The sequence below is a fragment of the Panicum virgatum genome, chromosome 3N (genome assembly GCF_016808335.1).
Source record: "Panicum virgatum strain AP13 chromosome 3N, P.virgatum_v5, whole genome shotgun sequence".
Classification (NCBI taxonomy): Eukaryota; Viridiplantae; Streptophyta; class Magnoliopsida; order Poales; family Poaceae; genus Panicum; species Panicum virgatum.
The window spans coordinates 8,484,966-8,593,111 of NC_053147.1; the positions used below are offsets into that span (position 1 = coordinate 8,484,966).

At 46.2% G+C, this 108,146-nt stretch overlaps 9 protein-coding genes, 2 long non-coding RNA genes and 1 pseudogene across 24 annotated transcripts; 5 read left to right on the forward strand and 7 right to left on the reverse strand.

Moving 5' to 3' along the window:
• Positions 1–709: 709 nt before the first annotated feature.
• LOC120664140 lies at positions 710–4,332 on the forward strand. The gene is made up of 3 exons (XM_039943172.1): positions 710–1,159; positions 2,420–3,969; positions 4,054–4,332. The coding sequence occupies exons 2-3, from the start codon at positions 2,434–2,436 to the stop codon at positions 4,225–4,227; spliced, it is 1,710 nt and encodes a 569-aa protein (XP_039799106.1). The 5' UTR covers positions 710–1,159; positions 2,420–2,433; the 3' UTR covers positions 4,228–4,332.
• A 13,469-nt stretch (positions 4,333–17,801) lies between these two features.
• Positions 17,802–20,015, forward strand: LOC120664143 (zinc finger CCCH domain-containing protein 33-like). The gene has a single exon (XM_039943175.1). The coding sequence runs from the start codon at positions 17,921–17,923 to the stop codon at positions 19,679–19,681; it is 1,761 nt and encodes a 586-aa protein (XP_039799109.1). The 5' UTR covers positions 17,802–17,920; the 3' UTR covers positions 19,682–20,015.
• An 11,846-nt stretch (positions 20,016–31,861) lies between these two features.
• On the reverse strand, positions 31,862–33,908 carry LOC120664144 (annotated as a pseudogene).
• Positions 33,909–40,176: 6,268 nt separating this feature from the next.
• On the reverse strand, positions 40,177–43,984 carry LOC120664146 (metal tolerance protein 1). Of its 5 annotated transcripts, none has more exons than XM_039943179.1 (2): positions 43,813–43,984; positions 40,177–41,787 (listed from the first exon to the last, which is right to left on the reverse strand). In XM_039943179.1, exon 2 carries the CDS (start codon positions 41,785–41,787, stop codon positions 40,534–40,536), a length of 1,254 nt encoding a protein of 417 aa, XP_039799113.1. In that variant the 5' UTR covers positions 43,813–43,984; the 3' UTR covers positions 40,177–40,533. The 5 variants fall into 5 exon arrangements, with proteins under 5 accessions (XP_039799113.1, XP_039799110.1, XP_039799111.1 ...); XM_039943176.1 differs by lacking the exon at positions 43,813–43,984 and adding an exon at positions 43,224–43,556; XM_039943177.1 differs by lacking the exon at positions 43,813–43,984 and adding an exon at positions 42,801–43,112.
• Positions 43,985–45,041: 1,057 nt separating this feature from the next.
• On the reverse strand, positions 45,042–45,892 carry LOC120667379. Its single transcript, XR_005672170.1, has 2 exons — positions 45,836–45,892; positions 45,042–45,740 (listed from the first exon to the last, which is right to left on the reverse strand). It is a non-coding gene; the product is annotated as an uncharacterized LOC120667379 (long non-coding RNA).
• An 11,256-nt stretch (positions 45,893–57,148) lies between these two features.
• LOC120664147 (glutamate--cysteine ligase A, chloroplastic-like) lies at positions 57,149–61,837 on the forward strand. Its single transcript, XM_039943182.1, has 16 exons — positions 57,149–57,293; positions 57,407–57,675; positions 58,090–58,240; positions 58,444–58,551; positions 58,889–58,981; positions 59,334–59,417; positions 59,601–59,669; positions 59,743–59,813; positions 59,895–59,963; positions 60,071–60,164; positions 60,301–60,390; positions 60,469–60,549; positions 60,705–60,797; positions 60,995–61,075; positions 61,180–61,249; positions 61,353–61,837. The coding sequence occupies exons 2-16, from the start codon at positions 57,428–57,430 to the stop codon at positions 61,439–61,441; spliced, it is 1,491 nt and encodes a 496-aa protein (XP_039799116.1). The 5' UTR covers positions 57,149–57,293; positions 57,407–57,427; the 3' UTR covers positions 61,442–61,837.
• A 1,162-nt stretch (positions 61,838–62,999) lies between these two features.
• Positions 63,000–65,177, forward strand: LOC120664148 (acetylornithine aminotransferase, mitochondrial-like). The gene is made up of 3 exons (XM_039943183.1): positions 63,000–63,614; positions 63,753–64,187; positions 64,468–65,177. Exons 1-3 carry the CDS (start codon positions 63,174–63,176, stop codon positions 65,002–65,004), a joined length of 1,413 nt encoding a protein of 470 aa, XP_039799117.1. The 5' UTR covers positions 63,000–63,173; the 3' UTR covers positions 65,005–65,177.
• Positions 65,178–66,546: 1,369 nt separating this feature from the next.
• On the reverse strand, positions 66,547–68,543 carry LOC120667513 (endoglucanase 14-like). Its single transcript, XM_039947575.1, has 5 exons — positions 68,328–68,543; positions 67,796–68,209; positions 67,572–67,658; positions 67,251–67,403; positions 66,547–67,128 (listed from the first exon to the last, which is right to left on the reverse strand). Exons 1-5 carry the CDS (start codon positions 68,541–68,543, stop codon positions 66,547–66,549), a joined length of 1,452 nt encoding a protein of 483 aa, XP_039803509.1.
• A 7,314-nt stretch (positions 68,544–75,857) lies between these two features.
• On the forward strand, positions 75,858–77,156 carry LOC120664149 (bZIP transcription factor 53-like). Its single transcript, XM_039943184.1, has one exon. The coding sequence runs from the start codon at positions 76,383–76,385 to the stop codon at positions 76,818–76,820; it is 438 nt and encodes a 145-aa protein (XP_039799118.1). The 5' UTR covers positions 75,858–76,382; the 3' UTR covers positions 76,821–77,156.
• Positions 77,157–78,402: 1,246 nt separating this feature from the next.
• On the reverse strand, positions 78,403–85,735 carry LOC120664150 (homeobox protein knotted-1-like 10). Its single transcript, XM_039943185.1, has 5 exons — positions 84,974–85,735; positions 84,760–84,873; positions 84,528–84,657; positions 79,058–79,308; positions 78,403–78,959 (listed from the first exon to the last, which is right to left on the reverse strand). Exons 1-5 carry the CDS (start codon positions 85,184–85,186, stop codon positions 78,765–78,767), a joined length of 903 nt encoding a protein of 300 aa, XP_039799119.1. The 5' UTR covers positions 85,187–85,735; the 3' UTR covers positions 78,403–78,764.
• Positions 85,736–93,962: 8,227 nt separating this feature from the next.
• LOC120664152 lies at positions 93,963–101,388 on the reverse strand. Of its 3 annotated transcripts, none has more exons than XR_005670790.1 (4): positions 100,889–101,387; positions 99,282–99,495; positions 96,773–97,617; positions 93,963–95,796 (listed from the first exon to the last, which is right to left on the reverse strand). It is a non-coding gene; the product is annotated as an uncharacterized LOC120664152 (long non-coding RNA). The 3 variants fall into 3 exon arrangements; XR_005670789.1 differs by having other exon boundaries at positions 94,756–95,796; positions 96,773–96,958; positions 97,204–99,495; positions 100,889–101,388; XR_005670788.1 differs by having other exon boundaries at positions 94,758–95,796; positions 96,773–99,495; positions 100,889–101,388.
• A 1,066-nt stretch (positions 101,389–102,454) lies between these two features.
• Positions 102,455–106,778, reverse strand: LOC120664154 (RNA polymerase II-associated protein 3-like). 8 transcript variants are annotated; one of them, XM_039943189.1, is made up of 12 exons: positions 106,639–106,778; positions 106,441–106,509; positions 105,899–106,018; positions 105,670–105,794; positions 105,262–105,383; positions 105,088–105,170; positions 104,737–104,844; positions 104,307–104,420; positions 103,672–103,857; positions 103,493–103,587; positions 103,312–103,409; positions 102,455–102,968 (listed from the first exon to the last, which is right to left on the reverse strand). In XM_039943189.1, exons 2-12 carry the CDS (start codon positions 106,441–106,443, stop codon positions 102,838–102,840), a joined length of 1,185 nt encoding a protein of 394 aa, XP_039799123.1. In that variant the 5' UTR covers positions 106,444–106,509; positions 106,639–106,778; the 3' UTR covers positions 102,455–102,837. The 8 variants fall into 8 exon arrangements, with proteins under 8 accessions (XP_039799123.1, XP_039799120.1, XP_039799121.1 ...); XM_039943186.1 differs by having other exon boundaries at positions 105,079–105,170; positions 106,647–106,770; XM_039943187.1 differs by having other exon boundaries at positions 103,672–103,854; positions 105,079–105,170; positions 106,647–106,769.
• Between the last annotated feature and the right edge of the window lie 1,368 nt (positions 106,779–108,146).

Consider the following 108,146-nt stretch of genomic DNA (forward strand, 5'->3'; position numbering starts at 1 on the left):
TAGACACGCATTCCTTCAAAAACCTGGAGTAGTTAGTTACCTGAAAGGACCATAATGATTAAACCATACTCTCACCCGAGCCTAGGGACAGCATAGGATGAAAGATTGATACTTCCACCACGAAACCTTAGTCAGCTACCTCAGTTTGTTTTAGTATGTGTGTTAGGATTGTTATATGAATAGATAGATTGGTACTCCCTCCGTTCCAAATTGTAGGTATTTTTTGGCAAATCTAGATACATAAATTTTGCTAAGCACCTAGATAAACACTATGTCAAGATACATGGCAAAAATTATATATCTAAATTTGGCGAAACAATCAACAATTTGAAATGAAGAAAGTATTTGAAAGACCTTTTAACATGACATAGATTTTATAGTAATTGACGATATATTATAAAATAAAGGGAAAAGTCCGGTTTACACTTTAACTATCGCAAAAGTTTGATTCTCAACCTTAAACTACAAAACCGGATAAAATAGGTCATTTAACTATAGAAACCGGGCAAATGTGGCCCTTGGGGTGGTTTTGAAGGTGGTTTTGTATTTTTAAGAAAAATTAAAAAATTCTAATAAGATCTATAAAATCAAAACTAATTCATTTTTAAATAGAAAAAGAAAAAAGTCTATGTAACCCCCCCAAGTATGGATAGTGGTGCACATAACCCCTCCATCTCCAAAATCGGATGTTGTGCACCCTAAGCTAATTGAAACCGGACAGGGAAACCCCTAGGGTGGTTTTGGATCCCGGTTTTGGCTACCTGGCACGCCACGCTGGACATCTAGACACGGTGGCGCTCAGACCCACTTGCCAGGTGGGCCGGCAGTCAATTTCGGCCCATATACATCGGATCTCAGCAACGGAGTCTCCCCAACTGCCAGAAGCGTCGCCGCGACGCCTCTTCTTCCTCGCCCTCTCCGCGACGCGGCACTCCGGCAAACCAGCGACGAATCCATGATCGGAAGCAACAGTGGTTGAGTGGACTGCTACAGGAGAACGAGGTGAGTCCGCAAAGCTGGATTGACTAGCAGTTGTTCGTATTCTGGTCGCGATTTGTCCTAGGTTTCGGACGATGTTGGGGTTTTCTTGGGTTTTTTGGTCCGCCTGTAAATCGTCCATTTATTCATGGATTGTGTAGTGTGAATTATGTAAAGAAAGTTTCTTTTGGTCGATTCCATAGGGTTCTTGGGGAAATCCACCATTGGGGGCGTGATTTTGGTTATGTAATCTTGACTGTTCTGATCCGCGTTTGCAATGACAGGACGGATGCTATGGATCATCTTGCGATTAGATTCCACTTTGGCGGATATTTTGTCAGTATTGATAGGCAGTTCAAGTATGTGGGAGGTAGTAATGCGATGTCCTATGTTGAAATAGACAAGCTTTCCTTGCCAGAGATCAAAGGGCACCTAGCAGATCATGTGCCTTTAACTGATAGTATTCGTCTGCATTGGTTGATGCCGGGCATGGAGGTCGATAATGGGCTGCAGCTGCTGGTTGATGACAGTTCATGCCAAGTAATGTATGAGCATATGGGTGATGGTGGAGTTGTTGAAATATATGTAGAAGGTGTTGTTAAAGACAAGGACTTAAGATCATTCAGAGAGTTCTACAAGTCTCCTTCAAAGCAATCACAGGCAGGTAGTTCAGCAGGGATCCATGTTGAGGACCCAATTCCATCAGAGAACTCAGATGAGAATGTTGCAGTCCAAGGCAGTGACAATTCACATGAGGATGGTGAAGACCAAGGCAATTCAGATGGTGAAGGCCAAGATTCAGAAACATCAGATGAAGACTACCAGGTGCCTATAGAAGAGGACAGTTCTGCAGAAGATGAAGAAGCTGAGCAGCTGAGACAATTTGCCAAGGAGGTGAAAAGGAACATCAAAGCAAGGAAGATTGGAGTTCATGGTAGCCAGCTTAGTAAAATCTGTCCTGAAAATTTGTTTGATGAAGGATGCAACTTAGAAGATGAAGCAGAACCTTGTTTTGACTCTAGTGAGGACTATTCATATGATGAAAACAGTGATGGAGAAATTGAAAGGTGGAAAAGTCTGGAGAACAGATATGACAGCAAAGCTGCAGTTCAAGTTTTCTCACTTGGCATGGCATTCAGATGCAGTAGGCAGTTCAAGAAGGCAGTTGTAAAATATGGTATGAACACACATAGGCACATCTTATTTCCAAAAGATGAGAAGAACAGGGTCAAAGCTATTTGTTCTTGGCCTGGATGCAATTGGTTGATATATGGGTCCAAAACAAGCAGGTCCGAATGGTTCAAGGTTGTGACCTTTGTAGATGACCACTGCTGCCCACCTAGAAGAGATAACAGGTTGGTAACATCTCCAAGAATTGCAAAGTTTTACTTCAATGAAATCAGAGACAACCCAACATGGAAAGTAAAACTGATCAAGAAAGCAGTTTTGAAGGACATGCTTACAGATGTTTCACTTGCAAAGTGCAAGAGAGCAAAGGCTTTAGTCCTTAAGGCTGCACTGGATTCAATGAAGGGAGAATATTCTAGAGTGTTTGATTACCAGCAGGAGTTGTTAAGGAGTAACCCTGGCAGTACTGTGGTGGTATGTATGAATCCAGATATTATGGACAAATTAGTGTACCAGAGGTTCTATGTTTGCTTTGATGCTTGCAAAAAAGGTTTTCTTGCTGGTTGCAGAAGAGTAATTGGGTTGGATGGATGTTGGTTCAAGGGAGCAACAAATGGTGAGTTGTTATGTGCCATTGGAAGGGATGGCAATAATCAGATGTATCCTATTGCCTGGGCAGCAGTGGAGAAGGAAACAAATGATACTTGGTACTGGTTCCTTGGATTGCTGCAGAAGGACCTAAACATCAATGATGGGGGTGAAGGTTGGGTAATCATCTCTGACCAACAAAAGGGGCTGTTAAATGCAGTGGAAGCTTTGGTTCCAAATGCAGAGCACAGGATGTGTGCAAGACATATATATGCAAACTGGAGGAAAAAATATACAGATAAGGATCTACAGAAAAAATGGTGGAGATGTGCAAAGTCATCATGTAGCACACAGTTCAACTACAATAGGGCATTGCTGGCTAAGGAGACACCAGCTGGGGCCAGGGACATGATGAATACTGCACTAGAATATTGGAGCAGGGCCTTTTTCAAGCTTGGATCAAACTGTGACTCAGTTGATAACAATCTATGTGAGAGTTTCAACCAATGTATCATTGATGCAAGGTTCTTGCCAGTGATATCAATGAATGAGGCCATAAGGCGCAAGGTAATGGTCAGGATTCAAGAAAATAGGGCAAAGGCAGAAAAATGGAAAGGGACAATCTGTCCTAATATATTTAAGAAGCTTAAGATGAATATTGTCAGGTCTGGTAACTGCTATGTGCTCTGGAACGGGCAAGATGGATTTGAGGTGCAAGAGAAAGAGCACAGGAGGTATACAGTTAATTTGCAAGAGAGAACATGTACTTGTAGGTACTGGCAAATATCAGGCCTACCCTGTTGCCATGCAATAAGCTCAATTTACATGGCATCTAAACAACTGGATGACTTCATTGCACCTTGTTTCAAGATTTCAGAGTACATGATGACATATCAGTATTGCTTGCAGCCTGTTCAAGGACCAGACAATTGGCCAATTTCAGACATGCCCAAACCCCTTCCCCCTGCATATGTCAAGATGCCAGGAAGGCCGAAGACAGAAAGAAGAAGAGAACCAGGAGAAGCTCCAAAAGGAACCAAACTAAGCAGGAAGGGAATCAAGATGAAATGCAGTTTATGTAGGAAAAGTACTCACAATGCTAGGAATTGTCCACTAAATCCAGAAGCTGAGAAAAAGAAAAATGCTTACATCAAGAGAGATGTTGCTAGGCAGAAGCAGAAGGAAAGAGAAGCATCTAGCTCGGCTGCTGCAACAATTAACCCAAGTGGGGGATCAACATCTAGTGCCAACAAGAGGAAGAAAACACAGTCATTGGTAAGTTCTGTCATTCTGCAAAGTAATGTTATATCTACATTTTATATGTAAAGTGACTAACCAATATCATCATTTCATATGCAGGGTGATGTGGGCACCCAGCAGAGTCAAGCTCCACACGCTGCAGGAAGAGTAGGCACCCAGCAGAGTCAAGCTCCACAAGCTGCAGGAAGAGTAGGCACCACACATCGGCAGGGAGGCCAAAGTACTACAAAGAGGAGCAGATTGGCACATTTGTTGTTTGGGGACAACTACTGAAACTGGATGTGCAAACTGAAACTTTAGCTTCTGAAGTAGGCCTGGATGGTCAGTCTTTTGGTGTACAGCATGGATGGTCAGTCTTTTGGTGTAGGCATGGATATTAGGAAGGCAGATTAGGTTTAAGTAGGCCATGGTTATGTTAACTATGAAGTGAACATGATTGGTTATGTGATCATGCTTGTGTTGCTATTATGTTGCTTCAAGTGAATCTGAATGGAATTGGACGAACACTTTTGCTTGCTCTCAAACATTCATGTCTCATATAACTGGTTCATCAGATTGCACGTTTTCGTTGGTAACACCACACAATTCTATTGAACAGAACCATCATAATCCAGATACAATTGGGTCATGCATACAAGCCAACACAACTACATGACATCACCTAAACAAAACCCCGCATGTCACAACTCCAAGAGCTACAGCAAACACACACACAATAGTACTGAATGAACTGCAAATGCTTCTTGAACTCAGTTTTGCAGCCATGACTTGCAAGGTAGCATTTTGCTCATCCAACTTCAGCTCCTTTGATATCAATTCTTTAGTGTTTTCTATGTTCTCTTTTTCCAAGGCTTGGATTATTTCCTTCAGGCGCGGAACCTCCAGACCATCACCAAGCCGTAGCTGCAGCTCTGCATTGTCCTTCTTCAACCTCCAGACAGCATCACGCAGGTCCAAAAGCAAGGTCTTCATAAATGGTGTCGGCTCTGGATCAATCCACATGAGGAAACCGCAATCCATATCCGACTGCAAAATGCAAAATGCAAAATCCAAAATCAAATCGCTCATATCACAAGGTAGAACAATGGAAATCGAAAAGATTAGCATGGAAAACATCCAATCCTTACCCTGCCCCTCCTGCATCGGTAGTACCGGCGGCCGGGATTCTCATCGCTCCACGAGATCCATCTCAGTGCCTTCAACCCACAGCGGCACATCACCGCTGGCTCGTAAGTAAGAGGTGCCACCCGGTACGGCACCGGCGCGCCGAGGCCATTGTACCCGTGGGGGCCCCCTCCTCGCCCACTCGAAGCAGACGAGCCGGTTGCTCGGGAGCTTGAAGCTGCCATGGCGCCGGCGCTGGTGCTCCCTTACCTCCCTCGGCAACGACGCTCCTTTCCCTCCCCTCACCACAGGCGCTCCTGTCCCTCTCTCACCCCGTCGCTCCCTACCCTCCCCTGCCTTCTCCCGCGCAAAGTGCCTCCCCTCCCGCGCGTTCCCTCCCATTCCTGCTAAAATAGATGGGGACGGCGACCTAGCGTGACCTGGCAAGTGGGTCTGAGCGCCACCGTGTCTAGATGTCCAGCGTGGCGTGCCAGGTAGCCAAAACCGGGATCCAAAACCACCCTAGGGGGTTCCCTGCCCGGTTTCAATTAGCTTAGGGTGCACAACATCCGGTTTTGGAGATGGGGGGTTATGTGCACCACTATCCATACTTGGGGGGGTTACATAGACTATGAACATAAACTAGTATTATAATTTTTCTAAAAATGTAATCTATCTATTATTCCTCTATTTGAATCTTATTTATTCAAAAATAATAGGCATAACTACAAGCAACCAAAGACTATGAACATAAAAAAATGGATTCAAATAAATGACAAGTACAGTGCCAATAGATAGGTTACAATTTTAGGAAAATTTTGATACACATTTCATATTTTTAATTTAAAATGAATTACTTATGATTTTTTTAGTTTAAATTTGAATACTTTTAATTTTCATAAAATGGAAACCACCTTCAAAACCACCTAAAGGGCCAAATTTGTCCGGTTTCGATAGTTGGATGGTCTATCTTATCCGGTTTTGTAGTTTAAGCTTGAAAATCGGACTTTTGCTATAACTCAAGGGTGTAAAGTAGACTTTTTTCTATAATAAATTGATGACCAAAATATGCCTCTAAAGACTTTTAGAAAAAAACAATGCGTCTATTAAAGTCGAAAAGAGGTAGTGTATAGAGCAACCTCACTCATTTCATGATGTTCTCGCAATTCGGCTCCTGGTTCTCACTTTTTCTGTATCCCCACTTCGTTTCTTTGAGAGGGACTTCTGCCCAGTATCATTTTTGAAACGAAATTCGGGCCATTATCATGTTGTTCTAGAATATCTCGTGGGAATGGCTACCACTTGCACGAACGTGTGCGCCACTTGCAGTTACAACCTACTTCATACGATGAGAAGAAAAGAAAAAGAAAAAAAGGGAGGGGGCAGCCTGTTTCTTGCTTTCAAGCAAGAGCAAACAAACTGGCATCCATGCTGTCGCTCGTACTTCGATCCGAAACAGGTAGGAAAAATCTATGTCCTCGCGTGCGAATCTAGAGCACTCTGTGTTCCTCTGAGCAAAAACACGGCGTTCCAATAATTGGCTTACGTCGCCAAAAACTCACTTTTCTAACAATGGCTAAATTTTCCATGATTACTAGTAAATAAACATTAGCATTCATGCATTATTCACTACAGATTGATGAGATCAAGGTTAATTTTGACTAAAAAGTTTAAGTTTTCCCTACCTCACGTGAAATGTACTTAAAAATCGTTGTCAGGGGATCAAAGTTTTTTTTTTTGGCCTCCGGAGAAGGTTGAATTTGAAGGTATCAAGGTACAGAATTTGACTGCACACAGTCGTGGACAGACAACAATCAAATAGTACATGAACAAACAAAAAGGACGAAGACTAAGCGCCACAAACAGTAACCAGGAAACATTTGGTAACACACGGTGTTTCAGTTTTTTTTTTCTTTCTGTGGTTAAGGAGGGGTCCGGACATTAGATGCCACTAGAAGATGGAGTCACGTGTGGCGCGCAGGGCTCCCGAGCGGCGTGAGAAAGAGTCAAGAAGGGGAACAGGGGCGAGGAGGCGCTTTCAGGGATCACCCCTCGCCGTCTCCAATGGTGGACGTGGTGGTGGCGGCGATGTGACCCGCCCCCACTCCCCACCGCAAATAATCGGCGCCATTATCGCCACACGCCCTACTGCCCTAGGCGAGCGATCGACGCCGGTGGATCGGAGGTGCGCTTGTTCGCATGCACGCGCAAGCTGCCGCCGCTCCGGCGGCCTGCTCGGTGCCGGTCCCTTTCATGGCGGCAGCTGCCGCGAGGAATTCCAAAAGAATTTGTGCGTGGGGTGGGGGGGGGGGGGGGGGGGGGGGCTGAGAGCTACCGAAGGCGATGGGCAGGCGTGCGTGATGCCATGATCCGGCCGGCGTCTGGATGTGGGCTCACCAGCGGTAGCTCGCGTGAGGCCTTCTCGCTGTTTTTTTTTTGGTGGCGGAGATCGCGACGGAACTGCGTGTGATTCCCTTGCGACGCAGGTGTCGTCGTGTCGATGAACAGTGCGGTTTGCTCGGACGTGTGTCTCCGTTGTCGTCCAAGGCATTTCCCAGGGCTGGCACGGTTCTTTTTTTTTTGTGAGCGGTGTGGATATCACAGGCTAAGGATACGTATGGACGATATGCGAATAGTGTGAGTGGAGATTTAACAAGAAGTGACGACGCTAGATTGTGTGGTGTGTGTTGTAGAGGCTGGGGTTGCATAGTTGAAAACACAACCAGAGCAAGAAAATGCCCCTCGAAGCTTTTATCATGAGATAAGAGGGGTGTCAAACCCTTCTACAGATGTGCTTGCACAACCCACGAGCACACGTCACAACCGGAGATACTACATATCAACTGAGGTTTATTGGCCTCCTACACTACCTCTGGACTGTTTTGGGTTCTGAACAACTGATGATGGCAAAGACGACAACCAATAGGTTTTCATGAAAAAAAAAAGAAATAGTGGGTGATGGAGGAGGAAATGCAAGCCAAATCCACCCGGAAACCAAAATGCATGGGAGTCTTTACGTCTATACCATTATAAATGTTCATGATTACGCACATATCATTAAAAAGTTCGGACTTACCTGTGTACCATCGCGCAAACTTTCGTTTACATGTGTGTCATTCCGTCCACCTTCCGTTAGAACTTAACGGTTTGTTTGTCCTGACAGGTCTGTCAGGACAAACAAACCGTTAAGTTCTAACGGAAGGTGGACGGAATGACACACATGTAAACGAAAGTTTGCGCGATGGTACATAGATAAGTCCGAACTTTTTAATGATTTGTGCATAACCATGAACTTTGTAATGGTATAGTCGTAAAAGACTCAAATGCATGACAGGAGCAGAGGATAGAGGAGGAGAAAATTAATAAATGGCAATCATTATCATACGCAAGAAGCGCCCATGATTGCTGCTGAAACCACTAAGCAGCCACCATATAGCTAGGTCGGCAGCACGAAACGAAAGTGGGGTTGGCTCCATCGTCATGCTTGAGACAGACAAGAAAACCTATGTATACTACCTGCAGGCGAGGCGGCTAGCTAAAGGAAGCTCACCACCGGAAAACTCCACGCAAAAATAAAAGGCGTCTCCGTCCTACTCTCCCAGAGAAAAAGGGCGGTCGATCGACCGTTCTTGGTGCAATACCATGTTGGGTTAGGTATCGTCGTCCCTCATTTTATTTGCTGGACCTCTCAGCTGTGATTGACCGAATTAAGCCGAGCCGGGGCAGACTCAGGCTCATGGTAACCCTTGTTGTGCTCGCTCCTACATGATTTGGCATCGATCCGTGGAGTAGCAGCCGCTCGGAGATTAATGGCAAGCAATCAGATTGGTTGATCTGTAAGATCTGTGTGTGTGTTGGGGGGGGGGGGGGGGGGCGGTTATTAGGCTAGGTTTAGTGAAATGTTTAATAGTAAGAGGCAACTACATGGAGAGTCTCATCCATTTAGCATTATGCGCCTCCACATATTTCCGTGTACATCCCATATTTTTTTTCTCTCCTCCACCTTTTTTCTCCCCCATCTTGCCTTCCTCGCCTCCTCCAGCCAGTCGTCCCCACCCCCCTCCCTCCACCGCCCGCGGCCGACGGTGACAATGCCGTCGTGTCGCTCCGCCCGCGTACCACCCTGTCCTTCCTAACCACTGCCCGTGTACCACCATGTCCTTCCTAACCACTTCTACCGTCGGCTCCACACCCCTAATCCTCCATCACCGAACCTCACCGCCTGCATGCCGCCGCCACCGCTGAGCATGCCGCCGCCACCGGCAACCCCTCTGTATCCGGAGAGCTTGCTATTGCTGATCATGGAGCCCCAAACTTGAAAACCCTAAATCCCTAACCCGCCGGAATATACGCTGATCGACAGTATGAGGATTGCTCAATCATTGTGCGCATACTCCGGGTACTCAACACCCGCACACACCACAGCCGTACCTGCTACGCTAGATAGTATGCGCGTGCTGGGTAGGGTCCCGTTTGGTTTGTTTCTAAAATAGCCTAGAATGCACTCTGATCGCTAATTACGGGTGTCAAATAAAAGCAATTTATAAAACCAACTCCACAACCCCTGTGCTAGGAATCTTGAAGAATCTAATGATGCCTTTGATTGTACGATTAGAGGATGGTTATTGTAGCATCACTGTAGGCAATCGCCAATTAATTACCGTTATTACATTCGTCGCAAAAAATTAAACACATTTCTTAAAAAAATTTACAAATAGACTTTATTTAGTACTTCATGTGGAACCTAGAAGACGTCCGGGATAAAGCCCTGGTTGTAACAGTACTCTACCGATAAAGCAACAGTCCGGAAGCATGCGCGAACTCGCGCGTGCGTAATTCGTGAGCGGCAGTAGAATTGTGGAAATGTCAACTTGACGAGACAACCTATAAATAATCGTGCACCCACAGCCACACGCGTGCACGGCCTTAGCTTGACGGGGATGCGCACTAATTCTTGTTAGTGCTAGTTACTAGCACTAGTAGTAAAGATCTTGTTTAGATCATTTTGTATTTTGTATTTTTATATTTTTGGAAGAGAATCTTCAATATTTGAAGTATTAAATGTAGGCTAATCACAAAACTAATTCTGTAAAATACGAGACGAATCTAACGAGCCTAATTTATTCATCATTAGAGCATATTTACTGTAGTATTAATGTAGCAATTTAGTGTCTAATCCCGTCCTATTAGACTCATTAGATTCGTCTCGCGATTTACAGTCCATTTGTGTAATGCGATTTATTTTTCTACTATATTTAGTACACCATACAAGCGATTTATAAAAATTTTGCATTTTGTGTTTTGGGATCTAAACATGTCTAAATGTATTATCCGCATAATAGGTACTATAGCTGATCGCAGAATAAAATGATGCAAGAGCTGTGCGTTGACTGATCCTGATGCCGCGTGACGGGCTTGACTTGCTCCCAATCATCCGCGGGAAGGAAGCTTCGCCGCGCTACTCCAGCAGCTCACCAGGCTCTTCTCAGTTCTCTCCCTCCGCGCGGCCTTGACCGTCGACCGGTCGTCGATCCGCGCCGCGGGGAGGCGCAGCCGGCGGGGGACGGACCGGACGGACGAGCAGGGGGTTCGACGACCGCTGACCGGCTGACCATTGTACGTGTACGTGCCCGGTCTTACCTGACCACGCGAGACGACGACGACGACGACGACGTCCTTGGCTTTTAGCCTCGGGCGGAAGATGCGAATGAAGCCTCCATTATCCGAAACGTCACGGACGGTACACTGGAGGTCTGCAGCTCTAGATTACTTCTCCGGCGAGTCCACGCATCCATCGAGCCGTACAGCGTAACACGCAGTTGAGCACCACTTCTGGACCTGCGGCCTGTGGCGATCACTGGCCGCGAGCTCAAGACGCCACCATGCCAGCCGCCAAGTGAAGTAAGTGCCGGTAAACCGCAGGGAGTAAAATTAAATCGGCTCGTGACAACTGCACAAGCAAGTATCAGTGTCAACGATGACAAATAAAGCGAATGGTTGGGAGGATGCCGGTCGGATGACTGGCCGGCCGGGTCTCTGGCGACGATGGTCTGCGAGAGAATTTTGAGCTGCTGACTTTGCCACTGCACGATATTCCATTCCATCGTCGGCCCGGAGCTATGCAGCGACAGCGTCAGCGCCGGAGGGTACGGTGCAGTGCAGGCGCGTCAGCGTCTGCGCGGAGTGTGCACGGGCAGGGAACAGGGTGGATCGGGGATGAGCTAGCTAGTTTTTGCTCAAACTTGTTTTGAAAGCAGTGCTCGGACGACTCTGAATAATCCTCCTCACATGCATCGTCATGTTCATCGATTGATCCATATATAGTACAAGAGGCGCAGAGAGAATTCATGGCGACGCTTCTTTTTGAACGATAGAGATCATGCTCCAGCACAAAAACTTAGGGGGAGTTTAGTTCCCAATTTTTTCTCTACAGTACCTGTCACATCAAGTTTTCGAAGATATGCATGGAGCATTAAATGTAGTTGGAAAAAATAACTAATTACACAGTCTAACTGATTCCAACGAGATGAATCTAATGATATTAATTAATCTATGATTGGATATTAATTGTCAAGTAACAACGAAACGTGCTACAGTATCCAAACCTAAACTTTTTCACCAACTAAACACCCCTTTATTAGATTCTTCTCTCTTGCCTTTTTCTTAAAAACAAATGATAGAACTGGTCCTCTTCATAAATTGGAATTTATACTCACCACCAAAGCCTGCACCACCCACACTGACATCCATGCAGGCACGTACACAGTAGTACGCATCTGGAGAGGGATAGTGCATAATAGACAATAGTAGTACTAATGCGCTGGTCCTGAACTGCTGCTAGCTACTCGCTGCTGGATAGATCGAGTTCCACACGTGGAATCCATTTCTCTCGTGCGCACGGCTCGCTATGCTATTTGCCACTAGCAACCACCAAGTGTACGTTTGTTTGCTCTACACAATTTTACATACTCTCCACCCTCGCACGTCGCACCCGAGGGCCGAGGGTGGGTGGGAGAACTTCAGAAGCGGGAGCAGGGCGCTCCCGAAACAGAGCGGGGGGGGGGGGTCGCCCCCGACGCGGGCGGCTCGGGCGCTCCCAAACCCCAGCTGCCGCCCGTGCGGCCTTCCTCCCCTCCGCCGCCACCCGAAAGGGCTGCCTGGAAGCTCGGACGGCCCGTGGTGAAGGCGGCGGCGTGGCTCCTTCCCCCTCTCCTTCAGCGGTTCGGCGCGGACGTGGCCGTCTCGTCCTTCGGTGGGGGCTCGTCGGCGCGGCGCTTCGCGGCGGTGGTGACGGGAGGGCACGGATTCGGCGTCGCCCGGCCGTGTGGTGGGTGGTGCGCGCCTGTGTGTGGGGGGGGGGGGGGGGAGGGCGGGGGCTGGTGCAGATTGGGCGCGCGAGAGGCTGCCGGCGGCGGGCGGATCTCTATAGCTGAGCGGAAGGCCGGCGCGAGGAGCTGCGGGCGGCCGGGGCTGGCTGCTGGCCTTGGCCGGGGCTGTTGGCGGCAGGCAACTGCAGCTGGTTGCGGCCTGCTGCGGCCGGCGGCTGTGGCCGGGTGCCGTGGTCGTGCCTGGCCGTGGCCGTGGTCACGTCCGAGTGCCGCCGCTCTACCGGCTCTGGGCCATGGCGGCCCGATGTTAGTGGAGTCGGGGCGTGCTGCGCGCGTGCGGCGGGTGCTGAGGTGTGGAGGTGGTGCTCCTCCTCTCTCCTCTGATGGCTATATTGGTCCAGCGTCGCCTTGGTGGTGGGGCTGGGGTCGGCTGGTGCTTGCTGGTGGCGCCGCGATGGTGCTTCGGGGCTGCGTCGGGCTTCTTCCAGTTGAGGCGTTGCGAAGGAGAGGAGGGGCGAGCTACTGCCTAGTCCAAGTGTGTGCGACAGGCACGGTGCTTAGTCGGGCGAAAGCCTCCACTGACGGTCTTGTCGGTGGCGATTGTGGCTGCGCCCTTGTGGCGTCGTTCTTCCTGTTGGGGGCACCACTGTGATGCACCGTGTCCTACTGCACGGGGTCCTCTAGGGTGAAAACCCTATCCATTTATGGACGTGCGACAGCGGCACTTTTGGCGTCGTGCCCTCCTTGGAGGCGCCGCATCTAAAGACCTGCTTTGGCTACGCAGTGGTGGTGGTTGGTTGGCGGTGTTGCTTGTGCGCAACGGCAGAGGAGGCGCGCGTAGTCCGTGCTGGCGGGGAGGTGCAGAGGGCCTATGGATGCTGGAGGCCTTGAGTTGACGCGCATGGTGCGGTGGTGACTCCGGTGACGGCTGGACGGAAGTGTCGCTCTCATTGCGGTTTCGGATATTTGAGTCCTTGGCAGAGGAGTGCGAGGCGGTGGGAGAGGCGAGGCCCCCACGCAGAGTGACTAGGATCAGTGGTTTTCATCGGCGCTGCGACGAAAGTGTTCTTCTGAAGCTCCACTGAGACAGGGGGATCGACGATCGTGTGTGTGCGGCTTGAGGGGGATAGTCCCATGGTGGAGGAGTTCGAGTTGCCGCTTAGGCCTGCAGCGGGCTGCGACATTTGACGTGGCACAGTGTTGGTGACGACGGCGCAGTTCGCGGGTGGCTTCTTATGGCTCTTCTCCCAGGTTGTGGCGGTGTAGTGTTTTGTTATGTGCATTGTTTGCGTGTGTTGTTTGTGTGGTGGTGGTGTTCGCTTCGGCGCGTTATGTACGAATGCTTCTTCTTCTTATATAATATGGCAGGCTCCTGCCTTTTATTTCAAAAAAAAACAATTTTACATACTATATAGAGATCATACAGTAGTAGGGTTTGGAACTTAGGATATCAACAAACCGCTGGATAATAAATTGTTGGTAAATTAAAGCAACCGTGATACACTAGAGTTTCTTATCCCTTTCCTCCTCTTTTTGCGTAAACTTGTCTTTCCTTCGTGTTGGTGACCGGACAAGAGTTCCACCGTTCTCCGTACATGATTGTTGTGCATGCATAAGTAACCGTGTTACTCGATACCGCCAAAAGACAATTCACGGGAGTTGGTACGTTTTCTCGATGCTTTAACCCCTGCTGGCCTTGGTTTTTCTTTTAACGTACGCGTTTCAGATTTTGTAGACAGAGATTGCGCACCGGGATCCCTCTAGCACCAAAGGCCCCGTTTAGTTCCCAAAAATTTTCACCCAAAAATTTTCACCTCCTCTTTAAAACACATATATGAAGCACTAAATATAATTAAATAATAAAACTAATTACACAGTTTGGATGTACACGACGAGACGAATCTTTTGAGCCTAATTAGGGCATGATTAGCCATAAGTGCTACAGTACCCCACATGTGCTAATGATGCGATCAAAGGCCTCAAAATATTCGTCTCGCGGTTTCCAAGTGAGTTCTGAAATTAGTTTTTTAATTAGTGTTCGAAAAGCTCTCCCGACATCTGGTCAAACAACGACGAGACACCCAAAAATTTTTGATTTTGGAAACTAAACGCTCCCAACCAGTACGATCGATGGGACTTGGCGTAGAATGACTTATCACTATCAACCAGTGCCATCTGCCAATCGGATAGCGCCGCAGGAGGACCACTATAGATGCATGGGACGATGAGATGAACACGGTACGGCGAATCCGTTCAGTTCGGCCCGCTATGACTAGTAGCTGATGTTAATTTATTATAAAAAAAATACTACTGTTTAGCTGCTGGCTGATGGTTAATAAGACAGCTGAACAGAGCGATTAATAAGGTTTGGGGAGAATACTGGTAAATTAAAGAAAAGGAGGACAAGATGAAAGGCAAGTAGCTTGAGCTAGCTAGCTAGGCAACACAGCTGCATGCGCTCCTGTTTGGTAAATTTCGTGAAAAGAGAATTTTATATTTATGAAGTATTAAATGAAATCTATTTGTAAAATCTTTTCACATATAGGTGTAACTTTGCGAGTCGAATCTAATGAGCCTAATTAATTCATGATTGGGTACAGTAATGCTACAGTAATCATGCTCTAATCCTCTAATTGCACGGTCAAATGTCTCATTAGCTACATTATTACTACAGTACACATGGTTGCGGAGGTGTTTTTGTAATTAGACTTCATTTAATATCTCTAATTAGTTGTCAAAATGGCGAAAAGTTTTGGCGAAATGTTTTTCACCCACAACCAAACATGTGTGTGTAATCTTCAACCGTCAGATAAAAAGTATAGCTCGTCTTTCTTTCTAATCACGCAGACTAAACCGAGATCGATGACACAAACAATGCAACAGGCGCGGATTCTAGTCTCGTCCCCCAGATCGGATCTGATCCAGCGCTATCCATCACGATGCCTCTTCTCCTCTGCCAGTGTCGTTGTCGTCCCATCATCCATCCAGGAAGCTGAAGCAAAAGGAGGAGCGTTGACGCGGTCGCGATGACAAAGCCCAAACCAAACCAAAGCCCATCGTCCGGCTAACCGCAAAAGGCGAAGGCGGTTAATCTAACGGCGCGGGAGAAGCAGCAGGCAGTGGAAGACTGACTCGGAAAGCCATCGCGCGTGGGCCCACCACCACCACGCGCCACCCGCCCGCCCAATCACCAGCCACTCTCACTGGCCGCGGGCCCGGGCACGCTCCACGCGCGGGTACCGTATGGGTGTGCGCGCCCGGCTCAAAAGTCAAGGCCAAGCGGAGCGCGCCACGTGTGCCCCCCGGGAGCCCGATATTTGCCGGCATGGGCGCGGTGACGTGGCGACCCGGGGCTCCGCTGTCGGCATCCAGCGCGCGGGCGTGGGTGGGCCCGGCACGCGCCGGCGGCGGGGCCGGCGCGTCAGCGGTGACGGACGCGCCGGGGGGCAAAGGTAAGGTAACGGCGTGAGCTGCCGCGCACGGCACAGTGGCGCACGCGTGAACCTCGACTTGTCAAAGCTGCCGTCACGTGCTGCGTGCACCACTGCGCGCTCGTGCTACAGCCACATGGTATTAGAGAACACTGAACACTGGTTGCTAGGTGTAAGGAGTATCTAAAGATACTACTAATACTATTTTCAAAAGAAAAATTACTAATATCTCTCCATTTAGTCTTGTCAGCCAACCACCAAATCAGCACCAGCCACCAGTCAGCCAACCAGCAGTATTTTTCCCTCACAACAATCAACACTAGCCACCAGCCACACTCAGTCGAATAGAGTTAATAGTTTTGTAGTTGAAATGTTATAACTTATAATTGTTACTCCCTCCATCCTATCATAAGTGCACTTCTAGAGTTTAAAATTTATTCTAAAATAAGTGTACACATAGAATAGAGCAAGCTAATTTTAGTTGTATTTTTTTACTTTCTCTTTTCTTAAGGTAGTGTTGGATCAATGGATACCGTCTCTCTCTATTTTTTTGAAGAAGGAATAAAGAAGAAAAGGAAGGAAGGAAGAAGGAGACAAGTAAGATGAGCACACTCTTCGGTATATTGTGTCGATTTCTTGAGGTGCAATGATTGTATATTTATGAATATAAATGCATATTTTAGAAAACCCTACTGCTCCTATGTTTTGGCGGCTTGTCGTTTGTTATAGGACGGTGGAAAAGAAGCCGCAGCTCTATGAATTTACACTCACAAACTTAGACCGGAGCAGTAGAGGTTTCATCACATAAGGAAAAACAACAAGATGTCAAGTGCTGCATGATTGAAATAAATTCGGGCTGACTCAAGGTCTCCGGCTATGTTTTTAGTCATCCTCAACTTTTGTAAGGGCTACAAATAGAAACCAACCATGTTTATCTCTAGGTTCGAATTGGGTCGCAACTCACAAGCTAGTATTTGACTCAACTGCAGCAACGTGTGCTGTATCTTTTCAAACCTACGCATGCAATCTTTTTTTTTCCACGTTACAAGTACCACAACTGTACAACAGCTTCACGTATCATTGTACTACTCAAGAAAAATGTTTGTTGCATACGGTAAATTTCTCCATGACAAATCTTACACTGACCGTCACGCATAATGTGAACAGAGAAATTTGTGCGAAGCATTTAGGATTTCCTCTTGCACCCAAAAGTCGTTTAACTAGTGTACTGCTCCATGATGGTTTTTGGTGAGGTCGTGGCCCTCCCTGCCAAAGAAACATGTGTACCTCATCCCCTTGTAACATCCATGGTACCCGCAGCTCCAACTCCACCTTAAAAAACAAAACTTTTTTTTTCTTCTTCTTCTTATCAACACGGAGATCATTCGGCTGTGTTTCGACATGGGGAGGTGAGGCACTGAGGGAGGAGAGGACGACAGCAACCCGAGAAAAAATAATAAAAACCGAGGAAAAACGAAGGGAGCAAGAAGCAACGACGACTTGTGCGCGTCCTGCTTTTGACCACGCGAGCTCGGGGACACTAGAAAACAAATCCAAAGCAAACCCCAAGAACATATAAAAATCCCTCTCCTTTTTTTAAAAAAAAATTCTCTCTCTCCGCGAACAAAACCAACGATGGCGAAAGCCACACACGGGGAGAGAGAGTGATGACTCGACTGATGAGAGGGAGAGGTGAGGAGGGAGAGGGAGGGAGAGAGACCATCCCAGCTGCTTCGTGTCCTACTTATCTCTTTCAGCCCCCACCCCGGCCATCCTCCATTGACCATGTTCTGCTCTATTGGACTCCAGCCAACCAACAGTATTTTTTTTTTCACACCACTCTAACAGCAGTCTAACACCAATCAACCAATAATATTTTTGTCTCACACCACGCGAGGAGTAGCCTCCACCACCGGCCAAACGAACAGCGCTACTACCCCCACCCCCCCTTCTACATATACCCCTCCCGCCCCCTTCCCCTTCCTCCTCAACCCACCCACCTCCCACCCCTCACCACCGCGTCACTGATCCAAGGATCGGATCATATCGCCCGATCCTGCCTCGCCTCTGAACGAGAACGCGTCTTGCTGTGATTCCTTCACTATGTGCTCCGGGCCTCGCAAGCCGTCGACCCCGCCGCTGCCGGCGGCGACGGCCAAGGACTCGGCGATGACGGCGGCCCTGCTCCTGGAGCTGGCGGCGGCGGACGACCTCGTGGCGTTCCGGCGCGCCGTGGAGGAGGACAAAGTCTCGGCCTTGGACGCCGCGTGCCAGTGGTACGGCCCCTCCGCGGCGGGGGCCCGCCCGCGCCTCGAGCTGCGCACGCCGGCCATGGTCGCCGCGCTCTACGGGAGCACGGCGGTGCTGGCGTACGTGCTGTCCGCCGCGCCGGCGGAGGCGGCGCGCGCCTCGCCCACGGACGGCGCCACGCCGCTCCACCTCGCCGCGGCCGGCGGCGCCGCGGGCGCCGTCGCGGCCGCGCACCTCCTCCTCGCAGCGGGCGCGTCCGCGGACGCGCTCGCCTTCTCGGGCCTCCGCGCCGGCGACCTCCTCCCGCGCGCCAACGCCGCCGCCGAGAGGGACAGGGCGCTCCGCGTGCTCCTCAAGTCCCCCGCGGTGTCGCCCTCGTCCTCCCCCAAGAAGTCCGCCTCGCCGCCGCCGGCCCCGGAGCCGAGGAAGGAGTACCCGCCCGACCTCACGCTCCCGGACCTCAAGAGCGGCCTCTTCAGCACCGACGAGTTCCGCATGTACAGCTTCAAGGTGAAGCCCTGCTCCCGCGCCTACTCCCACGACTGGACCGAGTGCCCCTTCGTGCACCCCGGCGAGAACGCGCGCCGCCGCGACCCGCGCCGCTACTCCTACAGCTGCGTCCCCTGCCCCGAGTTCCGCAAGGGCGGCGCCTGCCGCAAGGGGGACAACTGCGAGTACGCGCACGGCGTCTTCGAGTGCTGGCTCCACCCGGCGCAGTACCGGACGCGCCTCTGCAAGGACGAGGTCGGCTGCGCGCGGCGCATCTGCTTCTTCGCGCACAAGCCGGAGGAGCTCCGCGCCGTCAACCCCTCCGCGGTCTCCGTCGGCATGCAGCCCGCCGTGTCCTCGCCGCCCAACGGGCTCGACATGGGCATGCTCCACCCCGCGTGGCCCTCCTCCCCGGCGAGCAGGATCAAGACCGCGCTCGCCGGCCGGGAGCTGGACTTCGACCTCGAGCTGCTCGCGCTCGACCAGTACCAGCAGAAGCTGTTCGACAAGGTGTCTTCGCCGAGGGCCAGCTGGGGCTCGGCCGGCGGGATCGGGTCGCCGCTGCCCACCGCGGCGCCCGCCAGAACCATGCCGGACTACACGGACCTGCTCGGCTCCGTCGACCCGGCCATGCTGTCCCAGCTTCACGCGCTGTCGCTGAAGCAGGACGGTGACATGCCGGTGTACAACTCCATGGCGGACACCCAGCTGCACATGCCGACCTCTCCCTTGGTGAGCGCGAACACCGCGTTCGGTCTCGACCACTCCATGGCCAAGGCCATCATGAGCTCCCGCGCCTCGGCGTTCGCCAAGCGCAGCCAGAGCTTCATCGATCGCGGCGGCCGCGCACCGGCCACCCGCTCCCTCATGTCGCAGGCCACCACCGGCGCCCCGTCCATGCTCTCCGACTGGGGATCGCCGGACGGCAAGCTGGACTGGGGCGTCCAGGGCGACGAGCTGCACAAGTTCCGCAAGTCCGCGTCTTTCGCTTTCCGTGGGCAATCCCCGGCGCCGGTGCCAGCCCCCACCGAGCCAGACGTCTCATGGGTGAACTCTCTTGTCAAGGACGGCCACGCCGGCGACATATTTGCGCAGTGGCCGGAGCAGGAGCAGATGGTGGCCTAATTCATCGTTGGCTCATAGCATCTAGCTGACCAAAGTTCTTTCCTTCAATTATGTTTTCCCCTTTGTTTGCTTAATTTGATTCGTATGAGATGTTTTTTAGTACATATATAGGCTGTTCACAATAATTATATTTGTTCATCAATCAACAAGAAGCATGGATGCCCCCCAAAGGGAGCTTATACTGATGAAGAACAGCCAATGTTTACTCCTTTCTTTCTTTTGTTTCTCCTCTCAACGGTTTTATAAATACATATGTACACAGGAATTCCAACAAGAGTTTATTTACTCTGCTTGTTATATGAAAGATATCTGGAGAGCAGCAAGATTTGATTCATGTGCTTTCTGCCTTTATGACAATTGACAAACACTATGAGAAATTCTATGCTTATCTGCTGTACTCTTCTCACGGCCGTGTGTAGCAGTATATATTCCCGATCCTTCTCTGAGCATATCTTCCTTTGCTTGATTCTTCTTCTATTTAAAAATGAATAAAAACAAGTGGAATGAGCCATTTGCAAATTCGCTATTGCTTCTCCTTGCCAAGTGGTTGGTGGGCCATAGGAGGTTGACTGCAAAGCAATCACAGGTTAGTTTAGTGGACATGGTGGCGTCATGCTCCAGTTTATCATCACTAAGGAGGCATTCATGGATGGACCGAAGGCAGAAACAAGTTTAACGAATTATTGTTGTGTTGGTGGGTTAGGCACAAAACACAGAAAGGCCCCAAAATCTGGGCATATATGCGGCCAATATATTTGATTAGAAAATGAGCATATTGAGTCATTTAATATTTTTTAATGTTGCCAATGTTGATTTTGCTTTGACAAAAATGGTTCTTCTAGAACTCTTGACCTTTTCCTCCGATCCATTAACTGGCCGATTTCTCTTCTTTTGTCCTTTTACTCTTTTTTGGCTTTGTTTAGATCCCAAAACGCAAAATGTAAAATTTTTGTAAATCGCTTGCATAGTGTACTAAATGTAGTCAAAAAATAAATCGTATTATACCAATGGACTGTAAATCGCGAGACGAATCTAATGAGCCTAATTAGGATGTGACTAGACACTAAATTACTACAGTAATACTACAGTAAACATGCTCTAATGATAAATTAATTAGACTCATTATATTCGTCTCGTAGTTTACAGACGAGATCTGTAATTAATTTTGTGATTAGTCTACATTTAATACTTCAAATGTTGAAGATTCTCTTCCAAAAATGCAAAATACAAACTGATCTAAACACACCTTTTTTTTATAGCAAAGTCCTTTTACTCCTTTTGTTTCCCTGTGTCTGCATATTATATATCACGACAAAACGAGTATCGTCGTCCATGCTCTCTGTTTCTTTTAATATGCATGGTGCAGCTGTTGTGTTTGGATACTCCGAATTATTGCACCTAAAAAGTATTCAGTTCTTAATCATGCTGGAATATTGTTGTTCTTGAGTATTCTATGTCTATCCAGGTATTGAATCATCAACGATGTTCTGTCTTGCCAGCCTCTCTCATCTATGATCAACCTTTAGTTTATTTGGGCATCATGAAACATGCTGATATTGGTGTGGTTATCAAGCACCATTGCACCAATGCTTTTACCTTAAATTATCTGTGCAGATGTACTTATAGTGGAGTTGCTTCTACTTGCCTCCTGTATCTCTGCTCTTCCTTTCTGCCCAATTTCTTCCAATCTACTTCTCAGCCTGCAATTTACAATGTAACAGAAAGGATCAACCACTTGGTAACTTACCTACCAATTAAGGATAATAGCTTGTTCATATTTATATGATTATGGTTGCTTAAGGGGTTAATCTGTATGCAGTCAACCCATAATGTGCAAGACTAAGGCAACTGCTTGAGTAGAATGTCTAAATGATATCGATATCGAGTAAATTAAAACTTACTTGCGTCACAAGGAGGTTTGCATTGAAGCTGCCTGAACAATTGGTTAGTTTGGTCTTCGTTTTCATGTGAGGCATTCAAACCTTGCTGCGAAAGCAATCCGCACTATTTTATCGGTTCGACGACTGGCGACAAATCCTGTTCCAGATAGAGATAGGTACTCAGATTATGTGGCCTATTAGCATGTGATGCCCCAGTTCTTCTTATCTCCAAGCACTGATTAAGAAATGGAGCATCTTTCTTCCCCTGGTTAGAAAACTGAAGCTTTCCTCTTCACGGGACTGATTATATGTCCAGTGCATTTGTCATCGATGTGGACGTCAGGAGACCGTTCTTATGCAATGGACACATCATTGACCTCATCTTCGTTGAAACTTTCCGACAAATTATTTGCTCGTCGATTCGCCTGAAGAAAAGAAATCCAAGCGCACAACCTCCCTGAAAGTTTCCTTCCATGTTGCAGCTTTGAAATCTGACAAGATTCAGAACCCTCCAAAACCTCTCAGCATCTTATCTCAAGAGCGGAAGAGCGTGTTCGTTGAAGATGATTTGTTGGTCTAATCCATGGAGACTCCGACAAATCTCGCAGTATCAGGAAACGTATTGTTTATTATCTTGATAAAGACTTGGTTTACTGTACTTGGTGAGAATTATTCTTTATCAAAATGCTAATTTGTATAAACCTTAGAGCAACAGTCTGCAACAATAATTTATACGAAACCAATTCAGATGCCGTTGAGTTAATCAGGTGCTAGTACATGGGTTTGATTGAAGTGGTGAGAAGATAAGGTACGTACAGTTTCAAGGCTTGGCAGAGCAGAGACAACGCAGGCTCCTGAGATATTCAGGTCCAGCAATCTCTGAACCCCTCTGCTACGATGTTTGCATTCATGTCTTATTTTTTACAACTCGATCAATCCTTAGCTTCTAATTGCATGTCTTGCCAGAGCATTTCCTGGCAGAGGCAAGGCACACCCAACACTTAACTGCATAATTTCATCTGTTGCCTCACACTTGAGCTCTGAATCTGATCAAGGCCGCCTAACTCCATCAGGGAGACAACATTTGCAGCTTCGTGCTCGGCATAGTAACAGTCCTTCAGTAACAAGTTCTTACCCGGAAGAAAGGCACCCGTAGCATCACTGATGTCTGATCAGAACAACTGAGAGATCACTGAAATTTGATGGCCATACGTCCTCTGAATTCGGGGTCCAAATCAAGCAACTATTAGCAATGGCAACACTGTCTGCGAGTACTAGATTTCAGATGTGTTGCTATCATGAAACCACTGCCTCCAGAGCTTTTGCAGTACTCGGAGCAGACATGCACAAATGATTGGATGCCAAATGAAAAACGAGGTTTCAGAAACTGTGATTATGCCGTGTTGGGCTGGCTTGATCATCTGATTAGAAGCAGATGCAAGATGCCGCGTAACTGCTTAACAGGACTGAGACAAGGGCCAAGAGACGTCCCTGTCTCACGGCATTGAAGGCCCGGCTTGATTGAGCTCGGCTGCCGGGGCAAGCCCTAGAGAAGTAGAGATGCTCAAGGAAAAAGTGCCTCCCTCGTCGACCGCCATGCCCGCAAGAATATTTTACAAACGCCGCGCATATTGTACATATAACCCCCTATATTGGATCATATTATTAATCGAGATCCAATATTTTACATATAACCCCTATTTCGACTCGCTACTATTAATCGTGATCCGATATTTTTCAAAAACGACCCTGGTGTATTTACGTATAACCCCTCGTTTTGGTATCCGCAGACCGCAGGGCAAACACGCCGGCGGTGGCGGCCGCCGCCGCATCCCGTTCCAATCCACCCCACGCTCTCAAAGCCTAGCACCACCAACCAAAGCAGATTCGCCGGCCGGCTTCTTCGTCAAGGACCGGGAGCGCGCGATTTGCCGGCTCCGGTCGATGCACGCGCCGTCGCTATCCGTCGCCCTCGTCTGGTCAGCGCGGGCGAGACGGCGCCTCCGGTTGGTCGCGTCATGCCGGCGTCGACGGTGGCTGGGCTTCTGCAGGCTAGCATTTGTATAGCTCGCAATTGTGCTGGAAACGTCAACCTTCTGGCTTCTTTGCTTTACTTGTAGACATCATTTGCACTGTACAGCCCTGACGAAGTTTTGATCGTTACCACTATCTTTTCACCTCACGCTGTTCAAGCTAATCAAATGATTTGAATATCCTACCCTTTTTTGTTTCCATACAGTGGCGGAGCTCGCCCAAAATTCTAGCTGGGGCAGAAAGGAAAGGCAAGGTCGCCGCCTCGTCGGTCGACCTCGCGTCGCCGGAAGCTTGCCTACGGCGTGCATCGATGGTGGGTGGCGGCGCGGGAGCGCGGTGGCAGAGCACTGCGGTAGTGGGCGGCGGCGTGGCACGGCGCACACTGGTAATGGGTGGCGGCGCGGCGGGCTAGAGCGCGAAGCCGAAGCGCTATGGCGGTGGTCAGTGCCAGTCATCGGCTCGCCGGCATCGCTGCGACCAACCTTTCCCATCCCACCAATTCCTCCTTCAAAGCAGCCTCCCACCTGCGCTTGGGCCGGTGCCGCGCAGCTTAGGGCCGGTCGGCCGGGGCGCCTCTGGCCAGGGTGGCTCCAGCTCCACACGACCACGCTCCAGCGGAGGCAGCCTGAGCCTGCGGCTGGCGGCAGACTGCGGAAGTGCGGAGGCCGGAGATGCAGATGTGAACGGGAGGTCGGGGGGAGCCGATGACAGGACGACGGAAGGTCGGGTCATCATGGTGATTTTTCCACTTGCATGCTCTGCTCTCGTCACGCTGAGTTCAAGACGACGGACGTTGCTGTGGCACCGCTTCATTGCTTGACGGCTCGCCTCCATGCCGGAAGGGAGGAAAACAAGGGTCCTTGTGGCGTTGCTCCGGCGGTAGGTGGGGCAGCTGCCCCACCGTGCCGCATGGGGAGATCCGTCTCTGTTTCCATATGTCAAGAACTCATGATCTTAAATGCCCCAAAGAATATTTATATAATTTTTACTAACTCTTGTACTGACCTCTAGCACTAACCCCACTGAATGTTTTATTCCACTGAATGTCTTCTGATTTAATTGGCAGAAGAACGGGTTTGTTGATCTCACGACTGACGTGTTGTTCAGAAGAACGGGTACTACGACAAATCGCACGGTATCTGGAAACCGATTGTTTATTTTCCTGGTATAAATAATTGGTTTACTGCAGTTGCTTGGTCAATCTGCAACTTGACTAAAAATACTCACTACCTACTAATATGAACCTAAGAGCAATCTTCTGCAGTAATTCAGATGTCATTCGGTAATTCTCGTGCTAATACATTTTTTCACTGGGTATTGAGGGGCGGGCCTGCTATTGATTCATGGGTATTCAGTTGAATACCCAAAAAATTTAGTCCCAAAATATATATACATAGTATACAACATGTATATATATATATGTATCAAAAAGTAAAAAATAAGAGTACATCTAAAAGAAATTCTTAAATTCTAGTCTCTCTATATTCTCACATAGAGGGTCATCCTAAATATTATTTCTTTATAACCTTGACATATTACCGTGTGTTTGGTTGGAGTGTTGAGTTCGAACCGGTTTTGGGATGTTTGGATGGGGGTTGAAGGTGGGTTGGGTTCGACCTCTGGGGGAATATACTGTGTAGATGCGGGTTGGAACGGTCCGCCAAAAAACGACGGACGGAGCTGCTCCCTTGGGTTGGCGCGCGTCACGCTGACGCACGCGCACGTCCGTCCACCCTCCGTCTTCTTCCATCGCGAGGCCGGATCCGGCGGCTGCTCGCCGGGGCGAGCCCCATGCTCGCCGGTGCGGCCGTCCCTACCCGCGACGGGAGGCGGGGCTTCCTCCCCGGCGCAGGCGAGGAGGTCCGGCGGGGGCGGGGAAGTCCGGCGGTGGCGGGGAGGTCCGGCGCGGGCGGGGAGGTGGCGGCGGTGTCGGGGAGGTGGCGGTAGCGGCACGCGGGCCCGCGTCGGGGGCGGTGGGGGCGGGTACATTCGGCGCGTCGCGGGGCCACGTCACGAGGAGGTCCGGCGGCCGGGGCGCTTGTCGGCGGCGGGGGGCGGGGGCGAGGAGGCCCGGCAGCGGGGTCGAGGAGGCCCGGCGCGGGGCGGTGCCGGCGGGAGCGGGGCGGTGGTGTCGGGAGCGGGGTAGGAATAAGAAAGGAGATGGAGAGAGAGGAGACTGACATGTGGGACCCACTAACGGAGTGAGTGTTGTCATCCAACCCGTATTCCCAATTCCCTCAACCAAACATGTGATGGGTTGACTCCGCCCCCAAAAATAGAGCTGCAACCAAACAATGGATGGGTCGGCTCCGTTCTCAAAATGAGGGTTGGATCCAACCCAACCATTGATCCCGCAACCAAATACACGGTTAGGAAACGTGAACCATGAATTTAAAGGATGAAGGTGTAAGATCCAATTTTAAAATGGCAAGTATTTGGAATAGGGTGTGAATTTTTGTTCTCAGATCTTAGAAGGGAGAGAGATGATTTAGGACATATTGTAAGAGGCAGTTGGCTTATTGTGAATTTTTGTTAGTGTGACCTATTGCTCGATGTGGTTGGCTTGCCCACCTCGCTTAAGACTTTTTGCCCGCCTCCATTAAGTTTTCTGTAGTAGTGGTTGCTATATTGAGTCTTGACAGATTGGTTCTAGAGAACTTTGGAGAGAATTTTTTCCACTAAAAATCCAAAAGTCGTAATAAGAATAGTCTTAGGGTGTATTTAGAGAATAATCTAACATCACAAAATAGATTTTCCAATCGCATATTGCCTCGTGGGCTCAAAATGGTCTACTTCCCCTCCTCTAGGCTCAGCCGTGACGGCTCAGCCATGACTCCACGTGGTCGCATCCTTTCCGCTTTCCGCCGCCGGCAGCGAACTTTTGCGGCATGGCGGGCGATGACTATCTGCAGCAAGAGACGAGCGGCCTACGGCTCTAAAAACTGCGCAGCACATAGTGATGGCCAAATTTTTTTTCATCCTATGAAAATGTTGAATACCCAAATCTCAAATCCTCTCCTGCCCTTGACTTAAAAAAAAAAAATCTCAAATCCTAGGCCCGACATTCAGGTGCACTACATGGTGTTTGAGTATGGAGAAAAGTCGTCTACAGTGAGAGTAAATGCTATCTAGTTCAGTAGTTCATGCACAGGTCCTAAGATCTTCAGGTTCACAAATCTCTGAACCTATGCCTGCCCTGCTTATTTGAGTATTCTCATCATGTTTTTGAGGCTAACCTAACTAAACAGCCACATTTCAGGTACCTGTAGACGGAGTCGATGACTCGATGTATAGGGAGAAAAGGTATCAACAGTTTTAATGCTTGGCAATACAGACTACAGAGAGGGTCTCTGCTATTCAGTTCAGTTATCCATGTACAGTTACTGTCTTCCTGAGATCTTCAGGTTTAGTAATCTCTGAACCTATGTCTGCCTCCGAATTTGCATCTTCTCATCATATTTTTGAGAACTTGATACTATCAGACAAACCAGCTTGCGATCACATTTCAGGACGCATATGGCTACAGGAGGCCAAAGCAACTTCGTCAGCCCGTCCTTATTCAGCAGCGTCCAATTATCTTTGCCTGAACCTTTTCCTCGGAGCTGGAAAAGACCTACAGTCTCTGAATTTTCGTGCAAAGTTCAGCCGTTTTCTCGACTATGAGCTCATCAAGGATACAGATGGGTCCAAAATAAAAATAAAAATAAAAATGAAGACCCTGAAAATGAGTAGCCAGATGCCAGTCACGTCTGGGATGATCATCATTCTTCTGTACTTCTCACTGTCTGAACATCTTGAAAGATGACAATTGCTTCTTGCAGGTAACAATCTGTTAAAATCGGGTTGCAGCGTCGCCCTTGAGCTGTGCTGCTCTAGAGCAAACTGAACTTCGTCTACAGTTGTGGCACTGGGTGGATGCATCTGTTGGCTAAGGACACCGCTAGGGGTTCAGCTCTACCGTCCGGAATTCTGGATGCATCTGTTGGCTAAGTACACCTTGTTCCGTCGATTCTGGAGCTGGTCGCACTCGAGGCGGGGAAGAGATACTTGTGTTAGACTCATTAGGATCTCCTAGGAGTAGATCGATGGGTTCTCGTACTTTGAATAAACAGTGGTGTTCTTGAGTTGCACGGGAGAAAGAGAGAGAGAGGGAGAGTGTGTATACCATCGGTGTTGGAGGAGGAGCCGGCCGTGGCAACGGTCGTGGTGGCGGCGGCGTGGTTCGACGTTGAGAGCGGCGTGGCGCAGGGGCGCTGCACTCACTCGGTCGGTAGTCACGGAGGTGGGCGAGAGGACACCGTACTGTCTTGGCATACGTGCCTCTACGGCCCCCACCTCCTCTATATAGTGCCGGCGCGACAGGGGCCACAACCCAGTTGGGTTGGGCTCCCCCGACTAGGGAGCCGAGTCAAGGGTCCGACTCAGTCGAGTCGGTGGAGATTAATATTAACAACTTGTGCGAACTGCTAAGCTTGGCTGTGGAAACAGGAATTCGCGACCTTTCCCAGCGATCTTGTGTTGGTTGTTGGTCGTTTTCTGTTATCTTTGTGTGGCGCGAATGTAATCTGATGAAAAAGAGGGTGTGGGTTGGGGTAAATTGTAATCAAGCTGCTTTTTCTATATTACTGCAATGACGCGTAGTTATCTTATACTAGAAACAGCAAGACAGTTGTCAGTAAAGAAGAAACCAATGCTGCAGCATTGATTGTCTAACTAGACCAACTGACAAAACACATCAGTTTTCGTTCAAATGTGCTCTCTGAATTTTCAGAGCATGTCAAGTGACTATTACCTACAGTGTCTGATTGGACTAAGTTGCAGTGATGTCTTACTATCATGAAAGGGCTTTTGCAGTAACTGGTGCAAATATGAACAATTGATTAAAATTACTACCAACCAAAATGCAACTAAGAGCAATACTCTGCCGTAATACATATATTCATATATGGAACTAACTCTTATGTCATATACATGGGTTTTTACAGGACAAAATGGATCTGCAGTTTTATAGCTTGGTACTAGAGAAAGAGTATATGCCATTGAGTTCAGTTATTCCTGTGTAGATCCTGAGGTCTTCAGCTTCATCGATCTCTGAACCGATGCCTGTTGCTATATGTTTCATATTCCCGTCATGTTTTTGAGAAGTGGATATCATGTATCATCCTAAACCAGTTTGCCATCACATTTCACTACGCAGGTCGACAGGCCAGTTCATCAGTGCATCCATTTGTGAACTTTCCTGCATCGGTCGGCCTGCAGCCCTGCACCTTCCTCTAGGAGCTTTATCGCACCAACGTAAACCGAGCTCATTCTACTGTAAGCGGGAACAATAAAAGTGCTGTCAGTATCAAGAAGAAACTGATACGCGGCAGAATTGATGCCTAACTAACAATTGACAAAACACTGCAGTTTTCCGTTCATACACTGTCTGAATTGTTAGACCATGTCAAGTGACTGTTATCTACAGTATATCTGATGGCATAGTCTCTTGAGGGAAGGGGTTTTTTTTTGAACCCCTTATTACAGGGGAACTACGGTAGGCAAGCTGACAGCCTGAACAATGTATTATAAGGTGGCAAACCACGGATTACAACAGCAACTGCTAGCGCAGCACAACACAAGAGGAAAAAACAGAGCACACAACTTAACAAGCACGATACAACAGAAAGGAGAAAGTCTACAGAAGGAGGAAGGAGAAAGACTACAGAACGAGGAAGGAGAAAGACTACAGAAGAGGAATACAGCTCTCCAAACAACCAAAGACTAAGACCTGCACCGGCCGAAGGCAAACCACTGATCTCCACTGAGCACCGCAACCAAGCAACATACTTGCCGGCTTCGCAGGAACCAAATGCGCTACCCACCACCCCTCGTAGCTACGCCTCGCCACTGCCGCCCTCCACCGTCTAATAAGGGAAGGAAGCCTCGAAGGAACGAGGGACCGCCACAGCAGAAGAGGACTAAAGATGGGGGAGAACACTGATCAAAGCTTCACCGGAAACCCCGAGCTCCCTTCAAGCTAATGGCAACACCTTTCACAGCACATCCGGGTTCCGTCTACCGCCATCCGAGCAGGAACACTGAGCGAAGGGTTACTGTCATAATAATGAAAGAGCTGGCTAAATCAGACAGTGCTCCTGCTTTATTTAAAAAACAAAAAAAAGAGCTGGCTCCATAACTTTTGCTGTGTTCAGGCTTCAGAGCAAGTGTAAGGAAATGGTTCGGCCACGTGAGAACAAGGTTTCAGAAACTTGGATTCCGCCGTCTTTGGACTGGCTAATCAGTAAATCACTAACGAGTCGGATACGACCATTGTTTATAAGGTAAGCTTGTTCCTACTTTTCCATAGTATTTTTTTGGCACAATTCACTTGGTTTCACATGTACATATCATTATTTGCTTGTAGGTGCAAATATATATTTCTCAAAGTGCAAGTCCATCAAAGTTATTATGTCATCGTCACGGACTTGTTATTCATAATTGGGACCCTGGCCCAAATTGGAGCACAACTCATAAAGATATAGAACACATCAAAAAAGTCTTTGGACGTCCTCCACCTTGGCCACCTCCTTAGGAGGCCAGCAAGGGCGTCCAACTCAAGTTGGAGGCCCAATCGAATTCGAGCTCGAGTCTGTTTTGGATTTCAGGAACAGCCCGTACTAAAATAGACGTCCAGGTCGCATACGGAGTCGTATTTGGGCGTACTTGGTATGGATGGAAAGATAATTTCAAGACGCTTCCAATGGCACCGGTCTCAAACCCAAATTCATCCGGAGTCGACAGGAATCGTCGTAATAAGATGACGTCCAGAATCTATCTCGGTGTTGCATCACCGTTTTTCAGTCTTTGGGCCATGTATCGAGTTGAGTCCATTAGGGGTGCGACCAGGGGGGTCTTGCACGACCTAAACCCTTTATTAGCTGCCGCCGCTGCCATTATTAGACTTGGGGTTTTGCTTAGATTCATTCTGTCAAGAACAGTTGTCGCCGTTTATTGGTTTGTGAGATCCCAACTTGTGAGATTAATCATTCATCTGCATAGTCACTTCAATTGAGCTGCGTTCTTTCTTGTGTTTTTCGTTGCACTTGCAGAGATTAGCCTTCTTGGCGAGGTCAACCGGGTGTGACACGGTTGATAACCAGAGGAGTTGTGGTGCTAAGATTGCTGGATTCGGATTTTAGGATCTGAAGCCGGATCGGTGTGTCTCGCTCAGACTACAACGAAAGTTATTCAGAACCTGACGGAAGATCGGAACCCACGTGCCTAGAAGGAGATGTTCCGTACTGCGCAACAAAGCTAGAGGCGTAGACCACGATGGAGCTGGAGCAGCGTGGTGTTCATGCTTCCTTCTTCGCATCCTATTCGATGGTCGGTGGCGCCATGCGGGGGCTTGAATCGATCAGACGAGATACGAATTTGACAGCCAATACGTACATACCTAATCTAAGAGTGATTATCTGCAGTAATTTATATAAAACTGACTGGTATCAATCAGTTTTTCAGCTGCTAGTGCATGGAGCTGAAATAGAGAGGAAAAACAAGTACACAGACAGTGCAGGTTCCTGATGTCTTCAGGTTCAGCTATCGTGATCATGATGTCATCCTAAACCAGCCATTCATCACATTTGATAGCAAAAAAGTTGTGACCGGAGAGTGATTAACTACTTCATCGATCCATCCTCGTTTAGTACATCTAATTGCTCGTCCAGCGTGAACAATTTTGCCATCAATGTGTCTCTCTGAGATGGATCGGAGGAGAGAAAAGGGTGTCTAGTTTCAGACCTTTCCTGCCTATGAGCTGATGAGGATGTCTGGATGTGTGACCCCAGCCTGGGATGCGGTTTGGGGGGCGCGTGAGTGAGGTGGGCTGTGGGACGTTTGGTGGGGAGTCCAGGAAGGAAAAGTTGTGGGCTGTTTTGTATTTTCGAACCCATTTATACTATTAGACTGTTTATTTTTTATTTTTCTATATATACTTGAGAAATACCTACATATACAAAGTGTTTTGCCAAAAAATATTGGGTATTCAATTGAATACCCTTGCTACATACTGGGCCTGCCCCTGACCCCATCTTGAGGTGGCCACCTATGTTCTGTGGATCCTCCTCAACCTATCGGCTAGTGTTGGTTGCCAGATGCCAATGCAATCTGGAGCAATCATCTCAGCATTGCCGGTTAGTGTAATGTTCCTCCTCCCTATCTGTACATCTTTTTTTTTTTTGAAGAACCCTATCTGTACATCTTAAGGCATGGAAGTTGGCACCTCAGCACTCCAAATTTTCTACCAGTATGCACATTGCCTACAAGCAATTTTCTGCAGTAATTTATTTTAAACTAAGTCACATGTAATTCGTTTATTCAGGTGCTAGTACACGGAGTTGAACTAGAGAGTAAAATCATGTACAGTTTTAGAGCTCTTCGGGTTCAGAAATCTCTGAAGCTATGCCTGCTGCTATGTTTGCATATGATCAGTTGTTTCAGTGATCTTGATATCACATTTCAGAGCATATGTTACAACCGGAGAGCTACTAAGGACTAATCAGTCCATCCTTGTTCAGTAGCATCCGATTGCTCGTCTTGTCTGAAAACTTTTCCCACCCAATTGTTCCTGGGATCGGAGTGGGAAAGCATGTATAGTTCCAGACCTTCCCTGCACGAATTCATCCACCATCTCATGTATGAGGTGATCAAGGATGCCTGACTCTATCTCGGCGACGACATCTGCACCATCATGTACCGACCATTTCATGTTCTTCAGATGTTCCTCGACCAGTCTGCAAATGGGTTGCCAGATGCCAGTGACATCTGGTGCGATCACCTCAGCCTTGTTCACGACTCTCCTGTTCCTCCTCTCCCTGTCTGAACTTTTTGAGGAGGCATGGCAAGAGCTTCTCGGGGGAGACAGAATATCGAACTGGTCGAAATCAGCATGCAGCTTCATCGGGTTCTGCTGTTCCAATGTTGTCTGAACTTCATCTGCAGTCCATGGATACAGTAACCACGCTGTCAGTACCAGGAAGAAACTCATACGCAGCATAGTGATATCTGACTGAAACAATTGGCAAAACACTGCAGTTTTATGAATTTTTGGACCATATCAAGTGACTATTAGCTACAGTACCTGATAGTGCTGGATTTCAGTGAAGGGTTACCTATCATGGATATCTTTTTCCGCAGCTTTCACAGTATTCAGAGCAAGCATGACAAAATAATTAGGCCACATGAAAACGAGGTTTCAGAATTTTGGAATACACTGCCTTGGACTCATTCGGTCAATAACTAGAAAGAAGATGCTGCATTGTTAAGCCTAAAACATTTGCTTATGGCATATCAACCCATGCCTGAATTGGGAGATGGGAGCTCGGCAAGATGGCAAGATTATCATGCAGAGTGCATCAACGAAACAAGTAATGCAATTGAGGAAGCAAGGTGGACGAACCTGAGGCAGCCAAGCAGGGCTCTGCGTGCTCCACCTCTTCCAAGGACGACGAGGTGGTGGTGGACTCCTCCTCCTGCGCATCCCTCACCTGGAGCACCGACACCGGGCTCGAGTTCTGCGCGTCGCACTCCGCCGCCGGCATCCACCTGCGGCGGCCCGACGAGGACTCCGCCTCGTCGTCGCCGAACAGCAGCTTGCGGCAGTACCCATTCCTCCGCTGTTTCGTAGCCCTGTCCGGTGTTCCTTCCCCACGCCCCGTCGGCTCCGCGGCGGCGAGCAAGAACTCGAGCTCCTCCCTGACGTCGCGCCCGCGGTGGCCCTCCGGGCTGAAGCTGAGGAGCAGGAACTCGTCGCTCTCCTGCATGAGGTACGCCGGCTTCTCCCTCAGCGACGCCGACGCCCGGACCACCCGCGGCTGCGGCTGCGCGTCCCAGGGGCTCGGCCTCGGTGACCCCTCCGCGGAGCTGGCGGAGCGGCTCCGGCGCAGCGGGAGCGGCGGCGTCGGCGGTTGGGCGTGCGGCGCTTCGGCCGGCATCGCGTCCAGGCCCATGAGCCTGGCCACAATGCAGGGGCTCCTCGGCTCCGTTTCCGGTGTGGGCAGGTGGCCCGGGGCGGCGGCGGCGGGTTCGGCGGCGGTGCCGGCGCCGCGCGCGCAGAGGAGTCGGCGCAGGAAGTCGAGCGCGAGGCCGGAGGACGACGCCATGCGAACGCAGCCTAGAATTGGGCGCGTGGTGATGCCGGCAACGGCGAGCACGGGGCGTGGGAGGAACGTCCGAACGTGGTCGCTGCTGCAGTGCTGCCGGTGGTGGGTTTGAACTGGGAACGGAGGGAAAGCAGGAGGAGGCAGAAGGGAAGGACCCGCAGGCAAACGGAACGGAAGAAAGGCGAGGCTTGCTGAAAAAAAGTGAGTGAGAAGTTGCGCACGCATTCTTTTGGATTTGACCTCCTTGACCGCCATGAATTTCAGCAAACCTTGTTTCAACTACTTAGTTACTGTGCTTTTACCATTCCTCATTAAAAAAACAAAAAGGTTTGCAAGAGCAAACTTCTGTATCTAAAATCTACTGAAAGCCCCAACCATTTTTCATTTTTCATTAAGAGAAAGCAACCGGCTCCCCGATCAAGACAAGAACCTCTCTACAGTTGGAAATTTGCCCCCACGCGAAATTCGAACCCCAGACCTATAATGTGCTATCGAAGTGCTTCAACCAGCTGGTCTAGCATCCTTTGGCACCCATTGTCACTACTGAGATACTCCTCAAGATGGCATAGGCATTGTTTGAATTGGCTTAGGGGCACGTAGAACAAAGCTCTCCCCCAAGGTAATTTTGCATGGAGCCTTTTCTTGTTCATGCTGCATAAAAGAAAAGAGCAATATATATCCGCTAATTTTGAGCTTTGAGAATGCTTTTTGGAGGGAACATGCATAAACAGAACGGGGGACAGAGGGTACAAAGCCTGCGCAGGTTCAAGTGTGAAACGCGCAAAGCGGAAAGGAGGTGTGCGTCGTGGGCGGGCTTCTCCGTTTGAAAGCACGCGACGCGAGGGCCATGCCCGGCCGCCGAAGCCATAACCGTCGGCCTGCTGCTCTGCTCTGCATCGCAGCGGGCCCTGCATGGCGGCTCTGCGTTGTGGGGCCGCACTGTGTTGTGTCACGCTATCTTCTTGTCTGGGTTCCAGGCCCACACGCGGCAGCGCTTGTTTGAAACTCGGGGAGGGTGGGAGAAGGGCCCTGCCGGGGCATGCGAGTCAGGCACCGGCGAGGAGCGACAGGCGGCGAGTCAGGTCAGCGTCTGCTACGTCTGTCCTCTGTCTGTGCCTGAACGCCAGCCAACTGCAGGGCACTGGCGCGTGGACAGCTCTGGGCGATCTTGTGGGGCGATCTGGCGGGGCCACGGCCCCATCATCCGGACCTTCTTCTCCTTCGTCCCCTGAGCCTTGCTTGGTTTTGCTACAAAACTAGCACGAACATTTTCCCAAAAAAAAAATCTCACATGTATGAAGTACAAAATAAAGTCTATTTACAAAAAAATTTTAGGAATGAGTGTAACTTTTCGCGACGAATCTAATGACAGTAATTAATCGATAATTTGCTACAGTAGTGCTACAGCACCATCCTCTAATCGCGCGGTCAAAGGTCTTATTAGGTTCTTCAGGGTCACTAGCGCGGGGGTTCTGAAGTTGGTTTTGTAAACTGGCTTTGTTTGAGACCGAAATTAGCGGTCAAAGTGTCACTATTCATTAGCACGCTACAAAACTAGCGCGAACCAAACAGGTCTGGTCTCCCATTTGGCCATTTCCCCCTCCTGCAACTAGTGGCCTTGTTTGGTCATTCCACGATTCTAGCGCGCATGTTTCTCGAAAAGAAAATCTCGCATGCATAGTATACTAAATGAAGTCTATTTGCAAAATCTTTTTAGTAATGGGTGTAACTTTTCGCGACGAATCTAATGACGGTAATTAATCGATGATTTGCTACAGTGATGCTATAGTAACAATCTTCTAATCCCGCGGTCAAAGGTCTCATTAGATTCTTTAGGGTCACTAGCGCGGGGGTTTTGAAGTTGATTTTATAAAGTGGCTTTGTTTGACACCGTAATTAGCGGTCAAATGTTACTATTCCTAGCGTGGCCTGTTTGGTTCGCACTAGGATTTTAGCGTGCTATGAATAGTGATATTTTGACCGTTAATTATGGTGTCAAACAAAGCCAGTTTACAAAACCAACTCCAGAACCCCACGCTAGTGACCTTGAAGAATCTAATAAGGCCTTTGACAGCGCAATTAGAGGATGGTTACTATAACATCACTGTAGCCAATCATCGATTAATTACTGTCATTATATTCGTCGCGAAAAGTTATACTCATCCCTAAAAAAATTTTACAAATAGACTTTATTTAGTACTTTATGCATGCGAGATTTTTTTTCAGAAAACGTGCGCGCTATTTTTGTAGAATGCCAAACAAAGCCTAGTATGTGCCACCACAGCACCGGGTGTCTTCAGTGCGTATCGTGTATCTGCACTTTGTACAGGCAAGACAGTACACGAAGATGACAACAGAAAGAAAGAAAGAACGACCTCTCATCATGTATTTGCTCTTTCAGCCATCTGCACAGCAGGAGATGGGTTCTTGATCTCGGCTCTGTGGCAGCAAACCTCAGCTCCTTATTCTGCAGCGTTAGCGAATTGACTGGTCTTCTCCGAGCTGTTCACCATGCTCTCTTCATGCATCCACTCCATTCATCTGGACTAGAACATCAGGCGCACTCCTTACTTTGCCTTAGGGGGACGGTAGGGCCCCAAGACTAAACAATAGTACAAAAACGACGCGCTCTACCATAATCTCAATTTAGAGTTTTGCTAATAATTTAATTTTTACAAAATAACAAATCAAATAGATAGGAGAAAATTCCCTATTTGGCCTTGTTAACGTTATCAATTCCTTCCTTTTACCCTTTTTTCCCCAAAAGTTCCCTATATGGTCTCTTAACTTCGTTTCTTCCCTTTGTGGACCTTCCGTCAGTTCCGTTAGAGCAAGTCGTAAAAAAATGTAGGGACCCATATCAGGTTTTATCTAAAGAGACCAAAATGCCCCTACCCTAATAGAGATACAAGCGCCCAGTTCTGTTTCTCCTCTTCCTCCGGTTCTCCTCATGTGAACCCTAGATCGAGCGCGAGGATGGATTCCCGCGGGGGCGTGGTGGCACCCAGCCACGGCGCTCTGGGCAGAGGCGTTGCAGGGCCCAGCCACTGGCGCTGTGGATGGGGGCGTGGCGGCGCCCGCCTCTGGTGCGGCGCTGTGGGCAGGGGCAAGGTAGCAGCTGGCGTTGTGTGCAGGAGTAAGGCAGCGACCGCACCTGAGTTGAATCAATTGTGGAGAAGTATCCACCGGGTTATTTAGAAGTTGCACATTTTCAATACTATGTTGTTAATCTATAAACCTATCCAAATGAAATCTGACAAAGGATTGAAGGGTATGTTTGAGAAAGACTCTATGTCCAAGGTTCTGCGGATGTTCATTGTATATTGTGATCCCTCGGAACCATATGAACCAATAAGTGAATGGCAAGGTCATATGCAAAGGCAAGCTAACAGAAACATAGAATAAGATGAAGATGGCTATTTTTTCAACCCATTTGTAGAGAATGAGCATGTCGGTGTTGATGAGGAGGTCATGTACCTAGAGGATGCACCTATCTATGTGGTTGCTTGTTGCAATGAAGAGAAGGATAAGAACTACTATTCTGATGACGACAGTGAAGATGCAAGTGATATGGATATGGATATGGAGATGGAGTCTTGATCCGAAGCAAAGCTGATGAGGAGAAAATTGTTGTTGCTCCAAACATATTGTTGCTGCCTATTATTTCTATTTTCCTCTAAAATTGCTGCTGCCTCTAATAGGTTAGGAACTGACTCTAAATTTTTTGCAGGCATAAGACCTCGAATAGAAGGTTGGATCTGTTCAGAGGCGCCACTAGGAGAAGTTCTTTCCACTGAAACTGTTTTGGCTATGTTAGCCTCTGCTTTTCTGTGGTAATAGGCATAGGCCCTATTTGGATCCTTGAGCTATTTCTTAACCCTTCTTTAAATAATCCAAATAGTCCTAGAGGAGCCAAACAGGAGGGCTACTTCTGGGCTATTTGCAAATAGCCCTAAGTCCACCCTAAAAAATTATCCCCCAAGGTGTGCTATTTGGGGCTATTTAGGGTGGGGCCCAATGATTTTTTCTCTCCCTTGGAAAAGTAGCAGCCAAATTATTGCACTACTAGAAATCACGGATCGATGAAAAATTTTTCGTGATGTTTTATAAAAACATCACAATAACGTACCATCTACAACGATTCCCTTATTTCCGTCGTGGATTTGAAGTTATGGGTTCTATGCCCAAAAATCGGTGACATTTTATCAATTTCGTCACGATCCGGTCCACAACACAATAATGTTTCAGCAAATTCATCACTATCAATAAATTAAAAATTATTATAGTCTTTTTGACCTATTAAGTATATGGCACAAAATTTTATATATCGGAAAAATTAAAAATAGAGATAGCCAAAAAATTGAACTTGCAACCTGCAAAATAAGATGCATCTGCAATTAGCTATTTATTGCTTCGTTCTTCTTTTTTGGTATTTAGTCTATTTAGCATGATTCTCTCTTATTTTGTTGCTGCATATCAGCAGGACACGTTGACTATTAATGCAAAAAAGTGGCTGCTCCAATGAGGGATTAAACCTAAGACCTTGCTCTACATTGAAGACATACCACTACACTACATAGGGATGAAAATGGATGGGAATAGGCGGAAAAACCCCTCAACTATTTCTGTTTCCGTATTCTATTACGGAAAACGGGAGTTGGAATGGAATAGCCGAGAACGGGAGCGGAAACGGGATATACGGGTTACAGAACTTTTGTTTATGCGTCCGTCAATGGGGTACATACCGCTGCGTGCATCAAATCCTCATTGCTTCCCCTCTATAGCGCCCCGGCTGATCTCCACCGCTGGCTCTCCCAACCTCGCCTCCTGTTGTAGTTTCTTTTTATGAAATAGAAGGAGCATTTCTCTGACTGATTATATTTTGAAAAGAGCAAAGAGCCTCATCGCATCTTCATGTCAGCCAACGTCATGGTCTCTCTTTATTTTCTTGTGAACCTGGCACTTTGGCTATGGTGAACCTGGCAAGTAAGTATCTCTACAGTGGCTCCCTCGGAAGACCACCACTCCTCCCTTCGTGTCTGCAACCATTTTACAAGTCTGTTGATGTTCCTTTGGATTCTACTGTTGCTCCACAAGTACCAGCTAATGGCGCCTCTACTTCGTCGGTGCTCTCCTTGTTGACGGGATATCAAAATCAAATACAGGTCGTCAACTCTACCGGCCTTCCCTCCTTTGGGGCTTCTCCCCTCGAAGGGCGTTGGATGGCGGTACGCAGCGTTTGGATGTGGCTCATTTGGTAGTACCGTCAGCTTGAAGGGATGTCGTCGTTTCCAGTGACATTTGGGTCAAGATGCCCCGCTTACCCTTAGCCCCCATTCGGTTGGTAAACCTTCCCAAATCGTTGGAGGGTTACCACAGAGCGGCGTAGCTGCGAGGGGTGTTGTGGTGGCACTTTGGCTGCGGTGAACCTGGCAAGCAAGTTGTTCGGCGCTGGTCCCATGGACAATTGGTAGAATACATTTAGTGTACTCTTGAGCTGTATTAGAATTTGTGATGTGTTCATGTAACCTCTCCTGTATTTTCTCTCTTTCCGGACCAGCCGACCTCACGTTGTTCTCCCTCAGCTTGCCGAGATAATCTTTGTAAGTGTCATTGTAACGGCTCCGTCTCGAAGCTCTTTCGATCAAAATTCTTTTATTTTATTTTTCCTTTCCTTGAAAATGGCGTTTTTTTTAGACTACTTTGAAAAGGGCGTTGAAGTTTCCTAAAGCCCACTGAAATGCCCACCACGGTACTAGTTCGGCCCAACAACAGATGTATTACTCGTGGAGGCAAATCAATCAGCCCGCTTCTTTGCTGCTGCCTTTGCCTTCTCACAGCATGCATGCTAAGAAGAAGAAACAAGTCCGCACTGGAGCTGAAAAAAAAAAGAAGAAAGCCCGCACGGGAGGATCAACACAGATACGAACAAGAACCTGCCTTGATAAGAATCACAGTGCAAGGGGGAAAATAAAAGAAAACGTAGCTCCTACCGATTGGTTTGTACCCTTAACAACAAGGTTCACAGGAAGGCTTGGTTTACTGTACAGAAAGATAAGATTTTTGCAAAGTAAGGTATGCAACGCTTCTTGTTTTTCTTTTTTTTTAATTCAAAAACAGGTGAAGAGCTTGCTGTTTGACAGAAACATGACTAGAATATAAATGTTTCTCACCACTTTCCTCAGCATTCTGGATTCTGGAAGATACTTCAGTTCAGGTTCAGACATTAGATATTGTATGTGTAACAGAGTAATTCCACTCGAGGGAAAAAAAAGAACTTCCCATCTGCTTGTCCCAGCAGATGTACATAGCAATAGAGACAAGGAACAAAGGTGCACAGACCCATCATAGGCAAAGTGTAACAGCCACCGAGAATTCAGTGGTCAGCTGAGAAGCGTGCCTTTCCGGCTCGCTCCGTTCAATTGCAACAAGCAAAGCAGAGCTCAAAACAAACGGTCATATTCCACTCACTAACTTCATACCTTTCATGCCATAAACATTATCTTACACAAAGGTGACGACACAGGTTGCTAAATTATTTCTCACTACAGATGCAATTCGATGAACTCACAACATGTCCGAAAAATTCATCCATGTGAATGCACAGACCGACAACTACGCCACCCGAATAACTCCTTCACCTAATAGACTAGTAATAGATTATATTAACCAGCATCAAAGCTGATGAACCTGTGAGCACATTATGGCTCGGTTGAGTGGCTGATGCCTTACCTGGTGCAAAAAGCAGTATTAACTGACATGAACAAGATAACCAGCGAAGACACCCTTTATATCCCTACTCACGCTCAATCTGAATGGTCACATGGCTGATGTTGTACTCTGTCTTGATGTATCCGATCACCTTGTCAAGGATCTGATCGGCATCGGCTTCCCTTGCTATTGTCACATGGCATGCTAGGAGCACCTTCCCTACTGTGATGGCCCAGATATGAAGCTCGTGGACAGCAACCACACCATCCATCTCGCAGAGCCCCATCTCGAGCCTGGTGGCATCAATCTCACGGGGAGTGCTCTCCATCAGTACTTCAAGTATGTTGCGCAGCATCCTGATTGTGGTAAACAGTACAACCACAGAGAAGATGAGGGTGCAGATGAGATCGATGATCTTCCACTCAGGCTTGTACCAGATGATAGCCCCACCTATCATTACCCCGATGCTCTGGATTGAATCTCCAAGCACATGAAGATAAGCACTGTGTACATTGATATTGCGGCGAGGTTTCTTAGCTGGTTTGGCAGCAGATTGGGTGCCCTCACAGCTGGCTTCATGCTTAAGCAATGGTTCCTCAGCATCATGATGTTGTCCAGTGCTTGGGTGGTGGTGGTGATGGGTTGTGACAGTAATAGAACTTCCATGGCTGTGCTCGTGGCGATGCACATGGCCCTGTTCTTGTTCTTCATGGTGTGAATGGTCATCATCTGAATCACCATGGCTATGATCATGCGAATGTCCATGGCCATGGCCATGGCCGTGTCCATGATCATGCCCTAGCAGTACAGCCATTATGATGTTGACAAACAATCCAAAAGCTGATACAGCAAACATGAGGGAGCCCTGCACCTCACCGCTCTCATTAATGAGCCTTACAATAGCCTCATATACGAGTATGCCAGCAAGCAGCCATATGAGCTGAATGGAGACCAATGCACCAAGAATCTCAATACGAAAGAACCCGTAAGACTGTTGTGGTGTTGCTTCCCATCCAGCAGCCCAAAGAGAGAATAATGATATGGCAAAAGCTGCCACGTCAGAAAGAAGATGAGCTGCATCAGTTAAGATTGCAAGACTGTTTGCTTTGATGCCTCCAACCACTTCCACTGTCATGAATACGATGCAAAGGATCACAGCAATTATAAGCTTCCTCATGGATGCGGATCTCTCCTTGGCATCTTTCGAGCTGTTACTGGAATCAGAGAAATCACAGGCAGCACCTCTGCAGATTTTGTTCCCTGCTGCTCCAGAAGCTGATGGTGAGATGTCCATTTTCACTTCAGCAATCTGAGGATGTGATGAACTATGGCTTTCCATCTGAAAAACGAGATACAAGTCAATACAAAGGTGAAAACAGATGCACTGCTGAAATGCCACATACTATAAGAAAACCTGCTGCAAGCCTGCAACTAGTGTTGAAAAGAAGGAAGCGGCAAGCAGTCTATTTGTCAGGGAAGGAGCAAAAAAAAAAGTAGCATTGATGTAAGAACAATCTCATAACAAGTTCTATTTGATGAGTCGGTTAAGAGAGACCTTAAGGATTGGAATATCTCTAATGAGATAGCTTTGGATAGGAGCGCTTGGAGACTAGCTATCAATGTGCCTGAACCTTGAACTTATTTCTTTCGGGTTTCATCTCTAGCCTACCCCAACTTGCTTGGGAAAAAAGGCTATGTTGTTGTTGTTGATGATGATGTAAGAACAATCTCATAACAAGTTCAACGTAGATACTGAAAAACATCCATTCATGTAAAAGGCAATTACATGCAAGTAAGGAGAAAAACTTGAGGACAAATTTGCACAAAAAGCAGTCCTTAATAACACAATATGCAGACTACTCACAGAACTTCAACAGGTTCAGGATTGCCACATCATTGTATTCCATTCAAACCATCCAAATGCACACCAGTAGCGCGTCCTTTTCATTATATGGAATTAAGAAATAGCAGAAAAACAATGCAACTATGGTTGTAGAACAACAAAATTTCTGCAGTGATAACAAAACTGATTTCTTTGTTTTTCTCCCCCCCTCTTTTTCTTTGCTTCCTCTCCCACAAGTGACATGACAGTCACACTCCTAATTGAAACCTACTATACATTCAGTCCACATTAGAGCACAACCAACCTAGAAGATTCAAGCAGGTGCCTGAAAAATCACAGGTACCCACGTACCCCACACATCATCCATTCCCTTAGAACGCTACATTACGCTCTACCGGATCCACACAAAAATTGCAACTAAACCTCAAAAACGAAACCATACCATCAGTAAATAGGCATGCACAGGATCAAGACCATTGACTCTGCGAATGGAAAAGAAGGTGGAGTACCAAACAAAGATTCAGCGACAACGATGACTCTGCAACCCAAGATTTCCTATGTAACTCAGCCAAAACAAATGACACGCGAACCACTGGACTGCCGTTCCCCATCTGGAATCAACCACGGGCTGGTGGTATTTGTAGACAGTAGACACCACGGGCAGCGGCGGACCCAAGGCCCGACGACCCTAGGCACCGGCCCGGGCTCCGAGGCAGCAGTCACTGAGTCACAAGATGCTACCCGATAAATTTATCGTTCGTCTTTTGTGCTAGAGGCCAGCTGAGAAGAAATGGGTGCCTTGTATTGTATTGGCCCAGGCTCCCATCACAACCTGGGTCCGCCACTGACCACGGGAGAGAGTAATCAGAGGAACATCTCCGTCTAGAAGCCACCAAAACACAACCACGGACACACAGTACTGGTACACTTACCACGCAGCGGTGGCATTTGACATGACATGAAAGAAGCGAAGTAGCCGAGCAGCATGATGATACGATGGAACCAGCCGACCCTACCCTACTGAGTGAACCTATCCACCACGTCGCGCGGTCCCGGACAAGGGGGGAAGACCAACGGAATCGCAGTCCTGAAGAATAATGCGGAGAAAACGACCGGCAATTGACGCCCACGTAGTTGTCGGATCGACGGAATGAAGATTCGTTTTGATCCCTCGCCGTGACCCCGACCGCGGCATTCGTCCTTTCCCCCAAATCAATCAACAAAGCACCATCCGTCCGACAAAACTCCATACCAACTACGGGAATTCCCTAGCGAGGTTAGAGTGGCGGCGCCCTCCCTCACCGATCGGTGGTGGGGGGCCCGGGGCAGCGATTGCCGCCACCCAGCGCGCGAGCATCATCAGATCGGGAGCGTCGCTGCAATCAGGGGCCGCGCCGCGCCGCTTTCGCTCCCCGCTCTTCCCGGCCGGGTCGCCCGCTCGAGCGGCGGCGCCGGATTGGGATTTCAGGTGAGACGCGGATGCGGATGCAGAGAGAGAAGAGAGACGATGCCGGTGCGTACCTCGTGGTCGCGATCTCCCGCCGCCCGCCGAGATGGGCGGGGGGGGGGGGGGGGTCGTCTGCGGCGGCGTCGAGACCCGAACCCGGCCGCACCCAACCGGAGAGGGGCGCCTGGCGCTGGCTCACGGGGCGGAACGCGTCGAGGCTTGGGGGTGTCGCGGGGCTGGCAGGCGGCGGTTATACTTATATCTCGTGGCGTGGAGGCGGGACACCAGCCACAAGGGGCGAGGGAAGGGGCCAGAAGAGGAAGAGGAACCGAGGGGCAACCTGGTAATTTTCGGTCGTCAGGCAATCCAAAGCTCCAGCGAGGCTGCGACCGCCACCGGTACGCGGCTACTGCCCGGCCCGGTATGGTCTGGTCTGGTCCGGGAGCAGGAAAGGAAGAGGAAGATTTTTTTTTCCCTATACCTAAATACGAGAGGCATTCAAAATCAAACTTGCACGTCTGAATGAGAGAGCTTTTTATTTTTTAAATTCGGCCGGGAGGCAATATATGAGTTCCTTCCGAAAGACCAGGCGCGTTCGGACGCTATCCGAGGTCGTACGCGCGACTGGTCAGGGAGTCATCGCAGTGTGGACCGATCCATGCGTGTATCTTCCGAGAAGATGTATAAATGAGATATTTGAATCAAATAAATTCGTAACTTTTAACTGAAATGTTCAAATCATCAGATTACACGTTGGATTTCTTATGATGAAATTTTTAAAATAAAATCCCAGTTAACTATGTTTAAATAACTTATAAGATGGAATATTTTTTATTTGAAGGAGAAAAATTTTATTGTTCTAGAACGATTGTTTCGATCTTACATTTTGTTTCGAATATAGTTAACTGTAGTTTCATTTCGAAGATATCGTCCTTACAAATAGGATGATGCAATCCGAATTTAGTTTAGAATAGTTGATTCCAAGCCACGGATCCTTTTCCAATTGAATCCTTTCTTACACGGAACTTCATGCACCGAGAAATATGGACCCGATTGAGTGAAAGAAAATAAAGGAAGTCCACCTCATGCGAGTTTCTTTTTTTAAAAAAAAAACTCCTACAATGGTTCTGTTTCGAGACCGCCCGCGCGACCTCAGATTATTTGCGCGCGTTCGAGGCGCTGCAGGCCTCACATGAGCCCTCTGGCGTGCAGCGCGACTTCTTCAGTTTATATTTCCAAACAAAAAAAAAAGAAAGAATAAAATGCAACGGAGGTCCATAAATTTGTAAGGGTGCGTCACATAGGTCCATCAACTCCGAAAATGTATTTCTGGGTCCATAAACATTTTAAGTCGTTCAACGCAGGTCCATTCCCATCCACGTGGGTAGCTAGTGCTGATGTGGCACGCTAACTAGGCGCCACTCTTTCATCCATCTGCATCTTCTTCTCTCTCCCATAGTCTCTCGATGGCACATTTAATCGAACAAGTTGTGTGCGAGACTCAGCCGCTCCTCCACCACTACAGCGACGACTCTGCCGCTGCTGCGCCACTCTGTGATGTCTCGGGACACCACCCACCGCCGCCAGAGCATCAGCTCAAAATCTGGCCGAGTCTTTGGCCATCTCCTTCCAATTCTTTGCACCCATGACACCTCCACCATGTTAGCTTTCCATCCACCCCTTCTATCCCAACGCTTGCCACTCCCTTGCCAAGTTTGAGCTACGTGGGGGATCAGACTGCTGCCGCCACCGCCGTGAGGCAGGGGCAGGACGCGCGGACGGCAACGAGCAGCGGCACCAGATCGGCTTCTCCCATCCGCATTCTTGCGCTCACCCCGCCTTCTTCCTTACCGTGCATGTGTCCCTCAGCGAGCTCCTCCAACCGGCGCCGCCCCTCCTCGTCGCGCATGGCGTGGTCCGGGCAGGGTGAAGCTCACCGTGGGGTTGAGCAGCGGTGAACATGCGAGGGAGCGGTGCCGGCAGGCAGAGCTCGTTGGGGCACCTGCACAGCAAGGAAGAAAAGGCGTGCTGAGCACAGGAATTGGTCGAGGAGATGAAGTAGAAGCTCCCAACGCGAGGAATTGAGAGGAGGCTCACCACTCTCCCCGGGCGCCATGGCACATGGTCATCCACAAGATGCTTGATGAAATTCCCCAGCCAAAGACAGAGAGAAGGTGATGTATGAGAGATAAAGATACCATGTCAGCATGCCATGTCATCGATAGTACATGCTCACGTGAAGGGGCATGGACCTGCGGTGAACGAGTTAAAAAGTTTAGGGACCCAAAAATGCATTTTTGGAATTGATGGACCTAAGTGACACCCACCTACAAGTTGATGGACCTCCAATACATTTTACTCAAAAAGAAAGCACCTGTTCAGAACAATAATTAGGACCGAGCATGCTGCTGCGGTCAGAAAACGCCATGCGTTAATTACTGCCTAAGCAAATGCGCCCGGAAATTTTTACCACGAACGCCGGAAAACGTTTCCAGGGACCGTCCAGCTCGCGGGCAAGCGTTTCTACTTTCTACGCTGTTCGCTAACGGTGGCGCTTATGAAGGTGGTGGAAGCACCTCAGTCACCGCGATCGCCATGAACATCAAAACCTTCCTGTTGTGTTAATGAAAAAAGGCAAAAACTTTTGCCGCGGATATACTGAGATCGAGACGTATTATTAGGTGTCGCCGTCATGTGCGAGTGCGCCACACATACGTTCAGCAAGCAGTGGTTACACCGTTCCACCTCACAAAGATCTTAGCTTCTAGCTTTTTGTTATGTAAAGCCACGCACTAAAAACCGAAAAACGCATGAGCGTTTCTAGTGCTTGCGTCTTTACGCTTGAGTAACTTGTAGATCGAGATCGTCGATCGCTTTAGAACGATCGACAGCTGGAAATCATGCTCATCTGCAGGCATCACCCTGCTTGCCTGTTGTCACTCTCTGTCTGTCTCTGGTGGAGTTCCGAAGAATTGGACGGTTTTCTACTGGTATGTTTCTTAAAACCCCTCAAATAATTGAAAAAGATGAGGATTTTTCCATGGCGCCTGCATTGTGGCCGTACTAGGAGTGGACACGGTAAGATCTTATTGACATCGACTCCGACGCGATGCCTAGCGGAGAGATGTTCAAAATGCCGATGCATGAGTGGCTGGATTTTCTATATAATGATGAAAAATACTGACAAAAAGAATATTGTATCAATCGAAAGGTACGGCTGGTGACAAATCCAATGGCTGTAATAAGTGAGTATCAGTTGTCGACCTGTACTATAGTGCAGTCCATGTCACCTTTTGTTTAAAGCAGCAAGGGATCAGAACTCAGAAAGGATGTGGATGGACGATGCGACAGTATACTCCGTATAACACATGTTTCGCGTGTCAAAGTATATGTAGCAGTAATTACTACTCACTCCGAAAAAAAAACGCTAGGCTGTTGTTTATCTTTCACAGCTCTTGAAGTGCAATTTCAACCACTGTTTCTATTAAAATATGTTTATAGAATATAATAAGATACTCTTGAATAATCCAATAGGTTTAGTGATTTGGAAGTACTTTGAAGGTAAAATCAAATATGCTTGTATTCAACCAAGGTATCTAACATTCTAAGGGACTTATATTTTCGATCGAGAAAACGAAGTAGAATAAAGTCATGCACTAGCACTAATAATTACAATGATCCTAGAGAGCATTGTTCATCATGTTTTCGCATGACCACGAGTAGAAGGCTGATGTGGATGAGAAGGATGTGCATCGCCATTACCTGCTTGTCCCTCTCCGGTGTATTTGGTCTAGGTTTGGATTTAACTGAGAAACATGAGGACTTCCATGCATTGCGCTTGCGAGGCATTGTTAATTTGGATCTTTGGGACACACGATACATGCATGAGATCGACACCAGCGTGTGACATCGTCGATCATGCGAACAGTGGCGAATCCAGGATAATTGTTAGAAGAAATTTTCTTCCACCTCTAAACAATTTCAATCTCTTCTCACAATACATCCATGACTAAAAAATATATAAGAAGACTTAGAAGGTTTCATGGATCCGGCGGCTATAGGGGGCTCTATAAGCCTAGAGCCCTTCGATCCCGCCCCACTACTAGATCCGTCCCTAGGTGGAAAATCTTGAAACAGCAATGAAAAGATTGCAGAATTATTCCGTGTCACACCGACAAAAGGAGTGTCACGTCGATCCGAAAAGGTACGGCTTCCATCAGGTTAACGCCATGTTTAGTTCGTGAAAATTTTTGGATTTGGATACTGTAGCATTTTTGTTGTTATTTAGCAATTAATATTCAATCATGGATTAATTAGACTTAAAAGATTCGTCTCGTCATTTACAGTTGAACTGTGTAATTAGTTATTTTTTCAACTGCATTGCTTCATGCATGTGTTTGAAGATTCGATGTGACGGGTACTGTAGGAAAATTTTTGGGAACTAAATAGGGCCTAACTCACAGTTACTCCCTCCATACTCGAAAATAATGTTATTTTGGACAAGATTTGAGTGAAACATTGGGAATATAAATCATGAATAATTTTTAAGTTGTTGAATTTCAAAATACAAAAATCATATGAATAGATTTGTCTTGAAAAATACTTTCATAAAAATATAAATATATCACTTTGCGATAAATAGTTTTATAAAAATAAAAAGTTAAAGTTAACCTTTGGAGACCATGTCGCTGTCCAAAACGACATTTTTTTCAAGTACAGAGAGGGTACAAGAAACGGGAGACATAATTGTAGTTTTATCAGTCGTAGACTTGGCTACTGCGCTCGAGGTCAAGCTTACTAGGCACTAGGCAGCAACGGGTCACCTACATTTGGACGCCAATGATCGATGAAACGGTAAATGCATGCATGTGTTCCATATCGATCTCAACCAAAAAGTCAAGGGGAAAATGTGGCAATATTCCTATAGAGAAATACACCGGGAGAAGCCATGGGGGTATTAGCTGATTTTCACCTTTCTGTATATCTCAGATTTTTTTTGAAAAGAATCTCAGGGTATCTATAGTTGGCTACCCGAAAGAAATCGATTGCTTGTAGCCTAAAAGAGGAGGGGGTAAATTAGGCAAACTAAAAACTTTAACCTCAAACTCTAACTAATTTGCCTAAGACATACTATTTAGATGTGCAACTAGTGTCCTTCTAGTGTGAAAACTCTCGTCCCAAAAGAATTATACAATCTATAGCCAATTCTATCAAGATCCTACTCTAAGAAAGTAAGGTAAACAAGTTGCAAGTATGAAATGCGGAAAGTTAAATAGGGATGAGAGAATGCAAACTCTTGACGTGAAATTTATCTCGTGGTTCGGTTAGGCATTAAGCCGCTCCTACTCCATGTTGTTGAAGCATTCACGAAGAGTATTATTTCTCGGCCACCAAGTCTCTCCTGGGTCTCTTCTTGCGTCGCCACCAAGGCTTGCAAGTCACCACGGTCACCTTGGCACCAGGTTTCACTAAGGAGCTTCTCTATAAAGAATGGGGGTCTCCACGTCCCCAGCACAAATATGTCGTCGCCGCTCCACACCAAGCCGGAGGATAGAAAACGTTGCCGGCGAGCCACCAAAGCTCCAAGGGACCGACACACCAAGTACAAAGGTCGGTTCACTCTACAACCACAACACAAGGTCACTACACCTTGCTCTCATATTTAAACTTGAGTTAGACTAGCGCTCTTACTTACAAAGTTTGTGCTAAACCTAAGAATTTGATCACTAAGCACTTGGGTTGGTTTGGAGGTGTTCTTGGGTTTGTGTAAGACTTCTATGAACTCCAGCAACTTGAAAATGGCCGGGGTGAGGCGCTTATATAGGCCACCAACTCCAACTAGCCGTTGTGTAGCCTTTATCCCTTTTTCTACGTAGCCATCGAACTTTCGATGGGGGCATCGGACCTTCCGGTCAGACTGCACCTGAATAGTAGCCGTTGGCGATCTGACAGCTGACGTGGTAGCCATCGAATCTTCCGATGCATTGCTACGATGGGGCATCAGATCTTCCGGTGCTGAAGACTTCCAACCCAGCTTCTCCTGCAGCGCAAACATCATTACTCCGATGCCTCGCTCCGATGGCCATCGGACTTTCCGATGATGAAGGCTTTGCTGCTGCGTCCTTGATATGGTCTCTGTGTGAAAGGCCGGTGTTTAGTCTGATGGCTATTATTGGGGGCGTCAGACTTTCCGATTGAATCCAAAGTGCACAGCACATTCGCCCGGTCCTAAGGCGTCGGACCTTCCGGTCTGGGGGTCATCGGATGATCCGATGGCCCACCGGAACTTCTGGTGGTACTGAGAATCATGTTCTTTCTTGCATTTGTCCAATTCGTCGCGCAGTCATTTGTCCAATTCTATCTATGTTTTTTCATTGCGACTTGAGCGTCTCGACGGTGGTTTGGACATCTCGACGATGAATTGGATGTTTCGGATATTGTTTCAACTCCATCCAAGAGACCTAAAAAATCCTACAAATATGATCTCGTAAACTCATTAGTCTCATTGATTGCGTTGTCACTCGATCACCAAAATGACTCGAAATGGCTTAAATGGGGCCATATTCGTTACACTACTAAATTGTAGCATGCTAAAACGTAGGCAAATCTAAAAAATTTGGTATTCGTTTGGTTGAAATCTAAAAGGTAGCCCATCTAATTAAATATTATTTTAAATTTCCCAATATTTAGTTAAAAATATTTTAAATTTCCAATATATATTTAAAATATTTTAAATTTCCAATATTTAGTTAAAAAATATTGGCATGACCATATTTTGGTAGACCAACCAAGCAGACCCTTTTTAAGGGAAAACTATGGGGGAGATACCCACAGCGCTTCAATTTTATATATAAAGAGAATTAGACGGTATACTTACAAATGAGGGGGAGTGGAGGGGGATGGGGGGAGGTTAGTTACAACAGAGTTAGCCACTGTGCTACGGAGTTTTTCATTACATAATTGAAACGGCAAAGGTGAAGCTGAACTTGATCCCTGAACTTCACAGACCAGAGATGAGCCGTGGGGTGCACATTATCAAAGATGGCAGCATTCCGAAGCTTCCATAATTCCCATGCAGCAATCAAAAAATCTCCACGAAGAAAGGTTGCTGGAAGTCTCTCCGGGCTTGACCAATCCGAGGGTGGAAGTCCAAGCCTAGATTCCAGTAGAGCCCTATTCTGCTCCAGCAGTTAACCAAGCAGACCCTTATTTGAAGTTTTTACCTACTGCTTTGTAATATGCTTCATCTAGCTGGTCTCAGTTGGAGTTACCTGTTGTGTGCTGGCGAATTGGGGTAGGTTGTGGTAAGTCCTGATCAAAGAAAGATTAAAAGTACATGCGGGCTTCATACCTTGGAGGAACGCTAAATTATTGCCAAGAAAGTATAGTGGCAGACGTGTTTGTCCTCACGCGCTAGCAATTAGCTGTGTGCATAGTTGGTAGTGGGGCTAGTCTGCTGTTTAGTAATGGTCGCTATTTTCCAGAGCAAGTAATATAGTTTGATTAACTCCATGATGTCACTTTTACCTGGCAGTGGCACGAGATGCTTCGGATAAGATTAGGGAAGGTGCTTCCTTTCTTTCTTTCTTTTTCAAGGAAGGAAGAGGACAAGAGGGTGCTTCTTGTTTTTTTAAGGGAGGCTTCTGGCCTTCCGCTCGAGGTAGTGTTACACATTACCAACCCATGTGGCTAACCCTGGGCATGAAATACCGAATACCGAGTACCGAACCGAATTTACCGAGAACCGAACCGAAAGTACCGAAACCGAAATATTCGGTTCCATGTTCGGTTCCTAGTTCTGGGGAACCGAATTTACCGAGGTATATTCGGTTCTGTATCTCGGTTAACCGAAGTACCGAACTAGTACCGAATTACACAAGTAGCAGCTCATGTTACGTATTTGTTATGTATTTATGGACAACTTTGTTACATATTTACAGTAATCTACTCATGTAGTATTGTGGCCTTTTATATGTTTGATTTTTATACTATTATTTTCTATGGAATCATGTTGAATTTGTGTCAAAGTTGGCTATTGAAACTTGATATTGCATGTCATTGTAGTGTGTTCGGTTCTTTCGGTAAATACCGGAACCGAACCGAAAGTACCGATACCGAATTTCCTCGGTACCGAGTTTCTGCAGGAACCGATCGGTACCGACTTACTGAGGAACCGAATTTGTATGGATACCGAAGAACCGAACCGATCGGTTCGGTATTACCGAATGCCCAGGGTGACATGTGGCCTTCGATAAGAAGCGGCCCGATAAGAAGCGGCCCAATGCTATCCGTTGCGTGCGATCGTTGTCGACATCACCATATTCCCGACTGGGCCAGGCCATTAGAAATGACTACTGCTTAGCTCAAACAGGCAAACACACAACTACCTGCAGAGATAGAACCACACGGCCACACTGATTGAACATTGTCAAATGATCATTTCACTTGGTCGACTCGAAGCACAAAGTTCATAATTGATTTTTTTTCCCTTTCCATTATAGCTGCAAAAGTATATCATCAGATTATAATTTCAAGGGCGAGATGAAAACAGCCTAGATGGATTGCAACTAATGCAGACAATGATCGAATAGGTTAAATGAGGGGGAGACGCGTGTGCGTGATTCGGAGAGGGTAAGATTGGATGGCACACGAGACCTGCAAATAGATTTTGGCAGCCACAACATCCACCCCATTGTTTATCTTTGTTCTGCGGCCATGGTCGTCCATTCCTCCGTCTCCCGAGTACATACATACTCGTACAATAAGACGGCAGGAAAAAGGCAGGTGTTCTTTCAAAAAAAAAGGCAGGTGTACGAGAGGAGAGGGATCAAAGCAAACTATTGTAATAAGGCGCTGTTTAGGTCACAAAACCAAAAATACAAAATTTTTATAAATCGTTTGCATGATGTACTAAATGTAGTTGAAAAATAAATCGCATTACAAAAATGGACTGTAAATCGCGAGACGAATCTAATGAGCCTAATTAGAACGTAATTAGACACTAAATTGCTACAGTAATGATATAGTAGCATGCTCTAATGATGGCTCAATTAGACTCATTAGATTCGTCTCGTAGTTTACAGACGAGATTTGTAATTAGTTTTATAATTAATCTACATTTAATATTTTAAATGTTGAAGATTCCCTTTAAAAAATCTAAAAAATCAAAATACAAAGTAATTTAAACAAGACCTAATACCTAAAGCCCACATGCTACATCTGATGCTCATCATGTGCATGGTACCTTTTGCCTAGTACGGCAGTACTACTCCCGATATATAAAAAAGGAAGCGGTTCGGTACCGGAGGCTGAACCTGGCCATGAAAATGCGCAAGGTTCAGTCTCATCATGGGGTGAAGCAAAGAGTGCGTGGGACTACCTGAAACAATGGAATGGCTTGTAACCCGAATGAGCCCTCGGTACAGTTAGGTGGAGGCTGAGCGCACGCATGACAGATTTTACAGCGTTAGGGCAATCATAATAGTGCAGACAGATGCTGTCTTTTTATCATAAACAGACAGTTGAACATATAATTTATATAATGGGCTGTCTGTTTGGCCGTATGCAGGGTGATTAATTCATTCTTTGACACACAAACTTATAGTGATCTAGCACATAATTGATCTTTGTAGCCATTTTGTTGCATAGATGAGAGAATGCATAATACATTCAAATAATTCGCACGAATCTTATATATATAATATATTAAATCATAAAACGTATATAAACATTAATTTGTATGGCTCTTTGTAGCAAATTTTAAGCCACCTCTAACACACTAAATCATAAAAGACATATAAACTAACAGAAAACATAGCAAACTTATTTTTGTTATATTCTAAATGAAGAAAAAAGATGAAAAAAGTGGGTTTTGTCATTTTATTATTTTTTGTAATTTACTAGATATGTCTCAATTTTCAAACAGTAAGTAAGAAATACATTTAAAAAAGTAGAAAATAAACACTTCTCAAGAGTAAAGGTTACAATTTTGAAATGTAAATCTAAAGGAGTCTAACAAACTTTGTTTCACATTTTGTTGGATCAATATATAATTTAATATGCATTTAAACAGCCTAGCACAAATTAATCTATAGATAAAAACACATGATAGTAGCGTGGGTATTCATATTTTTAAATGTAAAGCATCACAAGACAGATCCAACAAAAAAAGTTTGAGATCATTTGGATCTATATTTATTTTACTATCGATTTCACAAAATCATGAACACACAAGTATTACTAAGCATCCCTTGCTTGCTAGCTTGTACTGTTCATCTTCCCTCTCTTTTGTTTTTCATCTTCCTGTCGGGTTTCGATTCGAAGCTGATGGCGCAGGGGAGGGCGGTCGGGTTTCGAAGCGGATGGCGCGGGATTGAGGGAGTAACGGACATGGATGCGGTGATCGGCTGTCATGGTGCTCATGCTCAGTTCTCCTGCTTCTGCATGGTGCTCATGCTCAGTTCTCCTTCCCTATGGTGCTCATGCTCGGTTCTCGTCCTTCCCCATGGTGTTTGTGCTCAAGTCGCCGCAGAAGAAAGGGGATGGGGTGGGAAAAATAGCGCGCACCTAGGGAAATTTGGTGCCATGGCTCAGGCCCGCACGGGATCCTCGAAGTCGTCGACGAGCAGCAGCGGCTTGTACAATGAGCCGATGTAAACCCTGCGTGTGAATGCAACAAATAAGTATTGGTAGATACAGTGCGTCCATGGATCCAAATTAGAAGGTTGTGCAGCCAACGATTTCCATGGTGAGATCATATACGCGTCCTCTATCCGTGCAGGATTGGTCCCTTGGGCTACGTCTAGCTAGCCTAGCTTTAGCTTGGACCTAACTAGTCGCACTACAACTACAAGGACACGGAATCGAAGTAGGAGTAGGTAGGAATCGGGGACGTCAAATTGCGTGCCGGCGCCAACCACGACGGATGGACGAGATCAGCCGCGGCCGCTGCAGCGATCAGTGGCCGCGGAAGATCCCCGAATCTGGTCCTTGTCCAAGCCCCGCAATGCCATGGCAGCTTCATCCTGCAGTACCGAGAGAGGGAGAGGAGGGTGCGTGTCGCAGTCGTGTCTTGCGTGCCGGCACTTAACGAGTAACAGTGTATCTTTTCGGAAAAAAAAGTAACAGCAGCATTATGGAAACAGAAAAAAAGCAAGTAGCAGCCAGGGGCGGATCCAGTAAAGGGGGGCTGATGAGAGGACTCCAGCCCCCTTGGCTGCAATTTTTATTAGAAGTAAGGTGAAGCTATGGAAATAAAAAAAGGGAAGAAGGAGAAAATAGAGAGGAGAGGGTGAGGAAGAAGACAGGAGACATCAGCCAGCCCCCTACATCTCTTAATCAGATCAGCCACTGGTAGTGGCGCACCTAGGGTTAACGAAACCGGTTTGACCGGTTACCGGTCAAACCGGTCCGGCCCGATTACGGTTTGGGCCGGTCGGTATCAAACCGGCCCCAATTCAAAATTTAAATTTGAATTCAAAAAAATAAAAATTCCCAAACCGGTCATACCGGCCGGTAAATCGGTCAAACCGGTCTACGAGCCCCAATTCAAAATTCAAATTTGAATTCAAAAAAATAAAAAATTTCCAAACCGATCATACCGGCCGGTAAACCGGTCAAACCGGTCGGTATACTGGTCGGAACCGGTTGCACATGCGATTTTGAATTTGGATTTGAATTCAACCGGTTTCTACCGGTTTTCGGTCATACCGGTCCGATAAACCGCTACCGGAGGGTGGCGGTTTGACCGGACCGGTCGGATTTGGAAACCCTGGTGGCACCAGAAGATGGATGCGTGTCTGCTGCTATCTATAGTTACCGCGACCGCAGAGGATCTCACCCGGCATAATCTCATCACGGAATTCGTCATCAGTGATTCAGTGAAGTGTCAAAGCTAGTGGAATCATCGAAGCAGCGGCAGCCTCAGTTTCGTCAATCAAATTTAGAATTGGGAAACAACAGAATCATTAGGGCGCCGGTCCCGCCACTTTAAGAAAAAAAATCCCCCTTTATTTGGATTGGAAGTAGTAATGGCCGCTCCAAATCAGCGGGCAACAGAGATGTTAAGCCAATTTTAGTAGAAGTGTTATCGACACAGTTATTAAAATCATAAACTAGGTAATCGAGATGGATGAGTGTCACACTTCTCTCATACTCTATGACTATCTTCATCCTCCTCTCTTCATAAAAACATTGCCATGTCAGAAAATTTAATACTCATGACACTGCTATGACACTCCCACTGAGACTGTCCTAATTGATGATTCTTAGATACACTTCTAACTCTTTTTAATTCAAACTTTTGTATTAATTTTTAAATTAAATTATTATTTTAAAGATGTAGTACACAATTTTAAACTAAAAAATGAGTAAATTTCACTGGCGGTCCCCAAACTTGTCCCGAGATTTCAAGTAGGTCCCGGTACTCTCAAAATGCACGTCTAGGTCCCTGAACTTGTCCCGAGTTCTCATCCCGGTTCCGTTACTCTCAAAATGCACGTCTAGGTCCCTGAACTTGCTAATCCATTTCATATAGGTCCAATCTCCATAACATGCTCTCCAAACAGTACGATTAAGTGAACTAACAGGTGGGGCCCATATGGCAGTCACACCTCTCCCTTCTCCCTCCTCCCTCCTCCCTCTGTATGGGCGCCGCCGGACCCCACCCCTAGCGTCCGTCGGCTACCCCGCTCCCTGGATGTCGTGCCACCCTGAGGGCGGCGCCCTCCATGGCCACCACCGCCGGCGCGCCCTGGCGGGCGAGCCCCGCTCCGGTCCTGGTCCCGGTCCAGCGCCCGCGGGCCCGCACAGCGCCGCCCCGGCCGGCGAGCCGGCGACCCCCTCGCCCGAGCCTGCCCCCTTCCCCATTCTCAAGGTTGAAGATGGCCATGGCCATGGGCGGCGACGTTGGGAGCAAGAGAGGAGGGAGAAGGGAGAGGTGTGACTGCCATATGGGCCCCACCTGTTAGTTCACTTAATCGTACTGTTTGGAGAGCATGTTATGGAGATTTGGACCTATATGAAATGGATTAGCAAGTTCAGGGACCTAGACGTGCATTTTGAGAGTACCGGGACCGGGATGAGAACTCGGGACAAGTTCAGGGACCTAGACGTGCATTTTGAGAGTACCAGGACCTATTTGAAATCTCGGGACAAGTTTGGGGACCGCCAGTGAAATTTACTCTAAAAAATTAGAAATGTATGTAAGGATCATCCATTAACATCTCTAGCGGACAGCCACACGTGACGTCACGCCACACCTCACCGGGCACCGGCTCACCCCGGCGGCTGCTGCCGCTGTCGCACGCACCTGTGGGTTGATGGGGTCCGCGCGCACTTCAACGCGCCGTGCTGACGGGGACTCGGCATCCCGCTGGGCCGGGCCCCACCTCACCGCTTTATAAGCAACCCGCATCCCGCGAGCTGCCTCCCTTTCCATTCCCTCCCTCCCTCTCTTCTTACTCGTCGGCTCTCGCAGCGGAAGCGGCAGGCGGCAGCAGCGGACGGCGAAGAACCCTACCCCTAGCCTAGCCTCCCGACCACCCGCGCGGACGAGGTGAGTGGATTGGGTTCGATGACTGGCGGCCGCGTATCGGGGTTGCGCGATTCCCTCCGCTTACCTCTCTTTTTTTTTCTCTTTAATTTTTTCGGGATGGTGAATTTTGGCAGGTTAGTTGGCCGTTGGATTTGATGGCGGTGGCGTCGCGGCTGGCGGTCTCGCGGGTGTCGCCGGATGGCGCGGGCCCCGCGGCGGCGGGGAGGAGGGGGCGCCCGGCGGGGTTCGCGGCGGTCGGGCTCCCGGGGAGGGGGAGGAGGCGCGGCGGGGCCGTGGCGGCGAGTCCCCCGACGGAGGAGGCCGTGCAGATGACGGAGCCCCTCACCAAGGAGGACCTCGTCGCGTACCTCGTCTCCGGGTGCAAGCCAAAGGAGAATTGGAGGTGAGATGCTTCACTGTGCTCCCTTTTGTTACTTTCCTAGTGATGGAATGTTTCACGTGGTGGTGTGTTTCTCGGTTGTTTGGTACTAGATGTGATGCATTCTTGTAGCCAGTGATGCTGTCTACCTCTAAAATTGAGGTTTCATGTGCTTGCGGAGTGGCCAACTTTTATGGTGGACTAGTTAGTGCCTTGTACTGACAAGTCTCCCGTAGTGTGTGTACACTGTAGTAGGATGAACTCGCGAGTGTGATTACTTGACCATCAGTTTATCTGGTACCTGCGTTCAAATTATTTCAGCATTGGCAATTTATTCTGGTGTTTATTTAAGCTGTCGTTGTATTTGCTCCTTTTTAAAAAAGTATAAGTCGGTTGATTGTTCAGTTTATCCACTAAGTAAATGTATGCCTTTTACAGAATTGGCACGGAGCATGAGAAGTTCGGTTTTGAAGTTGACACATTGCGCCCTATAAAGTATAATCAGATTCGCGACATACTGAACGGGCTCGCCGAGAGATTTGATTGGGACAAGATAATGGAAGGGAACTACGTTATCGGGCTCAAGCAGGTACTGTTGCATTGCTCTTTTCCTTTTTTATGAATGTGCCATGTATTACCATCCACTAACGATTGAGTTTGAATGCAAAAGGACAACGTCCATGCATTTCAATGGCTCACTCCCACTGATACTTTAAGATGCCACAGCCAAACAAAAGGGCACTGCAGATTTTATTTGCATCTTTGTAACTCGACTTATCTGTATGGATGTAGGGAAAACAAAGCATCTCACTAGAGCCTGGTGGCCAATTTGAACTTAGTGGTGCTCCTCTTGAAACATTACATCAGACATGTGCAGAGGTCAATTCACATCTTTATCAGGTAACTTCTCGTACCGACATGGCATTCCTTGTGTAGCGTCTAGCAGAATTTATTATATATTAGCTTGTGTGTGTTTTTACTTGTGAGATTATAGCTGCCTTGCTATTCTTTTGCCAGAAGAGAGAAGATTATCAAATCCCAAACTCAAATTGCAAACCAATATTTATTTACATTCCTGCCTGCCTGCCTCGATAATTCTATCAAGGACTATGCCTTTAACTGGAGCATCTTGTTGGAGTTTGTTTGTTTGTCTTTGCAAGAAAATTGGTACCCAGATGGGCATTTATGCATTTCTGTGCAATTAGGATAGGACTTCAAAATTTGCATCTTCTTGTAGGTCAAAGCAGTTGGAGAGGAAATGGGAATAGGATTTCTTGGACTTGGCTTTCAGCCAAAATGGGCATTGAGTGATATACCAATAATGCCGAAGGTAATTCTGTCCTTTAACCCTGTAAAACTTACTTTTTTGGACTTTGCTTTGTTCCGGACTGTAATAAACACCTCAACCCGACATACTTGTTCTGAACTTTTCTCTCTCGAAAATTACTTGTTCTGATTTTCAGTCGTAGCATTCTTGACACTGGTATCACTAGAAATGCTGTCGTTTGGTAAATCTCCCATTGCTTGACACAACAATATGAAATTGCTAGTTACCCAGCACATGAGTTGAGAAAAAAAAGACTTGATAATTCGCATTCTAGCCTTCCTCAAATACTGATATGCAACATAGTTGAACTGTTTCCTTTTCCATAAAATATGACAAAGACAATTATGCTATGTAGGGAAGATACGAAATAATGAGGAATTACATGCCTAAAGTTGGTACTCTTGGCCTCGATATGATGTTCCGTACATGTACCGTGCAGGTGAGTATATTTTTCTATTTATGTTTGGAGTGCTATTTTCACAAAGAAAAACATATTGTTGCTCTCTGTTTGAGATCATCTCAAAGAGACTTGAAACTGTCTATGACATAAGTTGATTTACTAGAGAACTTAACTGATTTGTATTATGATAATCTTGACTGACGCTCACTCTTCTGTATCTAGGTTAATCTTGACTTCAGTTCGGAACAGGATATGATAAGGAAATTCCGCGCTGGCCTTGCATTGCAGCCTGTGGGTATTTTTATTATCTTCTGTCATCATTTATTTGCTGTTCTCAAATAATCTTGGCTCATTCGTTTAACAGATTGCAACAGCAATATTTGCCAATTCTCCATTTAAAGAAGGAAAGCCAAATGGATTTCTCAGCTTAAGGAGGTATTTACTTGATAGTCCTTCACAACATACATAACTTATTTCATTATCTGTAGTTGTTAACACAATTACCATTATCTGCAGCCATATCTGGACAGATACTGATAACAACCGTGCAGGGATGCTCCCTTTTGTCTTTGATGACTCATTTGGGTAAGTCTCCCCCACCTTGAATGCAAGTTATTTGATTGATAGCCTCATTTCACTCGAAGTTATTTTCATATGAAATGATCCTAACTATAGTTTTTGTTTGGGAGCAGATTCGAGCAATATGTGGATTATGCATTAGATGTCCCTATGTATTTTGTGTATCGAAATAAGAAGTATATCGACTGCACCGGAATGTCATTTCGGGTCTCTTTCTGTCTATGATCCTTTTACTTATGTAGTTGTTAATTTTTTTTAAAAAAAAATATGAAGCCTACATTCGGAAGACACAGTGTTTGATTTTCATTAATAAAATCTCATTCGATATGTATTGATTCTGCAGGATTTTATGCAAGGAAAGCTCCCACAAGTTCCTGGGGAATTGCCTAGCCTTAATGATTGGGAGAACCATCTAACAACAATTTTTCCTGAGGTTTACTCTTTTACCCCTTTACATGATTGCATCTGTCATTGCTAGTTACTAACTCTATCTGTTTTATTCTCCTTGCAGGTTAGGTTAAAGAGATACCTTGAGATGAGAGGTGCTGATGGTGGCCCGTGGAGGAGATTGTGTGCTTTGCCTGCATTTTGGGTTTGTTATATGTTCCCTTTGTCTTTGTTTTATATTTCTGTACACTCTGATCGCCAGTAGTTAATATGAATGTGGCTACTGTACATTATTAGTTTATTTCATTTTTTGGGTAGAAGTTTGAGCCAGACTTCCACTTTATGCTTACTTATGTACAGGTTGGGCTGTTATACGATGAGCAATCGTTACAAAGCATTTTGGACATGACTTTTGATTGGACAAATGAGGAAAGAGAGATGCTAAGACGGAAGGTATCAATAGATGATTGTGCCCTCTGACCTTCCATTTGATAGGAAATATTGTTCCTGAGAAATTAAGAATTTGGTTTTCCTCACAATTCCAACAGCCCAATAGAGTTTATGGACTCTTGTGACAAGAAACTGTGTAGTAGTAGATAAGAACTACCTTTATCAAATTTTGTTTATCTTATGGTGTTATATTTGATCAGGTACCGGTGACTGGTTTTAAAACACCATTTCGGGACGGATATGTAAGAGATTTAGCTGAAGAAGTTCTAAAATTGGCCAAGGTTAGTACATTACTTTCCCTTTGCTTCCTTGTACCAACTTTTTATGAAGAAAGGACAGGTCCATAAAACTGCTATTTGTAAGCTTATGTTGTGTCCTAATGCAGGATGGATTAGAAAGAAGAGGGTACAAGGAGGTTGGTTTCTTGAGAGAGGTTGAGGAAATGGTGGGAACAGGTATTCAGAATCTTCACATCTTTATTCATTTGGTGGAGATAGCAGTATTTCACCATGAGTTTCCTTTGCCACCAATCAGTCGCTTACTTTAAATCGTTTACAGGAGTAACGCCTGCCGAGAGGCTTCTGAGTCTGTACGAGACCAAGTGGCAACGCAACGTGGACCATGTTTTCGAGCATTTACTCTACTGATGATTCTGGATAGAGCTTGTAGATGTACTCTGATACACAATCTCGTCTTGATTCATTTCAACGCCTGGAGCTGCAAGCCTCAGCTCAGGCCCAGCTTGGTTGCTCGTTGACGAGGGAAACCGCCACCTGACCCGGCGCTGCGGCTGAATAACTTCGCTCGGACCACTTTGTTTTGACTTCACCCCTGATCTCCAGGGAGAAGTAACAACATTTTGTACCGGCACTTTCGTCCTGAGATTGAATGCTAGGATGAAAAATAACGAGCCCATACTCTGTACGATGGCAACAGTCTGTTTCTTTCAGATTTTTGTTGGGATGCTTGTGCCGGGGTTCACTACATGCTAGAGCAATCTCATCGACGAATATAAATAAACTGACGGTTTGCCCGTTGCGTCCGCTTTCGATGTCTGATGTCTAATCATCTTATCTCAAAGATCCGTGCGCTTGAAGAGGTTTCCCGTGTGCAAAGATCCGTGTGTCTAGTGTCAGCATGCACTACAAGAATTCCGGGCCAGCTCGAAGAGGAGAAGAACGTACGCAACGGCAACCGGCTTGTCCAAGTAGATTTTGCTTTCATTTCATCCAGCCTTTGGATAGCAGGAATGGTGATCCCTCAGTTTTCAAGCCTCTTCTCAGTTGATTTTTGTTTTAATGAGGATCTGCGTTGATTCGCTCTCGAGGGAGTCTTCTCCAGCTCGACAGGATTAGGGTTCACCGGTTCAGGACACAGGCTCACCAAAGAGCGCCAAGGGCGATGTTGACGTGCAAGGACAATGAATTGTTAATTCCTGCAAAGGGATATCTATGTTCAGTCGACATCAATTAGCACCGTAGAATGGATACAATAATGCAAGGTTATCGTAGTGATTATATGTTCAGTATGAATTATTCTGTGAAAAATTGCAGCCATTCTTGGAATAACAAACATAGTTTAAAAAACCGATCAATTAGACCCTACCATCCCCTCTACAAAATTGTATGATATTACGGTGAACTAGGTGCCAATTAGGGAACGAGAGTCGGGGGCGGGCCAATTAGACAATAGAAATAGAAATTATGGGGCACGGTGAATTATAGAATCACCAGTAAACTGAGATAAGGAAGAATGTGATTACGGAAAACGCAGTGCTAATTAGGAAACGGGGTTAAGTAGTCAAAAAGAAGTAGGCTGCAGTGGTAGTTAGCGATTTTTTTTCTTTTTGAGATGATGTAGTTTGGCAGTTAGCCGTTCGCGAGGATGAAGGCAGAGTTTTTTTTTTGAAGGGATGATACCAGAGTTTGAAACGTGCTCGTGCTTGTCCTCAGACTTCTGACCAGGCAGGCCCGGCCGGCTTGACCCGAGACGGCTGCGCGCACGGCTCTCCTACTGGTACCAACCGCGCCACCCAGCGCGCGCACCTACTCCCTTTCCTTCTCCGTCTCACTTCCAGGCGGGCCCGCCCACGCTCGATCCGAAGCCATGGCCGCCCACGCACGGCACGATCCCCCCTAGACCCCGAGTCCGAGATATCTTCGTGGAAACCCCCGCGCTGAAACGCAACCCGGCAAGGCAAACCCCGGCAGTAATTATAAATCCCCACGCGACGAGTTACGTCCCCCGCAGTTGAGTCACTGCGTGTGGGGCCTGCACGCAGTGGGGCCCACGTGGCAGTGACCCAACTGCAGGGGACGTTACTGCAGCGGATCCGGTTCCCGCGAGGGAACGCTCACCCCCCGTCCAATTCGATCCGCCATGAACTCGCTCCAGTCCTTCCTCGCTGTCGCGCCCGTCGCCGCCTCCGCCGCGGGCGCGGGCGCGGGCTCGGGCGTGCGGCTCGCCCCGTCGTCGTCCCGCCGCGCCCGCATCTCGGCCTGCCTCGCCACGCCGCCGCCGCCGCCCCCGACCGCCGCGGCGCCCGCGGGGGCGGCGCGGCGGGAGCTGTCGGCGGCGAGCCTGGCGGTTGTCGAGGACGAGGCGCGGTACCTCGTGGGCACCTACAACCGCTCCCGCGTCGTCATCGACGGCGGGCGCGGGTGCAAGCTCTACGACCTCGACGGCCGCGAGTACCTCGACATGGCCTCCGGCATCGCCGTCACCGCGCTCGGCCACGGCGACCCCGACGTGACCGCCACCCTCGCGCGCCAGTCCGCCACCCTCATCCACGCCAGCAACGTGCAGTACACCAGGCCCCAGGTGCGCGCCCTTTCCTGGCCCTCCTCCGCCCACGACGTGTTCGACGCATTGCCCCCGCCGGCCCGCGTCCTCGCTCCTCCCCTCCTTTACAAAGCTCGCTGTCGCTGACCTTGCTCTTCCTCTCTGTGTGGGACGCAGGTGGCGCTCGCAAAGCGGCTCGTGGAGGCGTCCTTCGCGGACCGCGCCTTCTTCGCCAACTCCGGCACCGAGGCCAACGAGGCGGCCATCAAGTTCTCCCGCAAGTTCCAGCGGGTCGCGCACCCCGACACCGACGCGCCACCCGCCGAGTTCCTGGCCTTCTCCAACTGCTTCCACGGCCGGACCATGGGCTCTGTCGCGCTCACCAGCAAGTCGCAGTACCGGGAGCCCTTCGCGCCAGTCATGCCCGGCGGGGCCTTCGTGGAGTACGGCAACTTGCAGGAGGCCAAGAAGGTGATACAGTCCGGCAAGCTCGCCGCTGTGTTCGTGGAGCCCGTGCAGGGTGAGGGTGGCATTCATAGTGCCACCCAGGAGTTCTTGCAGGGGCTGCGGGAGGTATGCGACGAGGCTGGAGCTCTCTTGGTCTTTGATGAGGTATGCTGTGCTCTGCCATTACTACTTTCTGTGCTATTCAATTTTAAAGAAAGAATAGCACGACGATGCTAAACCATATAAGATTTGTTAAGAAAGATTAAGCATTTTAGGTCATGAACAAAGATTTGAGGCAGGGGATGTGTTCCACGAGTTAACAGGGACATGAGAGTTTGGATTTCTGTTCTTTTCTGAATAACACCATTTTACTATTGCATTCCATGACTGTCAATTTGCGGATAGCGTTCTAATCTAAATGTTGCTCTATGGTTGTGAAAAACAGGTGCAATGTGGTTTAGGGCGCACAGGTTACCTCTGGGCCCATGAGGCGTATGGAGTAGCACCAGACATTATGACCTTAGCAAAGCCACTAGCCAATGGTCTCCCCATCGGGGCTGTATTGGTCAAGGAAAAGGTCGCTGCAGCCATAAGCTACGGCGACCATGGTACTACATTTGGCGGTAACCCTCTTGTCTGCCAGGCTGCGCTAACTGTATTGGATAAAATCCAGAAGCCTGGTTTCTTGGCTGAGGTGTCCAAGAAAGGAGAGAATTTCAAGCAGCTTCTCCGCACCAAGCTGAGTGGAAACCCGCATGTAAAGGAGGTCCGTGGTGTTGGCCTCATTGTTGGCATCGAGCTAGATGTACCAGCTGGTCCTCTTGTTGATGCATGCCTTGATGCTGGTGTCATAGTGCTGACAGCCGGGAAAGGCAATGTTGTGAGGCTCGTGCCGCCACTCATCATCTCAGAGAAGGAGCTGGAGCAAGCCGCGGATGTTATAAGGGACTGTCTGCCGGCGCTTGATGTTGCTACTTCTTAAGGTAACCACAGGTCTTTACCAATTGGTGCTAGAGTGATCCTCCCTTATGGGAGGGTCCAGATAATGTATGTTATAGGTCCACATATGGAAGCTTGTTCCAAATTCTGGAATCGAATAATTTCATGTTGGATCCATTTTTCCGAGAGTGACTTGTTGGATGTCATTGCTGTCAATTTACAAGTTCTTGGAGTATATTTCAACAACAAAGAGTAGTATTCGACATCTTTGTTGTTGAAATTCTGTTAGTACAAGCGTACAACACCCGAGTACAAAAAATGTACCAAGTTGGTTTTGCACAATATTTTTGCCTAGCATTTTCTAATCCCATCAGCATCAACATTAAACTTCATGTACAATAGTTTTTGCAAGAACGTTTGTAATCCTTGGCTCCTATGCTTGCTGTCCTCATCACTCGGCTCTAATTCCTCTTTAGGAACTATAGTATGCAACAAATATTTCAGGCCCCACATCATTTCCATGACAGCTTTGTCTAGCGGCAGGTTATGTTCTGCGAAAGAGACATCAAAATTTAAGTGGTCGTTGATGTATTTATGGTGAGGCGCGAAAGGGTGCCTAGCCGGATTGGTTAGGTGGCCTCAGGTCCTGGGTTCGACTCCCGGTGGGAGCGAATTTCAAGTGAGGTTAAAAAAAATCCCCTTGCCTACTTATACGCCAAAGCACATGGAAATAGGTCCCGGCTCACCCCGGCCCGCTCTCACACGGGTTACGGCGCCCCTCGAGTTGTTTTTTATGTATTTATGGTGAGGCGTCCATCAATACCAGAGCTAAGATTAATGGCATCCGACTTCTCAAAATTGTGGAATTTCAGCGGAAAGATTACCTTGCAAAGAAATGCAGAGCTATGAGCATGGTAAAGGGAAAATTTGCCAAAAGCTATTGAGTAGGTTTCTTCACCAACTATTTTGCACTGAAAAGTTCCATTGAAATAATTTGTGCCAAGACAAGTTATTATCTTGTCCAATCCTAATCTTGCATTTCTTGGCATTGCTTTCTGAAGATCATCAGTTCACCACCTTTCCAAAAATTATCTAAACATTCTACTTTTCTTTCAGCTTTTAACTAAGATAACCTCGTAAACTAGCAGCAATATTTTGGCTACAATAAGTGGACAAGAATTATCATCTAACTAGACAAATCGTGTCCAACATCCATGCTGACTTCTGAATAATTATGCAATAATCAAACTGACATCATGTCAAAAAAAAAAAATCGAACTGAGTAACTGACACGGAACAAACTCTTGTGAATCGTGGATTTAATAGATTGTCCACAATCAAAACCATCAGGTGGACAAGAATCGAATGGTTTCATGTCGGACTATCGGAAGAGAAAATTTCAGTTTTGGAAGTACAGGTCTATCAAAAGAGATTAAGAGAGTGGAGGGAGCAACGAAGAAGCAGTGATTTATTGAATGTGATCGTTTTCAATTTACAAGATGATGCTGTTCTGAGAGGAAATGAATAGTTCTCTCGGCACAGCACTCCTGAGAGTCCCTGGCTAAAATGGAGCATGTCTCACGTCTCAGTTGTGCAAAAGCCTCGCAAGCACTCCGACGATGGGTGCGACGGTGACGGTGGACGGCTCGGCCTGCTTGAAATTCTGCCGGGAATCGTTGTAGTGGTCATTCCCGTCGGGCCCTCCGACGATGGCGCCGACGAGCACGTTGGGGTTGGGCGTGCTCTTGCTGAAGTAGTCGAACCCGCCCTTGCAGGTGATCTTGCCGGGGCTGTACTTGATGGACGGCACCGACGCGCCGCGGTGGTGCACCTGCGCCGGGAACCTCGGCCCGTACCCGACCATGTAGCTCATCCGCCCGGGGTTGACGCCGAGGATGTAGTCCACCTGCGACCGCGCGAACGAGAGGAGCTGCGCCGCACCGCCGCACCGGAGCGAGGCGCCCGCCAGGTGGTCGGCGTGCGCGGCGGCGACGAACGCCGCCGACGTGACGTACTGCATGTTGTTCCACGGCTGCACCCAGAGCATGCCGCCGGGGCTCCGCTCGGCGTCGCCGCCATGCTGCACCAGGTTGCAGAGGAACTGCTCCAGGCTCCTCTTCATCGCCGCCGGGTTGCCGGCGTCAGGCAGCTTCCCTTGGAGGATTAGCTGCAAACAAGAACAATTATCATATCATTGCAGATTAATTACTCTCTTTTGTAACCACTACCGAATTGTACAGCAGGGTAGACAGTTAGTTATAAATCTAGCGTGGCTAGGTGCTCGCTTGCCTTGGCGACCAGTGCCTGGGCGCCGACGAACTTCTTGTCCCACGAGAGCGTTGACTGCACCCCGCCGCCGTTGCCGTCGCCGGCGATGAAGGCCTTGTAGTCCTCACGGCCGGTGGCGACGAAGAGCCAGACTGCCGCCCAGATCAGCTCGTCCTGCACCAATTAAGCAAGAACAACACATTAATTCCATTGTGAGACTGAGAGACATCGATCATCGTGAAGTATTTCATAATTAATGTCGTTACGTTTTTTGATCAAATTTCGGTAGATATACGAAATTATTTGGAGAAGTAACGTAAATGATATGGATATATATAGTACCTCGTCGCCGCTGCTAGGATAGAATTCTCCGGCCCCCGGCACGCTGTTATGGTAGAGGCCACGGCGGTTCTTGGCGAAACGGAACAGCTGCATGCGGACGACACGACCATGATGGAACATTAGTGTACGTTTGACAACGTGTCGTCGCCTTGTAGGCGTACGTGCAAGGGCATGCATGCATGCATGGGCGCACGCGCGTGTCGTCCTAGTATATATATATATACCTGCTCCGCGTGCCCGAGGAGCGCCGCGCTGTAGCCGGCGTCGAGCCGCCGGAACGCGACGGCGGAAGCGGCCAGCGCGGCGGCCGTCTCGGCGGCGACGTCGGAGCCCGGGCGGGAGGCGTCGACGCTGTAGGCCGTCCGCGGCGTGTCCATGTCCTCGGGGCGCTGCCAGCAGGAGTGGTCGGAGTCGCCGTCGCCGACCTGCACGTACAGGGTCTCCTCGGCGGCGTGCGCCCGGGCCAGGTAGTCCGCGCCCCAGCGCACGGCGGCCAGCGCGTTCCGGAGCTCCCCCGCCGCCTCCAGCGGCCGCGCGTGCTCGACCACGCCCCACGCCAGCATCGTGACGGTGAACGCCATCGGGAGCCCGAACTTGACGTTGTCGCCGGAGTCGTAGTAGCCGCCGGTGAGGTCCACCTGCGAGCAATGCGTCATCACATCATGCGTGCATGTCATCAGGGGTCAGTGATGAAATTGATTGATCTCGTGCGTGCAAATGTAGCAAGTGTGTGACGGCGGCGCGCGGGGCGCTTACGCCGTGGTCGCGGCCGTCGGCGAGCGCGGAGTCGCCGCGCCACTGGACGCGCTGGCTGACCGGCAGCCTGCCGGAGCGCTGCCCCTCGAAGTAGAGCAGCGAGTTGGCCAGCGCGGCGCGGTAGTCGGGCTGGCCGTCGCCGGAGGAGATCGCGCAGCCCAAGCAGCACAGGGCCGCGAGCCCAGCAGCGGCAAGGAGCCGCACCATGCTACCCATCTCTCTCACAAGCCTGCGCCTCTGATCGAGCGATCTCTCCAAATGAAATCTCCGAGCGGGGTGAAGTTTTTTACTTGCTTGCATCTCTCCAAATTTATAGGCAGATGAACGCAGTTGAACCCAGCCGGCCTAAAATAAAAACGGAAAACACATACTGATTTGAATATAGCGTAAATGTATTTAGTATGGGATGATTTCGTGGCGTCCAAACAGGAAGCCTGCGACGGAAATATATCTGAATTTGCTCAGAGGATCAACGTAGGGAATACGAGTGAGCGACACGTGCTGCCATCTGCATGGCGGCTTGAACAAGAGGGAAAAAACAAGGCGTGCATGCTGGAGGCAGGGTGATTCGACCTTGATCGGGTGAGATAGAGTGAGGATATAGTACTTTTGAAATTTGGGAGTCAAATCAGAGACGTACTAGTAGTATACAGGAGTGAGATCGATGAAAAGACGATATACTATCTAGTAAAGGATGTGATTTGGATCTTGGAGCCAGGAGAGAATGTAATCACCATTATTGCCTCATGGAGATCGTAGCTTACAGTAGATTTGGTCCCATAAAGGATTTGATTCCTTTAATGTCTTCGCACTGCTTCATTGGTAGAGTGGGCCAAATATTGGGCCGTGATGGGTCGCCAGTGACCAAGATTGACTATTGTGGGCTAGCCCACTCTCTCTCTCTCTCTTTTTGTTTCACTTCTCCTCTTTGAGTATTCTCAAAAAAAAAAAACTCCTCTTTGAGGACCAAAGTTAAGACTCCTAAGTTGTAGTTCATAATAGAATGACCTATAATGATGTGCATGCCCACACCTTATCCTGTTGCTCATGTTTTCTTGGGATTTGCGGAGTGTAAGTTTCCGTAGACCCAGTTCATCATCAGGTGCCAGGTGCGCAACATACATGAAAATCCCTGCGGTGCTAAATGATCTGCTGAAACATTGCTGTAGCGTCGATTTTCTGCTTAACATCCCTATTTCCCAAGCGATGGCACTGCACTATATATAGAAGGCATACCTGTAGTTTAGCTGTCGACAACTAAATCACCTATATTTTAAGACCTAATTTAACAATTCAAAGAAAAAACTAATCTAACATACAGACTGCTGAAAAAAAGGCTTTCTTCCACACAAGCCTTTTCTTTGTCGTGTGATTTCTCCAAAACTCCTAGCAATGTGCATTGGTGAAGAACACTTGCATCTCATGTAGTGCTTGCTAGGAGTATTTATTATTTATATATAGATGAATGCTGCACATGGTTGAACCTGCCTTAAAGAGTAGAAAAGGAACAAATTTGAGTCCAGCATAAATGTCTTATGTATTGGATGATTTCGAGGCGTTGAAACATAATGTCTGAATATATACCTGAATTTTCCCAGAAAACCATTGAGAAAAAAACTGAACTTATTAGATTACATGTGCGCCATCTGTATGGCCATTGAAACTCACTGAAACTGAAAAGGATGTGAAACTTGTGATTCACGGGGACAAATCTTGCATTGCAGAATCTGAAACCCCCAGTCGCCTTCTCGTGAATCTACTAGAAAAAGAATAAGCTACATGTGGGGTGGGGGCCGGAGTGAGAAAAAAAAAAGGTCACCACTCGATTTTCTGTGAACTGAAGACAAAAGCAGAGTGCCCTCCCGTGCTCGCCAAGCATTATTGCCCAAATTTTATTCTGCACGGTTTGGCCATGGCTTTCATCAGCAATGATGTAAGGCTCACCCTAACAAAAATTGTACACATAAAATAGAATTGTTTTCTGAAGGAAAAAAAATCTGTTGCTATCTGTGCCCTTCTTTGTCTCTGAAGGCGTTGATAGGCGAGCTGTTTTCTAGTAAATATATAGCTGAAGCCTGACAACCCAACCGGTAGAACTGTATGCTGTTGCGGCCTTTGCATTTGCTTGGTCAGGTTATGCTTAAAATTAGGTTAGTGACATTAGGAAATGAAATGTGCCCGTCGTCAGTTGTGACTTGTGAGCTGCGCACTTCCATAAACTATCACGTAACCAAGAAATGCGCTATGTGCGCACTCCCATGATCTCGAATTCTCGATATAAATTATATACAAAACCACATGTTCACAACCTCCCATTGAGGAAATCGAGTGGCTGAAATATAAAGTTGTTTCTCATGATAATATAAAAACATCTTTACATAAGGTCCTTCCATTTGACCAAATGATTCTCTATAATAATTTGTAAAACCAAAGTTGCTAATGTTCTCAAGCACACTAATTATTTCCTATGTTATATGCTGGTTTTACAAATATAATCCTCCTAAATTGTCCTAATTATAGCATCTTATCTTAAATCTAATAAGAGAGTTTATCAATTCGGATTCTGGTCGTGGACATGCTATCTAGCTTCCGGAAAGTATCTAAGCTTGAAACACAGTCCTCACCGGAGCATCACGCAGCGTTGACATGTTTCAATAGCAGGAAAGCTATCTAGTAGTCGCCCTGGGCACAAAAAACCGAGAACCGAGGACCGAATCGAAAAAACCGAGAACCGGAGCCGAACCGAACCGAAACCGAGAATTTCGGTTCCTGATTCTCAGGAATCGAAATACTCGGTTTGGTTTCGGTTTCAAAATCGGTTAACCGAAGAACCGAGCACATCACACATTCATCCCATAAACCTATTAGATGGCCCAAGGCCCAAACAAAACTCCACTACCCACCAGCCCACCACTGCCCCAACAGCCCCCATTCCCCCCACCCCACCCCCACGGCCGCCGCCTGCCAGGCGCCGCCGCGCAGGGCCCTCCCCGCCCTCCCCGACCTCCACCGAGGCCCCTTCTCGGCCTCCGCCACGTCCCCTCTTCGTCCCGGGCCTTCACCTCGCCGGCTCGCCCTTCCCGGCCACCGCCGCTGCCCGCCTGCCCCTCCTGGCCTCCTCGTCCCCGGCCTGCAGCCTCCGCCTCGCCCTCCCCGCCCGTCACTGCGGCACCTCCCGGCTCCGGCCTCCGCCTCGTCCTCCCCGCCCGCCGCTGCGGCACCTTCCCGGGGTGCAGTCTCCGCTGCGGCGGCGGTCCCCTCGGCGGCTGCAGGAGCCGCCTCTTCTTTCTTCTCCTCGACGGCTGCTGGAGCCTCTTCCTTCTTCTCGCCGGCCGGCGCTTCAGCAGCGGCGGCGACGACGACCGGATCCCGCCTCGCCCTCCCCGCCCGCCGCCGCGGCACCTCCCTGACCACCGCCGCGGCCCCTTCCCGGCCGCGGGCCCGTGGCCCCGCCCTGGCGCCCTCCCCAGCGGCCTCCAGCGGAGCATGCGGCCAGCCGGCGCGCGGGTCGTGACGGCGTTGCGCCTTCCCGGCAGGCCAGGCGCACGACGGCCGGGTAGCCGTGGTCCTCGCCCATCGACTGATCGACAGTCCAGGCGGCGGTGGTGGCGCGCCCGTCCCCTGCAGGGAAGCCGCCGACGGCGAGCGGCGGTGCGCGTTCCTGGGTCCTCAACAAAGTTTGGTTCCATCGGTTTTAACCGAAACCGAACCGAAAGAACCGAACCCGAAATTTCTCGGTTCCTAGTTTTGAAAAGAACCGAACGGTTCCTGTTTTTGAGGAACCGAACTTCTTCAAGAACCGAAGAACCGAACCGATCGGTTCGGTTAGAACCGAATGCCCAGGCCTATCTAGTAGGCCAAGTTTAGGTCATGTTTTAGTCAATGAGCACACGCAAATCAGGTTGCTAACACAGTAATTGTTTGAAGACACAACATCTCTAATAGATTACTCGTGCCCTATACCCAAAAATACCCAAAATATACTCTTTCTCCATTATCAATAACAATTTTTGTGTATTTGGTAATGGTTGATGTAGCAGACTACCAAAATCCGATCACCAAGAATAAGGTAGAGAGAAAATTCCGTTCATTTAGGTGAGAGGGTTGTGTATTTTAGTGATTATTTTTTTATGTAATGGGGATTGGATTGGTAGTCTATTGGAGCACCCTGCAATCGTCAAAACATCAATTTTTGGTATTGGAGAGAGAGATGAGTAATTTGTTGGAGATGCTTTAATACGTAGATTTTTTTCTATCACGAAAGCATTATATTATTGTTTCCAAACTGCATAAATACAATCATCTTTTTTTTTACCATGGGATAGAGTATTCTTGGCTATTAACTATATTTTTATCGGCTGTTAAATACAATTGACTAGAGGATTCGGAGGACACATGTTTGTGGAAAGAAGATCATGCAGTCATGCTGCAGGCGCTCAAATGGTTATTACTGCACATAGCAAAGATAAAAAAAAAAGGTCAAAGACTACAGAAAGAAACAACTTATGGGCCATGGATGATGGTGCCTTAATGCCGAAGCTTGTGCTCTACCACCTGTGTCCTTTAAAACATAGTTCAATCCGGAATCCGAAAGCTGCATGTATAGTTGAACTCTGTTTTTTTTTTGAAGGAAAAGTATAGTAGAACTCTGAGAAATGAAACAGAAAGGTATAGCTGATAGCTCAGCCTTTTTCTCCTAGGAACAAAAGCCTACACTAGAAAAACAAAATGGACCCGTAAAAGGTACGTACAAGTAAGAGGGCGTCGTGCATGCCAGAGACTTTGAAGTTAAAGGGCAGAAAAAAAAACTGCTACAGTATACACATAGAAGTTAAAACACAGCCTAGAAAGTTCTACCTCCACAGCCTGGAAAGTACTAGCTCGATTCAAAATTGTAATAATTTTTTAATTTGATCACAGTTAAATATTTTTATCTTTGATGTTACTTGTTGCTATAGTTTGTTTAATCATGAATAAACCGATATCACTTTTATATTGTCAGTCTTTATAGCTTTTCGACAATCTACAATGAAAGTTTAAAAATTCAAAGATCTGACTTAAGAAAATCTGAAAATCTGAAAAGAGGTAGTATACATTCTGGAATACGTAGATAAAAGAAATAGAAGAAAGTGGAGTGGATAGGATACTTCCAATTCGGTGCAGGGATGGCATGTGCTTGGTGTGGTCCGTTGGTGCGGCTAGCTTTTTCGGTCGCGGCGGTGGGGTCCCATCCGCCGTGTCGTCCAATACCTGCGCCCCGGGCCGCGTCACCCGTCGGTGGACGCCGTACCAGCTTGCACAATCAGCTGGCTGTTCCTGCTGACTTTGCCGGGCCCCCGCGTCGATCAGCCCACGTTATGCTACTGCAGCAGCTGATACGGTAGACCATCCACCATCCATTGGCACAAAACCACGGCTACAGCTAATGGCAATCTGTCTGTGGGATTCTACATGATTCCATATCTTGTGGTCAGGCTGGCAGGCTGCATATGACATGGTAACACACTAACACGGCCATAACATGGCCATTAATTTACTGAGTACTATCATGCATGATGGAAGAGTTTAACAAACACCGGTTTTCAGAAAGCTTGAGGCTGTGTACAAGTTTATTATGCAGCAGGAAAGAGATTAGCACCGGTTTTAAGAAGCTTGAAGTTGTGGCAGGTTGCCTATATATGACATGGTAAAACGCAGCCATAAACATGGCAATTCACTGAGTACTATCATGCATGCATGGTGGAAGAGTTTAACACCAGTTTTCAGAAGCTTGAGGTTGTGCACAAGTTTATTATGCAGCAGGAAAGAGATTATATTAGCACCTGTTTTGCGAAGCTTGAAGTCGTACGCATATTTATTGTGCATGAAAATTTAACAACGGTTTAAAGAAGCCTCAAGTTGTAGGCATGTTTATTATGTAGGAAATATAAAAAGTATAGTTTTCAAAAGTCTGAAGTTGCGCGCATGTTTTATCGTGTGTTTTTCTTTTATTTTCAAGGAGTTAAGGTGTTCCTTTCTTCAAAGTTCAATTTATTTTCAAGGAGTTCGGGTGTTTCTTTCTTCGACTTTCAAACCGTAGGGTCCTAACGAAAACTTCTACGAGAAAGAGGTTCCACTCTACTAAACATCATGTGATACGAGAAATAGTGTACATGGACGAATTTTAAATTATCGAGCACACGCCCGACCTAAATATCTAAGAAATACTAATATAATTCTGCCAAATTTATAAGTGATGTTGTTAACAAGTTCTAGCAGGATGCAATTTAAAAGAAAGGGTAAGATATCCTTCTCTACTAATCCAACACCACATGACTATGACAAGCATCCTTCACCTTCAAACAACAACAAATAAAATCCTAAGTTAATCATGTAGAGTAATTTGTAATGAAGGTTCTATTTCAACCCTAGTAACAAGAGTGGCAACAAGGACACCGACAAGATATTATGTTCATAAGAACAAATCAGCAGCACGGTTGAAGCTGGTGGTTCAAGGATGAATCCAAAGATGAGAAGTCTAGAAGAAGAATATCCTCTAAAGATCAAGAAGATGTCACTATCCAAGTAGTCAGAACAATATTATGTCACCAACTCTATCATGAATTCATCATATTTCTCCCCAAATTTCTACCAACCAGCCTTGCTGGGTTTGCTCTCTCTCTCTCTCTCTCTCTCTCTCTCTCTCTCTCTCTCTCTCTCTCTCTAGGAGCTGATTTAATAAATCCATGGTAGGAGGCAAGGCTAGTTTGGTCAAATGACTCTTCATCTCCTTCCACAAGAAGAGCCCTTTGTTTGTGCCGTATTAGTGGGCAAATCAAACAGATTTATTAATCAGTGGATGGCAGGTGCGACACGACTTCTTGATTTGTTTTCTAGGGAGGCCGTCTTCCTACCGGCTTCTTCTGGCGCGGTAGTGTGGATAGACATGGTTTGCATTTCAAACATGTGAATGGTGGGCAAATTCGGTATAAAAAAGGGCACTTTTGGGAGAAATTTAATGACCTGGACCAGCTGGGTGCTTTGGGTGTGCGTTTGGAGGGCACCGTCGTCCCGTCCGCGTCGTTTGGTCAGCGGGCCCCCTCGTCTGTCTTTTCTCGTTTCATCCTCCACCAATGTATAATTTCTATTTTGGTCTACCATCACAATTGTCTCCGGCGTCTAGATTTTTTTGGCGACCTAAACGAAGTTGCTTCTTTGGCGACCTAAGATTACTACTTCAGAAAATTTAAGAATCCTATGTTCTAAATAATGCTTTTGTCTAAAGAATCTTCACACGGAGCTTGTGTTGCCCACAACTATCATAACTTCACGGATTGGAAAGAAAGCTAAACTCAAATGTTGTTCGTAACAAGTGCCGCAAATTCCAACATCGTCAGATACTGAGCTGCAAAAGTGCCAGATAAACTTGACGGTAGGGTAGGTTCGCCCGCGACAGGCTGGCACCCGGAATATGCCGTCCACCATCCCCGTCTGAAATCCCCAAATTACCCTTCTCTTCAACTATAAATTGACCCTCCGGGAGCCGTTCGAAACCTTCCCCGTTTCCACAAGCTTTCTGGTGCTATATGCAATAGAGCCCCTGTCTGCCCAGGTCGTCTTCTCCTTGAGCTAAGTTCCTGCTCCCTTTCTTTTGTTTCATTAAGGTCCACGTAGTTTCTTTTCCGTTAGAGTCGCCTCCTCACTCTGCAGAAACTCTCGCAGACAGCCCCCTTAGGTTTTTCGTATTCTAGTTGGCCGGTCCCTCCTTTGTAGATCCGGGGAACCTGCCGCCGCCCCCATGTTTACCTACCAGTTTCTCTAACGGCCGCCGTCCCCCGATGAAGCTGAACGTGCTCCGCATCCGCCGTTCCCACTCCTTCTCCGTCGCCTTCCTGTACTGGTTCTACGTCTTCTCATGAACGCATCGCCCTCTCTCAAGAACGCCAGCATCTCTTCCGGTCTCTAGGTTGTTAGATTTCTTTTAGTTTCTTGAATCTTTGGTTTTCCCCCTACTTTCTTCCAAAAAAGTCCCTTTTTGAGCTGAGTCTCTCGAAGAAGAGGAACAATCATCCGACAATGTCGTCGCGCCGGAGCTCGAGCCCTGAGAGCAACACCGACAGCGGCAGCGGCGGCGGAGGATTCGCCGCCGACGAGCGCAAGCGCAAGCGGATGCTGTCCAACAGGGAGTCCGCGCGCCGCTCCCGCGCGCGGAAGCAGCAGCGGCTGGAGGAGCTGGTCGCCGAGGTGGCCCGCCTCCAGGCCGAGAACGCGGAGGTGCAGTCTCGCATCGCGACGTTCGACCGCGAGTTCAGCAAGGTGGACGGCGAGAACGCCGTGCTACGCGCCCGCCACGGCGAGCTGGCCGGGCGGCTGGAGTCACTGAGCAGCGTCCTGGAGGTGCTCCAGATGGCCGGCGCCCCCGTGGACATCCCGGAGATCCCCGACCCGCTGCTCCGCCCATGGCAGCCACCGTTCCCGATGCAGCCCATCGCTGCCGACGCCTTCCAGTTCTGAGCCGGCGGCGTCAGTGGCCGCCTCGACTACCAAGACATGGCCGTGGCGTTGCCATGGTCACCTACTGCTATAATTACTACTTCAATACTACTCATGTATTAGGTCTGTGGTTGTGGTGTTCTTAATCATGGTTTGCTTGGTGTTACTATTAATCTAGACCATTAGTAATAATCAGTTTGTGATTCTGAACTTGTGATTGCATTATATAAGCAATGTGCTCCTATTGTGCGATGTTGTGGATCCATGGATGTGTGGGAGCACATGGTTTGTGATTGTAATATCTTGACATGGAACATATATTATGAATGGTTTCATTTGAGATGAATTTCTGTTTGATTGTAATATCTTTATGCTGATTTTTGTCTGATTGAATGGTATGATGGTGTATCCTATTCCAATCTGTGAGCTGCTAAGCATTACTCTCTGTGATTGAATGGTATGATGATATGCATCCATTCTGTGAGCTACTTGGTGTGTGCGCAGAACTGTAAATGAATTTTTCAGGCGAAGCTAATCAGTAATCACCGTGACATGGTAAGATGGAGAGATGCAAATGGTTGTACCTTGCTGTTAGAGGGTTTGGGGAAGATGATTGGAAGAACAGGGACTCTGAGACCAGAATACTCTGTTATGAACTTTTGTGCTGTCTTTTCCCAAAAAAAAAAAACTTTTGTGCTTGCTTGTTGCTTCCCTCAATCTATTCTTAGCTCGTCCTAACCAAAAGTTCCGTCTAAACAGGTATACTAGAATACCACGATAATTTTGGTGTTAGATGTTCATTTGCATTTGAACTTGGGATCGGAAACATGAGGTTGGGGATCATGCTACGAATACTCCAAACCATGGAAACCTAGAATGTCTTCCATCCTATAAAATTCATTCGCACCCTACTAGCAATGTTCCATTTTGCCTCTGCAACTCCTTTGGTTCAAATGAGCCGTGCTTACACTGAATTCTGTTTCGAAGTTGAGCTCGTTACTTTTCTGTAGTTCTTCGCTCCTTCTGACAAATGGTTCTGTCTGAACAGCAACCGAAACTGGTCGTGTCCCTCTGCTCTTGCACAGTTCCATGGATCATGGATGGACCTGGGTCAAGAAATTTCTGGCTCATGGGCTCAAATTAGGACACTAGTACTGTCCTCATAGGCCAGTTTAAGGCCTTAGTTCTAACCGGGTCCATCATTCATTTGATTGAACCATTCTAACAAGCCAACAGCGTCACAGCTTATCCTCCTTCCGGTGCTCCGTCAAACCCTCGAACAGGACCGAGTCTATCAAATACCAATGGGTTCTGGAGCAGAAGCGCGCCATTCCCTTATCCTCTTTCGTCTGCTCCGGCCAACGATCGACACGAAAACGAAGCAAACCAAGGAACGGCAGCTCCGGTCAGCCCTTGAGGGAATCTCTCTCGAGTCTCGTACACATCCGAGCCGCCGCAGCGGCACAAGTTTTGTCAACAGCACTTGCAGCAAAATTGGGCACTGCATGAGCGCGACAGCATCAGATACTTGCACACAGAAAACACTGTCTGGGACTCTGAATGCACACATGCACAATAGGCAGATCCATTGCTACAAGTATCATCACTTCTAATTTCCAATTCCCAGTATATTTCAGATTTTAATAATCGAGTGATCAATGGGCTTACAGACAATTAGGTAGTAATTCATGTTATGGTACCATCAGACAAGAGTTTTTACAGGCCACCTGAACAGCAACTCCCTTGTACATATTGTGTGTCCCGGTTGTCCCGGCACGTTGTTGCCCATATACACAATAATCCGACAAAATGACGCGGTTATTTGTTCAATGTGACTAATCTTCATATCAACCAACAATTGCCCATCACACAACCGGTGCGGTGCAGTGCAGCGTGATGTGATGCAAACCCCAGTTGCCAGTAAATGTGTGCCTTTTTTCCTGCGGGAATGCGTGTCAGCCTCGTTCACGGCCCGATCGTGCCTGTGTCGAAGTAGAGCGTCGTCCCGGAGGAGGATCCGCCTCCGGTGACGCCCTCCATGAGCGCGAAACGCATGTCCTCGGACGGCTTCCAGTGCCGCTTCCGCTGGTTGATGAACCAGTTGTTGATCTGCTTAGGGTCCAGGCCGGTCACCGCCGCCAGCCTCACCTTATCCTCTTCCTGCCAAGCACGACCATGTCATCCCAAGATCAAGGACAGGTAACATCCAGTTACAGGTTGAGTTTTTACAGTGCCAATAGGTGTTTTCAGGGCATTACCGTAGGGTAAGGCCAGCGGTAGTGCATGTTCCACCAATCCATCAGAGCTGATCGAGCGTCCTTTGGTAGCTTCCCTTTCTTCCTCTTCTTCAAGAACTCAGACCGCAGGCGGCTGAGACAGCCACTGTACTTCTTCAGCAGCATCTCCTTAAGCTCACGGTCAGCCAAGCGCGAGCTGTGCTCCTGCCCCAAGTCGGTCGCATCTGTATCTCCCGAGCATGGTTCGTCCTCCGAGGACCCTACCATTTCATCTTGATGCAGAAACTCCAAATCAGAATGCAATTCCCAACATGATGAAAATGCTAGGCAGAATAAGGCGGATTCAAGCATCATAATAAGATTTCAGTACGGTAGGAGAGCATAATAGATATTTAGGCTACAGGAGAATTATTCGAAACAGAGGCAAGACGCAATCCACAGGCTCATAAATACAAACAATTATCCCTTTGTTCACCAACCAAAGAGAAGCTCTTACATTCAAGAACCAAACAGAAACTAAATCACATTCAGAAACAAGGCACATCTAGACTAACAGGTAACAATTTGGGCAGATACTGAAAAAAATTGTTGTCAGTAACAACGAAAACCAAGGATTTCAGCAGCGAGAAGTAGTCCACATGAAAATGTGCTTTCCTTTTTTTTTTGAATAAAACAAAATTCCGAGTTCAAACTTCAAAGCAAAACAAAACACAATTACTAGATGTTTAGTAAGTGATTCTCTACATATTCTGTCGAATCTGTAGTGCTCAAGGGTTAATTCTTCAAACGTTTTCCTTTCTTACCAGATATTTTAAAGGTTTAATGTTTTCTTCCAAAACACCCAGTGCATCTAAGATAATATGAGAAAAACAGCTGATTAGATCTGCAAACCTTATAAGCATGAAGGAATCTAGCTTGGTTTTTTCCCTTCTCATAAAGAACTGTTCAACTTATTGTGGAATTGCTATTTCAGGAAACAGAGCAGGGTGTTAGCATCCCTTCTGCATGATTAGGTGTTAAGTCGTAAAGCTATGTAATAGTTAAGGTGGTGAGACCTTGCATAGGTCCTCATATCGCTGTCCATGCCATGTAGGCACGCGAGATTAATGCGTGCCCACAAGCTCAAGTTAGAAGCTTAAGCAGTCATCTATCTGAGAACACCATATACTTCAGCAATCCTTATGTCTTCAGAAGCAAATTTCAGGTTCCGTTTCTACTTTCTAGTTGAAAACCTAGCAAGCCCAAGAAATTGATTTTGAGATGGTGCAACTGCATTTATGTCTTAGAACTTTCTCTTTCCTTAATAATCTTTGCTGAAAAACTTGGAAAGATAGTTTTTGTGGCTAAGGTATCACCAGCAAGCTGAACTGCCGACTTAAGCACTACCATTGAATCAGGTTTTGTGCAAGTTTAACATATTAACTCTACAAACAAGTGGTCTGAGGCAAAAAAAAAAAAGTATGATTAAAGAATGCAAGATGATATTGCGGTGAAAATTTTACTACAGTGCTATGATTTTCTTGTTTCGAAAACTGAGTCCTATATGTTACATATATAAATAATATAAAAAATAGAATAAACAAATATCAGTAAAGATATCTGCGGAAACAATCCATAGGATCCAGAATCTACATGTTTGTACTTCATACAATGTTCTCCCTTGCCATGACCCTCCTGTATAGTGAGCTTTTGTAAAATATTCTGTAAGACGGCAAAGTCTACACAGCAGGTGGCATCTATCTTCAATGGTATCATGTGCAATACGCAATGGCCTCTTTTACTGCGTTTCTTGTTTCATGCAGCTACTCGCTATTGGACTTTTAAGTGCTCGGATCTGTAATTTTTTGCATGATATCTACAAAGCACAAATGAGTTACCATCAAATTGATTTTCAAGTATTGATGCTAGATTATTAGAATTATAATGCATCAGTTCATACAATATTTTGTAGGCTGTGAGCTAACCTTGTTTGTGAAGTAATGTCACATTGCAAATCTCAATTAATGAGATAACTCTCATTGTCCATGGCATATATGAAAACTAATGACTTTAGCAGGATCCTAATATATGTCACATGTCATGTCTTTTGAAGTTATAGCAAATTTGTACTGGAAGAATCCTAACAATGTGGTTGCAACGGCAGGTCCAGTGACATAGTGAAAGATAATAACACAACCAGATCTCCATGTCAGCACTGTTCGCGGCATTTTTTTTGGCAAATCAGCATAGCTAAAGGGGTTCCAGCTATTTGCACAAAAGACCAATCGATGACATACTTAAATATCAAAATTCTCAATTATCTATTATAAGGATATATATGTCATTTGACTAATGATTTATTATAGTAAATTATTAAAATTCCAGTAAAATATAAATTAAACAATATCTAGAACCACTGAAAAAGTAGTGTTCCTGAGATGCAGAGAAAATCACATTTCTACTGCCACCCAATAGAACTACCAAAACAATTATCTTCACCTGCATTGCTATTCAGGCATTGCAGACCAGCTGAAATTGAAACTGTCTGCAACTTCCCAGTGATCAAGATATCACTTGCCAAGCTATAGACGTCGTATTGTAAAAACCTCATAGCTTTGGTTAAGTTTGAGTATTCCTTCTGTACTCATCTATTTTTACAATTATTAATTCAAAGCAAAAGCATAGAAAATAAGTGTACAAGTTGATTTAATTACTGAGCATGGAGAGTTTGTATCTCATTTACATATTTTGACTTGCAAGTTGCAAATCTTCCCAAAAAGGGTCACCAATTAATAACTAAATCATCTTGAGCTCATGGGGCTAGAAATTGACATTAGGGAGATTTCACAGATGGCTCATGAAGGCAGCATCAATTTGATCTTTGATCTTCTAAATAAATAAATTAACCAATAATAATATATATAATGGCTTTGTAGATACATAGACAAATTATGCTAGACAATTCAGTTAGTCTCTAGTAGGATAAGTTTGTCCCTTTTTCTGAAGAATAATAAAAAACTATATGCAGGAGTTTTGATCACCCCTATCATTTTTAGAACATGCAAGGTCAGCATATATGCACTGAAAGAGAGAAAAAAGGTCAAGTTAAGAACAAATGTTCAAATGTTTAGTCCACGCGAATGTCAAAAGGAACCCTTGGTAGCTGTTATAGCTTCTCAAAATTGGTGTTCTCATAGAGATGCATTATATGACACTACTTAATCTTGTTCAGTTAGAATATTGAGATCATATTACATTGTTGAACCAAAAATATCTATGCATTCATTAGAGCTACTTTCTGCATGCAATTTGCAAAAAAAAAAGTTTATTTTTTAAGAATATTTACATAAGTGAATATACCAAAGAATAGTCATTTTAGTATTATCTTTAACATATATTGTAGCACAAAGATACAATCAAATATTTCAGTTTCTGACAATAATTTATCTCAGTTACCTGACATTGCCAATATTAGTTATATTATATACACATGGCACACTGGCAGACTCTCCTTGCATGCATTTAATATTAACATGTGTGCATACTTCTAGTTGTTTGATCGAATTGTCACATTAGACATATATAGAATCATTATCCTTCTGAGTAATGAGTAAAACAGGAGATACGTTTTTTTGTGGTCACTCGTACAATTGTGTTTCATGCTCCTTTGCAGAAACCTGCACGTTCTTCTTGGCATTTGCCTAAACAGACTGGAATGGCAATAAAAACAAAACTTGAACTGTTCTGACGAGAACTGTGCTACTATTTGTTAGGTTGTATTAAAGGTTTCACATGCTTCCATAGTTACCAAACGCCGTCCTTTTGACTTTACTAAACATGTGAAGTTTCCAAAAGTCCGTCGGTGTTCACCACTCCAAATTCACCTGTTTATGATGGTGAGATGTCACAGTATACATGGAATTGGGGATGAGAATGACAGACACAAAGCAACTCTCTAACTGTAAAAAGGTAAAAGAAAATTATTCATCTCCATCCATCAGCTTAACTGGAAGCAAACTCGAACTCGCTCTTGCAATAAGCTGCATTTATTTGCAAGTAACAACTGATGACGTTACGTCTTTATCTGTAAATGTATCGACAACAAAACCTTGCCTTGAATCACAGAAAATAACAAAGTACAAGGAAGACCCCTACTTAAAATTTTGGTGCTATAAATATACTTTCACTGTATATCTATTTGGTTCTATAATTTTTTTAATCGTTTCTATAATTTTGGTCAAACATAAAAATTGTTTAACCCACTAAAAAAATTAGAATGACTTACTATTTGAAACGGAGGGAATAACATAAAAAATCATACGATATATTTTCAGGAAAGCCAAGCCAGTATCCAGAGCAAAATCTTGAGCTGCCACACAAGAAGAATTTTTTTTTTGAAAGCACCCAAGAACACTGGAGAGTCATGTAAGAGGTTGGGTGCCCACGCTAACCGGACTTAACGCAAACTAGGCTGCCCGAGCAGTCTCGGGACGCGCCTATCGAGCAAACTCACACACACCCACACACGCACACCACTTGCTCGGTCCCAGTGCGACACGTTGCTCCCAATGGGAATCGAACGCGGGTGGGCGCGCTCGCGCACCTGGTGTGACACCCCGGCCTAGGGTTTAATAGGATTAATAGGATATTCATACCAACAAGTTGCAACTTCTTTTCCGAAAGCCGGTCTCCAAAAAACTCTGAGGTTAAGCGTGCTTGGCTCGGAGCAATTTGGGGATGGGCGACCGACCGGGAAGTTATTCTCGGGTGCGCACGAGTGAGGACAAAGTGTGCAGAAAAGACATGTGTTGGTCTGTAAGGGCAGTCTATGTCCTAGAAAATTATCAGATGTAAGCGAGCCCGGCCTCGTGCGGGACGTTACAGCTGGCGAGCGTGCCACTCGAGCTACGGCTCGTTCGCACAAGAAGAAATTTTCACCACTGGACACCAGTAACTATAGCCAGCAACACGACCAAGATTCTTTTCCCAAAGCCATCCGAGCAGCGTCACTGCCCATCAGCGCGCAGCACTCTCTCAAGTTCCATCAGTCATCAGAGCCAGGCTACAAAAGTCTACAAGCACCAGCTACCTCCATGCTCCCTCTCTCTCTCACATGAGAGATAATAGAGGGAGAGTGGAGAGAGAGATGCAAATGCAAAGCCATGGTGCTTGTTGCACAGGAACCTTGGACAAAAACCCTACTACACAACACGAGCAAGCTAGCACACGCGCGCCCAAAACTTTACTCATCCGACCCCGGCGTCTGACAACCCTGCACCCCATTTGCATGGACACGATTTGACCACACAAGAACACGCACACGCACACGCATTCATCAAAGCTACCCATCCTCTATCCTCCTCTCCCTAATGCAATGCACAGATGCATGTCATGTCATGTCCGCAATGGCGATGTCGAAGGCCAGCTCGTACTTGCTGCCTTGCCCACCTGCAGATGGCCTGAGAGGAGGAAGGGAGGGGAGATGCAAGCGAGCGGCGGAGCGGGGGGTTACCGGAGAGCGAGGCGGCGCCGCCACAGAGGGTGCTGAGCTGCGTCCGGACGCTGCTGAGGAAGGACGCCGCCTCGTCGAACGGCCGCGACAGCTCCTCCTTGTACCGCTCCAGCACCCCGCAGTACGCCTCCTGCGCGCCGCCGCCGTCGCGCCGATCACATGTAATAACAGCGCAAGAGTTAGAACAGGCGAAGCGCGTGGTGCGCGCGCGAGTGATGAGCGCTTGGCGTACCATGAACTCGTCTAGCTCCGGGTCCAGGCCGACCTCCCCGCCGGCCGCCGCGGCGGCGCACCGCTCCCGGCCGATCTCCTCCAGCAGCGTGGCCACCTCCGGCGGCGCGCCCACCTGCCACGCCAAATCAAGAACCGGACACGCAAGCGCATAAAGACGCAATCTTTCCGCAATTCTCGGCGAGCTCCCGCGACATGATGCGACGGCGAGGTACCTTGCGGCACTCGATGTAGGCGGAGAGGAGGGATGGGTAGCGCGGATGCCCGGCGATCTGCGCCTTGACCAGCTCCGTCAGATCCGCCGGCGGCGGGGGAGGTGGGGGCGAGCCCGCTCCGCCGGCGACACCTGACGCCTCGCTGGCCGCGGCCACGGCGCCTCCGCCCCCGGTGCGCGAGATCCCCGGGTGGATGCTGTACAGATCCTCCATGCCCGCGGCTCCTCGCTCCCAATCTTCTTCTTTGCTGTTGCTCGCCTGCCCAGCAGCCAAGCAGCGGCCAACGAGTACCTATCTAGGCATCTAGCTATAATCTTCTATCTTATTACATGCATCTGTGCACACATCCAGATAATAAAACGGCTAGAAATAGTACTCCAGTAGAAGAAGACTCCGGTGATTTTGTTTCTTTATTTGTTTGGTTCTTGGGGTATGTGTGGATACGGGAAGCTCCAGGAAGACGAGGCAGCGGCAGAAGAAGAAGAAAGGGGGCAAGAAAGGAAGGGGAAGGAGAACTAGCAGAAGCCGTTCGCACTGCAGCTCCTGCTGCAGCTGCTGTTGGAGCTGCAGGCGCAGAAGCTGGGCGTGATCTCTGCAGCAGCGGGATACATGGGGTGAACTGGCTCTCTGGCTGCGGGCTGCTCTGGGAGGATGATGGAGGAGGAGGCAGTGCCTGCCAGGGAGGAGCAAAAGAAGATTGGGAAAGGCAAAGGAATAGCTGGGGAGGTAAAGTTAGGTGTTTTTTCTTTGGGAAGAAATAAAATAAACGTGCATGGATGATTAGTTTGGGACTCTTTGTAGGGTAGGGATTTTTCGTCATTTTTTTCATTATTATTTCTTTTATGTAGAAGGAGGGGGAAGAACCTGTACTATTGTGAGAAGATTAGGTGATTGTTGTTTTTGCGCGAGAGGCCTAGAGTGGGTAGGATTTGTAGAGATGCCCTTGCTAGGTACCATCAGATTGCATGGTTCCTTTTAGAGCTGGCTGGAACATGAGGAAAAAGATGAATTTCACATTTTTAAGCACTTTCACAACAAGCTGTTTAAACTGTATTTTTCTTTTAGAAACTCCCATGTAGTTAGTTTTTCATTCAGGGAAAAGAAAGAGAGAAGGGAGAGAGCAGAGACATGCACAGTAGGTAAACCGAGGGCAGTGTCCTCGCCCGCTCATCGTCCTGTTGCCCAGGGGCGAAGCCAGGCCACAAGCTCAACGGGTATTGTCTACCAAACGATGGGGTCATCAAACACTATTAACAAGTATGAACAGTGATTTACATTGTATTTTACAGATTTCGTCGGGGTAACACTATTAACAAGTATGAACAGTGATTTACATTGTATTTTACAGATTTCGTCAGGATCGGTGGACCCCGGTGGGAAGCTGCAGCTCCGCCTCTGCTGTTGCCTCCTCCTTGCTGCCTCAAAAGAGGAGATGGACCTCTGCACTTCTGCAGCCAGGGGCCAAGAGAACACACGCGTGCACGGCGCGTAAGGCGGCCCTCGCGCGCTTGCACGTGGGCGTTTTTTCTATTTTTATATTTTTTAAAAATATTTTTTATATAAATATATTTTTGGTTTCACAATTTATAGTTATATACTCCTACCGCCCGGCAGGGGCCTCTATGCAATAGAACTCAAATTTTAATTATATACAGGCCCCTACCGCTCGGCAGTGGGACGTCAGGCTCCCCCAATATAAAAGCTAATGTCCCCCACACCTGCATTTGCAGAAAACAACATCCATAGAGGGAAAAAGAAGAGACGTGGAGTGAGGGAGGGAGTTGCAACAGCAAAGTCCTGCCGGATTCCACACTTGTAATCTGCAGGTAAGTTACGTATGAATCCATTAATATTGTAAATCAATTTAATTTAATTAATGCTATAGTATTAAAATTTTATTTCAGTATTAAAATTTCATTTTATTATAGATTTGTTTCTAAATTAATTATAAATTAAAATAGAATTAAGTTTTGGATAGTGAAATATAGTATTAAACTTGTTTCTAAATATTGCAGCATAAGGCAATGGCTGCCTCTAATTTTGGAGGATTTTAATGGACCGAAGAAAAATCTAGTATAATACTTAAGATCATGACACATCTTGTAATCAGTAAGAAGTTGGATGTATTAGTGGATGGTACGATAGAGATGGTGTTGTCAAAATTAGTTGAGTTTAAAGATTTCACATTATTTCGAGGTATTACAACGCAAGATGTAAAGGAACACCTGCTAAAACGTCGGAAGATATACATGAGGGTATGTGAACTAGCGAATCATCCTAATGTTATTGGATTCTTACAAAATACTTGTAAGATATGGATGCGGTCAGAGGTGTATGAGATGCACATTAAGTTAACTCTTATTCAGTTCTAATCCCGTCTGTAATTTGTAATCTATATTTACTAAATAGTAAAATTATTGTGTAATTATATGCTAGGATTATCCCGAGGACACGGAGTTGATTAACAAATCGATACCAAATTTCCGTAAATTGGTATGTATCTTCGGTGGACTTATGCCGCAAACTAGACGAAGGAGGTGGAGAAGATCTTCGGGTGATAGTTCTTGGCGTCCGCAAGAACAGATGACCGGAGGTTCGTCAAGTCATGCTGCACCACCTCAAGCACCAACTTGTGTTAACTGGGATGACGATATGGATGACTTCATGCCCCCCCAAACCATGGCCTCCAACACATGATATTCCTCCCCTGTACACGAACCTAGAACCAGAAAAGAGAGAAAGGGAAAGGCAAGAGATTTGTCAAGTCATGGTGCACCACCTTAAGCACCAACTTGTGTTAACTGGGATGACGATATTGATGACTTCATGCCCCCCCAAACCATGGCCTCCAACACATGATGTTTGTCCCCTTGTACATGAACCTAGAACCATAAAAGAGAGAAAGAGAAAGTTGAGAGGTTCGCCAAGTCACGCTACACCACCTGCAGCACCACCATCTGTCAACTGGGATGACGACCTAGATGATTTCATGACATGATCTATAACATATGATGTTCATCGGTTTTAGATTGTGATATAAATTGTGACGGGACGGCAGACATCCTATACCTTTAATTGCAATACTTAAATGTTTGCTATGTTTGATTGCAATGATTATATTTATTTGTGAATCTTGAACCTCGTGTGGCTCTATGATACAATACCACATAAGATACAATGAACGAAATATAAATAGAACGTTAAATAAAATACCACATAACATATTACATTGAAGGTTTCATTCGTTACAACCAAGTTCGAGAGAAATCCGCACTGCCAACTAATTAAACAAGACATCTAGATATAGTATATACATAATATACTTAGTTTCGTACACACAAATACATTGCAAGCTGTTGCGTGCACAACTAGATACGGCGAATTCTTGTAGGTGGAGCCGATCCATCCGTTGGATTCCCAGAAGGTCCAGCCTCGGCAGCAGCAGTGGGTACTGAAAGCTGTGGGCACTTCTTGTACGTGTGACTGTCTGCTCCACACAAGTTGCAACATTTTTTCTTCTTTCCAACCTCGGACTCGTCCATTCCGTTCTGGATACGACGCGTCTGCCGTCGGCCTATGCCCCTCTTCATAGCTGGATCTGGGATGAGCATTGGATGTGAATTTTGTTGAGTGAATGGTCCTAGAATACCGATGCCGTATATCTCATGACACCAAGTCTGTGCGGCGGCTTCCTTTGTGAAATAGTGAAAAACATATGACGCAGCATCTAACCCAGATACAGAACAAGCCGCGATGACATGGGAGCATAATAAGTGATGTACCTTTGGCTTCTGGCATCTGCAGAACACCCTCCCATCAATGGTTATCAAAACTTCTTGAACTACCCTTTGTCTGCGGACACCCTGTCCGATCCTGTCCCCGCATGATATCTCAAACCTTTGCCCTTTTGTGCCCATCGATATAACTGAGTGAAATCGAGCATTTTCCATCTTTTTTTCATGTACTCATTGACCCTTCCGCAAAAACGCACTCATGGATCATGAAGTAAGGAAGCGGCTGATGCGTACCGCTCCCTAAAATACCTTACACATGATGAATTCAACAATGCCAACAAGAGGAAATCCACGAACACGACGCATTACCATATTGTAACACTCAGCATGGTTGGTCGTCTCGATCCCGTAACGCCTCCCATCTGTGTCATACAGAAGTGACCACTTCTCTTTAGGTACACCATCAATCCACTGTGTAAATGGTTTAGCAGCTCGAACTAATGAATCTGTAGAACGTCTCCTGCTGGATGATGAGGTCTGGCTCTTAAGCAATTCGGCGCTCATGTCATCAATTATACCCCACAAAGCATCGAACTTCCTCTGCTAATTCTGAGTGCACAATCGCTTGAACAAATTCATCAGATCCTTATTCTTGAACCGCTCATAAAAATTAGCAGTCATATGCCTCACACACCACCTACTGACAACATCTGGCCATATAGGAGGTGAAAATGGACTACCTTCTTGGAGCTGCCTTATAGCTGCAAGGAGACCTGCATGCCTATTACTGATAAGGCAAACATTAGGCCTTCCAGCAACAACGTGATTCTTTAGACGTTCAAGAAACCAGTACCAGCTTTCTGTGTTCTCATTCTCAACAAAGGCAAAGACGATGGGAACTATCTGCTTGTTGCAATCAATTTTGATCGCCGTCAATATTGTTCCCTTATATTTCCTTGTCAGAAAAGTTCCATCAATACACAGAACAGGAAGGGAGTAAATGAAGGCCCTCACACATGCAATAATGCAGAAGAAAGCTCGCAGCAAAATACTTGGCCCCCCTGACAAGCTCGGTACACTGTATGTATCAAAAGCACTTCCAGAATTTATGTGCACAATTGCTTCAAGCATACGAGGTAGGTTGTCATATGAAGCCTCATAAGTGCCAAACTGCATCTCAAACACTTTTTGTTTATCCCGCCAAGCCTTTGCATAGCTGATCACATACTGGAAATTCTGTTCAATGTCCCTAATTATCAATGCAGGCTCGTAATCCATTTTGTCAAGAATCACCCCATACATCTTCTTGGCCACGAAAGTAGATGTGATATTACAGTGATGTCCCACAACACCTGTCAATCTACAAGTATGTGGTGTAACAATTGAACATTCCAAGTGTGTTTTGAACTTCCCCTTGTAGGCATGCACTCGCCATGTACAGTCTCTATCTGCACACCTCACCTCGTATTCTTTGCTGCTAGACTTCAACACTCTGAATTCCTTCCTCAGAGATATAGCCCAGACCTTCACAACATCCTTCACATCTTCAATGGTACGATACTTTGCCCCTTGTATGACCTCATTCACTCTGTATTCAAACTCCGGACATCTAATATCTTGTACCACTATATTCCCAAAACTCTCTTCATGCCATTCACCTAGCACTGGGAAGCACTCATCGTCCGATGAGTCCCCACATTGCTCTATTATTTGTGCATCCTGGTCTTCTTTCTCCATGTCCTCCACAATTCTAAGTATCCGCTCGCCTTCATCTGCTAAACTGTGGTTCTGGTTCTGGAGTTTGTACGTTCTCTTCTTCTTTATCCTCTTCCAACTCTTCATTCCAGTCATATGTTGTGTGTGTTGATCCTTCACCTAAATCACCGACCTATTGGTGAATCTGAATTACCATTGCAAGAGGCCACCCTCTTTGAAGAGCTGCGTGCATGTAATGTTTTCATTCTTCCGTACTACTTATAAGCGTCAACTCCCAGAAATCCCCATTTATTTCCCAGGAAGTTATGGTATGAACCGTAAGCAAATGGGTCATTGGATTCACATTGAACTTCCCATGAAGCCATTTGCGTATGGAACCAAAACTCCTCTCTAGGGGTTTATCTAGACTGCACTGTCTTCGTTCCAATGCTAATAGATTTACTCCATAGGAATCACGAGTAATTCTATAGAAATCACCGTAATGAACTTGAAACGCCACCTTGCTCGACATATCTGGTCATTCAAAGATTTAATTTTAATTAAAACAGTTTCTAAAACCATGGTACGGCTTCAATTATAACCACTAATTCGAACCCTAAGCGGTTACAATTATAAAAAAATACTAATCACAGAATTAAAAATACAAAAAATTTAGAATGACAAAGTTGAGAAATATTGGTTACCTGCGGTTCGGATCTAAAATCCGGCATGGCTTCGCTGTTGCAACTCCCTCCCTCACCCCACGTCTCTCCTTTTTCCCTCTATGGATGTTGTTTGCTGCAAATGCAAGTGTGGGGAGGGGACCTCAGCTTTTATATTGGGGGGAGGGGGAGCCTGCCGCCCCCCTGCTGGGTGGTCGGTCTGTCTGCCGCCCCTCCACCGGGCGGTAGGGGCCTCCATGCGATAGAACTCAAATTTTAATTACATATAGGTCCCTACCGCCCGGCAGGGATATAAAACTGTAAATTATGAAACAAAAAATATATTTCTGTAAAAAACATTTTTAAATAATATAAAAATAGAGAAAAGGCCGCACGTGGGAAGGTGCGTGGGCTCCGCATGCCAGCCCAGTGGAAGGCGGCCCAGCGACGCGGGACCCGCATGTCGGTGCGATGGTGCGCTTGGCAGAGGCCAGTGGGTGTGGGGGAGAGCGGTGAATGGAGTGGGGGCCGTGGGCAGGCGCACGTCTTTCCCGCCGTCCCATCGCCATTACTGAATAGTCCAACACCGACGTGCCAATACTGAATAGTTCATTTTTTAATAATTAAGAAAAATTTCGAGCTTGGATATTCACGTTGAATATCTACGGCCAAATTACAAAACTCTGGGACTCTAAACCTCAAAAATAAGAAACTAAAAGATATCAGAAAAAGCTCTAAAACAAAGAAAAAAATTAGAAGACTACGTTTCAAACTTCTTCTTTCATGTTTCAATCCTACAATAGCTTTGCGCAGAAACAATCCAACATATTCCTCGTCTGCTTAGAAACTTAATTTTTGAATCTTCGCTTGCTTGCAAAATCCTTTCACATAGAAATCACATAAATAAACTTTGCTTAGGCAATAAGTTTAGGTAGACATAACTTCAAGACCACATCTCCAAGAAGAACACGACGTTCAAAACGTCATTGTCACCCATCCAACAAGCTGGAGTTAGGTTTTCACTCGTAGAACTGCACAACAACGTCTCAAAGGAGGAAAACAACAGCCAGATAGCACCGCCAATGTTGATGACACATACGTCAAGTAGAGCTTTCGCCGAAAACTCCTACAAGAAAACATCATCACCGCCGCGAGCCATCAAATCATATCACAAGAACCCCGCAGTCCCACCGGCCGAACTGAGTCGAGAAGCGGAGCAGATCCGCTGGCATCTCCCTATGACATCATAAAAGCGAACTAGAGGAGGCAATGGTGGCGCCATCTCTGCAAGGAGAAACGTAGATCGGAACTGGGGTTAGCTACCGCCCTGCAGCGCCCTACGTGACCTGCATCGCCGCCTCAGTGACCTCCCACGATGCCCTGAACTGCCGCCTCAACCTAGCAGCGGCACAGATCGCAGCCCCTGTTGCGGGCGACCAGATCCTGCCGCGTGGTCACCGGAAATGGTTCGGACGGAAACGATAGATCTGCCGCCGGGAGAGACCACAGCTCGCCGCCGCAGGGAGGCGAGGTTTTCTTTTTTCACTAAGGGCTATGCCCGAATTTCATTACTTACCAAAGCAACGAAATTACACAGTACTAGGTTCAAAGTAACGGTGGCAGCAAGCAACGGTAGGCAAAACAAGCAGGGAGGCGAGGTAGGGCGCTGATATCTCGGGGTTGGAGGCTGTGGGGGAAAGGGAAGGGATGGAATTTGAAATTTGCAGTGCTCTTTAAAAAATACTAACAAATGGCGTCACCGGACTTGTAAGGAGAGGTGCTAGAGATGCATCATAAATAAATAATTATAAACATATTCTTATGACTGGAAAATACATGATAGTGATGGCACCATGAGTCATGAGAAAACTCTTTTGCAACTTTATTACGAGAGCTAAATCAGTTGTGATTTTGCTATGCCTCTATCCATTAAATTTTGCGTCAAATGGTATGTTTATTTGGAACTTATAGGTTAAACAGTAAGGTTGATTATAACCTCAGGGCTCATGCAATCCAAGAACCAGAGTGACTTGTGACTTGAAAAGTAGTTAAAATATAGTCAAGCGTAGAAGTAGCAAAATATGAAGCTCACTATACCGCCTCATTAATGTGTGATGTGTCAAAGTTGAGTATGATACATAGTGTAACTTTAATCACTACTTTCTTATGAAAGGGATAATAAAAGGTACAAACCTATAGTTATTTTTATAAGGTGTAGTTTTATTATCCAACTTTGTGATTGGGGAACAATCGGTCCAAAATTATGAGTTATGTGCCACAAAATCGATATGATTGAAATTATATTTTGAAACACTTCTAAGGATACATTTACATTTAGATAATTTTTACAATGATTGAAAAAAAATAAGAGTCGTCCATCTATCAGAATCGTACGGTGGTCAGGTAGGAAATACCTAGACTAAAGTACCTAGTGGTACAAAAACGTTGGACTAAGTACTAAAAAATGGGACCGAATACTAATTTAATTTAACTTAATTTTTGTAAATATCTTCCATTGATCAACGGCTGGTAAAAATTTCAAAGCAAAAGTACCTGAAAGTACCCATTGATACTCTACGATCATTGTAACAAAGCTCTTACATTTAATTCCAGGAATACAAAGTACTAAGTCAAATATTATAAGATTTATGTTTTTAACCATAAGAAACATTTTCATAGATATATAATATTCGTATCATTAATCTATACGAACTTTTAGGAATTGGTGGTGAAAGATATAAATATTTGACTTAGGGCAAAGCTGGAACAACAACTATCGTGAAAAGGAGAGAGTGTTAATTAGAGCAAAATATTATGTGCGCCCAAGGATAGAACTACAGTTTAGTATTTTGAGTCCCAAAGTATACAGACACTCTTGCCTATTGTAACTGGCTCTAGCATACAACAATGAATCCACTAACAAAAATGAATATGGTAACTGGAACCGTGTGCGTGGCCATCCACGGACCATAATAGCTGGGATACAGCCATCCACGGCCCATAATAGCTGGGATACAGTATTTGAGCTTCGGGTTGCAACATGCATGTTGCAGTGGCGGTGGGTCCAGGCCTTTCATCTTTGGAAAATTTGCCCCCGTGCCAGACGATCTCCACCGCACAAAACGTCAAGCAAATTAAAGCATGAGGGCTTTTGCATCGTACCAACAATATCACAGGGAAATTGATTATTGGCTTCAACTACTTAAGATCGATCAACAGTTAGCCTATTATACTTAAATTTTATTTTAGCGTAGAACTTGATTTTTGTAGCTCCGTCTAATTAAATGGGGTTTTACAACCTAAAAGAAATAACACAACTTGCAAATGGTTACTCTTTTTTCAGTTTTTGGAAAATGGCACTGTATGAATTGCTTGTTTGGTTGAATATCGGACGACCAAGATGACAAAGAAGGCCGGCTGAATTTGTGGAAGGGTGTAAAATTTATGTGTCCTTTTGTGTTATCACTGCATACTTCGAAAATATCATGACAACCGGATAGATGTAGCTCCATTGTCTAATTTATTGTTCTTTTTTTCTATTTTATCCCTAGCCTCAACGTGGACTCAAAGTAATTTTAATTATATTTTCTAAAAATAGGCACACGACATTGACATCTGATTTAGTGACTTTTAGTTTTGGTTGTGATGCACAGTTGAAAATTTTTGTTTGAAATATGATAACTGTATTGTTCAGAGAAGATATTAATAAAAACTGCCGGAAAGCAAGATAGTACTAGTGATATGAGAGCCAAAATATGGTCAAATACACATTGGGTCCCGTAGCTATTGTACATTGTACGGTGATTCTTGGCGAGCGAAGGACAGAAGGAAGAGGAGGCATGTGAGTTTGTGCTCAAACAGTGCAGCTGACCCGAGCTCACGACCTCGTTCAATTAAATTGGAACTAGACTTGCTTGTTTCCTTTCCCTGTTGCAGGTGTTCCCCACCTCCTTACTCTATTTTTGTTCTCGCGGTAAGGTGATTGTCTCTTTGATGACCGAAAAATGCTATGTTATGGATTTAAATATGTGTGCCCCCATCAAGCAAAACAGCATTGGTTACTTTTTTCACTCAAAAGGCGGTAGGTATAGGGTTTCCTGTGAGAATAATGCCATCTCTTATAAATTCCTTGTGTTCCTAACGAGGCCTTAAATGTAAATTCTAAATGTCTTGGATTGCTAGATACTCCCTCTAGACAGATCCTAGAAGAAGAAAAATTGTGTCAATGCAGGGCATAATAATTAAACTTGCTCATCATGATATATCATAGTTCTAAATACCACCATAGTCATGGAAAGGCGAGAGATAAAAGGAAGGGAATATTCATTATAGGAGTACCATAAAATAAAGCGAAGCAACCTGATTATTCAGTACCTAACACTACTAAAGCTGGGAATAGTACTTGAGGTACTGTTCCCATTGCAGAGCTAAGCTATAGCTTTCCCTTCCAAGTTCCAAAATACCACCACACATTCAAAGCTGTGCTGCCTGGAGCCAAGGAGGGGCTAAACAGTCTCGGGGACTTGTGGTTGGCCAGTGAGCTCAAGACCTCAGAGCCAGCAAAAGCATCCAGATGTGGCAAGTTTAGATGATTGATGGCATCCAAAGATAAAAAGATGGCTGTCCTGGGGATCATCTGTGCTGAAATAGAGTAGGACTGTTGGTGAGCTAGGACCACAAACGGTTTTTCACCAGGACCACAAACTGCCTCCTTGGAAGCACCAACTGCCTCCTACTTGCATCAAACAACAATTTATCAGCGGAATTGTTTCTTTATGTTTCCTTGATAGCAACTTTCTGATTATTTTTCATGCATGCACAATTCTTCGTGATTCCTGAGGTATTTCAAGAGCTCTCATATATGTGTTCGCATTTTGTTTTCATGTTTTCTTTCCAAAGTACCGTAACAAATCTCCTCTCAATAATAGGTGATAATTATTTGCAAAGTGGTGAAAATTGCAAGGACAGGAGTTGGGCTGTTATTAGCTATAGAGTGACAGGAATGGAGGAACATCAGGATGATCTTGTCTCGTGTTCACAAACATGATATATTGATTTATGTGTCTATACTAAATAAAAGCTGATACCATGACAGCAAACACGACTTACAATTGTCTTTTTATCACGTCGATTTACGACAAGCTTATTGATTTACCATTAATGAATTGCCTTCTTTCTCTAGCTAAAGAATGTAAATAATTTTCTAAAATAGTAAGTTGTCTGCACAGCAGGCTTTCTAGATTTACGACAAGCTTATTGATTTACCATTAATGAATTGCCTTCTTTCTCTAGCTAAAGAATGTAAATAATTTTCTAAAATAGTAAGTTGTCTGCACAGCAGGCTTTCTAGTAATTTTATAATTTACCTTTTTTTTAAGAGGAAGCAAATCTTATCTAGAGAAGGCAAGGAAAGACATAGGTCAATAATGCATTATTGTCCATAGGCCCTACTCTTTTTGAGACATATCTTCAAGACAAGGACAGCCACTGTCAAGTCTAGAAAATGAGGGCCTAACCGACGCCATATCTACGTTTTGGTCATCTTGATCTTTTAACTATGTGTGTAGCCATATAGGTAACATTGTAGCCCCTGGTAGAGACGTGCTTGCTTGACATGTATTTTTTGGGTTGGTTATGTTGTATGATGTAAATAGTCCTAGTTACCTTAACAATTCTGGAGAAAATAAAAAGAGGACCCGAGTAATTACCTGGATATCGCAATTGGGTCCAGCAAATATTTGAAATCTGGTTTCTGATGCTGGTCTGAATTTCTGCTCAGGGTAACATCACGTGGATTGTTACTGAGAAATTCCCCACTTCATATTTTATCAAAAAGCAGCTCTGATGGACAGTGACTTCGACCTTGAGACCTTCATTGTCTTCTTTTCACCTTTCTAGCAACAAACACGCACAACATGAATGCATTGTTTCATTTGTTTGGTATGAAGCTGCACTCGACTGAGAAATCTGATGAAATACGCGCTCACGTTCACATTCCTCTCAAGAGGTCAAATCAAAATGGGCCTTTCGCATTCTGAAAATTAATCTATATAGAAAATTTTCTTTCACGAGACTGTTGAGCAAATAGACAGCACCAAAAATCAGGATTGAGCAAAAGTCGGGCAGCAGATGAACATACGCATGAAAGTGAAACCGGAAGCTTATCTGACGCTACTCCACCGCCCATGACTGTGAAAAATAAAATCAAGTACCCAAAATAAAACCAGATGAGTGTTCAATCCCCATCACCTGCTCCAGTGCTCTAAGCCTAGCTTCAGTGGAACTGTCCATTATTGACTGGATGAAAATTTCAAAAATGACGTATATAAATGTGACTTATCTCTGCAACCAATCAGCCATTCAGCATCTATCATCTCAAATCAACCTCATCTTTTTGCCTTTGGGTTGATGCAACTGAAAAACCCATCTCTTTGTCTGGTTTAACTCATGTCTCATCTGATTGTTGCAATTGAATGTAAAGCAACTGGCACGTAATAAGGTTTCTGAATGCTCAGAGAAAATAAATAGTATCTTGCCAAATTGTATGGAGTCCCTGGACAATTTTAAACAGCTTGGATGAGTTCTGTGTATTAGCAAAGCCCCATGGTTTTTGGAACTTGGAAGATTCCCCTCTTTCTTTGAGAGGATAGAACTTGAAGTTGGAACTTGAAACATGGCTAGTTTTTAAGTTGCCACCAAGACTGCGAAAAGCAGGGTCAGGAGCTAAGACAAACAAAAGCAGAAATCTCTCACTTTCAAATCTCCATCATACTCATCATTCAACCATTTGACAAGAGTAGTTTTATAATGCCAATCTTAAAGTTCCAAGAAAGCCTAGAGATGTGTACGTGCCATAAACTAATGACAAATGGAGTACTACTATTAATAAACCATGATGTCAGAATGGCAATGAGATCAGCACTCTTGTTTATAGTAAGCAAAGCATTACTATAAAATAAGTTGTATTAAGCATTTCTATAATGTTAGATTTAAAGGGAGTAATGAGTACATCTGGCATAGGTATGACCTGATGGAGACTCATCTAGTTACAGCTTTCACTTTTGGTCTAATCATTGCCGTGCAAGTGTCATAATACTACAGTTTGATCGTTTATCAAGAGAATAACAGACGATTAAATCAAAGAAAAGCATGTTTGAAAATGTTTTCCTTTTTCAGGAACATTTCCAGAAGCATTTTGCATATACATTCTAAAACTGGTCAGTCAATCTCATGTTTGGCGGATAATATTTGAAAGAACGCTAGAACAAAAAAAAAGAGGGGATAAAAGGGAACATAATACCATAGTGGAAGTGGAACTGTCAGATGGATAATTTTGCACTTGAGTAGTAAAATGGAGGCACATTGTCTCACACAGTGTTTGTTTATAGCATTGAGAAGTCTAGAAGTCTTTCGTGCTAGCTATGCCCAACAAATGATACAATCATTAGCCTAAGTATATCTTTTCTATATCTTCATTAGTTTAAGTATTAGAACAGGCATTTTTTTGCCAAAAGTAGCAAGAGGATACACACTTGGATCAAGGAAAAAAAACAGGGCATTGCAACAGATAGAAAGAGCAAGAATCTACTCCAGGGAATAGATAAATCAACAAGTGGTGATAAAAGAATGTCAAGCACAAAAGATTGTCGGCATATCATAGGTTTTTGTCCTTACTGAACCATTTATTTATAGTTGTCAGGATAGTGAGATCAGATTCCCTAATGTAGGTGGAGAGCTTTGGGCCAGCCCAGTTTTATAGTTTGATTCTCACGCAGCAGGTACCATTTGCAGCATTAAACTATGACAGAGCCTTATCTTTACTGATAATTCCCTTCAGTTTTCTAATGGAAAAGGAGAGGCAACTTTCTTAAGCATGGGCCTCAATAAATTGGGCCACACTTGTACAATAATGTACTATGCATTACTCAGAAACCTATTAATTCAGTTCTCCTTTCGGTTGAAACCTTACCAGCCTACCAGCACAAATCAAATATCTACCTCAGATTTAGAAAGAACCTATCAACACAAGGTAAGAATAGATAGACCTTCATATAAGGTATTCCCTAACTGCAACAACGGAAGGTACCAGCTTTGCAAAAGTCAAGTTTTCAAGCGTTTCTGCAGTTGATTGGCTTTGACAAAAAAAAAAAGGAAGAGAGAGACAATAATAATGTAATGAGCCGTATTAATGAACTCAAGAGATGCTTGAAAACGGACCTGGCAGCGGTTACTGCTTTGCTACCACAGTGCTGATCTTACCCTTGCCAAACAAATCATTGAAGGTACTTGCCCTCCTTTGCTTGTTCTATTGACGCATCTTCCACAACCACCAAGCAGTGCGACCTAGTGTGAGGCGAATGTCACCCCCAGCATGCACGACTTTAAGTGCTACCATTTCGCTCCCTAGATGGGAGAGACAGTGATTTCGGACCTGTAAAAAGGTGCAACTCAATTAAACCACTGTAATTTTACTTGTTCCATGTCTGATTACTATTAATATTGAGCTATGCGCATGCAGTTTGAACTCAATTATACTATTATGATGTTGTTATCTTACTCGCTCAGTGGACTACTAACTCCAGCTTGGCACACAAGTACTCGAGAAAAAAAGTATTTGCACACTAAAGTCAACAGCAAGAGAGCAGGCAAAAGGGAGTGGTCACACTTGCTGAAATCAAGAACAAGACATAAAAATTCGCTTATCATTCAATTCAAGCATGGTGTCACATGGAGCACGGACGAGCAAAACACTAGTCGTTCCTAAGCAGTGTAGACAGACATCTGAATCTTGGTTCCTGTTGAGATCTTGTAGTTGAGGTGGACGGCCATAATGGCACGGAACAATGGTGGCTTATTCTCCCGGACTACTACTGCATTTGGTGTGCGTGTGTGTGCGCGTGTGTGCGTGCGTGCGCGTGTGTGTGAGAGAGAACAGTATATAGAGCACATTTTAGAGAAAAGTCCAATTTTCACTCTTAAACTATCGCAAAAGACTGATTTTCAACCTTCAACTACGAAACCGGACAACATAGGCCATCCAATTGTCAAAACCGGGCAAATTTGGCGCTTGGGGTGGTTTTAAAGGTGGTTTTAAATTTTCTAAAATAAATAAATAAATCTAATTAGATTTAAAAAATCAAACTAATTCACTTTAAATCAGAAAAATATGAAATTAGTACCATTTTTTTTCTAAAAATGTAACCTATCTATTATTGCTCCATTTGAATCTTAGTTATAAAAAATAATAGGCATAACTGCAAGTAGCCAAATATTATGAACATAAAAAAATTAGATCTGAATAGCTCACAAGTCATGTGACAATAGATATGTTACATTTTTAGAAAACTTTTGATACTCATTTCATAATTTTTTGACTTAAAATGAATTACTTATAAATTTTTAGTGTAAAATTGAATATTTTTAATTCTCACAAAATAGAAAACCACCTTCAAAACCACCCCAAGAGCCAAATTTGCCCGGTTTTGACAGTTAGATGGCCTATATTGTCCGGTTTCGTAGTTGAAGATTGAAAATCAGATTTTTGCGATAGTTGGAGGGTGTAAACCGGACTTTTCCCCACATTTTATGCTCTGTTTGGAAAAGGGGTTGTAGGAGGTAAATATTCTTAGGATTTAGCGGGAATGTCGATAAGATCCTGAAAATTCCTACAACATCAACCTTCCAATCAGGCCCTTATACTGCCACTCCTTCCCAGCGAGGAAATACATCGAACAGGTGCCGCGCAATGTAGTTGCTGAGCGCCTGAGCCTAAAGCCTAAACGAACAATGGACGTGGGAGTAAGTAATCATGAGTCATGACATACCAGCGCCAAGGTTCTCCCTCGGCTGCGCTGAGTGAACCCGTGAAGCAGCAGCTCGATCGTCGTGAATGACGACGCATCGGAGCTGAAGCGCGGACCCACCCTTCCTTGCGGGCCTCCGGCGCTGCCTGCCCCGTCAGCATGTGAGGAAAGAACATGCTGGTCTCGACTCGATGACAAGCGGTGTGGTCTGAAGTGAACGAAGGCTACACGAAGAATGCCTCTGTTTGGATTCGGCGGCGCCACGGAATGAGAGGGGGATTTCCGTTTCTCAGGACGCCTGCTGGACTGGAATTAGGAGCTGACAACCGTTAGAAACTTAGAATGCGGGGACATGGTCGGCAACTCGCCATTGTAAGAAAGATATTCGCTCTGTATCTCGCATGTTGAAATGGTTATGGGTTTCTTATTCTTTGAAATATCTTTGAGACATGGCATCGTCCAGTAGCAGCATCACTGCTCTGCTTTAAGGATGCTCGGGAAAAGGGTGGGGATGGCCGGGTGGGTGGTGGCGGTAAATGCCTGCAACTGTGAATGAACATGAACATCCAGCTTCACAAGGCAACAACAACCAGTGCTTTTGAACTCAATCATTGGGCACACAGTAGGAGGAAACTGTGAGAAGAGATAAAGGACGAAAGCAGCTTGGCCGGCCGACTGCGCTTCCTTTCCGACAATTTGTGCTGCGAGTCGCGGACTCACAGGGCAATACACCATCACGGTATCCTCAGGCGCAGGCACAGGAAGGAAATCAGCGGCGACCCGGGAGCGCCGCGTTGCCTGAGGATCGGCTGAGACCTCGCCTAGCGCGCGCTGCCGAACACCATCGCCCGCGCCGGTTCAACGAGCTCAACGTCGACCTCTTCGGCAGGTGCGTGGAGGCCGTAGAGAGGTGCCTCCGCGATGGCGAGATGGGCAAGCGCAGCGTGCACGGCGTCGTGCTCGGAGGAGCGGGCCGTCAGTCACCTGGTCCGACAACCAGACTAGGATCCTCCCTCATCCAGGTGTTCGAGGGCGAGGGCGCCAGGGCAGAGCCTCCTGGGTAGGGGTGGTAAAGGGCCCAACATTTTGAACTAGAAAATCTAAGGATCGGGTCCTAAAAGGGCCGGACTCTAACATATGTATTTTTGAACTAAAAATTTTAAAGGCTTTATTGGACTGTGAAGAAGTCATTAGGGCCATGGCCCATTACCACCCCTACTCCTGGGGGCAAGGTGGAGCTGTGTCCGAGGCGTGCCCCGGATCACGGTGCGCTTTCGGCATCGACGCCAGTGGCATGCTGAGCGTGTACGCCGCAGACGAGACGACGGGGCAGAGCGAGATCACCGTCACCATTGACGGGGCGTCGCGCTACCGCGCTTGACGTTTCCTAGTGATTGATCCTAGTGATGCATTGTGCATCGGAAACATCTGAAACACTGCGTGTTCCTAGTGATGCATGCAGTTTCAGGAATTTATTTTCATCCATCCCTCGTCATCACATCCATGCAGGCCCGTGACAGAATCAAGCCCATAAACGAGATCCAATGGCATGACAAAATTTGAAGAGATGCAAGAACAGCGAGTCACTGACAAGGAACAAGCTAACGATAAATAACATACCATCATACATGATCCTACATACCCAGGAGAATTGCTACACCTCTCCATTTTTAAATGCATGACACTTAAGATAATCTATCCGATCAGTAAAGTTTTTATGGCGATATATAATCAGATAGTACGTAAGTGGTTCGGAAGCAACATGAGCTTACATACATTCGTTCCATCTCAGCCTACAAAGAACTACTTGCTGCAAGCACATGTCCTAAACTAAATGATTCGACCATTCACTGCAACCGGAGAGCGTGCATCCAGTAGACGAGAATTTCACAACCATTTGCTGCTAACATTTGACGGGCACTCAAGAGAAGGGTGTACAAGGTTTCTAATGTTTTGTCTTTGCATCATCATTAGCTTGAAGTGAACATGTTATCCTGCCACCCTCCCTGAATATATTTGCCTCGCAGCTGCCTAAGAGCTTCCACCTGATCAGCTGATGCTTTTTCAGCAAAGAATACTTGATCCCATATCTTCCTCAGTTCTGATGAAAAGAAATGAAAACATCAATTAGAAGAGTTACCCAAAATATATTGTCCAAGTATTGGACAATAAGAAACGAATTGTCTTATGCGCTTTTATCATCTCACAAAAAAACACAAGCATGTTAAATTACAAAATATATTGTCCAGCTATTGGACAATAAGAAACGAATTGTCTTATGCGCTTTTATCATCTCACAAAAAAAACACAAGCATATTAAATTACTTCCCTCTCCGCAGTTAGCTTACCCACCCATTCCTCTTATGGTTACCAGTCTTTGAACAGTTTTTACCCAACCATAATGGGGAAAAGAAAACAAATTTAGAGGCACAAGTTCAACTCACCAGATTTGTGCATGGATGAAAGGCACATGATTATCAAGTCAAAGCGTGGAACTTTTGCCAAATTCTCCAAAATGCTAACAGCTAACGCTGCATCATCCCTGAGTATGCAATATGTACAAATTATATCAGCCATGATCCCAGATTGGCATCATGCAAAAGAACATATAAAAAGTGAGCACACCGAAAAATTGAGGCTGAACACTTCACTATGTCAATGAGAAAAGGAGCAGAAAGTGCGTTCTTGAAAATCTCTGGTAGGCTTGCAGGTGGAATTGACTGCTTGCAAAACATTGGTAGGAAATTAGACAGCAAGATTTGATAAGCAACGGTGCGATAAAAAAGAAAGAGATGGAAATAAACCTTTAACAACTGTATTTGCTGAGCAGTGTCATCAGAAAGAGCTCTCCAAGAAACCTCAAAGTCATAAGCTGTCTTTGGTATCTTGACGCTTTTTACAGTGCTGGCCATATACCGTGAAGCAGCTCGCGATGCAAGCTCTTGAATTGAAGCTTCTGGCCCAGGCTTCTGATTGGCATCCCAAGACTGCTGCATCAAGCATACGGCATGTGGCATAAAGAAACATCGATACTCTTAAACTGTTAAGCCACAAGCATAAGCCTCCATACAGAACTCTTGAGTACCCAGTTCTCAAGTGTGTAGTTTCACCTTGCAGTGGGTAGAGGCAGGTTTGCCCCTACAGCTCTACCTGCTCCTTCAGGTTTTCCCTCCACCCACATCATAAGTTATAAATGCACATGCATGACAAGCTATTTCCTTATCCAAGAATATAGTTTTTTTTTCAAAGCAAAGTAGAAAAATGCACATACTGCATCTTAAAAAAATTGCAAGAAAAACTACCCAAATGACACAGCTAGTACATCCTATTATACAAGCAGGTGAATTCTAACTTGCCATGGTATGACTTCAACAAGTGCCAAGACAGAAATCAAAGGTCATGGATAGTATAATAGTGAGGAAGACTGTAAAATAAAGACCTGCATGCCATTCTCATTGATGATTACTCCAGACCCTCCTTTAGACCTGCCACCAGCACTCTCTCTGATATCCACTGCAGCTCTAATAGGTGAATCAACTTCCATGAAACTGTCCTGTTGAGTCAGATCCGGACATCAGGTATATACGTCCAGCAAAATAGGCTGAAATTGGTTGGCCAAAGCCTTAGACAGAGCTACTGAGGAATGCAACCAACTACCCAAGGTGGCCAAGGAGCAGAGAAAACGGCAAAGCTCTAGTTCAAATGAGCAAAGCCATGTCATGTCATGTGCACGGTTTTTAGGCAATGAAAGCCATGATTTTACTTCCTAGCAAACTGTATTCAACTGATACCATTAAATATATGAATCATCATCTGTACACAAAAACAACTACTGAAGTACTATGGGACTATACTGTAGCTGAGCCTACCTTCTGGGAGATAGTCGGCGGATGAGAAGTGATTTCCTTTTTATCAGCAGGTTTATCAAATCCAGAAACTGCACGCTTAGCTGGCACCTGGGTTGTTTTAGCCAATTTCTGCAGAATTAATAGCCCCATCAGTTGAAGGGGCAAAAATATTTATAATCTCTGCAGATATTATCCACATGGTGGTGCCACTGAATAATCATAAAATCATGCATCTTCAAAAAGCCATATTTTGTCAACATCATAACTCAAATGAAAATATTGAGATTTTATAATAAAAGACTAGTACATTGCCAGAATGCTAAACTATTAAAAAACATAAGGTGAAAATTTTCTGAAATAAAGTTTCTTCACCTCCATGTGCAAAGCTTTTATGTCAGAATACTGCTTCCTTAGCTCTGGATTGTTTGGCTCAAGACTGATGGCAAATTCAGCATCTATACACATAATTGGTGTACAATAGTGGTCAATGTTCATACAGCAAAAAAAAAGTTTAAAAGAAAGAAAGGAAGGTTAGAGTGTGGATACCATCCATTGCTTCCTTAAGCTTCCCAAGTTCTTTCCGTGCTGTAATTCGCCGTGAGTATGCTTTAATATATCGATCATCCAGATTCAAAGCTTCAGTGCAATCGTCCTCTGCCTCCTTGAATCTGATGAGTTTCATATCCATAGTATAAGGCCTCTTCAGACATCAACTCTTGGAAAAAAACAACTTCCAGGTTCCACGACAGATTGGTGAAAATTTGAAATATAGCACAGATAGCAAGCATACACAAAATATGCCCTATTCAACAGTCTCAAATTGATGATGCCAACCAAAGTAAGGTTCCATATTCAAATTCAACTGAGGTGAACTACTTGCAGTAGAAGCATAAGAAATGAATAAATATAAGCTGAAGTGAATCTGTGAATGCATACAGTCTTCAAATAACTTGCCTTCTTAGTTTAAGATATGCCATAGCTCTATTTGCATAAGCAACTGCTGTAGGAGACAACCCAATACTTCTGGAGTAGCACTCAATTGCTTCAGCAAACTTCTTCTGTTTGAAATATTCATTTCCCTGGAAATAAAACACAGGAAACAACAGGTTTAGCTTCACCAAAGCTTGTCTCCACAACAGCCTCAAGTTGTAACAGAAATGGCAGAGTCAACACTTGTCCCAACCTGCTCCTTTTCTGATGCGGCATCAGGCATTGGTTCATCATTTAAGTAGCTTGAATACTTCTTATTGTACAGACCGCCAAAACTTGCAGCGGAAGTTCCCGAAGTCCCATTTGATCTCGCCTGCAGGGTTGTTCTCAATTTTAAGCCAGAGGTCCAAAAAACAGGAGTGCTAAGCTAAAGCTACACGTGTCCAAGTCAACAAAGAATCAAAGATGGAGGGAGCAAGATGATTTGACGTTTCAAAGAACTAGCTACAGATATAAGTTGAGATTTCGGACACACGTCATCTCTGGCAATCACATAGGTAATAAGCTCAAGAATTACAGCCTAAGCTAAATTCAGCTATTCACCAATAAATCTCGGCATCCTGATCAACTATATATTCTGCAGTATCCCCAAATTTCAAAAGGCAGTCAATTTTCCTTTAGAAATCCGCATTGGCACAGCAAGGAGATTCCACTAACAATCTAACCATCTTGCTTGAGAGCAGCAGAGTCTCACACTAGCCTACTGAGGTGGTGGCCATATACGAGGGTTCTTACCATATCGGCGCCGCCTGTTGCTCAAAAATCGCAGCCCAATCCGTACGGGTTAGGTTATCCGAGCAGGCCCTGAAAATCCACACCAAACAACCGAAAATCAAAGGAGGGCTCGCATATCTTAAGAGAGGCGAGAACGGAAGCGCCCAGCGCGCAGAAGTAAGCATCAAAATGAAGAAGAAAATCGCGGGGAAGCCTTACGGTGGGGGGGGGGGGCGCCGAGGATCCCGCGCCGCCGCACGGGGAACGGCGAAGGGAGGTGGAGGCGCGGCTTCCGGAAGGCTCTAGACACTCTACCGGAGTCGAGCCGTCGTCCGTCGGGGGGAGAAGACGCTGCTCTGCTGGTGGTTTTGGGCTGTGGGCTTTAGGCATGTGAATTTTAAGCCCAAAGGTTTCTCTCTAGTCCTGGGCCTGGGCCAGTCTTGACCGCAATCCCTTGTGTTGTGTTGTAGCCAGCCAGCAGCAGATCGGCGCCTGTGGCCGCCGCCGCGGCGGAGTTGGCGACCGGTGAGGGGCCGGTGCGCGTGGCCGGGTGCTGGCGCGACGCCGGCCACACGAATCAGGGTAGCCGCCCCGCTTCGACGGGGACGGCACGAAGCCAAGTGTGCTGGCGGTCGCGGAGCTGCACTGCACGTGCCACGCGTATCGATTGGGCGGCCGGCGTCGACGTCAGGGGTCGCCAGAGTTCGCTGGCCGGCCGGTTGCCACGCGTATCCCGTAAATCCTATAAAAAAAACGTCACATCGAATATTTTGACACATCTATGGAGTAATAAATAAAGTCTATTTATAAATTTTTTTGAATGGATGGGCTGTAAATCGCGAGACGAATTTAATGAGTCTACTTAATTCATAATTTGCAACAGTAATGCTACAGTAACCTTCCGCTAATTATTAATTAATTATCATTATTAGATTCATCTCGCGATTTATAACCCATATGTGTAAAAAGTTTTATAAATAGACTTCATTTAGTACTTCAAATTAGTAAGATTTCTTTGCAAATTTTTTTTGCAACGGAACTAAACACGGCCTTAATCTCGCCTCGCCCAATGTCAGCGCCGCCAAGGTGATCTAGCTAGATGAACACTAGACAGCTGCTTAGAGTAAGGATTATAATGTAGCCTGCTTGCCTGCGAAAACGAGCTCCAGCTCAACTGGGTGTTGCGTTTTATATTCAACAGCTGCAACTTCGTTTATTTCATGAAAGCGACGGCAACCAATTGAGGGCGAAGGGAGCAGCGCTGGTGGGTCCAAATAGTGTATCCGCCTGCTGAATGAAACGTGCTCGCCCGCTGCCTTCTCTCTCATACCTTCTCTCATTCGCATCGGCATTTCACCGGCTCTCCACCCATCATTATACTTGCTCTTATTAGAGCAAACGCCGGCTACTAGATGAGAGGATGCCAGGTCACATACAAGCACGGAGTGGTGGTGGCAGACCCCATGTAGCAATCAATGTTCTGCAAATTTAGTAGCAACGTGGAGGCGGAGGAGAGGCTCGAGCTCCCGAACAGTGCATACGCCCCGCTTCCAGTCGGCGATGAGCGAGTCGCCCACTGTCTTCTCTCTTCCCACGTAGGATGGAGCTGACGTGTTTCTACATTTCGCCCGCCTGGTTGGCTTTATTATACTTGCTCTAAATCGAGTAGATTAATGCAAACAATTATTACGGAAAGCATAAAAATTAAAAGCAATTTCTAATTTTCG

What these genes read in the sequence shown, in the direction of transcription:
- LOC120664140 (XM_039943172.1), top strand. Translation starts at nt 2,434, where the DNA reads ATGCTTACAGATGTTTCACTTGCAAAGTGCAAGAGAGCAAAGGCTTTA. An exon ending in GGAAGAAAACACAGTCATTG is followed by an intron (nt 3,970 to 4,053) that starts GTAAGTTCTGTC and finishes TTTCATATGCAG; the next exon opens with GGTGATGTGGGCACCCAGCA.
- LOC120664143 (XM_039943175.1), top strand. Translation starts at nt 17,921, where the DNA reads ATGTGCTCCGGGCCTCGCAAGCCGTCGACCCCGCCGCTGCCGGCGGCG.
- LOC120664146 (XM_039943176.1), bottom strand. Translation starts at nt 43,541, where the DNA reads ATGGAGTTTTGTCGGACGGATGGTGCTTTGTTGATTGATTTGGGGGAA. An exon ending in TCAAATGCCACCGCTGCGTG is followed by an intron (nt 41,788 to 43,223) that starts GTAAGTGTACCA and finishes CTCGTTTTTCAG; the next exon opens with ATGGAAAGCCATAGTTCATC.
- LOC120664147 (XM_039943182.1), top strand. Translation starts at nt 57,428, where the DNA reads ATGGCGGTGGCGTCGCGGCTGGCGGTCTCGCGGGTGTCGCCGGATGGC. An exon ending in ACGTTATCGGGCTCAAGCAG is followed by an intron (nt 58,241 to 58,443) that starts GTACTGTTGCAT and finishes GTATGGATGTAG; the next exon opens with GGAAAACAAAGCATCTCACT. An exon ending in GAGAGATGCTAAGACGGAAG is followed by an intron (nt 60,798 to 60,994) that starts GTATCAATAGAT and finishes ATATTTGATCAG; the next exon opens with GTACCGGTGACTGGTTTTAA.
- LOC120664148 (XM_039943183.1), top strand. Translation starts at nt 63,174, where the DNA reads ATGAACTCGCTCCAGTCCTTCCTCGCTGTCGCGCCCGTCGCCGCCTCC. An exon ending in TGCAGTACACCAGGCCCCAG is followed by an intron (nt 63,615 to 63,752) that starts GTGCGCGCCCTT and finishes TGTGGGACGCAG; the next exon opens with GTGGCGCTCGCAAAGCGGCT. An exon ending in CTCTCTTGGTCTTTGATGAG is followed by an intron (nt 64,188 to 64,467) that starts GTATGCTGTGCT and finishes TGTGAAAAACAG; the next exon opens with GTGCAATGTGGTTTAGGGCG.
- LOC120667513 (XM_039947575.1), bottom strand. Translation starts at nt 68,543, where the DNA reads ATGGGTAGCATGGTGCGGCTCCTTGCCGCTGCTGGGCTCGCGGCCCTG. An exon ending in TCCTCGGGCACGCGGAGCAG is followed by an intron (nt 67,659 to 67,795) that starts GTATATATATAT and finishes GTCCGCATGCAG; the next exon opens with CTGTTCCGTTTCGCCAAGAA. An exon ending in CCCAGGCACTGGTCGCCAAG is followed by an intron (nt 67,129 to 67,250) that starts GCAAGCGAGCAC and finishes TCTTGTTTGCAG; the next exon opens with CTAATCCTCCAAGGGAAGCT.
- LOC120664149 (XM_039943184.1), top strand. Translation starts at nt 76,383, where the DNA reads ATGTCGTCGCGCCGGAGCTCGAGCCCTGAGAGCAACACCGACAGCGGC.
- LOC120664150 (XM_039943185.1), bottom strand. Translation starts at nt 85,186, where the DNA reads ATGGAGGATCTGTACAGCATCCACCCGGGGATCTCGCGCACCGGGGGC. An exon ending in CCTACATCGAGTGCCGCAAG is followed by an intron (nt 84,874 to 84,973) that starts GTACCTCGCCGT and finishes TTGGCGTGGCAG; the next exon opens with GTGGGCGCGCCGCCGGAGGT. An exon ending in CGGCGCCGCCTCGCTCTCCG is followed by an intron (nt 79,309 to 84,527) that starts GTAACCCCCCGC and finishes TTCTGCATCAAG; the next exon opens with ATGAAATGGTAGGGTCCTCG.
- LOC120664154 (XM_039943186.1), bottom strand. An exon ending in GCTTAAGGAAGCAATGGATG is followed by an intron (nt 105,171 to 105,261) that starts GTATCCACACTC and finishes TTATGTGTATAG; the next exon opens with ATGCTGAATTTGCCATCAGT. An exon ending in AGCAAATACAGTTGTTAAAG is followed by an intron (nt 103,588 to 103,671) that starts GTTTATTTCCAT and finishes TTTTGCAAGCAG; the next exon opens with TCAATTCCACCTGCAAGCCT.